Genomic DNA, 144,179 nt, shown 5'->3' on the forward strand with positions numbered 1-144,179 from the left:
GATAAAGCCGATACTTTCGCTGACATTCTTGAAGATACCTTTACTCGCAATGCTCCCCCATATGATAATGATCATATCACCAAAGTCAATAGAACAGTATATTCTTTCCTTAATAGCCCTGGACCACCTAATTTCACCTTTCTTGCTTCTCCGAGAATTGTTGCGGATTTTATTAGCTCTTTAATAACTAAAAAAGCTGCTGGGTGTGATGGCATTTCTTCCAAAGCACTCAAGCATCTTCCAATTAATGCAATTACGTGCTTAACTAAAATAATTATCTCAGTTATCAAGCTCTCTTACTTCCCAAAAGTATGGAAACATGCAGTTGTTGTTGTCTTCCCTTAGCCTCATCAAAGTTCTACTTTTCCTCAAAATTATCGGCCTGTCAGTTTACTTAGTCAAATTTCTAAAATTGCTGAAAAAACTATTCTGTTTTATATTAATCGAATCATGCCTTCTAGCTCTTATACTCCTGATGAACGATTTGGATTCAGACATCTGCACAGCACCAATCATCAGCTTCTCCGCGTTATCAGTTACATTACTGATGGATTCAATTGCAATTTTCTTAGATATTGCCAAAGCCTTTGACAGAGTGTGGCACCAAGGACTTATATTCAAACTAATTCAGCTCAATTTTCCGAACCACTTTATTCGACTTATTGCCTCTTACCTCAGAAATCGCACTTTTGCTGTCAAAGTTGGAAACACCCTCTCAGCTACTAGAAATATTACTGCAGGTGTCCCTCAAGGCTCCGTTCTCTCTCCTTTTCTTTACAATATTTATACTCAAGCCATTCCAAAAGAATCTCATATTACTATCGCCTTATTTGCCGACGATACCGTTATCCTATCTCAAGCTTCAACCATCAATACTGTACAAATTTTTCTACAAAACTATTTGGAGCTTCTTGAAAACTGGAAGACGCTGTGGAGAATTGCCGTTAACACTGACAAAACCAAAGCTGTTATTTTTAGAAAAGGACAAACAAACTTCCTTCCGCCTAATCCCATCTTCTTTGACGACGAAATTCAGTGGACGGATCAAGTGAAGTATCTCGGAGTCACACTTGACAAAAAACTAACTTTTCGGCAACATTTACACGAAACTGTCAGGAAATTCAGTATCTCAATAGCTACTATGCGTCTTCTCCTCGGGAGACATAGCAATCTGACTATCAACAATAAGCTTATTTTATACAAGTCCATCCTTAGACCTACTTTACTTTACGCCAGTCCGGTATGGGGACACGCCGCTAAAACCCACATAAAAAAGATCCAAGTTATTCAAAATAAAACCCTTCGTGTATTTATTAATGCACCCTGGTTCATCTCGAATTCATATATCCACAGAGATCTTCAAATTGATTCTATACAAAATTATATCAAAAAACTTGCAACAAATATTTTCCTTTCTGTACTATTACATCCAAACAGCTGTATCAGCTCTTTGCGATACTCACCTTTTTGGAGAGCAAAACACAAATATCCTCGGATAATCTAACCTAACATTTTGTTAATTATTTGAAATACCTACTACCTTACTGATCCAACTTCTTTTTCACAGTGCTGGTCTATTTTCATTCATTTCATCTTTCTTCGCCGACTGATGGCGGCTAAGTGAAATATCTCATTCTACCATCTTGATTCTTCATATTTTCCTTTTGTTGTTCCAGACATTCTTTTATCTGATACAGAGTAAAAGCGCGCTGTCACTCTCTTTTCATTCGACACAAGAAAACCCTTAGAGAATTTTCTCACCTGCTTTGTTGTTTCCCTTAAATACGTTCTTACTATTCAACTGATGAGTTTTTAAATCATACTTTGTAACACATATGGAGAAAAGATCAAGTCAAGTCCACCTCTTCAACTCCTGCAGTCGCTCCATGAAGGACGGACGTCTTCAATTCATGTCTGCCATACAACTGGTACAATTGCTTTCAACATTTACAACTTCCACTCAACATGAAAAAAGGCCTCACTACATTGTTATCAATCTGTTCGCCCTAGGAATCACATCTAACGTGGAGAAATAATTTCTGCCTTGAATATTTCCTTGCTTTCCCGTTACTTTACTGCCCTATGATTAGAAGCCATTGCCAAGAAGCCTACTCATCGTTAATCGCGCCCACCAGCGGCCGAGCGGTAAAGACGCTGAACACTGGTAGTTCGGTCCGAGGTTCGAATCCCGCGAACGGGCTGGCTGCATGGGCGTTTTCGTGGTTTTCCCCATGTGTAACGTGTATACGAGCCAGTTTCCCTTAGAAAGTCCTCCACGAAAGGCATCCCTCCCCTTAGGCAGATAGCCCTAGTGTGCTTTGCCATAATTAAATACACCACCAAAAGCGATTAACAATCGTTAATCGCTTTTCTATCCGCTTTCTGCTGTATTTTCGCATTGTGTATAAAAATTAAAAAAATACCAAGAAAATAAAAAAAATATAAAATACAAAATATATAGAGATATATAAAACGTAAAAATACAAAAAAAAAAAAAAAAAAAAAAAAAAAAAAAAAAAAATCAAAAATCAAAACTTATGATTACAATGATTTTTCCTATACCTAATCTTTCTCGAACTTTGTGGCTCCCTCTAGATATTTTATTTATTTATTTTTATGTAATCTTCCTATTTCTTCTCACTATCTAAACTTTTCTGATGTGGAGACAAATGGCTTTGAGCCTTAGGCACTCTGTAGTAAATAATCCTTGGCCTTGGCCTGAAAGTAGGAAATTCTCCCCTAGCGAAGGGAGTCACCTATGCTCTATACGATTTAAGTAAAAAGGAAGTCTTTTTTTCCCCATTCGTTTTCAGCAATTTTTAATCACTAAAACACACTTCTTTTACCACACCTATTCCTCTGAAAGCTCTTCCTTGACAGTTTCGATATTGCGCTTCCGTTTTCCTGTTTCTCGCTCTTCATGGTCATTTGATGCGCATCAGAGAAACGAAAAGCATTCGGTACATATTTAACTCAAAATCTGCGTGAAAGAATAACCTAGCGTTTATGAATAATTAAACTTGGGCATCTTAAATTAAACAGCAGTTTGACTTCCTGTAATTATAGATACATTACAAGCAATAATGTTAATAATTTTTGTGGAATTAAATGTAGCCTAATTAAATTATGATAGAAAACAACCGTTTGCAAATTTTGATTCTAAGCATTATTTAAGTGAGATTAATTTTATTCGTCGGGAATTCTTATTAGAAGGAGAAATAATGACTAGCAATTGTATTACAAAGAAAACGCCCCCTCATCATAAATTCACTAGCGACTGAGCGGTATAATCGCCGAGTACTGAGAGTTCGATCTGAATTCTAAACGCAGAGAACGGGCTCGCTGCATGGAAGTTTTCGTGATTTTCCCCATCTGTAAAGTGAATATGAGCCAGTTTCTCCTAAAACGTCCCCTGAGGGAGATAGTCCTCATGTTCTTTGACTAAACCTAAATAATCCTAATCTACCTGACTATAAACTTCACTACATTCTGCATTTTGGAGAACGCCTCGAATCAGTCCTAATATCGACGAAATTTTGAATTTCTCTTTCGTGAAGAAAGCTTTTTATAACACTGTATGTTGTATCATCTGTCTTCCAGTAGAATTTATTTTACGCAAAAATGATTTTAACATAGCGTAGTTAACGTATTACTGTAGCCTCCACAATGGACATTACGTTGACTCTCTTAGTTTGCAGGAGTCGCATTATAAGATACTTTCTCTCCCGCCTTCTTAGCATGCCTTCGTGGCGTAGTGGTCAGCACACTCGGCGCTTGTTTCAGAGGTCCGTGGTTCAAGTCCCGGCTAGGGCATTGCTCATTTTTATCTTTCCTGCTTTTTAAAAATACCTAATGTCTCTACAGCATCACAAAGAAGGAGGGGGGGACTTGCTGTTTAACACCTAAAAGACGCTCTCAGCTGTGCAAAAATCCTTTTAGAGATAAAAAGCAAGCTATTACGAATAAAATGTGCATGTGATCTTTAACTTTCTTTCAAATTATAACTGAGCACTCCTTACCTGTATAACAAAGCAAGCTATTTAAAAATAACATCTTGATAACATTTATGAATATCTATCTATATATAAGCGGCTTAAGTGTTTGTCGCCGATAGTTTATTGGTTGCTTGCGTAACTGTAAATTGTTTTATTCCTCGTGCAGTGCAGCGCGTGACGAATATTATGAGAAAGCTAAGCCGGAAAATTTAAAAATACAAGAGCACGTGCATTTAACATTTAATAAATAAATTTAACATCTATATATAATAGAATTCGGAAATATGCAACCGGCAACGATGAAAAAACAAATAAAATGAAATAAATAAATATTTCTATTATATGCGGCTTAAGTGTCTGTTTGTCGCCGATAGTTTATTGGTTGCTTGCGTAACTGTACTAACCAATGGGGTGAAGTTGCCACGGCACAAGGTTGCCGTTTCAATTGAGACGTAGACAATTTCCTGTTCGGGGCCAAACGCTTAAGCGCGTTGGTATTTTTTACCTGAGCCTGCGTTTAGACACGGTCAACTTTATGTTGCCTGTTCAAGAGTTCTTGAAAGAACGGACGTAAAATTAAAAATAATGGATGGTCCTCTGCAAGGCGAGCTTAAAAAAATGATGGAAAGATCTAGACAAGAAATGCTGTGTACAAAGAGATCTTTGACGAGTGAATTAACATTTTATTATTTAAATCACCTTTATTTATTGAGCTAGCGGTGGTTTCCAGTGGTTTCCTTCATTGCACTCTGCTTTAAGAGCGTTTAATACCCCTTTCTCATGTCGATTTTTAATAACAGATGGCGCTACGAACGTTGAGCGATAAAGACTCAAATCTGTAAGACTACCTACAGCCTGGTTACTATGGCAACGACGCTTCCTTCCTCTGTACTCGTTTGGCGGGAAAGTGAGTAAGCCATAAAACACTTAAACACATCCCCTCAGTTGAACAAAAGACCTGCTGTCATTTCTTCCATCTGTGACTCAGACTGCAGGGTATGTTTTGAACAGGAATAGAACTTTTCACTTTTGTGTTGAATGAAAGATATCTGTGAGATACGTGCAGCAGTCGCTATTTCTTTTCGCAAAATTTGTTCATCACGCTTTTCAATGTTGCGTAATGTTTCATAATTTGCCGTTATTTTGCGGAAGAAAACAAATTTCATCGCGACATAAAAATTATACGAGTATATAAATGATTTTATACTTGATGATATGTGTATACATATATAGCACGCACATAATATTCCATTTACTCATCCATCCATAATATTTCATAAATTACCATCCATAATATTCCATAAATATGTGTTAGCACTTTCCAGAGCTTTATATATATTTTTTACTTGTATTATAAAATCGTATAACACTCCTAACTATTATTTTTTTACTTCAAAAGTGGATAAATCATTATCAAATTTTTCTAGTACACGGAGAAATGGTCTATGTATCCACACACATAAACGTAGTAAAAGATACTATTGTTGATTGAATATCTTTTGGCAGCAATATCAAGATGCAACGAAAATTCGAAATCAATTAATAACATGCATTTTATTACAAAAACACTAGCAGGACGTATTATTTGCACAAAAAACTTAGTGTGGAAATAATTTGCGGCACATTATCTGAGATCCGCTTTGAATGAATACATAAAGTGTTATAATGAACAATCAGTTTCAATATTTCACTTGATACTGAAATGCATAAAATCAAATTGCGTTTCTATGTTTCAGGTTTATAAAATACAGCTGATAATTGAAGGGGTATCAGGTTTATAAAGTACAAGCTGATAATACATGATAAGGGAGAAGAAATTCCTAAATTACAAAATTGAATATTATAATTTAATAAAGTAAAATGATACATATTATAGATACATCCTAAAAAACGATAATATAATATATATATATATATTGTATATCGTTGTATACCAGGAATATATATATTATGTATTTATATGTATATCTACTCTTTTCCGGATGTAACTGTAATTACATACTGTGCTGGTTTATCATCTTCCTGTAGCGATGCATTTGGATTTGCTGTGTATGAATCTGTTTCATTGAACAGGAACAAATAGGAAACAGAATATTGAAAATTGAATTTTTTTAAAGCATTAGTAATTTATATATATTAGATTGACTAAAAAGAGTATATTCATGCATAACGTATAAATATGCGAAGTGAATACTTTTTGGCAATCACCTTTCTAGGATGATCATTTTTGAAAATAACCAGTACTGTTGATAACATAAACACCGGTACGATCTATCTGCCTAAGGGAAAGGATGCCTTCGTGGAAGACTTTCTAAGGGAAATTGGCTCCTAGACACGTTACACAGGGTAAAACCACGAAAGCGCAACCAGTCCCTTCGCGGGATTCGAAACTCGGACCGAACTACTGGTGTTCAGCTACTTTACCGCTTCGTGCCTCATTTCAGAGCGGATTCGCTATATATGAAACAGAGTAATGTGCTGTTACCGTATTTAGCAGCCTGCCTTTTTCCTTGACCTACCATAAAAAAATAAAATAGCAAAATTATAACAGCGTCTCTAAAAAGATGCTTTGCGATATTCTCATTAAATCTTTATCATTCTGCGCTACTAAAAACGAAGTACGATTATTTCAAATTCAAAATTTTATAACATTACTTTACAGAAAGCGATCTCATGTCTTCTAAAAATAAAACCCAACATCTGTTTCTACTCAAGCGCTTACTTTCTAGACAAAGTAATTTCAGTGTAACGTACGTTCAGTTTGATCTAACTTTGAACGGAAAAAAAAAAAAAAAACTATGTACATAACAGGCAAAGATATTAACAGCACATAAATTTACTCAATTATATTGGATTACCAGAGGAGAAAAAAATAATTCGATGAGATAATTCTCTGAGAATTCATAAACGCTAAATTAAGAATAAATTTTATAAAATGTTTGCTAATGAATACATGTATTTGCATAGTAAGTTTCCTTTTTTAAAAAATTTTTCATCTTTATCACGTTTATCGGAGTGTCGTATTTAACTTCACAATTATGCCCCGAAATTTCATTGCTGTAGATTGGATTATTACCAATATATAATTCTACTAGTAACCAGAGCCAGTATTAGAGGTTTTTGCTGCTCACTACAATATCTGTGGCTCTTACTTCTGCCGCGCGCCAACAGTGGCTGAGTGGTTAAGAATATTGATTACTGGAAGTTCGACCTGGTTTCGGTTCGATCCCAGGCGAACCAGCTGGCTGCATGGTTTGTTTTCCTGTTGTGCAACATGAATACGACCCAGTTTCCTTCAGCAATTAGGCTCACCCGCGGCCGAGCGGTTAAATCGCTGAACACTGGTAGTTCCGACCTGGGTTCGAATCAAGGCGAACGGGCTGGCTACATGGGCGTTTTCATAATCTTCCCCGTGTGTAACGTATATGGGGAGCTTTGCTATAAACTAAACTAAGCCTTCAGAAACTTCCTCCACGAAAGCATCTGCTATCTGCCACCTCGTGGCTTTGCTATATTCAAAGAGCCTAACCCAATTCTAGCACTCAGTTCCTCTCTAAATTCTAGCGGGCGAGCGCTAAAGTCGCCTATTACTGGTAGTTCAACCTCGGCACATTATCTGAGTTCAGCTTTGAATGAAAACAACATAAAGTGTTATAATGAACGATTAGTTTAAAGATTTCACTTGATACTGAAATGCATAAAATCAAATTGCGTTTCTACATATCAGATTTATAAAGTACAGCTGATAATTGTAGGAATATCAGGTTCATAAAGAACAGTTGATAAATACATGAGAAGTGGGAAGGAATTCATAAATTACAGAATTTAATGGTTGTAACGAAAATTTTAAGCACGAACGTTCTTCATAAAGTTAAAAAAAAAGCAGTCAGTACCTTTAGTGCGGATAGTAATCACTACCAGAAATCTATGCTTTTCTGCCAATTTTTTGGTAGTTTTTCAAAAACTTCGGGTCGGAAACTTGGTGGCCCGAGTCCAAACACAGGTCAACCTCATTTCGGACGTCTTGTGCAGAAGGGAAGATAGGACCAGCAAGATGTAGCTGAAAGTCCGAACGTGCGATGCAGACACGTATGGTATTATCTTGATGGAACGTTACCTTTCTGCCCCGGAACTCAATTCGACTCTTTTCCTTGATAGCAGCGTCAACATGCACTAGCATCTCGTTGTATCCTTTACTGTCAAGGGTTTTACCTTTTTCCATATACTATTTGTGATTAATACCACGGCAATCCCACCAAATACAAAAGAATGATCTTTTTGTTAGTCAAATTACGCTTTACGATGCTGCCGACGGACTCACGGGCGCAGATCAACTAATTTTTGGCCTATGTTGTTGAAATAAATTTATTTTTCAACACAAGTGACTATCTGGTCCAGAACTTTAACTTTGCGTTGATATTCGAGAAGAATAGTACAGGCTCGAACACGTCTGACCTTATCTGCTTGAGTCAGCTCATGCGGCGCACAGCTGACGTTTATGTGATGCATAGTGCGACTAATGGAGAGATTCATTTTTATGGATAATACCGCGGCAATCTCACCAGATCCAAAACATGATCTTTTCGTTAGTCAAATTACGCTTTGCGACGCTGCCGACAGGCTCATCGGGCGCAGACCAGCTCCCTTTTCGACCTGTATTGTTTGTGTAAACTTGTCTAACTTTGAAAGAAAAAAAAAAAAAAAAAAAAAACTATGTATATAACACGCAAAGATATTACAGAACATAAATTTACTCAATTTTATTGGATTACCAAAGGAGGAAAAAATACTCAGATAACTCTCTTAGAATTCTTAAACGCTAAATTAAGAATAAATTTTATAAAATGTTTACTAATAAATATAAGTATTTTAAATAATAAATTTTTCCATCTCTACATATACCACGTTTATCGGAGTGTCGCATTTGACTTTACAATTAAGCTCCGAAATTTCCTTGCTGTAGATTGGATGATTACCAATATACTTACAATCCTACTAGTAACCAGGGCCACTATTAGGGATTTTTGCTACTCAGTACATTATCTGTGGCTCGTACCACACGCCACCAGTGGCCGAGTGGTTAAAACTACTGAATACTGGAAGTTCGAACTGGTTTGGGTTCGATGCCAGACGAATCAGCTGGTTGCATTGTTTGTTTTCACCGTGTGTAACATGAATACAAGCCAGTTCCCTTCAGCAATTAGGCCCTCCCGCGGTAGAGGAATTAAATCGCTGAACATTGGTAGTTTCGACCTGGATTCGAATCAAGGCTTAACGGGCCGGCTGCATGGACGTTTTCATAATTTTCTGTATGTGTAACGTGTATGGGTTGTCAATTTCTCTAAGAAAGTTCAACATGAAGGCATCCTACTGTGCTTTGCCATAATAACCTAATCTAAGCCTTCAGAAAATGACTCCACGAAGGCCTGCCATCTTAAGAAGGTAACCCTCGTGGCTTTGCTACATTCAAAGAGCCTAACGCAATTCTAGCAAGCGAGCCGCCGAACACTGGTAGTTCATCCGGAGTTCAAGCCTCGATAACAATTAAGCAAGTAGAAGGGGGAAAACCCCGTGGGGCAGTAAGCAACAGGGCGTCCTCGCCACCTGCCCTGGATAATTCAGTTTGAATTAGCAGACACCTTTGCACAAATCATTTTAATTTCAATTTATAATATCTAGAACAGCGGTCATTTCATATGACCGCCCGGCTTTCTAGTACCGTATATTCCGATGTATAACTCGCAACTGTAATTTCAAACTACATTTAAAAAAATTTTTAAGTATATACCTCCTATAACTCGCAGCCTTTTCTTTCCGAAGATAACATGTGCAGTATTCTATCTTTCGAAGTCACTCATTCGAAGATTTTTTCCCTAGCTTTCGAAATTCGCGGAATTAGAAGTCCTGCAGTCATTTGAAGCCGTGATTTTTAAAACCCCTTCGAGCCGGGTAGCGAAAACGCGCGCTTATCGCGGAGGCCGGCAGTGTCTTCCGCGAGCGTCTCTCCAGGTCCGGGGGCTTTTTTGCTACTAAGCCTAAATCCATGAAATCTCCGAAGTATCAACGCATTGTTTAATAATGCTCTATAGAGTATTTAAACGGCTTATGCTTTATAAATATTTTTATATATATACTTTAATTACCTTATTTCTTGTTTAAATGCATACTTTACACATTTTATTTTAATTACTCACCATTTTATGACTTTTAACATTATACATCTGAAAACTAAATATATTACTTAAAATTCTCTTTTCGTATGAAAAATTTTAAAACAGGGATCTACACACAGTCCTACGTTACATTCCTTGAACTCGTAATAACTCATTTGCCGTTTTGGAGGATTTTTCCGGGAATGTGAACAAACGAAGCATCGTCGTCTCGTTTTCTTATCAGTCTCTTCTGAACAAAGTTTTGGAAAATGTCTTTCAGTTAATCTTTCAGAATCAATATCAGAATATCAGAATTTCAGAATCAATATCTGAAATATTTTGCATCATTTCTGCTATTTCATGCTCTGTTAAATATTTTCGACTCTTCGACATTGAAACGGTAAAAACAGAAAGAATTCACGTCTAACAAGATCTAATTATTTTCTAAAAACTGAATTGTAAACGGAAATACTCAACGCTTTAGCGCATATAAAACTTCTACTTACAATAAACAACTACCACGTGCGAATAAAGTGCGATTTAAAGAGACGTCATAAATCACGCCATTCGGAAACATTTAGTTCCCCGTTTGTTTATATAATCAAAAACACGTATATGTGAGTCATGCTTCTCTCATTTCGAGTAGAAGGTCTAATGTACATGTATCTGAAACCATATGGACATACAGTGCCATCTTGTGACAGAAATTATAGTTTGAAAAACGTTTCCAAGGTACTGGCACAAATACGTGACAGTCGGTAGAGAACGCAACAATGCTCTGGCACGCCTGCGTGTCGGCCGGTAGATAAGTGTGTTCGTTGCTGGCACGTATACGTGACAGTCGGCGCGAAGGGGTTAAAGTGAACATCGAAGGCTTCGGTAACTCGCATTTGCTTTTTGTTGAAATATAGTTGAGCTAGTGTTCTTTTTAGTAGTAAATATGATTGATGCCAAAAGAAGCAACGCAGTGCTGGTTTCAAATGCATCGTCATTCAGTTTGCGAGAAAATGGAAATCATGCTGCGGCAAGGATGTTTGGTGTAGGTGAAAGATGGAACCGATGATGTTTATTTATTTATGTATCAGAAGTAACAATGACGGTGAAGATGAAACAGAATTTGATGGCGTGCCTGAAGATATAACGGAAGACGAAAATGACGAATATTTCATGTTATCCGATAATGGAAATTTTTAAACTCGTATAATGTAGGTCATTTTTCTTTAATAAACAGCATTTAGGTACATGTAAAATTATAATTTTTAGTCCAAAGGGCGTTAGCTCAGAAGGGCTATTACTTTCGTTTTGGCATTTTGCAGCGTTTCACTATAAACGCGTTTCACTTTTCAAATTGTTGCCACCAAATATTATCGCCCTGTATTATATTTAAAGAACTTAAATAATGAAGAAGCTACATACATGTATGTATGTTTCTCGCATTGTGATAAAACAACGGTACTAGAGCCATCCAATTCTGAATAACATACATCTCCAATCGAATATGGGCATCTGGAAGCCGAAATTTGGAATTTCAAATTTGTTTGATTATCTATCTCATATTTTGTAAAACTTTAACGAATTTTTTATTAACAAACTCAACGATTTCAAAGCGAGAATAGGCAACACTGTACGGGAAACAAAATTATCTCCAGCGCGCGAGAATGTGTATCCAGAAATTCTAAAGCTGTGCTCTTTTTAAATTAGTTTGTGGTATTGCTGTTGAATTGAATTTTATGGTTTAAGTGCGAAGAACATGACATTTAATAAATAAAGGTAACACAAAAAACGTTAAAAAACAAACGCCCTTGGGCGTAATATAAAATCTGAAAACTTTCAGATTTTTCATTTATTATTGTGTTTCTTTTTTTTTCTTCCTTTTTTCTTTTTTAATTTTTAATCTATCATTTTTATAACCGGCGTATAACGCGCCCAACCCCCGGTAAATTTCGATCTTAATTTTTGTATTAAAAATGTGCGTTATACACCGGGATATACGGCATGTAATAATACAATTGTCGTGTTTCTTTACTGTAACTTTTTTCCCTAACTCTCTTACTTATCACTATGATCGGCATTAAAACTGAAAAAGAATGAAATAATAGAATTTTATTGTATCGTTTGTTTCAAGTATAGCCAATCTGCGACCCGCTTAAACCGACTTTATTGTAACAAACAATAGTTTGTTTTATATCTCACTAGAGTCGATAGTGGAAAGAAAGACTTAAAAGTTTGAGAGTTAGGGAATAAAGGTAATCATGGTGTTAAATCTGTCTTTAATTTACCAGTCCCTTATTCTCGTCTCTTCGGTTGATTGTTTATTCTTCCCAAGAAAAACGCATTTTACGTGTCATAATCATACTTAATGCCTTTTGCAAAAATTCTGGAAAAACACGTTTTGCTTTTGAATAGGAGGAACCTGTATCTGATTTCTCTCAAAATCGGTAGTTTTATTCAAAATATACGCCAAATTAAAGGGTTTATTTAGTTTGCATTAGCTTATCTTACTTCTGATGTTTAATGAGAGAATTCATTATTAAATAAATATATGCATAGTTTTATTACTATTTTAATTAGTTTTTGCTTTGAAATTATTATTAATGCCAGAAGTGGAGTACCTAGATTTTTTGGGGGGGGGGTTGCAATCACCGTGATAATGCCTACTTTACTTACTTTTCTTATTTATAATTTTGCCATTTAAAAATTCAGTTTAATCTAAACATCATAATCCGTTTAAAAGCATTTCACATGTATCAGTACATAAATAATTATTTAGATATTATAACGTAGAAAAGTAACTTTTCGCAATATAATTGGTAACTGGTAACAGTATTAAGATTTTGAAAAGTTCATAAATAATTAAGAAAAATCTCTATTGCATTAATAGCAAAATAGATAAACTATTTTGCTCTTAATGCAATTCACTTTGCCAAACCTGATATTTAGGGTTTAAAATACTCAATAGTGCGATGCACAAATCGGAAATATATATATCTGAAAGGTTTTCGCGTTCTTTTTTATGTTCAAATCAGAGAAGGAATTTATTCTTTTGGGGAATTAAAATGTTAAACAAATTTCATATTTCTTATTTCTTCCATGTTTAATAAAACGTTCTTTCAAGTGCGATATCACATCACCCAAGAATTGACATTCGAAAATACGATTCGGTATGAATTGCGTTAAAATCTTTTGAATCGTCATGGATTTGTTGGTGTAGTCGTTAGCGTCGCTGACTACCGTGCCGAAGGGCGCGGTTTCGAATCTCGAAGAAGGCATGGATGTTTGTAAATGCATAGGGTCCGTAAAGCACGGAGGCACTCTAAATATGTGGCGAACCGAAAGTCCTCTCGAGAGGTTGGTGCTAAGATAAGAGAAGTGGGAGATCCTCGGTCCTGTCCCCCCCCGGGCTGCTCTTCACAAAAATTGGGGGCGGAACTTTTCTAAATTGCACTGTCACTTGTAAGTTGTTGAAAAGAATGAAAAATCTAAATTAAAAAACAAAAATTATGATTAAAAATATAATCTACAATTAGTATAATAATAGAAATTAAAAATACAAAAATGATACCTTGCGCGTAATGTACAATGTAATACGACTATCTCCCCATGTACACAGCGATCTGCTTTCGCTATAAAAAAATTTTAAAATTGCATAAACTCGGCATCTCGCACAACCTCGGCATCGCGTATATAGTCCTACTACTGACCCCCCGGGGGTTGACTCAGGCGAACGCCTGGGAAGTACTGGCTAGGATCTGTACCTAGACAGTCTCAACCACGGGGATATACAAATTATCTTCACAGGACTAGAACCGGAGTATTGTACTCAGGTTGGTTCAGGCTTGGCAGTGACCGTACTGGTACTCAAAGAATCTCTAAGGATTAGAGATTAATTGCTGGTACTGTCGATTTAGATTGATTTAGATTAATTGCTGGTACTGTCGTGTCTGTTCCTTCGGCTGTGGTGGAGCTACATGGTGCATTTGTCGACTGAGTTCCCGGGGGTTTGCCCCCATTCAGTTTTCGTGGCGGGGACTGACAAAGCGGACAGAGCACCTTAATACAATGTGGTTTTGCTGATGGAGTGGTGCCCGGAGGCAAGGTGACAGTGTTTTAAAATTAGCAACGAAGCGTTCTGGCCAATGCTTAGTAAAAGCCGGACGGGGACTGCGGGGTTGCGCCTGCGAGGACGAGGTCCCACGGGTGTTGGATATTTCAAACTCTGAATGGGTCTCGTATAATGAGGACCTGGGATGGAGGTCCTTCACCCGGTGTGTCAGTCCTACCACTGAGCCCCAACCATGATCACTATCCTCCTAGAACAGTTGCATGTTCAATATACACTCCAATGTAATGAAAATAAAAGAGAGTTGCTGTTTTCAACTTTTAAAAATAACTGATAGCAGTCAAAAACAGATAACAAATGACCAAGAGATAAATACGTATCACACAACTCCATTGATTCGAGTTCTAAGGAAAAAGTAATGCCATCAGAAAAAAGGACGAAAATAAAGCTACTACAATAATATCATTACATTATAAGGAAATCATCAAATTTGGGGAGCATCCGATATTTTATTTTAGCCAGTAATAATAAATAAAACTTACTTTCAGTACTCGGCCTGGGCCGAATATATTTGTGTTTGGATCTTCAGTACCAACTGTTTTTTTATTTTCAAATAATAATTCTTATATCCTTCGCCTCGCGGCTGCTGAACTCTCTTCAGCAGGAGAAAATCACAAATTATAACACTTGCTTTCATTATTTCTAAAAATGACTCCACCCGTGGCTTCAACCAATTTGTCACAATATTGTTAGTTCAGTCAGATCGTATAAAATCATTCCTGCACTTAACCCAACTACAAATTCGAAAAAACTACACATGTTTAATTACTCTTCGCAAACAGCGAATCCTTTCGAACAGACCTTGTAATTAGGTGTTTACATATGCCTCATAACTCTACATTTCTACTTAAAGCCATCTATATGGCTCCTTTGCTCTACCAATTTCCCATTCGTTTCACAAATCTTGCATTTATACGACCTTGCAATCAACATTTTCTCCACTCAGTCACACTTTTTTTTACTCTTTCGCTCTAACTGGTAAGTAAATCAAAATTGATTTTTTCATCTGTACTGCGGAAGCATCGACATCAAACACATTCATCAAAGAATTCTTTTTCTTTGATTTGAGCAGTTACGGTCATAAATTTTATATCTTTTATTCAATATTTCTAATCGTTTGGTAAATTTTAATAATGCGTTTTTGAGAGCTAACTCATAGTGTTCAATGTTAAGAATAGCACACAATACACAATAAAATAGATTTATAATAAAAAATCTCGCGTAGAAACATTATTAAACTAATATTTAAACTTTGTAAAAGTATAATTTAAAATTTCTTCGGATACGAGACTATAACTTCTAGAAAGAGGCATAGCCAATATTGCGTCATAAAAAGGCGTGTTCAAGCCTAGCAAATAAAAAATATCTTGATTTGTGCAGCATCTTCTAGAATCGAACCCATTTCAGTTTAGTTGTTCGGCAAATAGTTGTAAGGTTTTAAGTTAAACTAATCAAATTTCTTTTTATTTTAAGTTACCCTTTCCTGTGAACTCTTATTTCAACTTCCCTTCAGAATGAGCGCACGGTTCAGCTTTATGCTAATTTGTGTTGGAGCCAAGTTTTGTATTTAAAGGTTAGTGAGAAACTTCTCAAGGGTCTGAGACTAAAAGCTCTCTCACCCTTGAGAAGTTTATCACTAACCTTTAAACACAAATTAGCATAAAGCTGAACTGTGCGCTCATTCTGAAGGGAAGTTGAAATAAGAGTTCACAGGAAAGGGTAACTTAAAATAAAAAGAAATTTGGTTAGTTTAACTTAAAACCTTACACAGTAACCAAGCAACATCTTGTCCTCTTTTCATTCAATATTCTTTTCTTCCATAAAATATTGTTCCACTTCAATTAATTTGTAGCCAGACGTAATCAAATCTTCCGCCATGTTTTTCGCATGTATATCAACAAAAATCTCGTGATAGATTTCATGTCTGTGATAGGCTAAAACTTTCATCTCAGAGGTGTTTTTTTTTTTTTTTTAAGGTGCTTCGCTCTTAGGCACTACACGAAAAGGGATGCCATGTGGAGACCTTTTTTAAGGGAAACTGGCTCATATCCACGTTATACGTGGAGAAAACCACGAAACGTCCATGCAGCCAGCCCGTTCGCCAGAACTCGAACCCCAGACCGAACTACTAGTGTTCAGTGGCTTTTACAGCTGGACTGCTGGTGGGTTCATCTCATCAGTTCGGGGTTAAAATTTTCCATCTCTTAAGTTTACGTCAATTCTCTTTTAAAATTGACCGTTTGGCTTAGCTTAGGCGAAGCAGTCGAATTAACGTACTATTCTTGGAAGCATAGTTTCACTAGGCATGTGCTCCGTTTGCCCTGCAAAAAACAAACTATGAGTATAGTCGCTAACCCCCCCCCCCAGTTTAGACAGATATTTAAAGCTGATTGGCTATTTTGTACACCCCATAAAAGTTCCTCTTGCTTAAGTCGTTGCATATCTGTAGGCAAAACTTATACAGCCGGGGTTTTCTCCACTTGCTGGAGAAATTGCGATGCCCATTCGCTCACTCTCAAAGTGAGATAGATGCACAGAATTTTCTTTAATATCGTGTTCCGGTTCTACAAAGGAAGTACCAGAATTCTTTGAAACTGTGTTAGTTCTGCCTATATTTAAGTTCTGACATTTCACTTCAGTGCAATCTGATTGTTTGAAGAGCATGTAATGCAGTTGCAGTGTTATAATAATATTAGAGCTAGAAAGCTAGAATATGATGATGAAAAACCGTTCAGGGGTAATTGCTAATGTTTAACTCTTGATGAATGTCATCTTTTCACAACAGCTATCTGAGGCTATGATTATAATTAGCAATAAATATTGCTGATTTTTTGCCATGATATTATGCATAATAAAACTTTTATAAATTTATTTATGGCCTACATGTTGTTTGTAGTTCACTAAACCTAAAGCTTAGACAGAGATTTGTTTACTCGTAGAACTGATTATTATCGTTATCGCCACCTGTCTGCTTTTAAAATCACATGACGCGCATGACGATGTTTGGCTATTTAATGGGAATTTCTAAAGGCTCTCTCTTTTCATGTGACCAATTGTTAATGATTCCTAAAAAGCTACAGTTTAGTAACATCTTAACAAGTAGGAAAAGCTTACGGGTTCCGAGCTTTTAAATATGGGCTCTCTGTGCAGCGCTTGTTGTGGTAACCAAGACGATGATATATTTGAGGCAAGTGCTGGTGCACTATAAAAAATTAATTTAATTAAATAATGATGCGAAGTAATTAATCGAGATTTTTTTTTAGCTGTTTATACATGCTTCCGTAATTAAATATACTTTTCAAGTCTCGTACTCTAAGTTTAATACTATGTATTCTGCAAAAGATTTGACGCGACGGTCACTGGCAATTTTTCATTGAAAGTCCTACTGATATTTCCCTAGAAGACTTAAATATTTAGGTATAGAATTTTCAGAAGAATTTCATCTAATGAATTACATTCTGATATTATTCAACTTGTAATTCTGGCATTATTTAATCAACGTAAAGAAAAATATCCGTTTGAAACTGTCTTGCACATGAAATTTTATAATTGTTTTTTAATCTTTGATTAATCATACATAAGGTGATAAACGATTGCTGTAGTTAATGTAAATTTTGATACTATTCGTATCAAACTTATAACATCTATGTATTTTATTTAGAATGAGGAAACCGATAAAACTAATCTCTTGGGAAATCCAGTGGGAGAATCATCTAGGTCAGGCAGGTTTGTATGAATTTGTTTTGTCGCACAATTTTAAGCATATACTATCATATTAATAATATGCATATTTTGTCTTTTAATAGCCAAAGCATATCTAACAAACATTCCACACCAAATGTTACTGATCAGCAGGCAAAGCTAAATCAAATTTTGCAAAAAACAGCCAAGTAAGTATTTGAAACATATGTTTAAATTAATTGTACAAACTATGTATTTTATGTACATTTAATGTGTAAGGTGGAACTGCATGCTTATTTGTATGTTTCTTCATTTTACTATTATATATATATATATATATATATACTATTATATATATATAATATATCTTTTGTTTCTATTGTAAGTTCTTAGTAACAGATTCTGTTGATAAAGTAACTGCCAGCCATAGAGATGATGGCAGAGCAATTTCTTAGTGGTACAAGTATTAAATACAAGTTTTGCTATAATTTCATTTGGTAACATGTATTTAGAAAGCGCAAGTTTTGTTTTAATATGAAAATAATCAAGTTATGAATTAATTGAGCAGTGTTGTTATTATTATATTTGGATACTTCTATTGCATACATTTTGAGTAATGACTTCATGTGGCTATTAAAATTAATGAGAAGGATTCTTAAATACAGCAGTATGTTGAAATATTCAAATAATTTGTTTAACTTTGAGTGATAAATTGAACCAGTAGACTGATAAATATAGTTGTTATTTTCCTTTGCCGTTCAAAATGTTTATAAGCCTGTTTGTGTATATAATGGTATAGTTAGTATGTAAACTAATAATCTTTTATCGATATATTTTATACTTTTAGCGATATATTCAGTCTGTAAAAAATTAGTAACAGCTTGTGATAGTATTAATACACATCTTTAAATCTATACAGAGTAAGTGGGACTGAAGAGAATTTTTATTGAAGAAATACCTAGTTTATGGGAAGTTACTTTTTCATTATGTGGTGTGTGTGTATGTGCATAATGAAAAAGTACTATATGTATACACACACATACATGCCAAAATGGATGACAGGTGCATAATGGAAAATCACCTAAAAATATACAGTATTTGCCAGCGTATAAGCCTTTTTTGTACACATTTTTAAAGGATAAAACTTTATTACTGATCATTATAAAGAACTTACAGTATTTTAAATATAAGGTAATACATTAATAATATAAAGTAATCAGGCCATTGTGCAGTTTCCCTTCATACGCTATGTTTACTGCGAGTTGCTTTTCCTAGATCCTCTTCCTGATTCTGCAAAGTTCTTATCATTTTCTCATTTGGGGTTGCCCGAAATGCTTTTCTGTAGCCCTGCTTCAATGTTCTTTAGAATATGCAATCACACATAGCTTGTATGCTATCTTATAGCAATACCGACGTTATTTTTGACAAATTTAAGAAAATACAGTAAAAATTTCACACCCTTAAAAGTTGTTAAAAAATTCAAAAGTTTAAATGAACCCAAATGTGATCGTCGATGACAGCTCATGCACATTCACTGAACTCTATGTAACTATAATATTCCCTCATTCCACAAGGAAACAAGAAAATAATTGCATAATAGGAGAAATTTACAGAAATGAATGTAATCGAAAACTGAGTATCGACGTATAAGATGCAACCTGTTTTTCAGACCTATTTTCAAAGAAAAAAGTGCATCTTATACTCTGGCAAATACGGTAATTCCTTAAAACTAATGGATGTTTTTATTAAAAGTCAAACAACAAAAATCAGCATTATATTTTTAAATTTTCACATATAATGCTGATTTTTGTTGTGTGACTTCTAAAATTAATATTTGTTTGCGTGTTATTGTATCTTAATTAATGGATCTTCTGTAAATATTACATGCATTATTGAATATATTTAACTGTTAGTCGTAGAAAACTGGTGCCTTTGTGCATATGGTTTTTCATTTTACAAGTCACATTTTATTTTACTGTATTTATGTAAAATGTACTTATATATTTTTATTTTGTTTTCTCTTGTAAAAATCAACCAAAAAATGAGAACACTTTTTTAAAAAATTATTTTGAGTATATAAAGGACTAATTTCAGTGTGTTATATGTCGTTTAATAACCTGGGAACATGTTCATGAGTCAGCATAGTAAAAATAATTCAGTAGTACAATCTCACAATGTGACGTGGAGAGTACTGTGTGTCATTATTTGGAAGGAAATGTCCTAAGTATGAGATAATTCTTAAAAATGAAACACTATCATTGTATTCTCCTGTTCCCTGTCACTAGAGAAATATATTGAGAATTATGATATGAGCATAAGAAATTATAAAGTTTGCTTCAGACTTAAATTATTGATAACTGTAATTGAGTTTTATTTCTAGTGGATTTTGAAGCTGTATTTTTCAAGAAAAATTTCAGAAACATTTAAAGGAGTTTTCAGTTGATACTTCTGGCTTGTGAATCACTGTTTTATTCCTTTTATTTCTAGTTGTCTGTTCCTTTATTATACATTCTTCCTTTTCTTTAACTATGTGGAATATATTATTTCAGTGTAATTACTTTACTTCCTTGATGCTATCCTTTTCCATTTTATCCCTGGACTTTTTATTTATATATGTTCTGTTAGTTTTACGTAAACTCTTGAATCTATATACAGTACGAAATCCGGACTCGTCGGGACTTCAGCAATTCCGGATTTAGGATTTTTCTGGATATAGGATCATCAGTTTAAATTTAGTAAGATGGCATGTAGAAATTATAATATTAAAAATATGAAATTGTGATTTATGAAATAACGAAGTATTTATGATTTAAACAATATCAAAATTTACAAAAAAAAAAAAAAAAAAAAAAAAAAAAAGCTTTATTTATTTGTTTACCTTATTAAACATTCCTTTCAATGCAAGTTGCTTCGTTTTTTGTGCTAATACTTTGTCTTTAATTCTGTAGACAGACATAATTTCTTGTTTAGTTACATTGTTGAAGTTCTATAACTGCTATTTTGAAAATTCTGACTAACTTGTCAATTGAAATTTTCTCGTTTTCCGTAACTTCTCTGTCACTTCCTTCACTACCAGTAGCAGTATTTTCTGGATCTATAACCATACTACAGATTTCGTCATTTATTAATTGATTAATAATTGAGAAGCATTGTCATCACAATGAAAAACTTCTTTTATAATCATCTCCATTTATTACCACTTCTCCACATTTCTTTACAAAATCTGTTAATTGGAAAATTTCACCTTTGTTTTGTGATATCCGAAAACTTTTAAAATTAGCAGCTATCATCATCAAATGTAGCTATTCTTCACTAGGCATAATGAGCTTGGTGATTAACAACAAGTTGTTCCGTTAAATTTTATCTTGCTTCTATCACGCACTGAGACAATTAAGCTTGAATTGTATTAGTTTAGTTATTTATTATATTTATGTCTATTTCTTGCACACGCTTAAGGCTTATCAGAGTTCAGAATAAATAAATTCCCACCATATGCTTAAGCCTTATTGAAAGCCGGCGCTAGATATCTTATCGCCTGATGCAGTCTCTGTGGGTCCTAAATTCTTTGACTCGATGCAGCCATACGAGCCCTGCTGCTGGTTCTGAGTTTATGCGAATAACAAATCAATTATTCTTAGTTCAAATAGCCTTAAATAAAATCTTTGGGTCTATGAGTATCATTAAAAAAAATCTATTTTTAGCACATGGAAAGAAATTTTTGTTAAATTTTTCCTCGTCAACACTTTTTAGCGCATTCAATTTAAATCTGTAATCATTGCCAAGAGTAATGTCAACATAAAAGGTTGCCATACTCTTTTATTATTCAATTACTAACATAAAAAAATTTTTAGGCATCACTACATGAGTCGTTACTCAATTTGTCATGTTTGATAAATATGCGGTGATGAAAGTATAATAAATAATGATTTGCCAGATTGGCGTCAGATGAATGATGTATTTATGTGGAATGTTTGGGTTTGAGATGTATGCCAAGCAGCAACAGAGCCAAATTACTGATCGTACAAATTTATGCTAAAATGATTGTTTCTTTAATAACAAGGTATTTTATTTAGTGTCGAAGTGTAATTAAAAATCGGGATTCTCCATTTGTTTTATTATGCACAGAGGGGGGAATCAAATGCGCATGCGTAAAGCCTACAAGAAAATTGTTGGTGGTTTCGAGGTCCGGATTTTAGATCATTGCAGATAATGGACGTCTGGATTTCGGACTTTGTACTGTAAGTGTATTGGATATTTGACTTCTGTCAGAAGAAAAAATTTTAGAGCTGTGAAAACTATAAAAACACTATCAAATTTGAAGGCAAAAAATTACAAGTGCAATATTTTTCTGAATACAGCAGTTTTATTGTTGATGGGTTGCTTGAAAAATATACCTCAGCTTAATTTCAACTATACGTTCAGAGAAAGTGAAAAATATTATCAATGGTTAACCTTAATATTCAAACTATAAACTAGAAATGGGTCTTTGGTTGAGTTTCTCTTTCTTTTTTTAACCCCCCAAACTCTGGCTTCTTCAAACTAATTCTATAAAATGTATAACATTTCTTGAATCCTTACTGACTACACACTTTTTTTTTTTTGGTACTTGTGTATTAATGCGAACACCTTGGCGCAATTTGGCAATTTTTTGATTTTTCTATAAAAAGATTGTCAAACTATCTTTTTTTTTTTTCTGGTAATTGGGCAAGCATTATCAATATATCAAAGCAAAACAATGTTTATCAGTGTAAAAGGCAAATTTTAATTATTAAATGAGGATTATATGATAAATGAAAAAATACCTACATTTTTTACAAAATCCTTCTGTAATTTTTTTTTTTTTTTCACTATTGATCTCTCTGTGTCTATATCAATCCATTTTTGCTTAACAAATTGGAGAATTGCACACATTCGACATTATGCCCTGGCTGTCAAACATATCTCATCATTATTCCCTTTAGCGATTTTGGGACAAAATACTAAATTCCTGCAGAATTTTTGCCTCAGTTTCTTCCATTGCTGGGGAAATTCTGCAAGCACTTATTTTAAAGTTCAGTTTAAGGCAGAAAATATCCCGATTTGCCTGTAAAAGTTGTTGGAATACAACAGAAAGAATGTGTATGAAAATGGTGATGTTGCTTGACTGAAGAAATGTTATAAGCATTTGTTGCTTGAAAAGCAGTTACGTTCATAGTTGCTATACGTGGGCACATTTGAAAATTTACTGACTTCTACTAAGGTGGTTGCGATAATAAGTAAGTACCTGTTATTCTTGCAAATCATTTGATTTTCTTAATCTTCAGCAACTTCTAGTACTCCATTCTTTTATAGCAAGGCTACATATTTTGACTTGGTCTTTAATTTGATGATGAATTACAGTCAGCTGAGTTAAGTTTTGTTTTACTGCAGACTTGTTCAGTGTTGCTACCTTTTCAAAACTGCTAATCTGGGCATTTTAAAATTAGAATTTTTAGGAAAATAAGTAGTTTATCTTTTTTTTTTTTTTTAAATTTTATTTTTATTTATAACAAGGAAAAATTTATTATTTTATTATTTATTAAAAATATTGAATTAATTTTAAAATTAATAAAATAATTTATCTGCTTTTACTGTGTATAAAAATTCAATAGTAAAAACTATAATTGTCTAATTTGTCTGGTCTAGGTGAAAACTAGCTTGACGGCAATAATGTTTATGTTAAAAAGGAAAATAAATTTAAAAAAAAATTTAAAACCGAACTTCATGGCAACCTCATAAATTTTCCAGTTTTCCTTTACTTTTATGTTCTTTTTTCTGATACTATCTTCTTCTGTAGTTGATTTTAAAATTTTCCTAGGTTTCTGGCTGAGTCTGATGTTCTGTTTTGTTTAATATCTATACTACTGAGTCAGGTCAATGTATATAACATTTTCTTCTCTCTTGAAGAAAAAGTTGAAACAACAAATTTCTGTCTCTGAAAAAAGTGAAAATAAGCTCTTTCTAGAATGTACTAAATGTGTATGTGATACCAAGTCTTCTTGATACTACCTTACTCATTATGAGACTTTAATTTGTCCATTCAGAAATGACAAAATTTAATCATATTTTATTTTATAATACATTTTTAAAGTGTTTGTCGTGTCTCTAAACCGTTTGTCGTGTCTTCATTTTTCTGAACACTGCTGTCTAATTTTTAGGAAAATGCAAAAGGGTACTTAACATGCGTTTAATGATGCCTCCAACGTTCTAATATAATATAATAGCTTCGCAAAAGCAAGCCTTGTTTAACATTCAGTATCTTAAAACTCAGTTTGAGCTTCTTGAAATTCAAAATTTTGAAGGACTAAGATTTTAGACTTATAGGCAACTTAATTTTATAGATGGCATTTTATGTATTCCACCATTGTATTAATTAAGATATAAATGAGTACATTTAAGAAAAATTCCTCTCCTTGATTTGGAATTTCAGTTGTCTTATTTTTAGGTTGACTGACCTTATCTATTTTAAACGAAATATTTACAAACTCAAGATTATTTTTTCTTTTAATTTATGTTTTCTGAATTCATTAAAACATATGCCATGATCTTCTTTATTATCTACAGCAGTTACATAGATGTACCAGCTCTCAATTCACCTGTGGATCAACCAACAGAGAAAACTAAAGTTTATGAAGGCAAAGTCCAGGCAGCTTTGAAGAAAAGGCCGTGTACAGAAAGGACATCACTGCTAGAGGATAATCCTCATTTAGAAAGAACATTATCTGAAGAACCACTTCTTGAAAGTGATAAGAAAATGGTACATGTTTTGTAGCTATACTTTAGATTAAATATTCTAAAATAATTTTAAAATTGTTAGATATAAATCAAATATGCTGTCAAATTGGAATCAAACCCGCAATGTTAGTATTTTAAGGACCGAGGCATTTTAAATTGTCATAATGGCTTAAAAATAAAATAACCTGATATTTGGTAACCTCTAAGCTTTACAAATAAAAAGGATTGCAAATTAGATTGCCTCATATGTCTGATCATAATATGTTAAAGGTATCTAAACAGTCTAATGGTCAGTTAACTTTAACTATTAGGTTGTGCATATAAGTAAGAATAGTTAAAAAATATATATTGGGCATCTTAAACAGGCCATCTAAGACTGGAGTGAGATCTTGGAATCAGATTCTAGCAAATCAATGGACTATCTGTACTAATTCATTTTCATGGTGTTTCCCAGATATGTATACCAGTTTGCATTAAAAAAGTCTTGCATGTAAATGTATCTCCTAGTGTAGATACAGACTTGAATGCTTTGTCATAATAAATTTACTTATCTGTCCGAAAGGGATATTTTTTAAATAAAAATATTATGAATGCTATTGATTTCAATAATTATATGTCTAATATATCAAATTCTTGCTAAAGTTTCTATAAATCTCCCACTTTTGTTGCTGAAAGCTTTTCTTTTGCCAAATAAAAGGATAAGATGACTTTATTTGCCACTAAATTTTTAGAAATGTGTATTATTAGGTGTAAACAGTAGCAAATAAGAAATTTACTGAGAGTAATTATGTAGCCATGAAATTTTTTTAACAAGTATATGCATTTAAATCAATGAAAATATTCTTTAATTAATTTAAATAAATCACATTTTTAATTTTTGAAGATTAGCCTGTTGATAGTGACAAAAGTACTCAAATGCTAAATGTTCTAGGTAGGATGGGTATTCAGAGAAAAACTGATCCATATTCATGTTGCGCTTGATGAAAAATTACAAAACCGCATTCAATCTGCTCACATTTATGAAAAGTTTTAATTATGATTACCATTAAATAATATAGTTCTGTAAATAATGATAAACATATTGCTGTATATTAATGCAAATCAGAAATTTTAGAAAGTATGACAGTTTAAATTGATTAAAATAAATTTATCAAATAGAAATCAATCCTTCCCAATAGTTTTTAATATCTGAGGTTAAACTTTTAATATCTGAGGTTTGGTTTGTGATTAAACCTCGAGGACTATCTGCCTGAAGGGAGGGATGGCTTTGTGAAGGATTTTCTATGGGAAACTGGCTCGTATACACGTTGTGCATGGGGAAAACCACGAAACCATGCAGCCAGCCCGTCCACGAGATTCGAACCTTGGACCAAACTATCAGTTTTCAGCGACTTTACCATTCAGCCGCTGGTGTGCTTTAATAGCTGAGGAAAATTTCAAAATTGCTTCTTCTTAGTATAAATGTATTGTTTTAAATTTATGCAAATAGTGAAATTCATTTGATTGCATTCTTGTTTTTGTGTAAGGGTGTAATACTGTGTATCCTTAATTATTTCTTGATTTGTGGATTTTTAATGTAATAGTTTTAGGGTGTGTTTTGTGTTATATAATCTTTGGCTATATATAAAGTTTTATTTTTTCTGTAGAATTGTAGATTTTTCAATTCTGAATTCAACAATGTTTAAATGGTAAAAATACCTGAAATAGAGCATGAAATATGGGCAAATATACCTCTGAAGTGGTTTAGTGATGGTTTGTTGCAAAATTGGTAGTAGCTTGGCAATTTGTCACTAACAGTGCAACTTTCGGGAAGATTTGGAGAAATGCATTTTTGAAGCCTTACAGCCAGTTTTTCTCATAGCTTCCAGAAGCCCACACAGCACCATATAAATATGGCCCCAAGAACCAAGACATGTCAGTAGTTAATCAGTGTGCATCTCGAGGAGAGTTAGTTGAATTGTGTTTTAATTAGTTCTAGTGAGCGATATCAGAAATTTACAGTATTTCTTGTACACTGTGGACAATATGCTTAAGATTTGTGTTCTCCTTGAAATGTTTGCAATTATTTATTTTGTTGTGTGTCGTTATTCTTTATAATAAATTGCCAATTTCTTTTTGTACTTCTGGAGTGATTATTTAAAGAGATGTTTATGAACCTCTTAACTCGCAACAGTATATATTTAAAAGAAATTTGGTCGCTTTCGTCCTGTCAACTATGAAACTTTTCACCAAACAATATGATTTGGTGCCAGTTTTGAATAAGGGTAACGTAACAATCTGAACTTTCATTCGGTGTGATCTTGATTGATTTTTGTAAAGCTACGTTTTGTTTTTATGAATAAGGATATGAATTAGCTGTTGTTCTATATTTTTTTATTTATTTTGGAAAAAATATTAATTTGAAACCTGCATTCTACAGAGCCACGAGCAAAGGAATATTTTCAAAATTAGGGATAAAAAAGTGTGTATCAGAGTACATGGAATGGTCAGCTGAATGTGGCTGTCAAAACAGTCATAGATTGGAATAATTAACCTGCAGGAAATTTGTGCTCATAGCATTCTAAACACACATTCTTGCGGTAAAATCAGAGAGCCTAACAAAATAGTAGAAAAGCCTTTTTAAGAACCATAAAAATGAAGCAAGTCAAATACTTATTATTTATTGAGAGGCACAGTTCCATCAGAATTCCATAGAAACTACTGGCTCAACTTTGGTGGGATATCTGCTACCTCTCATGATTTGATAGTAGTGAATTTTCATGGTTGACGAGATAATACGTAAATACCAAAATTTCGTAACTGTAAGATCATGTACAGGAACAATTATATTTTATAAATACACATATATATGTGTAATAATAGCAATTTAAGTGTGGTTTGATGTAAATGATCCTAAATTTTCAGTGCTGGAAGTAGTATAAAAGGAATTGTGGATGTCTCATCAATTACGAAAGGTAAAGTTGTTAAAGTAGGATATTATATTTTTAGATTGTGCTGTATTATGTTACATCTCCAGCAAAATAGCATTGTGACCTGCCTTCTTGATAAAAAGAGATCCATATTCTGCCTTGAAACGCATCAAAACTCTTTAATTGAAATCGCCAGAATCTTGCAGTTTGTCAATTAAGTTAATTAATCTGGTACATCAGGATTTTAAAATAAGTTTCAAAGTTCATGTTTAAGAATTATTAGGATATTTATGGGACCCACTTCTCATTGAAACTCTTACGGAAATATTGCTCTGCCATAATTAAAAAAATCTAAGCCAGTGGAAACATTTTCCCGTAGAAACTGTAGAATTTATTGAAAATTAGTATCAATGTAATCAAAGTATCTCTAAGCTTTTTATCTAAGTATTGTAGTTTCGTGGTTTGGTTATATGTACATTAATTTGAGTTTTATTTTAGGTTAAAGAAGCTAATTCCTTGATTGTTGCTGCTCTTCAATGCATACAGGTTGAAAATACAGAGAATTTAGTAATACCGTTCAACACACCAAAGGATCAAAAATGAAAATGTATATTTATGTTAAGTCTTAGAGCACTAATTTGTGTAGCTAATTATGAATTTTGGAAGCATTTTTGTATCTTATTTCTTGTAAATATTTAATTCTATATATACATACATTTTCTGAAAACTAATTTTTAAATATACTTTTTTCCATAGTTAGAGTTGGTTGTTTATTAAAAATGCTTTGACATTAAACTAAGTTCGCAAACACATTTTTGTAAAATGCAATTATGTAACCAGTTTTGAAGAGGCATTTAATGCTAATAGTGTATGGAAAATTTGCTGTAAATTAAAATAGTGAGAACATAACTCATCCTAACATGAGAAAAGAAAGCATGGTATAAACTAAGTGAAGTCAAAACCGAAAAGATTTTCATCGTGAAATATTTCCTTATTTATAGGATGTGTGATTCAAAAGTTTCAAGACTTAACTCAGAACTAGAAATTTATTGGACAAGTACAGCAGACTAAAATTCTTCCAAATATGATCCTTCAGCATCAACACAGTGCTGTTCGTCCACTGTTCATAGCCCTTCTAGAAGGCCTCATGCGTCATGCTGTCAAGGGCTCTCATCAAAGCCTGCTGGATGGCGTCGAATCGTTTCCCTTTTAGGCCTGTCTTGATTCAGGGGAAGAGAAAAAATCTTGGAGCCAAGTCAGGGCTTGTCAGTTGACTTGGAGCCAAGTCAGGGCTGTAGGGTGGCTGCGGCAGTGTTGTCACGTTGAACTTGACCAAAACTTCAGTGGGGACGTGTGAGCTAGTGCGTTGTCATGGTGGAGAATCCAGTCACCCTTGATCGCTGGGCTGACCCGATCCCTCAAGCGGCAAAGCACTCCAGCGTAAAAGTCACCTGTGACAGTCTGTCCATGAGCAACAAACTCCTTGTGAATCACTCCTTTACCAAAAAAATAATAATAATAATCAGCATGCATTCGACGAGAGCCCTTGACAGCATGACGCCCGAGGCCATCCAGAAGGGCTACGAACAGTGGAAGACACGCTGTGTTGATGCTGAAGGATCATATTTTGAAGAATTTTAGTCAGATGTACTTAAATGTCCAATAAATTTCTAGTTCTGAGGTAAGTCTTGGAGGAGGGAAAAGCAGAATTACGTTATAAAGTTATTGTATAATTTAGTTACAATTAAATGTAATTATATTTTGTCCACTAATGCTGCATTCAAATATGACTTTGTCTGTAACGTTAGCAATTTATTTGGAAAGAAGATTTACTCTTCATTAATCTTGAATACTGATTACGATCATGCTCAATTTCATTATTTTCTAAGTATATCATTTGTAGTATTCTTATACCTACTCTTCCTCGACCATAGAATGTTGTTAAGAATATATCTTTCGCAATTCTTTTAAAAATTAGAACTTTTTTCTCAAGGTTTTTTTAATATTAAAATTTGCCTAAATATTTTCAGTATCTTCAGAGTAATGAACATGTAAAATATAAATTACTATTTTTATTTATATAATAATTTTCATTATTTCATCAATTCAGATAGTTAAGCCATAATCATCAAAATTTGTTATGTGTCTTCTCTCGCCTCAAATTAAAACTAAATCATGAATTCTGTTATGCAGTACAAAGTCTGAGATCTGGAATCATAAAAACTTTGGCATTTCCAGATTATAGAAAATTAGTTTAATGACACGACATGTAAAAATTATAAAATTAAAAACATGCAGTAATTATGCATGAAATGTAGCATTCATGACTCTAAGGGAACCAAAATTTACAAAAAAAGCTTTGATTAAATATTTCCTCCAAGGTAAATCAATTGTTTAAGCTTTTTTTTCGCAAGTGTTTGCTTTAATTTTATAAACAGACATTTTTTGTTCAATTACAAATCTCCATTATCTAAGTCTTGTTTTATCTTCACTTTTATTTTCATCACTATCGGTAGTGATATTTTATGGGTTTAAAATAATACTACAGATTTTGCTGTTCATTACTTGATTGGGGTATTGCCATTGCAAAGAAAAACTTCAGTTTTATCATCTTCATTTATTACTTCTCCACAAATTCAATTAATAGAAAAATTTAGCCTTTGTACTTTAGAAGCAATAATAGAAGGCAAAGTATCAGATTTTGCAGATTCTGGAACTGCTTCAAAAATGGAGTCTTTCTGACATAATCAAAATTTCATATTGTTACAAAATGTCCAGCCATGGTAAGATAGCTTCCCCACAAGGTGGGTTTGAAGTTGCCAGATTTGGCAAGAAATCGCCCATTCAGTGACAAAAATTTGTGATATGTCGTGGGTAAATGGAAAACATTCTAGAACAAATTCTTACCGGTTTGGCCTAGAATGTTCTTGAAGACAGCCCAAAAGCTATAGAAACTCTGCTGGTACGCAGAGTAAAGTAGTGTCTCATAGTCTATTGAGGTGATCGTCGGTTTAGTGTTGAGTTGGTGCATCAAGAGTGTGCATTGTTGAGGCTATTGAGTGCATCGCGAGTTGCGTGGAGAGTCTCAAGAGTACGTTGAGTTCTGAGAACGACCAAACCGAGTCAGGAGCAGCTTTGCTGTGAAGATGTCTTCACCATTATAGCCTGAACTCTGCGTTATTGTTTAAGCATGTTTTTCAACAACTGTAAACATGCTTTTGGAGCAAACCTGAGCAATACTAGCTACTAAATTGTGCTTTCATTCTTCATCAAGTGTTGTCGTCAATCGCTCCAAATCGCACAAACTCCTCATAAGAAACACAATAATATGTTAACTTTAATACGATAGATGTAATAATAACAACTAAAAAATAATCTGCATTAAATCAGTATTGCCAGATCATGCGATGGTTTGCAAATTTGCTCCTTTTGAGACGCACTTCTAAAATTTACAGCTATGCGATTTTACAAATTTTCTGCTAATTCATCATATCCTTGTACACTTTTGCTATTTATTTATTTATTTTTAATATATCTCAAAATCTATATGTTAATATAATCTATACATTGAAATTAATTTTTAATTTAACAAATAATTTATTTAGGCCCAAATGAAACTTAATAATGGGCAATCGTAGCCCATAGGTATTGAGCACATGTGCACTCTACCAGCACTAGTAGCTGGTATTATCTCTGTTATTTTTTAGTGATCTATTAGGATTCCAAAGTTTTAAGTCATTATATGCTATGTTAATTAAAATGTTTATTATGAGTAATTCAGTACCACCTTTCAAAATGATTGTACTTGCGTTTGAAAATTGGCTAGAAAGAATGAAAACAGGACAAAAGCTTACTGTGAGTTATGTAAATGTAAATTAAAGGCACACAAAATTGATATAATGAAGTACAGTACTTCTTTAAAGCTTAACTTGTATATTTGAAAATGATGGTTGTTTTAGAGTATGTTCATTAATGTTTGTTCTATAACATACTTTTAAAATGAAAATGTTTTAGAATAATCGATATATACAGTCTAAACAAAACAGTGTCGAAATTTTAGAAACTAAGACGTTAATGTCTGCTTATAACTGAAATTACTATCTCATTATATCTACAAAATTTTAAGACATCAATTTTTGCTTGAATATTAAAATTCTGTACAAAAATTCAGTAAAAAGTTATTATAACTTTTACTTTGCAAGAACTAACTTTTTGTAAATAAGAACTAACATCAGCAATTTTTGTCTTTCCCCATCCTGATAATATCATACAACTTTATAAAAAAACAGAAGGGGAAAAAAAGGTTAATACAGGGTGATTATAATTAAAGTTTAAGTTTCAAAACGCTATAAAAAAAGAACCACTTATGAAAATGACGTCAAATTTGAAAGGAATGTTATTGAAGAAGGCGGAAAGCGTATGGCAGAAGAAAAAATTTAGTTTCAAAAGTTAGCAACAGATGGCGCTGCAAGCGGAAGAAGACGTAAATTAAAATGTTAGTTAAATTTCAGTGTTATAAAGCTGCCAGGTACCAGGCTGTTCCTCATTTCGCGACTCAGGCATTCGCCATGGGTGTTTCACTGCAGGACCGCGCTCTGCTGGTAAAGCTGTATTACAAGAATGATGATTGTGCAAGAGTAGCTCTGCAAAAATTCAGGACACTGAAGGGTATAAAAGAAGGCGTTGGTCCAATGAGTGTCGTAGGTCTAAAGAAAATGATGCAAAAATTCGAAACGACAGGTACGAAACATCCTGCAATGCTATCCGTACAAAATTGGCCATGTGCAGGAGTTGCTTCCTTCTGACCTGACAGCTAGGGAGACGTTGGAAATTTTCCACGGCCATTCATTATCCACTTTCCATATGACCATATGACCATAAGCCCATTTCCATATGACAGGATACGTGAATACCCAGAATTGTCGAATATGGGCAACAGAAAATCCACTGGCAACGCACCCCGTACCACTTCATCCTGAAAAGGTCACGGTATGGTGTGGCTTTACGGCATTAGTCATCCTACAACCATATTTTTTCGAGCAGACGGGTGCTTCCGGTCCTGTTACCGCAATCGTCACTGGTCAGAGGTATGCGTCTCTTTTGCGCAACCACGTGATTCCAGCTCTGCAACAGCGTGGATGTGTGAATGAAATCATTTTTATGCAAGATGGCGCTCCTCCGCACATTGCATATCCCGTGAAGCAGCTGCTGAGGCGCCATTTCGGAAATGCTCGAATTATCAGCCGTCATTTCCCTACAGCCTGGCCGTCCCGATCGCCTGATCTTACTCCGTGTGATTTCTGGCTGTGGGGATATCTGAAGGATGTTGTGTTCCATGCTCCAATTGCAAATTTAGCGGAATTAAAGGCACGCATTTTGCAAAACATTCTGAACATCACCCCGGAGACACTGCGATCCGTTGTGGAACATGCTGTTTGTCGCTTTCAACTTGTTGCACACAACGGTGGACACCATATTGAACATGTTTTGCGACAGTTCCGAACTTCTTTGATGAATGGTTCTTATGCGGTATGCCGCCGCAAAACTCTTGAAACCCACCGATTTGTGCCTTCCGATGTGATATGTACAGTCATGCAAATAAAATTATTCAACAATTCTAATTTGTCAATGCGTTTTAATGTGTAACTTCCACCTTAGCCGTTGTTTTACGAAACATTTCTCGTTTCTCGTCGTGATTCTGCCGCTTACAGCGCCATCTGTTGCTAACTTTTGAAACTAAATTTTTTCTTCTGCCATACTCGTTCCGCCTTCTTCAATAACATTCCTTTCAAATTTCACATCATTTTCATCAGTGGTTCTTTTTTTATAGCGTTTTGAAACTTAAACTTTAATTATAATCACCCTGTATATATCTAAAAAAATAATGTACATAAAAAATTATGTACATATGCTCTCCTTCTTACAATCGAATTATATTCTGAAACACCATTTGTACCATGAATTTGTTCGTAACATGTTGCATTCACTATCTATATTTCCTAATAATGTTTGTGAGATAAATAGTATCAGTTTGAAGTACTAAAATGTGAGGATGAGGCAAGTAGATCTTTGTATGGGTTCGGGCAAATCAACATCTGACTCACTGATAAGTAAAGGGGGCATTTGTGATGAGAAGGCTGTATGAGAAATGGAAGGCGTTGGCATGTTAGATGGGTCACAACACTATTTTTTGAAGTATTTTTCTAAGAAAATAAGTGTCTAAACTTGTCTGAATAAGTTCTCCCCCCCCAATTACAAATAAGATGGCAGGACTGGATGGCATTATTTTCTTTTCAATTCCAGATTTCGGAGAGAACAGATTTGTTTGCATCTGCTGCGAATGTTCATAAGTGATGAGCATCTGTATATAATTTCAAAAATGAATATCAAAATGACTGTAAAATTTGTACTTGAGCTGAATCACTTTTGTTTAAAGAGTTATTTAAGAATTTTTCTTTGAGCCCTTGAATCCCTAATAATGTATTATGTATTATTGATAAACATGCCAACTTCCAAAAACATAATTGTAATAAAAGGTTCCACATTTCTGAAGTGATAACATGTCAGTTTGTTGTCCACTGGCCATATATTTGATATTCATTTACCTGATTATAATATGGCTAATTAAACAATTCAAACATTTTGCAAATCAAAGCAATACATATTTTTAAATATGATGCACATTTAACAGGAGGAAGTAAGTTTTTTTAATAAACAAAAGTGAAATAAGTTTAACAATTAGAATAGGATATTAATTGAAAAGCATTAAAAAATAAAGAAAGATATAATAAAAATAAATCACCAGCTTAATTTGTACAAGTAAACAATCCAAACATGAGAAAGCACCTAACAACAAATATGAATAAATTAACCAAAAAATAACAACCTGAGAATCAATTAAAAGAAGAAACAGGCATTTAAACAATGGAAAATTAGCAATCTGTTTTTCAAGATTTTCATCAAAAACTAATATAGGTAATATATAACGTTGAACCTATGATGTCGTATGTCACGCTTTGATTCTTATTACTTCAACTGAAAATTTCTGCCAAATTAGTTACGGAAGAGTGCAGTTTGCTGTGCTTATCAAATCTAATTTTAATGCCAACAAAGGAAAACTAGCATTAGCAACATCCGACTCCAAACAAATGTTTTAGGATTTCCCTTTTTGTTTAGGCTATAGATAGAAAAATATTAAAATGTTAACCTTTCCTTCTGACCTCCACAACCATTGAAGCACCAAAAGTATGCTCATGGCTAACATCAATCAATGCATCATCATTGGCCATGGTGTTTTTTTTTTTTTTTTTTTTGTCAGCTGGTGACATAGAAGAAAAATTGATTTTATGACATCTTTCTGTTTTTCCCAGAGTATTCTCCATTCTGAAATTTTGTAAAAATGGGGGTGGGGGTCTGAAGGTGAAGATTTTGGTCTTTCTACAATATATAGAAACATATTAACTATATTTTGTGGAATCATTAAATATGGAAATTTGAGGATTGCAAGAGATGCATGTCAATTTGAGCTTTCATATGTGCAAAATTTAATTCTGTGTAGCATAAATTTCAGTAAAGAAGCTTACTATGTTTCAAGACACATATGCATCTGCAGAAATGGAAAAAAGTTTTTCTTTCTTTTGAAGTAAATTATTCAAAGTTAATGCCAAGTCAGTTGAATTCCTCCAGCTATAAAACAAAGGAATCTATAAGCAAGCAATTGAAATATAAGTTTGTTATGCATTTTACTTAAGTTATTATGTTGATGGGCATAAAATAATTCAATATACTATTTTGAATTTATTATATATATTTTTGATATTTCAAAAGTAATAAAAAAATAACAGAAGAAACTTTATTATTCAGCTAATGAGATATTCTTACCACTTTGTGGCTACAATGAAGCTAAATTAACACAGATAAAAGCTAATATACTTGAAAAGCTAAATAAAATTTTCTTCATTTTCTTGAAGATTTTGGCCTAGAAGAATGAGAACGTCCAGGCTTTCCACGAGATGATTTCAAGCGAGTAGGTATTCTTGTTACATTATCGGTGTTATAAGACAAATAAAGATGTGACAGATCTAGATTATCAACCTGAAAAATTAAAATAAGTCTGATAACAAATGTATATATATATGCAATAATTTTGTAGATGATGAAACCAACTATTTAGCAGTCACGGTTGGGATAAACTGTTGTGTAGATGACTGGAACCTCGGGAAAAACACAAATAGCTGGATAATCACAACATATCTTTATTTCTTGACAACTAAACTATTAAGGCATATCTTCTTGATTAATGCAGAACTATGGATGTAACTTGCACCTCACAACTTTATATAAAACAAATTACATTTTTAAACAAAGATGAAAAATACAAAGCGATTAATTGTGTGCTTATAAAGTGACAGCAGGGGATAAAAAGTGCTGCTTGTTGAGAAGATTAAGTATTTAAGTAAGGCTCCTTTGTTTCAGTTTTTAATGATGACAGGTAAAAGCTCGCAGCATTGCAGAATACAGCAGGAGAAACTAATGATGTTAATGACGCAGTACAGATTCTTTGAAGGAGGATGTAGCAGGAATTAAAAAGGACTTTTGCAATTTAAAATATAATTAATAGTTACACTTTTTTTACCTTGCACACACAGATATATAGATGTGCAAGATAAAAAATGTGTGTATATATATAATACAAAATAAAGCAATATGTTTAAAATTAACTCCACATATTACATCTTAATTTTTATCTTGGTTGTATTAAATATACTTTTTTTACTTCTAATTTCCTGCAATAAAAACCTCAATCTGCCATTACAGTAATTTTTGTTATTAAACTCAATTTTTATATTCTAAAAACAAAAATATGTATAGCATAAAACAGATTACTGTCATGAAAGGATTGTTAAATATATAAACATTATAATTTTTATATGTAAAATATAAAGTACAAAACAAAATTATTAAACTTAATTGGAATAAGCTGGCAATAGACCTTCAAATTTATAAATTTTAATTAAATTAAAATTTTAATTATGGGGCATGTTTAGCATCCCTAGTCTTACACCAGTTAAGCAAAAATGTATTTCTGAATAATTCTTCGTGTGCAAAATAAAAATGATGTTTTAACCATCAAGCCAGGTCTGATTTTCACATCAATCATCATCTAAGCAACAATCTTCTCGGCCATGACAATAGAGTGAATTGCTCCATCATCCACAAAAACTACATGACACACACACACATATATATATACATAGAGAGAGAAAGAATAACATATTAGAAAAGAGCATATAAAATTTATATTTTACCTCTTTCTTTTTCTCTTTATCAACAACTGGAAGCTGCTTCCTCATATTATTGCCTGTATATGCAACACATTTCAACTGAAATTCGCCAATATCTTCATTCCATTGGACTGCTTGTTCAATAACATCTTGATACTCGGGAGGAATGAACATATCAATAATAAGCTTATTGAGGCTAAGTTCCCTGTCTAATTGTCGAATATTTTCGAGCAGACCTTCCATTTCTCTCTGATGTTCTTGTCGGAGATCGTTAAGCTCATTCTTTGCACTAAGAAGCATTTGCCAGACTTTTTTCAACTTTTTTGTTTTTCCTGCAGCTTCTTCTTGAAGGCTAGAATACTTTTCTTCAATATTTAATCGCTCTGTCTGCAAAATAATCATTAAAAACACTTTAAATGGCAAGTATTTCATGATAACTGCAAGCCACATGAAAATTTCAGAAATATGAATGAAAAATACTACATATATTTTAGTATGAAATAATAAAAATGACACCAGATTATTTTACATATTAACATTCCTTTTCTTGCTATTCCAAGTTGTTTTAGCTATGCAAATTATTACAGCAATTCAAAATCCTTGAACTATGACTTAAAAAAGTACAGTTGCTGAGGGCTAACTATCTCAAAACGATTTGCAAAGACAGTCTAAGGGAATTAAATAACTTGTATTTATATAATACATGGGAATACTCATAAAAACACATATGCAGCTAGCTTTTCCTCATTGTTTACAATCAAAAACAACAGATGGAACTACCAGTATTCTGTGGAATTAACAAGTTGTTTATTAGTATGAAACCTACAAACATGAAATGCTTATACATAATTTAAAGAATTTATAAACAGTGAAGAAAGATTAAACTGTACTCAGAAACACACTTGCATTAAAGAACAATTTTTATAACTTTATTAAACACTAATTTTTAATATTCTTGAAAATAACAAAGAAAAACATCACTTTAATAATTAATTTGATTACTGATATATTTTATAAAGGTTTTTCATTATTCAAATTTTGTAAATTGCACTGCATTATACATATTAATATTTTTAATAACAGATTAATATACATTATTGTTTTGCAATAAAAATCATTTTACAGTTTCTCTTTTTTAACTGTTGCAATGTTATTCATCTGGTAATTTTATTATGTGAAACAATATATGCATATAATTCAGTACAAGAAATCAAAAAGTATAGTTCTAATTTTATATCTTACACAGTGAATAACTTATTATATCTTTAAAAAGCCATTATGCTTTAAATTTTGTACTAGAAATAATACTATTTTTAATTCATTACAAAGAATACTAAAAACAGAAGAGAAAATTATACTAAATAAACATGAAAAAAGGGAAAGGAAATTGAATTTAGCAGGAATATACAACTCATTAATAAATAAATAGTTCTCCAATTAAAAGATTTCTGCTCATTTTGAAAAATGATGCATGCTTTTTAATGCATTTCATAAAACGGACGATCTTCAGTGCAGGCCCAAACTCCTTTAAACTGGTTACCACATTATTGACAAATTCCCTACCATTGTCAAACTGTAATATGGATGGTGTCCCAAGCAATGGGAATATATTTACTAGTTTGTAGGCTTATTCTGCTTTTTCTGACTTCAGAGTATTCAGAATCACAAATTATTTTAGATGATTTTGGTACGACATAATAAATTTATATTTTCTGTCTGACTGAGATTGGAAATCAACAAGTTCTACCTGAAAACAGGAACAATGTCAGGATTTATCTATTTATTTTTTACTAATACAGTCAAAAGTCGTTAATCCGGACTCATCGGGACTTCGGCGATTCCGGATTATAGATCATCAGTTTAAATCTCGTAAGATGGCATGCAGAAATTATAAAATTAAAAATATGAAACCGTAATTTATGAAATAAAGAACAATTATGATCTAAAGGGTATCAAAATTTGCAAAAAGAAAAAGCTTAATATTTATTTGTTAACTTAAATAAACATTTCTTTCAATGTAAGTTGTTTAAGTTTTGCTTCGTTTCATGTGATAATACTTTCTCTTTAATTCTATTAAACAGACATAATTTCTTGTTCAGTTACAAAGTTCCGCTGTTCAAGTCCTATAATTGCTGTGTCAAGAACACCGACTAATTTGTCAATCGAAATTTTTTCGTTTTCAATAACCTCTGTTACTTTTCTTCGCTATCGGAAGCGAATTATAATGACGAGGAACTTGTTTTAAATCATATCAAAGACGGGGCATATCGAGATGAAATACTACATTTGGTAAGGAATTATAAGCCAAATAAAATAAAAACATCTGATCTTCAATTATAAGCCAAATAAAATAAAAACATCTGCCTTGAAGATAAGGATAGTGCTGACAGATAACTTCCAATTCATTACGCGCCCGCCGCGCGGCGTTCCCCCCCGCCGAGCAGCGTGAAATTGATAAACAGATTTCGGATTTCAAAACATACTTTCGCTTTAGATCCTTTACATATTAACAAATATATATCGGAAATTCTATTTGATATAATCGAAAGTTTAAGCTTACTTTTATAAAATTGCTCTTACAGTCTGAAAAAAATAATAAGCCGGATCCAATTCGAAAATTAAGGAACAACGCAATCAACATTAACTGAAATAGATAATTAGATAATTTTAGCTTATACATCCATTATACATAAAACGTGCACGCGAAAACGTATTCTGCACTTGCGCACACTCATATGCGCAGTCGTAAAAGGTCTTACGCACACGCGTGAACGACTATGCGCATGTGTCAACGCGGCGCATGCGCAGAAAGTTTTTAGTTTTGAGGTCCGGATTATAGATCATTCCGAATTATGGGTGTCCGAATTAACGACTTTTGACTGTAGTAAATTTTGAGTTAAAGTAACTTTTCTGTCACTCTGCTTTTTACCCATACTTTTCATGCCAGAATGTAAATGAGATAGCGAGCATATATTCAGACTGAAGGAGAAAGAAGTGTTATTTAAGCAAAGATATCGCAAGTTAATTTTAGAGCATGTTCTGCCTACTTGAGGCCATGTTGTTACTGTGACTAAATAGCCATTTGATTCTGTGATACTGAGTGCTTCTACCCATTAGGCTTGTCTCGACGGTTTCCTACAAGCCAGAGTCTTTTTGCATGTTACTTTATCCTGTGAGCCATTAGGCTAATCTAACTACATTCAATTTTAGTTCAGCATTACTTGTTTAAGTTAAGCCAGAAGTGTTGGCTTGTGTAAACATAAGTTGGGTCATTGTTTCTTCTTTGTGTTCAAATAAAAGGGCTGTTTATATCCTTCTTCTTATTTTGTCTGCCTACAGTTTAAGACAAGAGGATCTCTATAGTATTTTTAAAGTTCATGAATTTATGCTACCAAAGAGCATGAGACTCTATAACATGTAATGTTTTTGTATTTAGTTGAAAGTTCTTTCAACATTCTGTTACCTCCTCTGTGTCCAATAACTAAATGAGTTAACCAAAATAGCCAAAAAAAGTATGTGAAATAACTCAGTGTCCATAATGTAATACTGCCTAGCACTGATGCCTTCTTTAACAAGATAAATGAGTTTACTTTTGTTTCCTACAACATCACATCATAGCAATCAGCAGCCAATAGTCCCATGGTTTCTCCTTAGTGGTCATTTTGGCTTTTTTTTACATCATTTATTAACTTCTGGTAAGTAGTTTTGGTTAAGAGCAAATTGTTTTTTGCAGCATTAACTCAAAGCTTAGACAATTCATCTTTGAACCATCATTCCATGTCTATTGAATGTGAGTCCTTCTCCAACACTATATCTTACTCTTTCATTTCCATGTAGCACAGCAAAAAACTAATTTTTTGTTGAAAAAATTAAGTAATATTGCGTACTCCGACAATACTGAACAAAGCGCAAATTCCGAATCTAAGTGGAGGAATAAAAGGCAAATGCCTTGCCACGTGATATTCAAAAGGAATTGAAGATATATTTCATAATTTGCTGGTTTGTCATTTAGCATTCTCTGGAATGCCTAGGCAATGTGTGAAATGTTTAATCATTTCATACACTGCTGGTTTGCCATTCTATAATATGCCTAAGTATTCTATAGAATGTCAGATTACATACTTTATCAATAACCATGTATAATAAAGTTTTTTTTTTTTTTTTTTTTTTTTTGTGTGTGTGTGTGTGTGTGTGTGTGTCTGTAAAATATTATGATGTAAGTGGAAGTAAAACATGCCAATGTAAAATTAACAACTTACATGCAGCCTTGGATTTTGAATTTATTTAGGATCTTTATCAATGTATGGTTGCATTTTTCCTTAACTTTAAATACTGCAGTCTACTTTCTATTGAAATAAATACTAAAAATTTATGATACTTAAATATTTTTATGTGCAGGGTGATGCAAAAGGATTCACAGAAATGCAAAGAAAGACTTTGGATTTTTTTTAATAATGGAAGATTTTATAGCCAGACAGGTTTTGCTTCAGTTGTGTAAGAAGTTTGTACAGTGGTGCAGCACAGCCTACAATGCAGCTAAGATTACAAATAGTCAATGTGATGGCTATCAGAGGTCACATGACACTCTACACAGTATCTAAAAGGGTTTAGCTATAATTCCTGTCAAACTATCGGCAAATAACTTTTTTCATTATCACCAATCATGTGTAATGTGTATACAAGCCTGTTTCCTATAGAATGTCCTACATAAAGGCATCCTTTTCCTTAGGCAGATAGCCCTTGAGGCTTTGCTAATTTATTTAGGATCACAAAAATGAAAGCAAAACATTATTGCCAATCATGTCCATTGACCTTGTATACTTGTTACTTCCAAGAAAAATGCAACTATTCTGACGACATAAGTTTTCATTACTAAATAAATCTCATATCTTTCTGGGCATTTCTGAGAAAATAATATGTTACTGCCCATACTTTTTGAATTATTGAATTTTTAATTTTGGATCACTCAGCATAATAAATATGTTTATTTGTCAATATTATCTGTTAGTTATTTCTCAATGAATTTGTGCACTATATTGTCTCATACAATTGTTTTCTGATTATTAACGAATAAAATTAATACATAAATATGATGAAAATGATCGAGATGAAAATATACCTTTAACAATCATCATAAAATCATTTAAAGTATAGAATTCAGTTTTAAAGCTTTTTTTCCCTATCCTAATAATATCATAACAATAATTAACTACCATTACAAATGGATATGATACAACATTCATCAAGTGATTCAGATGAAATGTATTATTACTCCTCTTTCTCAAATGAAAGACTGAAAATTATTCTTTTAACTTGAACTATTACCTGATTGGCCATGCATGTTTAATTTTTACAATTGTTTCAGCAGGTGTCTAGTGAATGTCCCAATAAAATATGCATGTAGTACCTCCTGCTCTCCCCCCAGATTCTATTTTTTAACTTACTTTATTCATTTTCTTATATTGAGATTTATCTTAAATAAGCATAGCCACCTGACTTGCAGATTATACTAAAAAGCAGCACTGAATATGTTTTCAAGTTCACCATTTAAATTTTTTAAAAAATATTTAGCTTAAAAATCTGACAATATGTAGTAACAAATAATAACAACAAGTAAATAAAATCAGTGAGATTTCTCAGATAGCCACATCCTATGATGGCCACCTCTGAAAGTGAAAAGCATTTCTTAATAGAAGGGGGAGGACTTCTAAATACTAAAATCATGTGGAATATTAGAAAAGTTTAAATTCAATACAGTTTTTTCCCAAATCTACAAGGAATTAACGTTTAATATATTATGACACTGCTTCTTTTGCAATTTTTATCTTTCATTTTCCATGTTCAGTAAATAATTTTTTAAAAAAGATTTTAGAATGGTTAAGAATTAAGTGAAATTATTAAAATGTGTATCAAAAGAACTTTTGACTTGAAAAACACTATATTACTGAAAGCTCTTCCTAAAGAAAAACTTTTTTGACTGTCTTAGTGTTTTGAATGTAATTTGATCAACAAGAAAAACAATAATACCTCTTTTTCCTCCAAAGCTTTCCTCAGCTCTATCTGTTTATTCTTTCTCTCTTCCAGCTCTTTAGCACTCTCCTCTAATAACTTTTCCTGTTCCTGAGCTTTCTCAAGAAGATTTTCACCACCTATTATAATTTGTTTTTCCAAACTTTGAAGTTTATGAAGCAAAGTATCATGATCCAGTCTAAATTTCAAAATAACTGCTATTAATGATGGTATGTGAAAGAGAAAATAATAAAACAACCACTGAATAAATTTATTATTATTATTTTTTTATTTTGGCTATTAAACCTAATATTTGTTAAGTAGTATATTTTATGTTAATAAAAAAAATCATTTCACATACATTAAACTGTCATTATTGAAAATATGATTAGAATGCCTGAGAAAAATAAGGATACAATTTGACAAAAATTCAATGAAAAGAATGAGGGGAATTGCCTTCTTATAGGCAACCTAATGAATTAAAACATGTTAAGACGTGTAGAAATCTTGTGAAATGTAATCTCATTTATATTCATTGAACTGTTGCTTTGTAATTGACAAATACAGCACTATTAACAATTATGACAAAAAAATTAGTGTTTCTTAAATATTGCATAATTGTAATATTTTAAATTTTCATAATAATTTTTATCTAAAATTAAAAAAAATTAGTGTTTCTTAAATATTGCATAATTGTAATATTTTAAATTTTCATAATAATTTTTATCTAAAATTTAAAAAAATTCAAGAAATGTTAAGTATTTTTCTTTACCTAATTCCTTCTAAGTCCTTTTCTCTTTTTTCTAATTCATTGCTGATTTTTTGACGCTCCTCCTCTAGAAGGTCTTTTCGTTCAGCTAGGGCTTTTCTGTCTAATTCAATCTGTTCTTTCATTTTTTTTACCTCTTCTTCTGAGTATGCTGTAATTGTGTCATATGATTTCATAAATGTGAAGAGAACAGAATTATTAATATATTTATGATGAAATTATTTAAATTATTAAGTATTTATGATGAAAATTGCTTGAAATAAAACAACTGAAGAATTATTAAGAAAAAAAGATAAACATGTGCTATACTTTTCTTTCTATGAGATTTAGGTTTTATTTCTTCATCTCCTTTTTCAGATATATCTTCTCCAGATTCAGTACCACCTTCACTAGCTGAATAGAAGAAAATCAATATAATATTTCTGTAGTACATCCCATTTTTTGCATTATTTTTAGAGTAAAGCTTGATAAAAATGATACTACTTTAACCCGCAAGCACACACTGAGGCCAGTGGACCAGCACCATTAAACAAACCTTTCTCGAAGCATGCCTATTTCATGCAAGTTGTCTCAGATCGACATATTTATGTCTATGAAGTTTTTCCCTGGTGCTTTGATTTGGAGTCTTGATTTTGATCAGCTTCATATTACTAAGGCATTGTTACTACATAGTTATGTGATAGTATAGAAATTGGCAAAAATGTCATGCAATTTATCTTACAATTAGAGTGAGAATGACATAAATGCTTTATTGGAAACAAAAAAGGGGGCAAGAAAAGGAAAAAAAAAAAAAAAAAAAAAAGATGCTGTATTTGCCCAGCACAAACGCAGAGAAAAACTAAAATGTGCTGTACCGAATGTGAAAAATATTTGTATTTGGAACACAAGACAACACTTTGTTAAATGTGCAGCTAACATTTGTTTTTGCATTTTTTTCTCTGTGTCTATATAGCTAAGAAAGAAATCAATGCAGAGCAAATGTATACTATTTTTTCCCTATGCTAATATATATAATATGGTTTTCTATTTCTTTAAAAAATTTTATTTCAAAAAAGCATTTGGAAAAATTAAAAATTTTAATGTGCATATTTTTTAAGTTTGATCATAGAATTTATTATTGGCATAGATGTAACACTTTTTCTGAAGATTTATAATTTTTTCTTCAAAAAACATGAATCGGGGCATGCACTCGTGTAACTTATATGAGTGTGTGTGCTCGCGGGTTAAAGATAGTTTTATTGGTTACTGACAACTTTTAATTGTACCACATAAGAACTACTTATTGTTTAATAATTAAGGATTAAAAATTAAATATTAAAATGGATACAATGCAAATTTAATATCTAGAAGGATTGATTTAAAAAAACACCTGGACATTTTTACAGTGATGCCTATTTCTTTTATGATTTCAAGCATGAGTATCAAACTTTTATAAATGAGTAAAATAAAAATTTCAACTATAATAAAAATTTTATTTTTAAGGAAATTTTTTTGTACAGCTTTATTAGTGAATATAAAATGTTTTATTTATATACTTGCAATGATATAATAATAAGAAACAGATGGCATTCACAGCAGCCTATTTAAAAAATTAAATACTGAGCTTTATGCAGAACTCGAACACAAGTAAAGAGTGAAAAAGCAGGAAAAAAAAAGAACTGAGCTTGGACCTACTTATTTTTTAATAATTTTATTTCCATTATTTTAAATATTCTACTTTATTTTTCAATGCATACTGCCAGTATGGATCTAGGTTAAGATATGGGTAACTTTAGTTATTTGTTTATTCATTTAACTGTTTTTATTCAAATAATCAATGATAAGAAACACAATTATCATTCAATTACAGTAAAAATTTTTTAACAAAGTAATTTTCTTCTCTTTGTCTATAGAATGAAGCTTGGCAAGTCATACATCAAAAACTTTGTAACAGATCATGACAGGAGTTTGACAATAACACTATAATATATATAGGATATAATAGATAGACTGAAGGTTATAATACGAATTATTTTCACAGGTTCAGCTTGTATAGACATATATATTTATTAACACTAATCTCTTTTTAATTTCCTTCAGCAGTTGTTTGGGTTAAGGACTAAAATATCATTTTTTCACCCTCACTGATCTACCTAGCAAGCAATGCTTTTAAAATTCTTCAAGCATCCACAGATACCTGAAAGTTCAATGTGAAAAGATGTCACCTATGCAGCCAGATAAATACTTTTACAAAAAAAGTTTCTGAATGCTGAAAAGCTGGCTGCTAGTACAGGTAACAAACAGAATCAGAAAATATTACATAATTGAAAAATGTACAATTTGAGACTAACAATTTTCAGTTTTGTAGCTATCATAAAAGAGTTAAAAACTTCAACAATGGACTTTTTTTTTTTTTTTTAATCTCTTCACAAATGAAGTTGTAGATAAATTAGTTGGATGCAAGATTTTCACAAAGTGTCATTAGAGGATACTGGATTGCTATTGAGAGAGAAAGATGACCCAAGCTATCAAATTTTATTGGATAGTAGTTAGAAGTAAAATATGACTTAGACTATTAAGTTGCAAAAAAAGCGGAAATGGCAGATAATGTGACAGTAGTGGTGAGTTCTGACGAAGAAGATGAAACTGATGATGATGACCAAAATAAATGAGAGAAAATCCAAAGAGAATGACACGAAGAAATATAAATTATGCCATTAAGTATGTAGAGCAGAGCAAAAGGAAGAATGTAGCAGCATAATTACACACAACAGCATTTTGGTGCTTTAATGTAACCTAAGTGAAGGTCATTGATTTCTTCAAGTTCCAGTTGTTTTCAGAGTAATTTGTCTTAAGATCAAAGTAACAGTAATTTTCTGTAAGTTAGATATTTTTATAACTAACTAAAAATGACTGTTTGCATTCAATAAAATTAAATACAAAAATTCCAACAAAAGCATTCAATTAAAATTATCTGAAAGGTTTCAGATTTTAAATTACATCCAAAGGGGCATTTGTTTAACATTTTGTGTGTTACCTTTATTTATTAAATATCATGTTCTTTGCACTTAAACCATAAAATTCAGTTCAACAGCAATGTTGCAAAATAATTTTAAATTGAGCATATCTTTAGAATTTCCGATACAGAGACTCATGCACTGGAGATAATTTTTTTTTTTTTACTGTACAATGTTGCCATTGCTCGCTTTAAATCGTTGAGTTTGTTAATAAAAAATTCGTTAAAGTTTTACAAAATATGAAATCGATAATAAAACAAATTCCAAATTTCAAGTTTGTCCATATTTGCAATAGGATGTCATTCAAAATTGGATGGCTCTAGGTACCGTTGTTTTTACACAATGTGAGAAACATACATACATTTATGCAGATTCTTCCATTATTTAATTTCTTCAAATATAATACACGGCAATAGTATTTGATGGCAAATATTTGAAAAGTGATACAGCCTTTTAAAGTTTTCAACACAAAATCAAAAAACAAAAACAATAGTCCTTCAGGAACAAAGTCCCTTTGGAAAAAGCTTATATTTCATAAACTTTCCCTTCATCCCCCTTTTTGAATCCCCATCTTAATTTCCTTTAATACCTTATTTAAGTAAGGGCTTTTAATGTTTTAGATTAATCTTTAAGAAACAATATCAAAATTAAAAGGAGACTTCTGAATTTTGTTTGAACTGACAGTACATGTTATGTAAATAAGTACAACATTAAGGGACAACAGAGATATAAAAATCATGCTTTTTATGAAAGAATTATGTAAACAATGAAACATCACCCTAAATTCTGCATGCCTACTTGTATTTAGGATTACCTATGAGAAAGCAGTACTGTATACATTTGGTAAGCTGTTTTTCTTTATATTATGGTCCATTCTTGCACAGTGCAGATTTCATTATTACGAATTTTTATTTCTTTAATTTTCAACAATTTTTCAAGTAATAAGTTACTTAATCAGTGAATAAGGTAATACAAATGCATAATAAAGGTATAATTAATGGCTATACATTTGGAATTAAAATATAGATAAAATGCTTTATATATTTTTCAATAACTTTTTTCCCTTTGCAAGAACTTAATTATAATTTTTTTATTAAAATTATAATAATTACAACTTTTAAAGGAGTCCTTCTTTTCCACTATTTGCATATTTTCCCTTCCAATTAAATGAGAAAAGATATTTTATAATTTTTCAGCAAATTCATAAAATGGAAAGCACACCTGGAAAAAATATTTATTTAGTTTAAAAATATACAAAAATAACACAATGAAATGAGGAAAAATATTTACACAATTAACACATTTAGATAAATTTAGAATGTCCAAAAGTGCTTCTTAAATGTTAATAATCAATTTGCATGAATTATATTTGCCACTATTATAACACTCAAAATATGATTTTAAAAACTATAATGCAGTTTTAACTGCCACACTTTGTAGCTTCCAAATTCATAAGTTATTTACATATTCTAATGATTTTGAACTATTTTTTGCATAATGCACATTCTTTTAATAAAATAAAAAAATGTAAAATATCACCTATTACAGTTCTTTTTTTTTTTTTTTTTTTTTTTTTCCAGAAAAAAAAAAGTAATAAAATATTTATTGCACAATTATGAGTAAATATATTGTTTCATTCTCATTAAACTGTTAGTACTTGGAGTCATTAAAATATTTTAAAACTAATAATTCAAACAAAAACATATATACAAATGAAAACTAACTTTCTTTAAAACGTTCAATTCTATTTTTTTTTTTTAAAAAAAAGGCTTTACATTTCATGAAATTAACTTTCATTTAAAAATTTTTCATAGGCTCTTGCTGTCTATAAAATCTGGGCAAGAAAATGTCTATCTACCTAAGATAAGTCTTAAGTGTATAAGCAGAGTTATTTATTCAGGACTCGGATAAGCCTTAAGCATGTGAGGGAAATAGGGGTAAGTATAATAACTAATATAATTCAAGCTTAGCTTCGTCAGCTGGTGATTGAAAGACAAAATTTTTCGAAAAACAAAAGGACAGTCACCAATTTCTTTACTTGCCAGTTCCATGATACATTACTACATCACTAATAGTGTATAAATGACATTAGCTAAGCTTTATGATACCATTAAGACACAATAACACACCAAATAAATACTAATTCAGAAGTCAAACAACAAAAATCAGCGTTATATTTACCGAATTTTCACAGGACTAGTTTCGATGGTTTTACCGAACCACCATCTTCAGCTGCAAAACCGCAAATGAACCAGATAGGAAATAATGATTAGATAAGATAAGAAAGCCTGGACAAGAATAAGCAAGTGGCGCCATCTGTTGGTGAAACCAGAACTAAAACATAATTTCTTTAAAGGCCGAAGGCCTTGATGAAGAACTAAATTATTTAAAAGCAATAGCTATTGACAGGGGCTTTCCACCCAACATTATTAATCAAGCAGTTAAAAAATTCTCATCTCAACACACTAAAAGGCACACTCTTGTTTTAGGAGATTATAAAAATTCTGTTGTCATTCCCTTCTTTCCATCAATTAGCTATAAAGTTGCACATATTTTGCAGAAATTTAACTTTCGGGTTGTTTATTCTCCCATCAATAAAATTCCGAGTTCCATACTCAAGGACCCCATTCCGGATATGAATTCCTGGGGTATTTATAGGATTCCTTGCCAGTGTGGTTTAATTTACATTGGCCAAACTAAGAGAGCCTTAAAATTTCGCGTCAAGGAACGTGAGGCATATGTTAGAAAAAAGGAAACACAGAAGTCTTCTGTTGCTCAACATTGTTGGTCCGAAAACCACACTTTCAGTTTTTCTGCTGCCAAAATTATTCAAAAAACATCTTCCATTGGAGAACTGGATTTTCTAGAGGCATTTCACATTCATAAAAATCTTTCTGTTCTAGTTAACGATCCTAATTTCCAATCCAAATTTGCCTTCGGCCTTTAAAGAAATTATGTTTTAGTTCTGGTTTCACCAACAGATGGCGCCACTTGCTTATTCTTGTCCAGGCTTTCTTATCTTATCTAATCATTATTTCCTATCTGGTTCATTTGCGGTTTTGCAGCTGAAGATGGTGGTTTGGTAAAACCATCGAAACTAGTCCTGTGAAAATTCGGTAAATATAACGCTGATTTTTGTTGTTTGACTTCTGAATTAGGCTTTATGATACCAGTCGTGAATTTGAAGGGCTTCAGATATCGCAAACAAAGAGCAACATTTTCAAATTAATGTAATTTTTAAAGAAATGTAGAGAAATTGTAACAACCAAAGATGATATAACAGAAGTTTTTCATTGTGATGACAATTCCCCAGTCATCAGTAAAAAAAGAGATGGCAAAATATGTAATATAGTTCTAAATCCACAAGACAACAAGTGGAGAAAGTGACAGAGGTTGTTGAGAATGAAACAATTTCAACTGACAATTTAGTGGGAATTCATGGTGCAGTCAATATAGGACTTGAACAGCATTACCACAAAAACAAAGCAAATTAAACAATTTACATTGAAAGAAATATTTAATAAAGTTTTTTTTTCTTTTGTTTTGATTCTCTTAAGGTCATAGATGCTTCACTGTTTCTTAAATTACTGTTTCATATTTTTAATTTTATAATTTCTACACATGATCCAGAACAATCCAGAATCGTCAAAGTTCCTACAAATCCAGATCCCGGACTTTATACTGTATATACTGTACTCGAAACAACTGTCGCCAGCTCGTCACTAGTAACTAAGAAATTGCAATTTGTGAGTGGGACGGAAATGCACTGTTAATACCTCCCACAATTTATTTCCACGACTTTTTTTAACAGGTTACATTCTATTTATACTCATACTTCCTGTTATCAAAAATAAAATAAAATTTAATATTGAATGATTTATGGTTCATCGCCACATAAAATGATTAAGCATCAAGTTTGTGGCTCAAGCTTTGCTTGCGATATTTTCAAAGTGCATTTTGATTGCTGCTTGTCACAACAGGAAATTGTTGCAACATACAAAAAAAGAAAATCATTTTGCTACTCGCACTCTAGTGTTTCATGCTGATTATACATGGTTGTGAAACATTTTGCGAACTTCTAAAATACACTGCTCGACATTGAAAATGCAACACCAAGAAGGAGTGGTCAGAAATTTATGCAAATTTTAGAGTAGACGCATGTCACTGAGTTATGTGAATGATGTGGAATGCGCAGCTCTCCGATGCACATGAAGTAAGATATAATGGAAGGAACATGCAGAATGGGCAATATTCGTGTCATTATTTCTGCCAGACGAATTATCAAAGAAAGTTGGGTTCTGTCCTGGAGGATACGTGTAATAGGAGAGAATACCAGTCCGCTGTCAATGAACTTCCAGCAGATAGCAAGGAACTTCCAGCAGATAGATGATTTTATGAGGGGTATGGTGATTGAACTGCGAAGACAGGTTGATCCTTACATCAAATCGCAGCTGATACCCATATGAATGTGAGCACAGAGCATCGGCTATGCCGAACATGGTTGGAACAAGGAAATGTGGGAAGAAGGAGGGGTGCAGGTGCAGCCAGAGTGACGTCAGCACGCGTGGATCGACGCATCAGGGGTCAAGCTGTGGCGGTCCCGCAAGTCACTTGTACTGCGATTCTGCAGCATGCAAGATACCCTGGATGTTCCCGTGTCGACCAGAACCATTTCCCGTCGATTGGTTGAACGTGGCTTGCACTCACAGTGTCCGTTAAGAAGACTGCCCCACAGCATAGATGCTAACGTTTAGGATGGTGTCGAACTGGAGCGATGTGGATGACAGAATGGCAAAACGTCGTGTTCTCATATGAGTCACGCTTCTGTTTATCCAGTGACAGTCGCCGCATACGTGTGTGGCGTCGACATGGAGACAGATCTAATTCGGCAGTAACTGTGGAATGCCCCACCGCGCAACAATGCGGCATATTGGTTTGGGGCACTATTGCCTACAATTCCAGGTAACTATGACGGCCCAACGATACTTGGATAATGTACTGCAGCCGGTGGCAATCCCCTACCTTCAGGGGCTGCCTAATGCAATTTTTTAGCAGGATAATGCCCGACCACACATTGCTCGCATCCGCCAACGTGCTCTGCAATGTATACAGATGCTTCCCTGGCCACCATACTCTCCTGTCACCAATCGAACATGTGTGGGATGTGATTGGACGCTATTTGCAGACTCTGCCCCTGCCTCGTTCAGAAGACGAACTGCGGCAAATGGTTGAAAGGGAATGGAGAGCCATCCGCACTCTTATTGACTCTATGGCTAGACGTGTTTCTTCGTGCATCACTGTCCATGGTGGTCCTACATCCTACTGAGCCAATGCTGTTCTCGCTCTGTATTCTGACTATCTCTGTCTTTTTTCCAAATTTCATCACTTTCTGACCACTCCTTCTTGGTGTTGCATTTTCATTGTCGAGCAGCAAATCCTGCAGTAGCCATTTATTGAAATTATGGGTATTGATTTTGCTGTATGAAACTAATGTTGAAACGTATATGTGTGTGATACTTTTGATATGGTCATTATGAGTAGTGTACCACACAGTACTTTGCTAATGAGTTGTGATAAATGTATTTGCTAGTGAATTTGTGTAAATTATTCAACCTATGATTATGGCATTAAGAAATCAAAAAATTATCGTATCATTTTCGAAAAAAAAAGGAGAGAGAGAGATTTGTCACATGAGTCTTTTCTGTGCAACATGGGCATGAATGTTCTGAACAGACTATGATAAGTGAGCAAAGTGAACATAAAGGAAGTGATTCCAGTGCTGTTGTTGTGACTACTCTCACTTATCTGACCTAATCAGAACAAGCCCACAAATTTTATCATGGCAAGGAGTACAAGAGTGTCTGTCATTAGCAACAGCTTTGAGCACCATACAGGTGACAGTCTGACTTTGCTCAGTTCTACCCCAATTCTGAAGAGAACCCTAGGAGATGTGTCTGAGGTTCTCCCACCCCTCTTCTCTTACCATCAATTTTTCAAGAGGACTTTTGGCTTGTTATATAGTTTGAGTGGCCCCATGCCGTACAGACACTCTACATTTATAAACATTCATGCCTTCTCTAATATTTGAACCCAGGTCCTTTAGTATCGCAGCACCACTTAATCACATGCCTGTCTGGGCAGAAGCGATACCATTATTGATTGTGATGGTGCTAAAAAGAGTGAAAGCAAAAGGAAATTCAGAAAGCAGTGATACATTGAATTTTTGTAGTTATATGAAAATGGTATCGCTTGATGAAGAGTGTGCACAAAGTATCCAGAAATAGCAGATAAATACCTGCGGGTTATGCAAGGTTTTAATGGGTCATTCAAATTAGAAACTTTTGAGTTATGCAATCGATCACAAATGCACAAACATTGCTTGTTGAAAGATATAGCTGTAGAAAAAAGAAAAATAGATGAAAGACTATTTCAGCATTTAGAAAAACTATTTAGCATAGCTTATCATATTGTAAAGCACAATAAGCTATTTTCTGATTTTAAAGATTTGGTTAATCTGCTTAATAAATTTGAAGTAAGTGTTGCTCTCAGTGACTATCAAACTGAAAACAATGCAGAGAGTTTATTTTTTAAATTGCAGCTGTTATTTGCAAGGAGGTTATTTCAAAAATTTTGTATTGTACCTGTGTTAAGATTTTTTTGGATTCCTGAACTGATAAATCTACAGAGGAAGAAATAACAATACATGTTAGGTATATAAGACATAAGGCTCTAAAAGCATTGCTTCTTTCAGTTATACTTGTTAACTCCTCTTCACCATTTAGGTTACCACAAAACTTTAGACTGTGAAAAGCCAGGAGACAATTGGTTGGGCAGACACTGGATAGTAGGACTTGGACATTTTTTGGCTACTGAATTTTTGAAATTATTTCGAGCCTCATATATACAGTGGTGGACAACATTGTGGACACTTTTGGAAATTTTTATGTTTTTGAACTTTGTATGCTTATAGAGAACGTTACGTTTTACAAAATGCAAACTTGTATATATCATTTTAAAGAGAATTTATTACTGAATTCAATACAAAACACAAAATTCAATTATTTGCAATAAAAAAATGTTAAATTAGATATTAATGATTGCACATTAGATAGTGCTGATTGCAGTGAGTTATCAGTACTTAGTAGGGTACCCTTTATTTTTGATTACAGCTTCACATCGACGTTTCATTGAGCTGACAAGAGTTTTAAGTTCTTCTTTCGTTATTGCATGATGCCAGGAAACAATTATAGCCTCAATTAGTTCCCTTTTATTTGATTGGAACCTCATTCGGACAAGAGTTTTCAAACGGTGCCACAAATTTTCGATAGGATTGAGGTCAGGACTGTTTCCTGGCCATGACAACAATTTAATGCTCTTTGTACGAAACCACTCTTTTGATATTTTGGCCGTGTGGCAAAGAGCAGAATCCTGCTGAAAAATAAACAAAGCATTGTTGGGAAAGAGATCTCTGATGGAAGATAGAAGTTTTGGTTCTAGAATAGTGTCAATGTATTTTCTGGCATTCAGTGTCCCATCGATGACATGAAGGCGACCAATACCATGTGCTGACATGCATGACCAAATCATAACACTAACTGGGTTCTTCACAGTTGCTTGAATGCAGTCAGGATGTAGCTCTTCTCCTATTCTATGTCTTACATATTTTCGCCCATCACTACCGAATAACGATACCTTAGTTTCATCACTCCATATAACTTGTGACCACTGATCATCTGTCCAATTAATGTGTTCCTTTGCCCACTGTAGTCTTTTTTTTTTTTTTTCGTTGCTAAAAATTAAGATAAGGCTTTTTTCGTGGAATTCTACCTCTCAGTCCAACATCTGTTAATCTTCTCCTGATTGTTCTTGAACTGACAGAAACACCAGTATCATTCAGATCACTTCTGATGGTTGCTGACGACATTTTTCTATCTTGGAGACACAGCCTTTTTATTCTTCTGTCATCAATAGATGTGGTGCACCTTTTTCGGCCTTTCCCTTCTTTGTTTTTTATTGAATTTGTCTCCTGATATCGTAAACAAAACTTTCGGACTCCAGATGTAGTCACTGAACCACCCACCTGTCTTGCAATTTCAGCATAGGAAAGACCACTTTCTCGTAACACAATAATATTACATCTCTTTCTAGGTGTCCAATCTACTCTTTTATTTGATGTCATTGCTTCTTGATTAAATATTAAAAATTTTTACAAAAATTCCTACTTTTAATTGCAGTGTATAAGCAAAATAATGAATTGTTTCAAGTGTAAACATGATGTCAGCTTCTACTAGCAGCTACTAACATTTGATTGGTTCTTAACATATGATTTGATTTCATTGGAAATTTCTATGTACACTGGCTTTTTAAAAGGAAACGACATAGTCAGTTAAGAAGCAAAGCAATGGAGATGTATTAGCTCTGGGAAGCTAATAGTAGTTTTTTGTGCCAAGAGTATTTATACCAAGTCTGAGGTATAAGTAGAGCTAATATGTGAATGGTTAATTTGAAGTTGTTACATAACATAGATGTAACTATGTTACATAACTTCTATGTTCATAACATAGAAGATTCTCGAATTTGGGAGAAGATTTAGATCAAATCACCAAATCTAGAATTGTTAATTTTGAGGTTGGCAATTATTTTTAAGGCAGCTATCGTATTTTCTTATGTCTTACATGTATATAAATGAATAATTATAAAGCCCCTTCCCCACAAAAAAAAAAAAAAAAAAAAAAAAAGGTTCAAATCTTAATCCTGAGCAGCCACAAGTGGTGCTACAAATGTAAAATAATGTTTTTAAAATGTTAAACTTTAATTTGTATCTTTGTTGGTTCAGAAACAAGTGATTTATTTACTTTTGCACCAACTTCCTGATGAAGATGCAGCAAAATATGCAAATTTTCTTTTTCATTTTTAGTTCTGCATGTTTTGCCCTTTTGTGCAGTTTGTCAATGTACTTCTGGTTTTTGGTTTTTGCATATACTTTATTCTGAGTTGGAATGTGGAATGAATTTTAATTTATTCTTCATTCTATATGTGTGATTGTGTGTGTATATATATAATAAAATATGAAAATAAAACCACATACCATCTTCTAATTGCTTTTTCAGCTCTTCAATTTCATCTCTAAACTTTTTAAGCATAGTATCTTTAGGATCTTCATTAATGCGTGCCTTATTTTTAATGTTCTTAGCTCTGTTGGCATATCTCAAAGTACTCAAGCTTTCATCATAATTGTATTCAGCTGGCCCAATATTAGCACACTAAAATGAAAATGCAGATAAATTATGATAAAGTGATATAGATGAAATTTTTATACCTACTTATAAAAAATGTATGAACAGACCTTTACATTCTTCTGCATATGTCTAGTCAATACCTTAAATTCAGTACATAAAACTGTTTAAAGTTGACTTAAAAGGCAGTTTCTATACACAAGTTATATGGTATATTTATTTAATAGTGAAATATTCTTACACCATAATATGAAAAGGTGAATTAATCTAAACATATAATATAAAATTAAAAATATTCTTCAGATCCTCTGAAATGTTTTCTATCTTTGAGATTCTTTCTCTTCATATCATAAAGTGCAGATAAAAAATTTTAAAAAGTCTTTAGTGCTGTAAACACTAATGGCTAGTGGTGTCATGGATATAACAATGAGTTAAATAAATTATGCAAAGCAAGCAATACTACCAAATATGTTAAAAACAACCATAAGAAATTTGATGGTCATGCTTGCTAAATGAATTCTGGTTTAATATTTAAAATTCAGAACTATAACTTAATAGGATAATCAGTTAGAGGATGGCCAGGTTATATTAAAATTACCCCAAAACTCTAGCCAAAGTGAAAATGCAATAGAGGATGGTTCTATAGAAGGCCATGCCCTGTGGTCCTAGTAATAGAAGCATTAGAAGAAGTGCAATGAAAGGCATAAGAATATAAATCTTAGGAAATTTCAATATGTTCTTAGCAATAAAATTTATGTTAAAGTACTTTCTATCATTAAAGGAAAAATTAATTAATCATAACTAAAATAATAATTTTTCCTAAATAATAAAATGTTTCCTAAAATTTTCTCTTTTCTAAGAAATATGAAAAAGGTTTAATTAAGAGCAGAAGATTTAGTAGTATTCATCTAGATAAGAAAAAGTTCAATAAAAGCCATCAATGCAATCATCCATTGCACTAAAAAATAAAAATATTTTACTCAGACTTACAAAACTTTCTATTTCTTGAGTGATTTCAGAACTGTCTGGTTTTAAATGCTTTTTTTTATCTACAGTTGACAGTAATCAATAGAATTAAAGTCAAAAGACAATGCATTGAGAAATATTAAAGAAAAGGGGAAATCTGATTGTTGATGTGGATAAAAGCTTTTTTAAAAAACGATTAAATTAAGTAACAAGTTTCTTCTGCAGAAAAGGGTATTTTGCATCTGTCAAGAAAGAAATAAACCCTTTCATCTTCAGGTATTTAATAACTGAAATGAATGATTCATAATATACTCAAATTATTAGAAATCTTCTGCACAACTGAGTTAAAAACACTTAGATTTTGATATTTTAAAATCAATTCAGAATGCAGTTTCATAGATCGAGAAAAATTGTTGCTGACAAACTGTGGTGTCCTAGTTTGCACAGTAAAGACGCTACAGTTGGTGATTTATCCCATTCACTGCTCCCAAGCATTATGAAATCATTCTGAGCTCAACTTCAAAACAAGTACTGAAATTTCTAAAAATTAACTAGTTTGTTTGCATGATAAAAATGCTATATTCAGTGATTTATCCCATTCACTGCTCCCAAGCATTATAAAATCATCCTGTGCCCAGCTACTAAACAAATACTGAAATTTCTAAAAATTAACTAAAAGAAAAATAGACTGTCGTATTTGATCTGAAAAAAAAATAAAATATTTTATTTTAATACTTAAGAGTTTATTTTTTAACACTGTGATTATTGAAAAGAAAATGTCTTAAGTATTACTATGGAATAAACCAAGAAAATTGAATTCAGTAACAGATTATTTTTAACTCTTTTTCGCTTGATGAATGTGTTTTAGAATTCTACGTATATTTCAGATTCCTATGTCAGTCAAAACTGACATTTTTAATGTTTTAGAAAAATGTTTTTAAAACAGATAAGATTTTTAAAAAATGGACTGTAAGCATTTCGACAATGAAATCTTTATTTTAAAATATTAAATATTTTCCTTAGTGATATTTGCCCTTCTCTAAGCATAATGATTATTTAAAAATTTTTTTATTTTATAATATTATTCATAAAATTTTCCTTTTCTTTCAGTTATTTATTTAAGAAATCAATCAAATAAATAATACATTAATTACAAAAAAATTTTAAATCATTGCTCACCATAAGAGTCTTTGAATTGCCTCCTAAAGAATCTTGTAACAATCTTGTAAGTTTAGAATTTCTGTATGGGATGTGGGTGCTTTTTCCATCTACAAGAGCAGAAATAACATTCCCTAAACTAGACAAAGATAAATTAATTTTTGTTGCTTCAACCAAGCGTTGACCACATGATCCAGTTTTACTCTGACGCTCTGATCCCTAGAATGAATAGAGACAAAATGCAATATAAAATAGAAGTACAAATAATGCTTTGGGCAAAACCTGTTGCTAAAAATTGCATCATATAATATTTCATGAATTAAACTTTCTTATCAAAAGCTTAAAAAAGTTTCTTCCATACAAAATACATCTTTATTTAACTCAATTATTGGTAAATGTGCTATTAGGAAACAGATTTCAACACATAGAGGCCCTTGCTGTTACTTTCAGAAAATTTTCACACTTGTGGATGCGGAAATGTTAAAAAAAAAAAAAAAAAAGAATCAAATAATTCTATACCGAGATATGTAATATGTGGCATTAAAAACATGTTATCTGCAGTTATAACGAACTTGCAAGTAATGCAGTTTGTTAAGCATATACAAGCTGATTGATAATTCGAAAGATGAAGACCTTATGCTTTGCTAAATAGGAATGCTCAAAGACTTAGACATTTGAAATTTGTATTGTATTATGACAATTTTTGCTGAAGTGATAAATGTATGTTAATAATACAGGTGACTATGAATGATGGCATAGTCACCTGTATTATTAACATACATTTAGCATAGCAAATTGAAAAATTCTGAAATGACTCAGCTAAAAAATTTTTCTAATATAACAAAATTATACATTACTGTAAATTTTACCAAAAAAAAAAAAAAAAAAAAAAAAAAAAAAAAAAAGAGTGAAATAAGATCATGATATTATAGGACCTTTCATACATATATGTAAACTTGGACATGTGACAAGCAAGCAGACAATAGAATGTTTTCTAATATTCTCTTGCAGTGCATTACAATATATTTTATTAAGAAACAAACTCATTTATGTTAAAAATTAAAATTTCATATGCCTTGTAGTTGTCATCCTATCAGGCTTTATACTGTTATGAATTTTGTATAATGTAACATGAATGTCTTCAATGCAAAGCTTTCCCGGAAAAATAAGTTTGCAGGGGCCAGTCATGGTAAATGGCTATACTCACCTAACTGGCGAGGTATTGCAAAGCTGGTGATGGTTTTGGCAAATAATTTTTGTCACCGAAAAGCACCAAATGTGACAGCTGTTTGGCATTATTTTGGTCCTGAACCGATATAACTATAATTGGCCTAAATACCTATGTAACTGTAACTGTATCTAGCCCTTATATATATGACAGTAACTGTATGTTCCTTCCAGTAATTTTGAGAAATGGAAGGTGCTGGAAATTTCTTGGTGGACAAAGGAAAACTATATAAGACTGGTGAGAGTATCAATTCCCAATTTTTTTTAGTTCAGAGTTGGCTTTGGAGTATTAAGAGATCACAGTGGGAGCTTCACTGTTAGATAAGCTTTGCATTGCATTGTGTTTAACATTCTTAGTAGTTTGTAGTAGTAACTACTGATTGTGCTCTGTCATACTGAGAACAGCTGTATGAGTACTTTTGTGAGAAGTTTCAGAACTGTAAAGTGTTTCTTTTGTGAAAATAAAATTTATCAAGGTATTATCGTTTTTGTGGCCATTCAATCCATTACAAACCTGAGCGCACATAACAATATATATATTCATAACGCCTTCATGACAGGTGGATGATACACATCAGTACGCAATGACATGCCATTTAGCACAACTCACCTTGGAGATGGTGTGTTGTTACAACACTATGATCTCGCAGGATGGTTTATTTCATGTCGCTAAACCTAACTTTAAAAAAAAAAAAAAAAATCATTAAAAGTATCTTTTAATGAATTGCTCTGATTTTTTTTGTACTGGTATCTAACAGTAATATAATAATAAATACAGCATATCAAGAGATTCTGAAAAACTTTTAATAAAAATCTAAATGTAAAATAAAATATTTGACTCATCTTGATGAAGTGTTGTACAAAACTTACCTAAATCTATATCTAAACACACGTAAAAAATAGTAAAATATATGATTAAATATTTTAGCATAAATGATTCAGAAAGGAGATAGTTTGTGATGGTGCAGTTGCTAGCATTTCAATAGTTATGAAATACATTTTCAGGTCGGACGTTTTAATTATTCCTAGCAGGATAATTAATCCTAAGAATCCCCACATTTTAGATTGATCTAAAGGACTATGCTTATTTTGGATAAAGATGTATTTTCACTCATCTTTTGTTGATAGAAATTATTAGTTTCTTGAACTATTGGGTTCATTAGATTATCATTGAAAAAATGGTGAAAAAATCAATTTCATTTAGATAACTTTAAATTTATGGTTAAAGTGCAGAATTGCCCACTAATATGGCACGTATCGATGCACAATGCCAAGTTTGTGCAATTCTCTGATTTTTTTAAAGTGAAAATAGGTCGATGTGTACATGGATACTGAGTTTGTGCAATTCTTGTTATTTTCAATTTGATGCAGAATCACCCATATATATGGTGCATATTGATGTGTACGTGGACAAAGTCAAGGGAGTGTGGAATGCTAAGTTTGTGCAATTCTCTGATTTTTTTTTTTTTTTTTTTAAAGTAAAAATAGGTTGATGACTTGTTATTCTTGTAATTCTTTGACTTGTTATTTTCAAGTTGGTGATTTTGAGAAATGCGCCAAACAGAAGGTGATTCTGCACTTTCCCCAAATTTACTTCTGCAATTCCCTTAAACTCATAAGGCTTCAATTATATAATAGATCGAGTTCATGATGGAATATTCACTCTTGTGCTAGATTGTGACGTGAAAGCAAAACAAGCTTTCAATTCAGTGTCTGACAAAGTTTTGGCAAAATCGCTATCCTCACTTAAATCTAGTCTTCAGTATGAAAATAGTCACTTGTGGACTCGTTTATAATTCGATTATATTTTTCTTCTGTTAAAAACTTCTTCCTCTTAGACATCATACTATTAATTTAATTCTCTTAAGCAGGGAAAAAATTTACATCTGCTATCTAAAGGAGCAAACTGAATACAAATGATAGTTCTTAAAAACCACAGCTCCATGCCTAATCTCCCAATATGAAAAAAAGAAAAACCAAATTTGGAGCATCCATGCGAAGCTTCAACTGTGCATTAGCTGGGTTTTGTTCATTTTATATCTGCTGCTCGTAAAACTAAATGAATCACCAGAATCAGAAAGTTCTTCACAGACATAAGGTCAAGACTGTATAAATAAGCTAGCTGTAGTGGACATGAAGTGTCATCTAGTGATTTAAAAAAATTCTAAAAGAAGATGTAGGTTTGAAAGTGCATATAACGATATACCCTTCTGGAAGATCAATGCAAGTGGCGATGCACCAATGCATCACCTAGCTGCTAGTGACATTTGGGACCGATGCATATAAAAACACATCTGTATCCAGAGGGTTTTCAGTTCAGAAACATGCCATGACAAAGGGGTTAATGGCCAAAAGCTTAGTGAATAGACTAGTTATGATAAAATATTCCCACTGTAAAAACTGGTATATCATAAAACTATTCTGATTAGATTCAGATGTGTATTGGTACACTGGAATAAAATACCATATAGCTCACTAAATGATAACTAGTGACATACCTAGTTGAACATCCGAAACCTAGCAGTGTTAGCTATCCTCTCACGCTTACTAATTCTAATCAAGTTAACAGATACCCCGACACACCAAACTGTCAGATATACTAAGAAATCTATGCATCAGTACCTTAAACATTGAAATATATTTATTTAACCTGAATGATATCACACCCTTGTCTAATATCATTTTACCCTCAACAAAAAGGGATTTATTAACACCAGCATCACCAAAAATCAATTACAATCTCAGTATTGTCAATCAGTCGGTATTTAACAGTTTCTTCTAAATAGATTCTACTGAACTTGGTTTTTCTTCAGAAATGGATAGCATTGGTGAAACTAGAAGCTGACTTAAGTGCTTAATGAAAAACTTCCTCAAAATTAGCAAATAAGTCACATAGCATCAATTTCAGTAAATAAAATTCAGATAAAATGGATAGGTGAGAGTTTCCATTCTCTAAAATAATATTGTTTTAATCCCAGCAGCAATATGCAATTCTAAAGCAGAATAAATGTTTATTATTTGTCGGACACTTTTCTATTAATGAGTTATATTACTGTCTCAAATATTAACTATATTAACTGGCTGTAATTCATTTATTTGATAATGGAAGTTCATAATATTTTATTCATTTATAAATAATAAAATAATAGCTACAACGGAAATGTGATTATGCTATTATACAAGGTGTGACTGTTAAGCTTTAAGGTCATAAGTAAGTCCATTCTCAAATTTGTAAAATTTCAGACATTAACAATTTGCAGTAACGTTTATTAGTTTGCAATATGTTTTTGAAAGCATCTAAAAATATAATAGCTAGTTCCATCTTTATAACTTGGATTTCCTTAATAAAATGCTTTGATAAGTTTCTAGAATTATTTTACTTAAATATAATTTCATACACTAAACAGTTCATGATTTAGTATTATATAGCATCTATCTTTGTTTTATTTTCTAGGATTACCTCTTTTGCATCAAATATCTATCATTGTAAAAACAGCTAGAAGTGTTACAAAACCTTTTGAATAAATAATATGAATCAGTACTTTAGTCATTAAAACATACGCACTGCTAGATCCACCAAGTGCAGTTTTCCAGCTCGAATGTGCTCCTTTCCATCAAATCCTTCTTCACAACTTTCAACGGTAATACTAAATATTGCATGTGACCTAGAGCTGTGCAAATTCATGTTAGTTGCTCCAACAACTCCTATAATTCAAAAATAAATAAATAAAACTTAAAAATTTTTTATTGCGTGCATATATAAAGATATTAACTGCATTGTCTTATAAAAGATAAAATATTAATTTTGTAATTAGGTTTTCTGCAATACAGTAGAACTCAATTACCCAAACTAACTTGAGACCACAGCCCGTTTAGATAGCTACAAAATTTGCATAAATGTATTTTCCTTTGCTTAAGGCTAAATATAAATTTAACAAAAATAAGGAAATTTTAGTTTTTCATTTATCATGGTTTATTTTATCAAAGTTACATAGTTAAAAACAATGATATTTTTTTTCCTGTTACAGAAGATGAAAAATATACTTATATTAAAACATTGAAAAAGAATATTAAATAAAAAATTATCAGAAGCTTATAATTTTAAATGGTTCAAAAGAAGAACAAATTACCAGTATAACTACAAATTTACAATTTTTGATCTTCATGATGACAATGGTGTGATTATAGAAACAATTCTTTAACTCAGTTTTTAGACATTTAAAATATTTTAATTTTTTAATGGGACAAAAAAGGGCATGTTTAAATAATAAATAAAAACAGAACAGTTTTTAAACAATATCAATTTTAGATAACAAATTTTATAATTTAATATAAATAAAAGCACAATGTTTTTTTAAATTATCAATTTAGAATGGCATTATAAAAGTCACATGCTTTCAGTGTTATTTTATCAAAGACTACATAGTTAAAAACAATGATTACAATGATGTATTGTTTTTCCTGTTAAAGAATATGAAACATTGAAAGACTTTGACATTGAAAGAATATTAAATAAATAAATTATCAGAAGCTTAAAATTTTAAATGGTTTCAAAAGAAGAACAAATTATCAGTATCACTAAAATTTTACAATTCTTGATTTAACTGATCTTCATGATGATAATGGTGTGATTATAGAAACATTTCTTATGTGCAAGTACACGAGAAATTTCAATGTTTGAAAATATAATTCTTCCTAAATACATTCATTTTGGGTATTCTAATTTAAAATTCTAAACTTTAAAATAATAGTAATTATGTAGAAATTTCCACAAGTAAATTATAAAATAAATACTGAGAAATTACAAAACAGATTTGAGAAAACGCAAAAGCAAATTACAAATTATTATCATACTGATTTTTAACAAATAACATAAAACAGAAATAATATGTAAATGATAGTGGGAAGCAATCTAAAAATATCAATGCTGCAAACAGTCTAAGTTGTATTAGAAATGGTTTAAAATGCCAGCCATCATGATCACATCACAATACAGTGCTACTCTTAAAACTATGCTTGCCTCAAAGATTGTTACAGCTAATTGTGGTGACTACGGATTGTGGCATACAGCATGAAATATTATTAACAGATTATTTGGACTAGTGACCAGAACCCAATAAATTTAACTTCTCAGATAATTCCTTAAAAACAATGCATTGAAACAATATCAGATGATTATTATGACCAGGCCACTAATTTTCCTCACCCAGGCCAATATTACATTCAATTAATGCAAAATATTTATTTCCTAAATTCTGAGATACTGATGATTAGCTTAGAAGAGACGACTGCGAATTTTCACTCAGAAATTGAAAAAATCATTTTCCAAGATGTTTTGCAAACTCCTTACAAATTAGAAAAAGACAAAAATAAAAAATGTTTCCACTAATGCACAATGGATTTCCTTTATTCTTTCATTTCATTAAATTAAATTTTACACACAAGAGTCTAAGCATTTTTCTCTACCATTTTTCCTTTTTCTACTCTATTTTTTCATCTGAATTACAATTTTTTTTTTTTAATTTTTGCAGTATAACTTATTTATTTAACATTACAAAGACTTGAAATCCAGACATCAAATACCCAGAATAATCTAATATCCAGACCATCAGCAGTAATTTTTTTTTTTTTTTTTTTTTAAGTCTAGGAATTGAAAATTTAATATTCTAGGAAAAGCAGATGTGATATAAAAGTGATTTTTCTCCCTACTAATGGAGATTCCAGCATGCCACTTTCAACACCTGCTGGCTATGGATTGTACTGTGCCCAATGACGAAGGGTTTGATTTCTAAAATCAGAAGTGCTGGAGTCTTAAGGCCATCAGAAAAGAAAAATAAAGCAAATAAATAAATAAATAAAATTATTATTAAAATAATAAATAATTAAAATTAAATAAAGTGTAAAGAAATAAACAAAAATTTGATAAATTAATAAAATACCAGATATCATCATTTTTGAGGTGTGGCTGGAATTACAACTTCATAAGAAAAACTAATAAATAGATTAGCCATGATTTGGTTGAAATTAAGTCCTGAATAAACAGTATAATGCAGTATTTCAAAGGATGATATAAAAAAAGACCATTCTTTTTCCAGCACACCAATGAAAAATGATACAATGGTTAAAGCACCATTAATAGAAATACAAAGAATACTAGAAATAGTAGCAGAGTAGAATAAGGAAAGAAATTTGGTTATACAGTCCTTTCATCCAAAATTATGTTTTCCCCGATTTTCCTTCTCCTTTGTAACTTGAGGATGAGTGTCATTTCACCAGTTTCCCCCCACTGTCCTCTTAATCTCAGCATCATGTGTCAAATGAAGGGAGGTTTAGTTTATTTAACTACAGCAAAGCATGCCAGGATTATATGCCCAAGAGGAGGGATGCCTTTGTGGAGGACCTTCTAAGGAAAACTGGCTTTTAACCCCATTATACATTGGAAAAAATCATGAAAACATGCATGCAGTTATGACATTTGTTGGACTCGAAGCCAATTTGAGCTACCAGTGTTCAGCAATGTTACTGCTCGGCCACTAATGTATTCTCTGAGGGTGGGATAGATGGGAGTTCTTCTCTACCTCTGTCTGTCTTTTCATTTCTTATATCTTTAGTCTTTTAACTCCTATCTCTATTTTCATATCACTAGCTAATATTGATATCTACAGTCATTGGTAAATTATTTTTTAACAATTTCAATGCAAGATTATTAAAACTTCTTCCTTAGCTTCTTTTTTAAATATAGATTTTGATCTTAATTTAGATATTTATTAATTTACATACTATACAGAATTTTAGATTGTAAGCAATAATAATTAAAGCATCTACTCTAACTAAATATAGGTTATAACATAATTACTTTTATAAATTAAACTTCTACATACATAAAATAAATTCTTACTTTTATGCAATAATAAGACATTATTTAGTTTTCATTTGCAATTTCTCTCTTTTTAATGTCAAATATAATTCATGCATGGTAACATTTCAGGAATGGTTATTTTAGGTACTCACTTAGGGAGAAAAATGAACTATTTAAAACGAACTAGTGCAATGTAACATTTTTTTAGTATTTCAATTTGTTCATGCAAATGAAAAAAATACTTATTTTACTGTCAATCTGTAACCTCTGTAAAATATCTGTCAATAATATGTTAAATGCAAAGTAACTTCTTAACCAAAAGACTTACTACTCAGAATTTTCCATATGTATAATGTGATATATAATTCTATTGTATTGTATAATTGTATGTATAACCTTTTCTGATTATCCGCACCTCCAATGAAACATTGCAAACTCGTTGCCGACTTTGGAAAGCATTTGCGAACTCGTTGACACCTTATTTTTTACCAAGCTAATAAGCGAGAGGCAACAGCCACTTTCAAAATAGCTGTCCATTAAGAATTCCATATCATATAATAAATATATTTAATATTGGTAAATAATATAAAGAAATATTGGTAATAAAATTCTTATCTTTTCCAAGAAATCCTTCTTTTTGCACTATTGTTCTCCCAATGTTAAACAGTGATCTCCTTTCACATTCAAAAAAAAAAAAAAAAAAAAACCGTAGAATTGCACAAACTCAGCTCCATATAACTTCTGCATTGTGCATCGACCAAAACAGACATGTGCTGCGTGCATACCTGGAGTTAAATATTTTCTTGCGACATGGTGCTTTGCCTCATGAATACTTTGCTGTGGTTATTCAGTGGGTGTGAAGACAATCAGAAAGTACCCATTTTTAACTTAAAACATATTCATGAAAAATTATTACAGAAAAATTTTGAGCCAAAAGAAGATAAATATTATAAAGTAGCATTAATTGCTATTTCTTTTGAATTATCATATGTCCTTTCATATACTTTAAACTCCTCTCTTCAATAATGAAAAACTAATATTTAGATTTAAACCTGTTAAAAAAAGCAGATTTGCTAAAATTGATTATATAACATTGATTTATCAAAATTTAACTGCAGTGTTTTGCGTTAAATTTTAATTGTCACCTTCCACTTCATATAATGAATAATCTTTCAGACAATCTCAAAATAGTCATTTTGAACAGTGTTCAATGAATATGCTTAATAAATATGTTATTTTACACTTTTATACATATCTTCATGTTATTCACATTAAATACTTACTATTTTTGCTTCCAAGTGTCATGATACGATCCAAGTCATCAGCATTTTTTACAACCACACCTGTCAGATTTTTAACATAAACTCCAATGTCTGGGCGCTCTTTCACCTAATGAAAAATAATATTAAAATATAATATGCCTCAATATTTTTATAATAGTCTGATGTTTTAAAATATAAGCAAATACAGCAAATCATCGTAAAGTATCAAATATATTTAAAAAAAAAATTCTGACAGTGTGAGAAAATGTTCAGAGGAGGGATAAAATATTTCTGTATTTTATTTCTTTTTTCCTCACTTCTCTCAATGAAATCAGAATGAAAAGTTTCCTGAGTGAAATTTATACCTCATTTTTGGTTACAATTAACTGAATGCTGTTTAAAAATGAATAAGATAAATATAAGTAATCATAAATATATAGACAATAACAAACATTTCATGCACGACAATGGACAAGAAAGTTACAGTGAAATAAAAAACTATTTTCCAGTTATTACTTTCCTCAAATGCTAAAGATAATCTATTTTTGTTAACTGATATTAACTTTGTTATTTCTCTCAGAATTGTTTTAATGTTATGATAATTACATTTTTATGCATATGAAAGTCAAAATATATATGCACATATGTTAAGTAATTCTATGCTATTCAACCCAGTTGTATCAAATCTGGTATGAATATTCTTTCATTACGCGATAAAAAATACTATAGAGTATATTGCTCCTCTTCATCAACCCTAAGAAAAATATCTGGAAAACTCTACAAAGAAAGCTAGAAAATATCTATAAATTTTCATTAATGACAATAATTATTCTCCATTCTTCCCAGTTATTGCTAAGCAATACTACTATAAAAGATGAGCAATAAAAATAATATTTAAATGTAAGCAACAAATTGTGAAATATATATTTAAAATTATTATACAATTTACTTGAGACAAGAGTTTGAAAAATATATAGGTACAGTTAGAAGCAATAACAATGATAAAAATAATAATAATATAGCTTTAATAGTCCTTTTTAAAGTCTATAGTGTATGCTTCTTAAGAGACATAGACTTTATAAGCTTGCAAAACATGTAAATGTATTGAATGCCATTCTGTGGATAACAAAGGCTACTAAATCTGTATCATAAAGTTGCATTCAGTACTGTTTTAAGAATGCAGGGCTTTGAAATTCAAGTTTCAAGTGCTCTCGGTGAAAATACTACTCAAGAAAATTAATTGTTTGAACCTGTCAAAATCAGTGGCTGTGCTCAAATGCAAGAGGATTTAGAAACCAATGAAAATGCCTGGACTGAAGACATGAATAACAACATAAAATCAACTGCAGTTGATAATGTGAACTTTAACAAAAGTAACTTGGAAAGAAATTAGGAAGATGAAGAACAGCCAGACTTAAAGCGTCACTCAAAAACTATACAGATGCCTTAAAATAATCTCCCAATTAAAAAAAATTCATGGTAACTGTTGGTAACAGTGAAGGACTTGAGATCATCAGTGACTTTAATATCCATACAGAAACAAATGCTTGTAAAGCACAGACATTCAAACAAACTCATGTAATGAGTCACTTTCTATCAATTTCTGTAAGCACAATACTCTACTGTTCATTACATATATTTTTGCAGCAATTTAACTTTTTTAATTAAGAATTTTCCTTTTTTATTAACTTCAAATTCAAATAAATACCTGTCACTTGGTCTCTTATATATAATTTATTTAAAACTTGATACAACCTGAATTTTTAATTAAATTACTTTTTTTTTGGGGGGGGAGGTATGTACTCTCTGAAGAAGGGACACCTCTATTTAAGGGACAAAAATGTTTGGTCCAGTGGGTGTCCCTTATTGGAAGGTACTACTGTGCTTTTAAAAACTACTGTTAGAACATATTGAAATAGAAATGCATTAAATTCTGGACAGAATTGTTACATATGTAAAGAATATTGGTTAGCAAATATGAGAACTTATAGATGCCCATAATAAAATTATTCAGCTAAATTAATAAATCCTAAAATATAAATTATGTATTTGAAATACCTCTAAGCGTATACTTTGATCTTTTCCAAGAAGATCTCTAACTTCTTCATTATATATCTCTAAATATGTAGCACGGACAAGAAACCTATAAAAACGTAATTTTAAATATTTTTAATTGAACTAAACAGCTAAAACAGAAATAAGAATAAAAAATGTAATAACTACATCCACAGTTTCAACATGTGGTAAAACTTTTTTTTAAAAAAGTATCATTGTATTTTTAAGTACACCTGCAGCAATAGGCAACACACACACATGCACATATGTTTGAGTCCATGTGGATTTATGTGCTTTATATTTAACTATAATTTCACTAAAGAGTATTCAATTGATATAAAAATGTAAATATTGGCCATATAGATTTTTTGTTTCTTATCATAAAATTTCTTGCTGCTTAGAAAATTAATTTTTTTATCATCATTCATGAAAAAAATTATAAACTGACATCAAGTTAACAATGAGATGGCAGCTTTCGTGTGGATGCAAATAAAAAAGTAACAAATTCAGAACTAATGATTACAAGAACACATGACTTTAGAAATAAACAACCAAGCAAAATTTCTTTTTTATCCCAAGGTTTTACAGGACCTTAATTTAAGGGGTTTCAAGGACCAGGATACAAAAAAAAAAAAAAAAAAAAAAAAAAAAAAAAAAAAAAAATCAACTCATTATCTTTATTTTAATATTTTTACATTAAAGTCATACCATACATTTTTGGCACTACATTGGCTTATTTCTTTCTTCATTCTTTTGGTTTGATATTAGATGAAACAAAATGGTTGAAAACAGCAAAGGAAACATTCTCTAATTTTAAGCCAAGATCCTCCAAAAATTCATCATGACCCACATTAATTTTTCTTTTTGTGAATAAGATTCCACCAGTTTTCTCGTTTTCAGCAATTTTAATGTTAGGCTGAGATAATGAGGAATTGGCATGTGCCTCTTTCATGTAATTAATTATTCCAGTCAACCATTGCACTATAATTCACTGGAAGAAAAACTTCCTCTTATCATGAATAAATAAATGAATAAAATGGTAATAACATAAGGAAGTTATGATCCAGAAAACCGTATTTGTATGTGGACATTTTTTGCTTCCTAGCATGGACAAAGGTTACACAACCATTTCAGTTTTTAATCAGATTCCAATTCCACTAAGTAGTTAATAAAACAAAATCCTTGTTAATAGCTCTTTGCTAAAGAAACATGAGAGCCACTTGTCCATCTCTTGGTAACTCTTAGGTTCTGAACTCCACAGCAGTAAAAAAAAGAAGAATATTAGATGAAATGTTGTTGTGAAAGCAGATAGTTTTAAGGATGATTATTATTGCCGAGAAGAGAGCTAAGAAACCTGATGCCAAGTGCTATGGCCTTAAATAGAAATTACCTATTTTCCCTTCTCACTAAATCAAATTTTGCATTTCCTTACAAGAAGGTCTTAAATTAGCTATGTAAATATTAAATTTATTTTTGAGATTGGCAAAATGAGTTCTAAAAGTAAGTTTGTTATTGAGTTTGATGCCAAGGTATGTGTGACTTCATGTTTCTAGTGTATTTCTTCTTCAAATAACATGGGAGTAGATGGTGAATTGAGTGACTGACTATGCATAATAGCATCACGTTTGATTTTTTTAACATTAAATGAAATTCTTATTAGATTTAAATGGTTCCTCATCTATAGTTATTTGTTAATAAATATGGGTATGGAAATGAGTTGTTTTTATTGTTTGCTAGAGTTTTACAAAACAGTGTGGAACATTTTTGCTGCTTCAAGAAGAATGGCTAACCTTTCTTGAAATCAACAGAATTTTTCTATAAAACCGTCGCTAATCTGAGACTGATTTTTATTTATATTTGATATTGGTCTGCTTCTCTTTAAGTTATTTTTACTATAATTGAATGCACTCTTAAAAATTTTCATCTATTCCAATTTCATAGTTTATCACTATTTTCATTGTGACTTAAAATTCTTTATTTCTAGAAATATTGTAGTTTTCAATGATTCATTCCTTCCTTTTGCATTTTTCTTTTGCTATAGTATTTTGTGATTTTTGTTAGTTCTTGTTTATTAATCCTCACAGATATTCACTTCTGCTGGTTCATTTCGTATTTTTGAGGTTTTGTAAGTTTAAATTTTGCCTTATTTTTATACTCTCTTTTCCCCATTTTACATTAGATTCTGCTAATTAATCTCTCTTCACCTGCATTTTTAAAACCTCTTATTGTTCCTTTTTTACAGACAATTCTACTTTCATTTGTTTTTTCTGATTACCTTGGCTTTTGAAGTCTTTCTTTGCAGGTTTTGAGTTTATTTTCACTTTCTACTTTCATCTTAGCTTTTTTTTTTGTTTATTTCCTATCTTTTCATGACTTGTTTAATTTCTGCCTTTATTTTCATTTTTTTTTTAAGATGCTGTCAGAAATTACCTGTTTTCTTAACTGCACATGAAATTTTTAAATCCTTTCTGGTGTTTTCTTAAAGGAGAGAAAATCATTATTAATGCATAATCCCCAGTATTCAGGTATTTTATAAATATGGAGAATGTCTAGTCCTTCATGTTAATGGTTGGGCTTAGAACTGACTAATATATCACATAAAAATTTTCATTATCTCACAGCAAAAAAGCAAAAATGAAACTGGTTGTTCTCTCAGAAACAATTTGGAACATAAAGGATATGATAGTCAAGCATATGAAAGTTGGATGTTGAAATGATATGTCCTTATACAGGAGTGGAGCTTTTCAAATACTTATTGATGAATTGGATTTGTATAAAACTGATCTCACTGCCATTCAAAAAGTATGACAGACTGGTGGGGGCCTATGAGGGGGAAAAACATACTGTATGTTACAGTTATGATCCTAAAAAGTATAATTTTGATACTGGATTCATTGATAATAATAATAATAAAAAAAAAATAAAGATCAAATCTTCTAGAATTGAAATATGTTTTTTGATTTAACCCCTTAAATTGTAATAAAATTAATTTCGTTCTGCAGCGGTAACATGTTACAAGAAAACAAGTTTGAAAATTTTTCCTTTCAGATTCAAATGTAGTTAGTTTCCCTGCCTGACAGTGCATTCCTCTTTTCTGTGAGTTAGAAAGGCTACTAACCCACACACCCTGCCATATCGAAACCCAAGTACAGTACAAAGTCTTTAATCCGGATGTTCATAATCCGGAATAATCTATGGAGTTGCCAAAGGATTTAAAAAGCGAAAGCATGTTTCGATGTCCATCAAACAAAAAGTGGAATTGCTGCAAAAAATGGATAAAGGCATATCCTTTGTTTCTCTAGCCATTACGAAATCCGTTTATCAATTTCACGCTGCTCTGCGGGGGGGGGGGGGGGGAGTCGTGGTGCGCAATGAACTAGAAGTTGATCTGTCAGCACTATCCTCATCTTCAGGACAGATGTTTTTATTTTGTTTGACTTATGATTCCTTACTAAATGTAGTATTTCACCTCGATGTACTCCATCATTGATATGATTTAAATCAAATTCCTCGTCCTTATAAGTATCATGAATACACATCAAATAGTTTTCTGGTTGCAATTTTCTAATTTCGACTAAGCGTAATGTATGCTTTACACATGTGCACATTGAAAGAAATGTTTAATAAAGTAAACAAATAAATATTAAGGGTTTTTTTTTTTTTTTTTTTTTTTTTTTTTTTTTTTTTTTAATTTTGATACCCTTTAGATCATAATTGCTCTTTATTTCATAAATTATGGTTTCATATTTTTAATTATATAATTTCTGCATAACATCTAACCAGATTTAAATTGATGATCTATAATCCAACAAAAATCCTAATCCAGAATCGCCGAAGTCTCGACGAGTCCGGATTAAAGACTTTGTACTGTAATTTGTAAAGCATTTGCCACTGGGGCTGGTACAAATGAAAGGAAACAGAAATAGTCCTTTTTTAGTCTATAAACATGTGCCATTATTCTGTGAAGAAGAAAGGGGTAGTTTTGTTCTTGAACACAACTCTCCGAAGGGAAACTTTTCTTCTCTTCTCTGAAGGAAAACTTCTTTTCTAGCGCTTACTGCTAGCAGTCGCTTTGATGAAGGGAAGAAAAACATGCTTTGCAATAAAAACTGCAGGCATTTATTTCTTGGGCTTGGACTAATTGTATGTTAAGCATTTGATGACACAATATACTCAGGCAAATAACTGCAAAATGGTTTTCTCACCCAAAGTTAAGTTGGGCAAATCAGGAAGAGGAATACAAATCACTGCATGATGGTTTTCTGATCTCGAAATAACTTGAGCAATCAGATTAAAGGGAGAAAAATTGTATTTTTATATAACTATAAAAGAATAATCTGATTTACATAAGTGGTATTTCTGCATCCATTATATTAAAATGATGGATTCATTATATAATATCTCATAGCCACAGAAAATACCACCAAAAGTAATGTTAACACATCTCATGTCTAATTATTTTAGTGTGTTTCTAAATACAGGAATGAATACATCATAGACTGCTGGATTTGATGTACACTCACATGAAATAATAACAAAAATTATCATATGATTAATTTTGAAATTTAAAAAATAAAAATCATTACTGGGTTTTTGAGTTTGAGTATACCCAATTAAATCCATTTTACAGCTGGGAAATTATTTTTCTTAAGCTGAAAATGTACACCCAACATGTAACAAAAAGTTTATGTTTTTATAGTAAGGAATAATATGCTAGTAAAACCAGAACAGATTTAAAAGAATTCCTGCAACATTTTTCATCAAAGAAAAAGCTCTATAATGTCAAAAAAAATAAGCTTGTTCTTCTCACAAAAACTGTCACAAAAATTTTTTATTTGTAACAAATATAAGAAATAAAATATGCAACCTTTTATCTCCTTCAGCTTTTGCTATATGTCCAAAAATGTGTGCAAATGAGTTTGGAATAATTCCTTTCTGTTCAGGAATTTCTCGATTGCCTTCCATTGTAAAAGTTTTTCCTGTTCCAGTCTGCCCATATGCAAATATAGTACCTAAAAGTAATTGTTAAAAAGGTGCTCATTTCTCCACAGATTTTAATATAATCAAATATGTTAAATAAATTTATATAAACTATTTTAGACTGTTTTAATTTTAAGTAGTATACAACACAGTTAAAAAAATTCAGTGTAAATGAAAGTTCTATATTTAACCACTTCACAGTTTTGCCTGAACGCCGTTTGGATATTTGGAAATGGCATTTTTTTTTATTTTCCTGAGCTTTTTTCTAGTCTAATACACTGATTTGCCCGAATTTTTTGCTTGTTTAGTGTGTAATGTTTGTAACAGATGGCGCTAGTAATCCAGTAAAGTTAGATTTGCAAAACAACTGGTTTCAAGGTTAGGTTTTACTGAATTCTTTTACACAAGTAAAGGCACAAAATGTCTTTTCACTAGCTCAGTGTTCCGGCTACTGCGAATACTATTTCTTTTAAATTTGGAACTAAAATAAAAGAAGAAATGAATGATAATGAGCAGCTTATAACTGAAGATAACTCTGAAATTTCACTAAATGATTCTGGAAGTAATGACAGTTTGTTGTCTGACTTCATTAGTGATGAAGAAACGGAGAGTATAGATAATCTAACGCAAATTCGAAACTTTTGTGAACTTGATATTAATAATCCTTCTTTCTTGATATTAATAATTCTTCTTTGGAATCGAACAGATATGTAATAACAATAAAACATTTTAAATTATGGCATCTATTTTTGTAAAGTGTTCTTTCCAGTTTGCTTACTTGTTCGAAAAACGCCAACTTTAAGGAAAAATGTGCTTTTTACGATGAAAATAAAAATTAGCATAAATCAATAAATTCAACACTTGTAATAGTTCTGACTGCTGATTTGGGTTTATATAATGAATTTCTTCATAAAAATGTTTATCAAAAATATGCTTATTTTTTGTCATAATATGACGGAAAAAAGAAACTGTTAGGCCGATATCACACGGCGTTTGTTTCACACGAACAACTGTTTCGGACAATTTTTCTGCCTAGTTTACTATTGAAAGGAAAATGTGTGACTTTTTCTTTTTCCTTCCTTTCGAAAAAAGTTGCAAGTTGTTCGTTTTCAACCAATCAGCTATCAGCGTCGAATGCTGTGAGCTTGTTTGTAATGGAGAACCAGTTTCTCCTGTGTAACCCCAAAGCGAGCTGTGGTGATTGGCTGTTGTGACAAAGCAGAAAAATTGTTCCAAACAGTTGTTCTTCCGAAACAAACCGATGTGTGATAGCAGCCTTAAGTGGTTAATTAGTTTTTCTTTTATTAACAAATATTATAGATTCGATAAACGGAGCAATTTCCAATAAAAAATAGACTAGACCAGCACCTCTGTAGTACCACAGGTGACTGAGGTTTCGATGAACCTAGCTAACTGTTAAGCTTCTGCCACAATTTTTAAAAACACGCCAGGTGGCAGTCCAAGGATTTTCCACCCTAATTTTTTTAGAAGACTTTTGATTTGCCACATATTTTGAGTGCCTACCTGTCACACAGACACTATACCCATTGGTACAGCAGTCAATATCACCAACTGGCTGAGACTATTTAGAGAAAATCTGCTCTAACTATCAAAAAGTTAAATTCCTCTGTGAAAAGCCGTGTACATCAACATTTGCTGATACTGAAACATTCTTAATTGCATTTAAAAAGACATAAGATACAATTGAATCTTCCTTTTGGATTTGTCTGTTGGGAAGTTTTTTATGCAAATTCAGTACTTCTGTTTCCACCAGAACTTAAAAGAAGATTATCAAAGCAAATTTTACAATCCAGCACCCTGGTCCATTGTAGACTTTCAGCATCTTCTCTTGCTAAAAGTTGGCTCTCCATTCAGGCTTTAAGACATTCACAGGATCGATATGGTTTTCCTATCAATGTCTTGTCCCATTTTCTAGTGAAATTTCTTTAAATTTCAAATATTTTTCTGCTCTTCTAGATAATGAAAGCTTCTAGATAATGAAGTTCAGTATTTGCCTTCCTTTTATCAAATAATTTGATTTGATCAGTTTTTTTTAATGAACTAAGTTAACTGATAAATTATGTGTTTGCAAGTCAATGCTAAGTTCTGCTAATTCTTAAAGAATATCACATATCAGTGCAAATGAAACCAATATTAATGATTTTCACAGTAGTCCTTCATATAAGTTTCTCCTAGATTTTTGTTTCTTCCCATCTGCTTTAGCATTTTTGAAATAGGCAAATAAAGCCTCAAAATTTTGCGAAACAGCAGAAACACAACTAGAAATGGAAGCAACTCGTCTAGCATTTAAAAAACTTCCTATTTCTTAAAATTTCACTGCCAAGCTGTTTGGCATGGTATTTTAATTCCCTTGTATTTTTAGGAGAAGGTGAAATAATATTTTCACTTTATCAATGAACAATCTGAACTGGTTTGCTTGTAGCAGAACTTCAAAAAACAGAGACTTCCCACAAGAAATTTTTTTTTTTTTTTTTTTTTTTAATGTGACATGAAAAGTTTCACTCTGTGTTTAGCAAAGTGTTAAACAAGTAAAACTTTAGGAAACTAACAGTTAATTAAGTTACTTAATTAGTGTTATTGCACCTTTGTTTCAGTCAAGCAGTATTGCAGACCATCAGTTGTAACTGTCAAAAGAATTTCTGTCAAAAATTCACCATGAAAACAAGTTCCCTAAAACAGGTCATCTGAGCTTGAATATTCCTTCAGTAAAGACATCTGGGTATATCCAAGAACAGGTTGGTAGGTTCACACATGTATGAAAACATAATTCTTTCATAAATAATGAGTGAGAACAAGTGACTTATTGCAGGGATAGCAGCAAAGTCAGAGCAACTGAACAGCAGAATTTAGGGTCGGCAGAGTTTTGATGTTACACAGTTTGTGTCAGGTAACAAAAAGTCTAATGCTGGCTCTGCTTATTGAAAAGGAGGGTGATTTTTATTATTTGACTCAATAATAAAAGTCACTAAAAAGGTATTATTGAGTCAAATAAATTATTTGACTCAATAATACCTTTTTAGTGACAATGCCTTTCATTTCCACTGCAATACGGTTAACAATATTAATGCATGCACTATTTAGTGTTAAATATGGTCCACATTGCTTTCATTCAGTTCTTGCACATCTATTTCCACCTAAATCCTAAAATAATTTGTTTTAGTCATTTTGTATGCTGTTTTAAATACACTAGTGGTTGCATTTTGACTTACCTTTTCATTTTCAAAAGTATTTAATAGAAATTTCTGCATTTTAAAATTTATATTTTCTGCCATTAAGTTAAAAAAAAAAGTTTAAGGAGACAAATTCTACTGCATCTCCCCCCCCCCCCCGAGAGAAAGCACTACACATAACAAAAGTCAACTCATGCATATATGTACCACATACGTTTCTGAGTACATTCACATTTACACACTTTATACGTAACCATTACTATATTAAACAATAACCACTGACTATAAAACATAAAGATGACCACTAACCAAAATCACTGATCATAAATAGTGTAGAGACATTAGGCATTTTTTTGGAAGCAGGAGAATTGAAAAATTAGCAATGCTTTTGCCGGTAATCGAACCACGGACTTCTGGATACGCGCCCAGCACGTAAACCACTACACGACGAAAGCAGGAGAAATACTTTATATACTCCCCCTTTTAAAGGGCGACTAGGATTTTTAGGGAACCCAATTGCCAAATCCAGGGGGAGGAGAATCATCATCCAGCACCCTTTTAGTTCGGATGCCACTGTAGAGACATTACGTATTTTTTGGGAAGCAGAAGAATTGGAAAATTAGCAACGCCTTTGCCGGGAATCAACTCTGGACATGCACCCAGCATGCAGACTACTACACCACAAAGGCATGCTACGAAGGCGGGAGAAATACCTCATAATATAACCAAACAAAATGTTTTTGCACCAATTCACAAAATTGCTAATGAGTTGGTGACTTTTCATATGGGTATAAATAATCAGAAAGCACCAAAATTTGAAGTCAACATTTTCCCCTGCCTACTTGAAATAGTTTGATGTCTTATTTCAAGGATTCAAAAAATTTCCATTTATAGGAAATGTCTACTAAAGTATAATGTTCATTATGTTTGAATATAATTATAGAACTCAAACTTTCTTTTATGACTAACAGCTCAAACCGAATAGAATTAATTTCAGAGATTTAAAAATTTTTAAGTCTCTGCATGGCAAAATATATTCCCCATAAAATTTTTTTAAAAAAATGTAAACATTAAGCTAAAATTAATTATGTTCAAAATTGCTGTATTTACAGGCTTTTATATTTTTGAATTTGTTGTCTTTTGCTTTTTTTTTTAAATCTTTATTTTATTTATTTATTTATTTATTTATTTTAAGATCCCATGTACTCTTTTAAAAATGCAGAAGTTCCTATACAAAAACTTAATGTAATTAAATTCTGCTACTTCTGAATACTAATTTTTATTTATCATTGGTTTTTCCTTACAAAATGTAAATTTTATAATACCTAGTTACTTTTAAGCTAAATACACTCTTAGACAAAAAAAAAAAAAAAAAAAAAAAAAATGATGTACCAAGAAGGAGTTATCCGAATGGGATGAAAATCAGTAGAAGTGATGTACATGTACAGAAAAACAAATAATTACAGTTTGAGAAAAATTGGATGATTTATTGAAGTGATAGAGCTTCACAAAGTAAAAAAGTCAGTAAAGTGTTTGTCTACCTCTGGCCCTTATGCAAGTACTTATTCGTCTTGGCATCAATTGATAGAGGTTGCGAATGTCCTCCTGAGGGATATCGTGCCAAATTCTATCCAACTGGCACGTTAGATCGTCTACATCCCAAGCTGGTTGGAGGGCCCTGCCCATAATGCTCCAAACGTGCTCAATAGGAGAGAGATACGGCAACCTTGCTGGCTAAGGTAATGTTCAGCAAGCAGTAGAAACATGCAGTGTGGGGGCGGGCATTACTTTGCTGAAATGTAAGCCTGGGGGGGCCGTGACATGAAGGGCAACAGAAAGGCCTTAGAACTTCGTCGATGTACCGCTGTACCGTAAGCTTGCGATGGATGACAACCAAAGGGGTCCTACTATGAAATGAAATGGCACCCCAGACCATCACTTCTAGTTGTCGGCCTGTCTGCCGGAAGACAGTCAGGTTGGTATCACACCACTGTCCTGGGCATCTCCAGACTTGCCTTCGCTGGTCATCGGGGCTCAGTTCAAAGCGGGACTCATCACTAAAGACTATTCTACTCCAGTCAGTGACATTCCAGTGCGAATGAGCCTGACATCACTGCAAACGAGCTTGACGTTGTACAGACGTCAATGGTAGTCAGTGCCAGGGGCGTCGACTACCATTGACTTCTGTACCTCGGCCCCCTTTCTGTGAGCCGTCTACGAATGGTCCTTGCGGTCACTGAAGCACTAGTTGCACATACAATCGATGATAATGATGCAACTGGGGCTGTGAGTGGCGCTCTGATGATTATTGCTCAGTCTTCACATTCTGTCATTTCTCTAGGCCTACCTACCACTTCCTTCTTGACGCTGTGAGCGGCCATGGTTCACCCATTCCTGCCAATATCGTCTAAAAGTGACATCGCTCCTGCTCAAATGTCGAACTATTCACTGATAAGACCAACCGGTTTCTTTGATCCGAACTACATGACCTCTCTCAAATTCTGACATCTGTGTACATCGTTCACGCACCTGTACGCGAGGCATAGTTACTGTCTACCAGAGTACACAGAATGAAATTCATGAAGAATTTATGATTTGAAATCGTAATTTATTTTCTTAACTATCCTGCCAGTTGCACAGATCAGATGTGCTATAGCAACAACCATTCATTTATTGGCAGCCAAAATGTAAAATTTTGCATTTTCCGTTGAAACCTGTACGCATATCAATTTGTATCCAATTTGCTTTATATCTTCTCGGTACATCATGGTGCATAGTTTTTTTTTTTTTTTTTTTTTTTTGTCTAAGAGTGTATATAAGAAGCATTTATAATACTAATCAATCTTCTAATATTAATAAAATAAAACTTTACCATTATAACCTTCCAGTACATTATCAACAATTGGCCGAGCCGCCAAGTTATATACATCCAACTGGGTTGAGTCTGTTCCAAATACTGTATCAAATGTAAATGTCTTTGGAGGATCATATTCTGAAGAACTTGGATTACACAGAGTCACAGTTCCTTCAATTGAATTTACCTGCAAAATCAAAAACAGGTTATTTATGGTTTTTGCTTGCATTTGATTTTATCATGAACTTTTTTTTTCCATCAAAATTTAGTTATTTATTTAATAAGTCTAAAATATTTTCTCTCCCATGGTAACATTAAATTATTATACGGTTAGGAAAAAAAAAGTACAGTAAAAAGCCCGAGATCTGAACTCGAGAGGAACTTCCATGATTCTGGATTTGGGATTTTTCTGTATATTAGATTATGAGTTTAAATGACAGTATGTTAGTAAAATGACACATAGAAATTCTATAATTAAAAACTTGAAACAGTGATTTATAAAATAATGATGTATTTATGGCATTAAGGGAATCATTTACAAAAAAAAAAAAAACTCGGTATTTGTTTGTTTGCTTTATTAAATACTTCTTTCCTTGTAAGTAAAGTAATTTAAGTTGATTGATTTTTTCATGCTAATACTTTCCTTTTAATTATACGGATATGCAAAATTTCTTGTTCATGTATAATGCTCCATTGTTCAAGTCCGGTAATTGCCACATCAAGAATTTCTGCTAAACTGCCAATCAAAATTCTTTTCATTCCCAACACGTTCTTGATTATCGGTAACAATATTTTCTCAATTTAGAACTATACTACAGATTTTGACACCCATTAGTTGACTTACGATTAGGGCATTGTCATAATAATGAAAAGCTTCTGCTATATCATCTTCCTTTATTACCATTTCTCTATGTAAAAATTTTGCTTTTTGTTAGTGATATTTGAAAACCTTCAAATTCGCAGGTATCATCATAAAGCTTAGCTAGCTTCTGCCACACACTATTGATGAAGCACATGAGATTGGCCCTTAAGACACTGTTGCTCAGCAATATTTTGCTTCTATCGCATGCTGACGAAGCTAAGCCTAAATTATATTTATTACACTTATGCCAGTTCCCCACACATGCTTAATATTTATCTGAGTCCTGAATACATAAATTTTCACATATACATAAGACTTATCCAGGACCAGCATTAAAAATTTTACAGCTCGGTGCTAACAGATGCTAAAATCCTGCTCCCAAGCACCTCACTAAGCTCTAAAATTTTGTCACCACCAAATTTTGTCTTCCAGTGCTTTGCCTAGATTCTAAAGATTTTGCTATCACTTAATTTTGTTGCTCAGTTCTTCCCTAAATTTTGAAAATTTTGTCTCTTCTAAATTCTGTCATCCAGTGTGGCCACACCAGCTCTGGCACCCATCCTTGGCTTATCTGAATAATGAACCAGTTATTCTCAATACAAACAGCATTTAGATATAAATACTTGGCCAATGAGTATCATTTATAAAATGTATTTTTTTGCCTATGGAATGAAATTTCTATTAAATTTCTCCTTGTCCACCCACTTTGCAGCACAGTTAGATGAAGTCTGTAATCATCAGCAAGCATAATGCCAAAATTATGGTTACCATGCTCTTTGGTATTCAATTACTAACATTTAAAAAAAGAGGTTAAGACATCACTACATGTCTTTTCTCAAGCTGCAGTGAGTTGATAGTCATAAGTTGATAGCAAAAAATAATAAATAATGATTCGCCAGGTTGACATCAGTGATATAAATTATTCAGCAGGTGTAAAATCGATATTTCAATGTAGTTTGAGATGTATGCCAAGAAAATTAGCAGTTACGGTGCCAAATTATGAATTATACAGATTTATGCTAGTAAATGATTGTTTCTTCATTACGGAAATATTTTATTTAGTGCAAAAATAAAATTAAGAATCGGGACTCTCCATACGGTTTATTATGAAAAGATAACAATTGGATATGGTTAAAGCAGTTAAAAATTTCTTAAAAAATAATTTAAAAAAAATCAGATTCTAATAATGCCTAAAGCAGGGAGTGTCTTTTAACATTTTGTATGTTACCTCTATTTATTAAATGTCTTGTTCTTTGCACTTAAACCATAAAATTCAATTCAACAGCAACAAAACATTTATCGTTCGTTATAACAATATTCACTCCACACGGAAAGTAACTCTTGCTGGTTTACCACAAGTTTACTTTTGCCCACTTCATTTTCAATTTATACGAACGACATTCCTCACAACCCCCTCACTGCATTAGCATTATACAGATGACATTGCGATTCTCCATCAAAACACGTCTATGACTGCAGTCATACTACAAGAACACATCCATGCATTAGAGTCCTGGATGACCAAATGGAAAATAAAAGAAATAAAATAACTTCACGAATAAAAGAAACATCAACTTGAACATCATGCTCAAGATGTATGACGTCAGCATTCCTTGGGCCAAGCAAGTAAAATACCTTGGTGTCATTTTAGACCAAAGATTCACTTCAACCCCATACATAACATATATTTTAAATAAGTTTCAGGGTACTAAAGCTTTACTCAACCCCTTAATTTCCTGAGACCCCGTTCTATCTCTCGAAAATAAAATTCATATTTACAAATCCATGTTGCATCTCATCATAACTTACGTCTGTCCTGTCTGGGGTTTTGTTTGTGATTCAAAAATGAAACAGATTCAGCAAAGCCAGAATATTATGCTTAGAAGAATGGCAAATTACCCCTGGTACATCAGAAACAATGCAATTGATAACGACTAAATGTTAACAAAAATAATGTATGTATAGCTAGAATAGCCAAAACATTTTTTAGGAATATTGACAAGGTAAATAATAGCTCAATCCCAAGTCTGAATTATGACTACACAGTTGACGAAAATAGAAAAAGGCCTGGAGCAGTGCTTTGGCACTAAAGTTAATTTATTTTGAATGTTGAATTTTTAATTTATTTCCCCCTTAATCTCTTAATTTTCCCCAGGAAATTTGTTTAATTTTATCCATTTCTATGCAGTTCTAAAGGCATGCATAAGTGTCGCCATCTATGATTAATGTTTGTAACTACTTCTAACATTGCGCCACTACCGTGTCACCATCTAGTTTCAGATTCCCGAACTTTGCCCATTCACATTTCAACAGCTTCCCCTAGGTATCCCACCTGTATTTAAAATTTTAACTTATTTTTATTATTAATTCCCTGCAATAGATGTTAAGGCCAGCCAAATTATTTCACTCCTTGATCCTGTTACTGCAGTTATTTCATTCTAATAACAAATTCCACTTTGATACATAAGTTTTGAACTTAGCCCTATCCTAATTGTACATACAGTGGATAAAAAAGTTTTCATACACAGCTGTGATCATAAATAAAAGTTTAATTTCTTACTTAAAATCATTTGTGAAAAAAAAAAATAAAAATTGACAAATTGGTTCAAACTAAGTACATATTTTATTTATGGGCATTGCAAAGAAAAATATTGAGATAACTAAATAACACATAGCTAATCTTTGGAATATGGTAACAGGTAGTTTGGCGACATTTTGGTGAGGCGATAAAGGTCTTTAGCAATAATCAATAGCTAGGACTTTAGCAATAATCTGAGAAGTACAGAGTTCCAATCACAGATTATTTTGTCACAAATGAGAAATCCTGAGACATGTCATGTGATATTTATGGACGAATCAGAGTTCTTTAATCCAAAAAGGAAAGAAATTTGCAAAAAATATCTGCAGTACTTCATACTATTTTGTACGTTCAGCTTCATTCCATCTTGTATCTTGTGTGAAACAGTATTGCTTAATATTTAGATCCCATGGCCCTCTCTAAAGTAAATTCCAAATTTTTATTGCATTTATGTGATCATCCAAAAGAGTTGCTTGAATGGTGTATGAGTGTAGGTTTAATTGTAGATAAGCATGAATGTCCAACATGATGTATCATATATAAATTTGCCCTGTAAAAACAAATTTCTGTGCATGTTTGTTCCACTACTTTCCAGAAAATTCCAATTGTGATTTTAGCTGATAAGCATTCAGAAACAATTTCGCACCTAATCTTCATGATAAGCACTTTTGTTCCATAAAAGTTCTAGCATAAACGTAATTCGACTAGCAGATTGTCAGAAAAATGTTGAGTAAAAAAAAACATGCCTTTACTTCGTGAAAACAAAATGGCATCCAAAAAAAAAAAAAAAAAACTAGCAGGTTGCTGTAGCAGGGTTTGTCGCCAAATTTTCGGCAAGTTACCATAATCCGACGATTCACCAATACATTTAAAGAAACAAAAATGTCACTAATGAAGAAGAAAAAAAGGTTCCATACAGTATTTTTATAGTTTATAAAAGATCGTTTTCATGTTGACAAAGTTATATTTGATTGTTAGTATGCACCCTTGTTTCGGCCTTTATTACTTCTCTCTAATGTTTTCGCATGACTCTCACGAGCTTTTTTTTTTTTTTTTTTTGTTGTTGTTTCAGGCAAAATGTCGCTCCAAATACTGAATGGCACTTCTTAGTTTAACCTTGTTCTTAATGTCACATTTTCTAAGACCATGACTGATTTCTTCCTACAAATGTTCTCAAAGTGGCTTAAATAGGAAGACTGGGGATGAGTTATGAAGTTGCTGAATAATAGAATAATAGAGATGTCATTCTTGACAAATCTCAGAGGTATTTCTAGAATCATTGTCCTAGAAAGTATACGTAGTTCCAGGGGAACAATTTTTCTGCACTGGTCAAGGTGTCTTGCTTTAGAATGCCAAGATACATTTACCTATTCATATTTCAAACCATAAATGGATTATACCAGAAGCACTCATTATAGGCCCAAACTATGACACTTCTGTCACTGAGTTTAACACACAAATTCTTTAGCATTTGATTTTTTCCACACCATCTGACCCATGGATATTAAATTTTGATTCATCACTAAAAAGGATCGAATTCCCAGAAAGATAAAGGCTTATTTACATGCTTCTTTACAAACCAAGGTGGTTTTTTTCCTGTAGATTGACTTAGAAAAGGCCTTATACAAGCTGTACATCAATTGTGACCTGCTTTTATAATAACATCCCTCACTGTCTGAATTGTTTGAAGCTCACAGCATCATTCAATAATATATTAAACTCTAGACTTAGATTTATTAATGATTTTTACCAGTTTTTTTCATTGATAATCTGTCATTTTGTAACTGAATCACCAACTCACAAAATAACTTTAGGAACTTCCATTTTAACACAATCCATCTACAAGCTAGAATTAAACAACTGTTGCTATGACGCTGTTCACATAAAACTTCGAAAATTTAATGCAGGTCAGTCGTACATGATGTCAGGATTGTTTCCCATATTCTTTCTTTTAATTAAAAACACAAAGAATTCCGCATGTACCACAAAGTAACACAAGAAGATTACACAAGTAAATATGAAACACAATAAAAAAATAATAAACAGAAAGAGAAAAATAAAATTATGAAGGATTATAAAAATTTATAATGAATTAACAAAAACAGTCAAAGGCATATTTCTCAGAAATAAACTGATGAACATTTTGAAGCTAGTTAACATTTTCCAGTACCAGTTTTAAGGTATTTCTTTCACTGTCATATCTGGAACATAGAAAAATTCCATGTTCAACATTTTCCTCACCATCGATGATGCAGTCACAAAAAGCCAATTTAAATCTGCTCAAATAACTTTTAAAGTTTCTGTAGCCAGTAGCAAATTAGGTAATTTTATAATATTTGAAAAAAATGATGACATGACAATCTCATTTTGATGGAATCCATTTTACATACAGAAACATTTTTTAAGTGACACTTTGCAATAACTCTTAAATATTTAATAAAAAGACTAGCCACATTTTGTAAAACAGACATTTATTATAAATTCACTTTAGAAACTCAAATATATTTCAGTAATTACTGCAGGTATGAAGCAAAGATTAGAAATTAACCTAATATATTTGTAACTTTGCTTTCCACATGGAAACCTTTTTTAATCCTCTGCATATATGCATTACTAGCAAAATATGAATCCTTTCATTCAAAAGAATCACATTATTGCAGTATAAAAATATACTGCAAAATAATAAGATAGCAATTAAAAATAAATAAATTATATCAATTAATAAAATGTTTTGATCTAAACTTCGAAATAAATTATATCAATTAATAAAATGTTTTGATCTAAACTTCGATGGGTAGTTCCTATATGACGAAGATAAAAAGTTACCTTAACTATGCTTCTGTAATTCGCCGCTATTTCGCTTTCATTCATAGGTCGACATCTTACCACAACTTTGATATTTTCAGCTTCCGGAGCTTCCACCTTCAAAACAAACGACATTATTATGCTTTACAATTCATTCATCCTTTATTTTACTTCTTTGTCTAACGTATCACCATTGAATTTTATCTTTATAAAATAAATCAACAAAAAATTAGCAATCTGGCGGAATATTTGGAATGGAAAAAATACAGTATATATTTACTTACAGGCATCCTTAAATAAATTAAGGGAGAAATAACCGCATAAGATGCAAAAACTGAAATTTCGGGTGTCTAGATTATGGACAATATGGTTTTAACAACAGTTTTTAAATCCTCATAAACGATCAAATCCATCTTTCACCAAGAAGGTCTAACTCCGTGTCTTGTATGGTAGTATGAGTCGTTCCCATGGCAACTTTTTGTCATAAGTGAAATGACTTTCCAAGCGCTAGCGTTGTTATGATGAAGACATTTGATCCGCCCCTTCTGGTCCTCAAAACATTCAGTTACCATTGCAGGTTTGTAAATTTCGAGTAAATATTTTTAATCACATCATAAATCTAAATATAAATGTATATTTTCTCTTCTTCAATATTTTGGATCGTTTCGAATACGATATATTACTTTATAAAACCATATTTCATTCTAAATGGACCCAAAACCGCATCAAAATTCAACGTTTCCCCAGAACTACCGCCCAATCAGCCTTCTCAGTCAACTTTCTAAAATAGTTGAAAAAGTTATTCTTTATCATCTTAATCAAATTATTCCACAGAGCTCCTACATTCCAGACGAACAGTTTGGCTTCCGTCATCTTCACAGTACTCATCACCAGCTGCTTCGTGTCATCAACTATATTACTGACGGTTTCAATTGTAAATTCCCTACCGGAGCCATTTTCTTTGATATTGCGAAAGCTTTTGATAGGGTATGGCACTGGGAACTTATATACAAACTTATTAAGTTAAACCAGTGGCGTGGCTAGGGTGGAGCAAGGGGGAGAATCTGTCTCCGGGCGCTGCATCCAAGGGGCGCCAAATTGATGCTACGTAATTTTTTAATGAAATGCTTTCCATTCTTGGCACACAGAAAGGGGAAACAATTCTTCGATTGTCTCCGGGCGCTGGAAACTCTAGCTACGCCCCTGAGTTAAACTTCCCCGATCACTGTATTAGACCTATTCCTTTCTATCTCCAAGAGAGAATCTTTGCAGTGAAAATTGGCAGTTCTGTTTCTTCCACGAGAAAAATTTTCGCTGGAGTGCCTCAAGGATCAGTACTTTCTCCATATTTATATAACATTTACATTTACGATATTCCTAAGGACACACAAATTAGCATTGCTCTTTTCGCTGATGATACTGCAATTATGATCCAAGCTTCTACTGTTACTGATGTCCAGCTCCTCAATCATCTAAAAAATTGGCTCACTCTTTGGAGGATTGCAGTTAATACCGAAAAATCAAAAGCAATAATTTTTCGCAAAGGTCAAACATTCCACCTAGACCTCTTCTGTGTGATGAAGAAATTGACTGGGTTGACGAAGTTAAATATCTAGGAGTCATTCTTGATAAAAAATTGACTTTTCAGAAACATCTCAGGGAAACTGAAAAAAAAAATGAATATCACGCTTGCAACTATGCGCCCACTTCTTGGCAGAAGTCATATGTCCGTTTCTAATAAACTCCTCTTATATAAATCTATACTTCGACCAGCATTACTCTATGCTAGTCCTGTCTGGGGCTACGCAGCCAAAACTCACCTTCAACACATCCAAGTTCTTCAAAACAAAGCATCAACGCGCCATGGTTCATTCCAAATTCTTATATCCACCGTGATCTCAAAGAAGATACAATTCAAGATTATATTCAAAAACTTGTCAGAAATTTCTTCTATTCAGTTTTCACTCATCCTAACAACTGCATCAACTCTCTTAAATGTTCTCCATTTCCCAGAGAAAAGCACAAATATCCATCTGACATTCTCCAGCCTTAACATTTTTTACTTATACTAGATTCTTCAGTTCACTGATTTGGATCTTCGACCAGACACTCACCTTTTTCGTCGACTGATGGCGGCCACTTGACTTTTACTTTCGTCTTTTTGTTTTACTGATGTTCTTCACGTGATACAGAGTAAATGGAATGCGTTGCTTTCTGAAACTCAAATTCACTATATGTTCTTAGTTCTAAATGGATCGTCATGTGCCCAATGGCGTAGCTAGGGTGGGGAAAGGGGGGACATCTCTCCCCGGGCTCAGCCAAGGCCAACTAGATATAGTATGTTTGGCGCATCATCCAGGCGGCGCCAAATTAATGCTACGAAATTTTTTAATGAAATGTTTTCCATTCTTGGCGCAATGAAAGGGGTGAAAATTCTTCATTTGCGCCCGGGCGCTGGAATCCTAGCTAAGCCACTGCATGTGCCCAGGGTAATTGTAAACTGAAATGCATAATTTCACAAATTTTATTACAGTAGACGTTCGTTTTTACGAACCTCTTTTTTACGAACACTCTCGATTTGACGAACTAGCGAATGGTCCCGAATACACTCCCATAGATGTAATGTAATTTTGCGCTCTTATTTACGAACTACAAATCAGGAAAATCTCTTTTTTGCGAACTCAGTTTTTATACTTCTGCGTGTTTCATTGGGACGAAGTGTGAAGGTCAAATAAAATCTCCAACTATTTTGAGGCAGCAAGTGCGAAACATTCGAAGAAGTACAGTAAGGAAGGAGGGGGCGGAGAAGAGGGGGAATTAGGACAAATTTATGGTGTTGTTTGTTGTGGGAGGCTCTCAGAAGAGCATCGGCCTGTTGTTGTTGGGTAGGGGTGAGACCATTCGTGTTAAAGGCGTTTGGGTTGCTTCTAAAAGAGAGTTGTTGCTTTTTGTAATGTCATAGTCATTTGATCTGGCCAACTCAATCAGTGAAGTCTCGTTAGTAGAGAGGGAAATTGGGCCAGTTTTTGTTAAGTAAGATTCTTAGAGCTATGTCGCAAATGAAGAAACGAATTTGTTTAGCGGTTGAAATAAAGAAGAAGATTTTAAAAGAAGTTGACGAAAAAAAGCAAGACACAAATTGCTCAGAAATATGGAATTCCTAAAAATAGTTTATCGACGATTTTAAAGGCAAGAGAGAAGATCTTTGGAGCTAAAAACGGAAACGATGAATGTGGACCCTCCTCTCGAAAATATTTTCGAGAATCAAAACACCCAAATTTGGAAAGGGCTTTGCTTGTTTGGTTTCGAAAGATGAGAAGCTTAAACATTCCAATTGATGGAAATGTACTTAAAGAACAAGCACACTTTTTTGCTTCCAGATTAAACATCAAAGATTTTAAAGCATCGGATGGTTGGTTACAGAAATTTAAATTTCGGAATGGTTTGAGTTTCCGGAAAGTGTGTGGTGAAAGTGCAGCAGTAGACACATCATCAGCAAATGAATGGAAAGAAGAAAAGTTGAAATTGCTTCTTTCTGAATACGCTGCAGATGACGTTTTTAATGCGGACGAAACGGCTTTGTTTTTTAAGATTTTGCCAGAAAAAACATTAGCTTACAAAGGAGATAAATGTGTTGGAGGTAATCAAGCTAAAGAGAGACTTACAGTTTTGATTGCAGCCAACATGACTGGGTCACAAAAATTGCCTCTGCTGTTTATTGGAAAATATCTGAAACCAAGGTGTTTCAAAAATGTTCAGAAGATTCCTGCTGCATATTATGCTAATAATAAGGCCTGGATGACTGGCAACATCTACGAAAAATGGTTGAGAGATTTAGATAACTGTTTTTCAGCAGAGAAGCGCAAAGTTCTCCTAATCGTGGACAATTGTACTGCACACATGGAAGTCACTGGGCTTCAGGCAATCCGTGTGGAATATCTCCCACCAAATGCAACTGCAGTTTTACAGCCAATGGATCAGGGGATAATCAACAGTTTCAAGCGAAAATATAAGACAGTGCTCTTGCAAAGAGTAATCCTTGGCTTGGAAAGGGAACAACCTTATCAGACTGATATTCTTGGTGCAATGCATTTATCAATCAGTGCAGGGAATGATGTTTTAGATGAAACAATTTCTAAAGCCTTTCGACATGCAGGTTTTATTAAAGAAACAGACGTAACTGAAGAAATCCATGACAATAGATCTCACGACGAAGATGAGGTTCTCATGCATGAACTTCGTCGTAGAAATCCACAGTTGCCAGAACTTTCATTCGAGGATTTTTTAAATGTGGATTCTAATGTCATCTGCACGGAGGAAATATCGGATCACGATATTATTAGCAGCATAATCAACGAGAATGAGAGACTTTCAGATCAAGAAGAAGAAGAAGAAAATGAAGTAACACCAAGACCGACTTTAAAACAAGCTACTGAATACTTGTCAGAACTTAGACGATTTTTTGAGGACAGTGATAATTGTGAAATGCTAACAAATATAGAGAAGATGGAGTCTTGCATTGTACAATCTGTTGTTTTAAAACAGACAAAGATAAGAGATTATTTTGTTGCTCAATGACTTAATAAAGGTACGTTTTACAAATATTTTATATTTCTTGTTTGTTTTATAGAATGGATATCATTTATTAAGTAGTAATACTATTAAAAATAATTCCTAATAAATAAATAAAAGCATGGAATAGTATCACTAACCTGTCTCGAAAACATTAAAATGTGAAATCCTAACAACTTCCGATGCCTTTCTAAATTACGAACTCTCGATTTAACGAACTGTTTTCGTAGTCCCTACGAGTTCGTAAAAATGAGCGTCTACTGTAATTACGCAAGAAAGAAATATTAAAATAAACGTATTTCACTCAAAATTAAATGCCATCGAGCCCTGGGGCTTTCTTCATCTGTAAGGAGCTGATGGTGTTGGCTACGATTATTGGGGCTGCCAACAAAGTGAAGTTGTACGGAGCAGGAGTATTAAGGAAGTTATTGACCACCAGGCTGACCCACTGAATATCAAGGAGGTTAGAATAGAAGGAGTGAGGGTTCGCAGTTTCCTCCATTATCGGGGAATTTAACTCCACGGAACAAGCGGCGTCCATGTTTGTTACTTCAAAACATTGCAATACGGTAGTGAAACGTACAGTCGGTCACAAAAGTATTCGAACACCGGTACCCTATCAGAAAATGACAAGATGGCGTTTTTTTTCTCTTTCTCTCTGTGTGTCGTGTTATTCCATCCTAGGTTTTCTTCTCCCCCCCATCTTGGAAAAAACTGGAAAAAATTGGTCACGATCTCTTTTTGAATGGGGAGATGCCATTTTGAGAAAAAGCTGACGACCCTATCTTGGAGAATGAACATGACCGCTCTACACACCCTTTCACTCTCTCTCTTTGAATTGGGAAGCCATTTTGGGAAAAATGCAGACGACCCTATCTTGGAGAATGGAAATGAACGCCTCTCCCTCTCTCTTTGAAATGGGAAGCCATTTTGGGACCCTCTATTCTTGGGGAGGGAGAAAACTGAAGTCTGCATTTCGCTGTCTCTGAATGCGGAAAGCCCTTTTGGGAAAAGCGGACCCTCTTCTTCTGATCTTGGAGAACTGGAAATGAACGCTCTACACGATCTCTCTTTGAATTCAGAAGGTATTTTGGGACCTTCTAATGTTGGAAAACTGAAATGAACGCTCTACACCTTCTCTCTCTCTCTTTCTCTGAAATGGGTAGCCATTTGAAAACTCCCTAACTTTGGAAAAAAACAGAAGTGAACGCTCTACACTATCTCTCTTTGAAAATGGGGGGGGGTGTCATTTTGAGACCTCCCTCCCCTAAACGTGGAAAAAAAACTGAAATGAACGCTCTACACTTTCTCTCTTTGGACATGGGTAGCCCTTTGGGGACCCTCTCCTCTTGGTAGGAAAAAAAAACAGAACTGAAGTGAAGGCTCTACACAATCTCTCTTGGAATGGGATCCATATTTCGGGAAACGTGGATCACCTCATGCTGGAAAACTGAAGTGAACCACCAAGATTGGACTCTATATAATATTTTTTTTAATTGACATCATGACCCTCCTCCCATTTGTTATTAAAAAATTTTTTTTTTTTTGTTTTGGTTTTTATCCCATTTCCGATGTGATTTCAGAAATGCAATTCCATAACAGTTCGATTTCATTCGAGGTTAAATGATCTAAACAGTCTTTGACCCACCCATCCGTATGATTATTTTCTTCTCCTTCCTGTTGCACCAAATTTTGTAAGTCCATATAATCATTCCATACGGGAAGGGCTGGATCCTCACAAGGCTGTCTTGAAACACTTGGAGTCTCTCTGGGATGAGTGGAGGGATCTAGGATCTCTGGACCCGGCTGCAATTCTACCTCCATGATTTCTGGACCCGTTGGAACTTGTTTACCCGGCTGAAATTCTACCTCCATGATTTCTGGACCCGTTGGAACTTGTGAACCCGGCTGTGATTCTGCCTCCATGATTTCTGGACCTGTTGGAACTTGTGGACCCGGCTGACATTCTACCTCTACGATGTCGGGACTTTTTGAAGCTTGTGGACCCGTCTGACATTCTACCTCTACGATGTCGGGACAGGTTGGAGGAGGAGAAGAAGAAGAAGAAGAGGATACTGGAAGAGGTTCTGTCTGTGAGGAGTCCGAAAGAGGTTGCCTGTTTGAACAAGTCGGGGAAGAAGAAGAAGAAGCTTCTGGATTCTGAAGCGGATCTTGCACGCCAGGTAGGTTCCGGTAAGTCGACCGTTTTTTAAGAGGTAATTTTTTTTCTTCCTCCTCATCTTCAATTGTGATGACTTCAATTTCATTCCGTTGCCGGGTCGATTTTGTTTCGGGAAATAACGGTTTGGTCCAGCTCCTCTTATCATCTAAGGAAGGGATGCGTAAAGGTGGCGGAGGGTTTTCTTCTTCTTTTTCTTGAAACATCATCGGCGATTGGAAAGAAATCTCCTCTTTCAATTGTTTCCAAAGCGAGTACGAGCACCGATCGACGAGAAAGAGACTCTTCTGGGTTGTGACGATGAGATATTGCGTTTTCGGGGGAACGACATAGTTTTGAAAAGGTCTTAGAATATATTTCTTATATTTCATCCTGTCGCTGACTTTAAAACTTCTTTCCTTCAGATTGGGGGACGATGATTCGAAATAGGCGAGAGGAGCGGCTGTGGTTTGAACAATATGAACTTCGTCCTCAGCCGTCGTTCTCACTCCAAACGTAAAATATCGTTTCGTGAGAAAAATATTCTTCCACCGAAAACTCGTGCGCGGATCTGTATATCGCCGGTCTGTTTGAATGGGCCGTCTCAAAGCTCGATCCATCCGATTCCAAGAGAAGGGAGATTCCTCTTTCGTTTGTTGCGATTCGAATAAATTTCTGTATATATTCTGAACGAGCAGGTTGGAGGATTCGACATTTTGGTTGAAAGAAACGATCGCTTGATGAGGTGGTAAATGCGGAATAAATGTCGCACAATGACACGCCAAAAAAATTTTCAAGTTGGAGATTTGCTTTAGCGTCTTCAAATCCTCCCCGTTCGAAATCCGTTGAGTTGGAAAAACGTCTAATAGCGACATGGCTCCCAATGGAAAAGAAATGATCTCGCCCAGTACTCTCGCCTTTTTATATATCTATATAGACACACACAGACACACATAGAGGCTCTATGACGTCCGTTTTATTTGTTTTTTTTTTTGTTTCTCTCTCTCTCTTCTTTCCAAGAAATCTTATCTCCATGACCTCTTTTTCTTTTCTTAAAAAGATGAATGTGTGTGGGAATGAGGAAGTGAAAGTAATAATTTAATAAACAAAAAATTATCCAACCATGACCTTCCTTTTTTTTTTCAAAGTCACCCTTTCCAATCCAAGGACGTCCAGAGATAGAGGAAGCAGGGAGAGAGGAGGAGGAGGGAAGGGAAGGTCACACTCTCTTTCTCTCTATAAATAAAAGGGGAGAGCCCCAAAGTCGTATTTTTGTCCAAGTGGATCATGAGGAGGCATCCCCAGCTCACTACGTGTATTCCTTTCAAATATAAATATGTTGATCTTTCCTTTTATATCATCCAAGGAGTCGTTTACCTGAAAGCCTCCGATTTTTCAAAATGTGCGGGTTATTATACCGTGGGGAGTTATCAAAAGATGCGGGACGAATTTTTGTCCGACGAAAACGTGTTGATGGCTCGTGACATTCCACCTTTGGATGCACAAATTTTGTTAATGAAACGAGCCAAATATTTTTACACGTTTCACTTTCTAACCGTCTCGCAAATGAATAGGATTATGGATCGTCTTGAGAAGACAAAAGGGATTCTCGTTCATTTTAGTGAATGGTTGCACAAATGTTTGCACGAACCTCTCTCGATCGAGAAGACTGGGAAGAATACCTATTATATTCTTCTCGAGGACTCTCCTCGTTCGTCTCATCTTAGAGAAGCTACGACTTTTGAAAAAATCCTCGAGCAAGAAAAAATAGAATGGTGGAACAACTACCCCATCCCTCTCCCCGAGCATCAAGAGGAGCCTGTTCAGAAGAAAAAGAAAAAACCTTTCCAAAAACCTATCCTCATCCTCCTCGATAATGATGGGGATGAGGAGAAACCTGTTCAGATTCCTCTCAGTTTGTCAAAACCCGTCGAGGATGAAAAACCTCTCCCTTCCTCAAAACCCCTTGAGGAAGAGAGACCCCTCGAGAAGGAGAGATCTCTCCCATTGTCAAACCTCCTCGAAGATGAAAAACCTCTCCATTTATCAAGACCCCTCGAGAAGGAGGGACCTCTTCCTTTATCAAACCCCCTCGAAGATGAAAAACCTCTCCATTTATCAAGACCCCTCGAAAATGAGGGACCTCTCGATTTGTCAAAACCCCTCGAGGATAAGGGAACCAAAACTTCTCTCTCTTTCGAAGAGGAGGGACCTCTGAATTTGTCAAGACCCCTCGAGAATAAGGGAACCAAAACTTCTCTCTCTTTCGAAGAGGAGGTACCTCTCAATTTGTCAAGACCCCTCAAGAATAAGGGAACCGAAAATCCTCTCCTTTTCTCAAGACTTCTCGAGGAGGAGGAGGAGAGACCGCTTCATGTCTCAAGACAGGACCCTCCTCTATCTCTTGAGGATCCGAGGGAAACGATTCCTATTGAAAAACCATCTATCGACTATCCCCAGAAAAGGTCTTCGGAGGAGATTAGACTTCCATGTAGAAAACGAATCTGCCACAATCATCATCATCATCATCATCATCATCATAATAATAATAATAATAATATACCCCCTTCTGAACAACAGAATCCTACAACATTTGCAGATAAATGCATTCAAACCAATCCCTTTATAGTAACCCTTTTGATTGGAGAACCCGTGCATTAGCCTCGAAAAATAAAATGAGATTCTAGACTGTTTCTATGACCAGAATGTTAAGCCAATAGATAGGTCTAGCTCAGAATTTTTCTTTTTAAAAGAAAATAAATAAATAATCCAAGGACTATTCGTAAATATAAATGGTAAAGTCTCGAGTCGGCTGGAAAAAAATTTTCAGAGCTGAGAAAAATTCTACAACTCAAAAAAAAAAAAAAAAAAAAAAAAAAACCTTTTTGTTAATTTTTATCATGTTTTAGACATGATAAAAATTAACGACCCCCCTTTCCTTTTCTTCTGGGAATGTTGTCTCACTCTTTTGAAAAACAAATCGTGATTCATTCATGGAATGATTGCCATTAGCGAAAGGATGAGTCATGGTCTATTTTTAGAAAGGGTGAGACATCCTTCCCAGACAAAAAGGGAGGGTCATTAATTTTTTATCATGTCTAAGACATGATAAAAATTAACCAAAAGTTTTTTTTTCTTTTTTTTTTTTTCATTAGAGAATTTTTATCTCAGCTCTGAGAAATTTTTTTTCTCCCAGCCGATTCGATACTTTACCATTTTATTAAGAATGATTTCTCCCTGATCTATTATTTCAAAATTCCAAGTTTCGCTTCAGAACCATCTGTGCTGTTGAAGAAGTAACATGATATATGTATTTTTTTTTAATGAGTTCTGTCAAGATTGAATTGTGCAGGATCGACCTTGCGAATTTCTTCTCTGTGTCTTTAAATAATAATGATACCGAACTGCTTTTTGTAGAGCGCAATGGAAAAAACCTTTTGTATGGTTAGGACAATTCATGTGTTCGATCCCATTGTATTTGAGAATCTCTTGCGTCGATCCCGAAATGCAATAAATGGATCTTTGCAACCATTTCTCTAAAAACTGCCGTTTCATTTCTCCTCGCACCCAAATCATGGAAAAAGGTTCCGTCAACATCGTTAACACCCATGGAAAATAACTGTACGGAATTTCTCCTTCGTACCACGACAAGCCGTGATAATAATCACTCGCCCACACAGCGGTTCGTTTTTCTTTTTTGGTGAGCATTTGCCATGGAAACGGGGGTTTAAAAACAAATACCCCTCGAGAAGTACCGTCCAATGTGACGTAAGCCAATTCTTTCACAATAAAGGCTCCTTGAGAATTGTAGAAACCTTCAAAGTCGAGCACGAGTTCCATGTTTTTTATTTCTTTTTCTTTCCAAGGTGACCTTTATTATTATGATGATGGATGTGTATTGAGATACGCACGATATTATTCAAAAAACAAATATATATACAAATGTGACCTTTCCCAGAATTCATACGACCTGTCACGTGCAACCTTCTCTCTCTCTCTCTCTCTCTATCTATAAAAGAGGAGACGGCGAGAGAACGCTATCCATTTTTTCCTTCAGGACACACAGCGAGAGAGAGATAGAATTTTGTTTTTTTTTTTCCTCAATTGAAGAAGATGGACATTTTGAGTACCAAACCTCTCAAAGATTCCTACATTGTTCTGGACATGGAATACTTTCACTGTTATGATCCAAAGACGGGAGATATATGTTTCATCTTGAAAGAACTGGGCTACATCACTTGCGATTTAACCTTATGCGGATCCATGATTTTTCTCCCTCCTGTCCATTACGATGACTTATCGTCCCGCAATCAAGCTGTGGTCAACCAGACTACAAATAACCGACACGGCCTGCAATGGACCGAGGGTCGTCTTTCCTACGAGCATCTTCCTACAATCCTGAAAATACTGACCGAAAATGTGGAGGTGATCTACGTCAATGGATACGATAAAGCCGAATTTTTCAGCAAGCTCTGCTAGCGATCCGTTTATGAGTTTTACATCCCAGGGAAAACCGAGTGGCGGAACAAGTCGAAATGCACGCGACACCAATATTTCCAAAAGATGATTCATTGTGCCGAGAACAAGGTGAGAAATTTTCGATACCATTTGATGGAGGGTAGTTACGTTTTCCGGAAATTACATTGTTACCCCTTCGAGAGCAAAGCTGTCGAAGACGAAGAGGAGGCGGAAGAATCTCCCCAGGAGAACTCGTGCGACGATGAGGAGGAGGAGGAGGAGGAGGATGAACTTTCTAATAATAATAATAAATGTCTAAGTTGGGATGCTTTAGAGACCCAAGAATATTGGTCTCAACCCTTATCTCACCTAGACCTGAAAGAGGATCCTCAAGTGTACTCTTTGTGGTCCTCTTCTAAAATTTGGTCTTGGAGAGAACCCTTGAATGTTCATGAATGAAATGGTATGTAAATCCCTAGAGAAAAAAAAATAGAAAAAAAAAGTTCCTTTTTTTGTAATATGTTGATTTCTTTCCAATCCCATTTCTTTTCTATAACTCCAGCCCAATCGACGAGAAGAAGACGAATTTTCCAAGTTACACAAGACGAATCTTCCAAGTTACACAAGACGTAGAAAGATTTCACAAGGATTTATAAATCACACTCTCCCACATGATATATGTATAGAGAGAAAAAGACCCTCTGTTCTCTAGCCAATACGTCAAGACTTCCCTAAACTAAGAGAGACCATGAGTACCGAGGAAACCTTAGCAGAGCAAGTGGAAAGACTTTCAAAGAGATTAGAAGAGTTAAGACGGGATAGATTTACAGTTCCGCCGACTAAAGAGGAAACTATCATCGATTTCAACAAACCGCTGTACTTTCATCCCCTACCCCAAAGAATGAGACGAGTGGACTCGCCGTTGAACAGTTCCAATGAGAAACAAAATGTCACTTATTTGAATAGCCAATTTCAACACATGAATATTTCATAAGTATTTTTTTCCCTAAAGCGTAGGGAGATCGGATCAGTAGTTTTTCCCTTTTCAACGTCGAAAAAGATTGGGAGAAAAAATCTTTCTCAGCTCTCTCAGAAAAATTTTTCTGCCTTTAAAAAAAAAAAAAAAAAAAAAAAAACTTTTTGTTAATTTTTATCATGTCTTAGACATAATAAAAATTAACTCTACCCCCCTTTTGTCTGGGAATGTTGTCTCACACTTTCTAAAAATAGAGCATCACTCCTCCTTTCTTAAAGAATAGAATTCCAAGAATGGGATCTGGTCTATTTTTAGAAACGGTGAGACCCTATTCCCAGACAAAAGGCGGGTAGAGTTAATTTTTATCATGTCTAAAGTTCAGGGTCCATCCATCTTCTTATGTGAAACGGTGACCCTGACAAGATCGAGATAAACAAGTCCTGTGAGTTGTTTTGTAATCTTGACGCGATCCAAGAAAGACTTTTTATTATTTTTTTTTGAAATAGGCGGGGGGTGGGGAGAGAAAATGTTCTCACGACCCTCAGATATCTTTTCATAAATATATTTTTTATCAAAGTGTTTCTTTCATTCCGATCCTTTTAAGAGGTGGGAATGACCCTGACATTTAGATGGGGTCGCGATCCCGACAGATGTCGCGCGAGTATAAAAGTGTGTGTCCTCCGCGAGATTTCTTCATAGAACAGAAGAAGACGTGAACTGAGCTGGTAAGTCCCTTTGGTCCTATGAATATGGTTATCTATAAACTCGATTTGATTCTCAGTTTTTTTTTAATAATGATAATAATCATAACTTCATTTAAAAAGACCTTTGAAACTTCTTAACCCTTTGAAAAGAAAAATGTCTCTTTCAAGACGACGACTCTAAAACGTTTTATTGTTTTTCCCCCCCCCTTTCTAGATATTCCCTGTTATACATATATACCTTTTCGATTCTCTTTTTTGCTCCTGTTTGTGGAAGACATCACCGTATTCATCGCCATGGCGTGTTCAGAAAACTTTATCGTGCTCGATCTAGAGGGTTTCCAGTCCTACAACCACAAGAAGGGTGAATTTACCTACGTTTTAAAAGAATTGGGCTATGCGACAAAAGATTTTTTGACCGTGGGATCGTTGACGTTTACTCCTCCTCACCCCTTCCACCAACTGAGTGAAAAAAACCAAAAGACAAATGCCTGGCTGACAAGAAACCGGCACGGACTTCGTTGGAACGAGGGTCATATTCCCTACAACCATTTAGGACGCATTCTCCAATCGCTCACTCACAGCTTCTCCACGATTTATGTGGTGGGATGCCAGAAAGCTAAATTCTTTGCTAAAGCCTTGGATTATCAAAAACCCGTGACGGAAATTTATGTGCCAGATGGAATCATTTGGAAGTATCGGGAAAAATGTGCCCGACATCATCAAAGGATGAAATATTTCCATTGTGCCGAAAACAAAGTGCGCAACTATCGATGGCATATTATGGAAGGAGATTTTCATATCAATCACGTCTATCCAGACGGAACGGAGAAAGAGGAGAGGATTCAGGAGGAAGCAGACAATCCTCTGCAAGCTTTTGATAAGGCCTACGATCAGTTAGAGAAGGATCCGTCCCCAAAAGCGTACGATAACCTCATCCAGAAATGGGATAATCTGTCCTGTTTCCAAGTGATGGAACATCCGGATGAGCATACGCCTTTAAACTTGATGGGCTCTTCTTCTTTGTCGTCAACTTCCTCCAATAACTCGAGGAAGACGGAGGGTTGGGGAGACATACCTGAAAATATTCCCCATTACGATCCAGCAGCCTGTTGGGACGAACCTTCCAAAGAATCTCATGAGACCCCCAAAATATCTTCAGAGGATCCAAAGACAAAATCCACTGAGTGTTGGGACAATGAACGGACAACTCATGCTCTAAAATCCACTAAGACTATGTCCACTGAGTGTTGGGACAATGAACAGACGACTCATGCTCCAAAATCTACTGAGACTATGTCCACTGAATGTTGGGACGATGAACAGACGACCCATGCTCCAAAATCTACTGAGACTATGTCCACTGAGTGTTGGGACGATGAAACCGAAAAGACGACAGAGAATTGGGATGACCGTTCTCAAAAGTATTTGAATTGATATATAAATAAACTCAGGAGAAAAAAAAATAAAGAAAAGATTTTTAGAAATAAGTAGAGAAAGGTTCTCCGCTTTCCCTATATTTATGGAAATGGACTGAGGACAGAGAAAGAGAGACGAATCAGGAGACCAAAAAAAATGGGTCTTGGAAGGAATGAGTGCAAATGCATTCGATTCCTTCCAAGACCCATTTTTTTTGGGTCCCTCTCTAATCCAATCTTGGAAAAGAACTTTGTCCTATTTTTCTAGGTCCATTCAAAAAGAAATGAATCTATCCATAAATTTTCTTAAAAGAAAAAAACAAAAAGATCCTTTACCTCTTGACTGTCCAAAGTCGAGAATCTTGGAAAAAGTTATCCACTCTCTCCATCCAGTCAAGCTTCTCTGTAGAAAATCTAGTAGGTGCATCTGCATTCTTGAACACCCGGCAGTTATTATTGGACGCGAAACGTCGAATGCTGAAATAGTTAACAGTGAGCCCATTCTTAAAGAAACGGGGATGTTTTATTCATCCAGTCGAGTGCGGAAAAATTTCTGAGAGCCGGAGAAAAATTTCTCTGGCTGAAAAAAAAAAAAAAAAAAAAAATACCCCCCTTTTAGTCTGAAAATTGATGTCTTCAATTTTTCAAAAATTGAAGACATCAATTTTCAAATTTTCAGAGTAAAAGGGGGGGTATTTTTTTTTTTTTTTTTTTTATATCTAACTTTGAACCACAGAAATTTTTTCCGGCTCTCAGAAACTTTTCCCAACCGACTCGATGTGAATAAAACTTTACTGTTTGTTAAGAATGTTATTTAATGGATCGATTTCAACCTATCGATTTTCGCTTGAGTTCCGGCCGTGCTGTGGGCCCACCTGGATACAAGTTTTCCCCTTTTGGAATAGAATTTCCGTCAAGGTAGGCTACTTTTCCTCTTTTTGCATTTTTCATGTCATTTCATTTGTATTACAATATACTGAAAACGGGCGTTCGAACTGATTTCTAGGCTATTTCTATACAAATGGAGCTCGATCCAAGAAAGAAATGATGTCTTTTTTTTTATTTTGCGGACTGCCAATTTGTATTGGAATATACTGAAAACGGGTGTTTGAGTCGGTTTTCAGTATATTTCAATACAAATAGAGCTCGGTCCAAGAAAGAAATGATGTCTTTTTTTTATTTTGTGGACTGCCAATTTGTATTGGAATATACTGAAAACGGGTGTTTGAGTCGGTTTTCAGTATATTTCAATACAAATAGAACTCGGTCCAAGAAAGAAATGATGTCTTTTTTTTATTTTGTGGACCGCCAATTTGTATTGGAATATACTGAAAACGGGTGTTTGAGTCGGTTTTCAGTATATTTCAATACAAATAGAGCTCGGTCCAAGAAAAAAATGATGTCTTTTTTTTATGTTGTGGACTGCCAATTTTGTATTGGAATATACTGAAAACGGGCATTCACGTCGGTTTTCAGTATATTTCAATACAAGTGGAGCTCGATCCAAGAAAAAAATGATGTCATTTTTTTATTTTGTGGACTGCCAATTTGTATTGGAATATACTGAAAACGGGTGTTTGAGTCGGTTTTCAGTATATTTCAATACAAATAGAGCTCGATCCAAGAAAAAAATGATGTCTTTTTTTTATTTTGTGGACTGCCAATTTTGTATTGGAATATACTGAAAACGGGCGTTCACGTCGGTTTTCAGTATATTTATATACAAATGGAGCTGGATCCAAGAAAAAAATGATGTCTTTTTTTTATGTTGTGGACAGCCAATTTTGTATTGGAATATACTGAAAACGGGCATTCACGTCGGTTTTCAGTATATTTCAATACAAATGGAGCTGGATCCAAGAAAAAAATGATGTCTTTTTTCTATGTTGTGGACACCCAATTTTGTATTGGAATATACTGAAAACGGGCATTCACGTCGGTTTTCAGTATATTTCAATACAAATGGAGCTGGATCCAAGAAAAAAATGATGTCTTTTTTTTATGTTGTGGACAGCCAATTTTGTATTGGAATATACTGAAAACGGGCATTCACGTTGGCTTTCAGTATATTTCAATACAAATGGAGCTGGATCCAAGAAAAAAATGATGTCTTTTTTTTATGTTGTGGACAGCCAATTATGTATTGGAATATACTGAAAACGGGCGTTCACGTTGGTTTTCAGTATATTCCAATACAAATGGAGCTGGATCCAAGAAAAAAATGATATCTTTTTTTTATTTTTTGTGGACAGCCAATTTTGTATTGGAATATACTGAAAACGGGCATTCACGTCGGTTTTCAGTATATTTCAATACAAATGGAGCTCCATCCAAGAAAAAAATGATGTCTTTTTTTTATTTTGTGGACAGCCAATTTTGTATTGGAATATACTGAAAACGGGCGTTCACGTTGGTTTTCAGTATAGTCTAATACAAATGGAGCTCCATCCAAGAAAAAAAAGTGATGTCTTTTTTTTTATGTTGTGGACAGCCAATTTTGTATTGGAATATACTGAAAACGGGCGTTTGAGCCTTTTTCCGACTATTTCTATACACATTCCACTATATTAAAATGACGTCATAGTTGAGTCCAAACAGAGTCGTCCCCGGATAGAGTCGTCTCCGGACAAAGTCGTCCCCGGACAATTTTATACCGAATTTGTATAGAGATATACTTAAAATGGGCTTGGAGGGGGGGCGGAGTCCAAACAAAGTCGTCCCCGGACCATCTTGATGACCAGACATATTGCCTTTTCAACAGCCCGTATTATTCTGAACAAAAACGTGGAATACTTTTATAGAAAAGAGAAGAATTGAAAGTGAAAGTCAAAAAGCAAAATGGGATCGGCTGGGAAAAATTTCTGAGAGCCGAGAAAAAATTCTGAGTCAGAAAAAAAAGAAAAAACATATATTATATAATATATATATTATATAATATGTATATTATATAATATATATATTATATAATATATATTATATAATATATATTATATAATATATATTATATGATATATATTATATAATATATATTATAAATACTTTTTGTTAATTTTTATCATGTCTTCTAGACATGATAAAAATTAACTCATCCCCCTTTTGTCTGGGTATGTTGTCTCACCGTTTCTAAAAATAGACCAGAACCCAGTCTTTTCTTGGAATTTAGAAGGATGAGTCATGGTCTATTTTTAGAAAGTGGGAGACAACATTCTCAGACGAAAGGGGGGTGAGTTAATTTTTATCATGTCTAGAAGACATGATAAAAATTAACAAAAAGTTTTTTTTTTTTTTTTTTTTACATCTCAGAATTTTTTTCTGAGCTCTGAGAAATTTTTCCTAGCCGATCCCATTTCGTTTTTCGACTTTCACTTTCAACTCTTCACTTTTCCTATCCACTGTCGTTGGAATTGTGTTCACTGGAGGCTATTTCTTTTTTTGCAATCTCGCTTTTAGTTTTCTCTGAGATTCTTTAGAAATGGCTATACAAATTTCACCATCTATATAGAGATGATGTCCAAACAAAGTCGTCCCCGGACCATCTTGATGACCGAATATGTATAGAAATAGTCTGAAAATGGACTTGAGGGCCGGTTTCTGGACGATTCCTCTACAAATTCGGCCGCATCCAGAAAAACAAAAATACATAGTTTCTTTTTTGGGTGGACAGGAGATGATAAATTTCTTTTCTCTCTCTCTCTCTCTCCCAAGATTGGAGGAGAGAGTGGCCCAAAAAAATGGGTCTTGGAAGGAATCGAATGCATTTTGAAATGCATTCGATTCCTTCCAAGACCCATTTTTTTGGTCTCCTGATTCAACTCTCCAGTCTATGGAATAGGGAAAGCGGAGAACGTTTCCCCTTCTTTAAGCGACTGGAGACCATATCGCATCATCATCATCATCATCATCACCATCACCATCGTCCTCTTTCTGATACTTTTCAACGAAGGCTTGATGTCTCTGGATGAGTTTGGGGAGATGATGGATCCCGTATTGAGTGATGAAAAAGAGAGGACTCTTTTTCCTTTCTTGTTCGTCTTGCACAGTCTCTCGGAGGGTGATATACGTTTCCCCGTCCTCCTCAATTTTCGTCAGAGGTCTCATGAATATTTTACACATCCAAGGGAAGAGCGACTTGTTATGCAGGGATTTCGAAGCGACGAAGGCCGCTTCATTCGAAGTGAGGACAATCTGGTTCGGTTGACCCCATTCTTTGGAGTAGTTGTCCAAATCGCCTAGTCGAAGAAAATGGTGTCGATTAGGAAAAAAGACTTGGAGAACACTCGTCGTATGCGAGACGTTCGTAGGCAAGAGAATCAAGATATCTTTGGCATTCCAGTACAGGAATCCTAGATCCACATACGCGTGCACGTAATAGTCATCGTTATATTCCAGTTTGAGCAGCATGGCTTTTGTATTTTCTTTTTCCGTTCTCAAGGCGAAACACTCGTCTGATATGAACAAGAGCTCGCTGGCGATCCGTTTATATAGACTCCTCAGAGAGAGAGAGAGAGAGAGAGAGGGAGAGAGGAGGAGGAACAAGGTTGATGAATTCTAAAATAAAAAAAATGATAACGAAATGAGATCGGCTGGCAAAATATTTTCAGAGCTCAGAAAAAAATTCTGAGATGTAAAAAAAAAAAAGAAAAAAGAAAAACTTTTTGTTAATTTTTATCATGTCTTCTAGACGTGATAAAAATTAACTCACCCCCCTTTTGTCTGGGTATGTTGTCTCACCGTTTCTAAAAATAGACCAGAACACAGTCTTTTCTTGGATTCTATTCTTTAAAAGGATGAGTCATGGTCTATTTTTAGAAAGTGGTTAAAAGTTTTTTTTTTTTTTTTTTTTTTTTTTTTACATTTCAGAATTTTTTTCTGAGCTCTGAGAAATTTTTCCTAGCCGATCTCATTTCGTTTTTCGACTTTCACTTTCAACTCTTCACTTTTCTATAAAAGCATTCCACGTTTCTGTTCAGAACAGTGTCTCTCTCTACCCAAATCTGAAACCCTAGTCACGAGAGAATATGAGACTAGAAAAATAGTTTAGCTTATTGATCTAAAAAATGTCCCATGCTAGAACTCAGAATTATAATCAGAGCGGGGCTTTCCAGTATCCACTTCCAAGATTTTAGATTTGTCATGGGTGACATGTTCCCAAATTCATAAATTCTTCAATTATAGTCCCCTTCTTTGACAAATGGCTAAGAAATTCTTAAAGAATATCATGATAAAGATTTAGCTATCTATATATAACATTATGTTTTCTTTTCAAAAAAAATCCAGTCTTGATCGAAATGGACTTTACGCACAATTTATTGTATCCCCCCCTTTCCAAGATTGGTTTGAAGAAGTGATCAAAAAAAATGGGTCTGGAAGGAAAAGGGTGCATTTCGAGAAAAGAAAAGAGGACCCTCTTTTTCTCGCAATGCACCCGTTTCCTTCCAGACCCATTTCTTTTGCCTCCTCAGAACTCTCTTTCTTTTCTCCTCCCTCTCTCTCTTAAGAGGGATTGAAAGAAAGAGGCTAGATGGAAAAGTTTCTTTTTTTTTTCTTTCGAGAAGATAAAAAAAAATTTGGAGGAGGAGCACATTTCTTTTTTGGGTGGTGGTGGTTGTTTTTTTTAGAAGGTGATAACTTTAGTGACATTTAAAGAGACCACCAGAGGATCCGTTTGAGTCTCGACGACCTTTTCTTGACGGGGGTCTGTCTGGCAATAAGCGCTGGCATATTGTTTAGGGTAAGTAGAAGAATCCGTCATGCCTGGATGAGGCGGTATGTAGCGCACTCCCAGATTAAAGAGGGTGATGAAGGGAAATTTCTTCCCCGGATAGAGCAGTCGGTAAACGGGTTGATTGGGTACAACTCGAACCAGCGGCTGAGTTAAAATGCTATACACCCAGGCCAGAAGCTGATTATTTTTAGGAATATTTTCGGTCAGATGTAACATTTCTTCGCTGGAGAGGACATATCCCTCTTGAGAACTGCCGAGACTCTCAAGATCTTTTATTTTCCTGAAGACGTGGTGTTCGTCGAAAAACACGGAGAGAATGTCCCAGGTTCTTTTACTGGAAGTATGAATCAGAGGCAAAATGTCCGTAGCGTTCCAAAACAATCTTCCGTCATCCACATAACAGCGAATGCTCACAAACTCATTATATAAGACGCGGATCATCATCTTGAGTAGAAATATGGATACGCACAGCAGTCTCTCTCTCTGGGAAATAGAGTCTGTCTTCCATTCGCCTCTCTATATATACGAGAAGACCACGTGATGGGCGACGTGACGGTTGACTTCTAGAAAAAAAATCAACTTTGTCTACCTCTCACTCTCTATAACCTTCTATTTTTTATCCTAAAGAACACCCCGTCACCTTTTCAAAGGTCATGGGATTGAGAGGAACGAAAGAAAAAAAAATCAACCATCCTTTGTATACTACCTATGACCTTCTCCTAGAGACCCCTGTCATTTTCTTCTCGAGAGCTACGTGATAAAAGCTTTTTTTTATTCTAGAGTTTATCAACTTTGTAGACACATGACACCGTCACCTTCTCAAAGGCCATGTCGTATGGAATGGGACCCTTTTGGTTTTTTCTTTTGAGAAAATAAAAAATAAAACAACTCTATAATCATCTCTCTATGACCTTCACAAACACTCATGTTTTATCATTTTTTTTTATTTTAGAATTCATCAACCTTGTTCCTCCTCCTCTCTCCCTCTCTCTCTCTCTCTCTCTCTCTGAGGAGTCTATATAAACGGATCGCCAGCGAGCTCTTGTTCATATCAGACGAGTGTTTCGCCTTGAGAACGGAAAAAGAAAATACAAAAGCCATGCTGCTCAAACTGGAATATAACGATGACTATTACGTGCACGCGTATGTGGATCTAGGATTCCTGTACTGGAATGCCAAAGATATCTTGATTCTCTTGCCTACGAACGTCTCGCATACGACGAGTGTTCTCCAAGTCTTTTTTCCTAATCGACACCATTTTCTTCGACTAGGCGATTTGGACAACTACTCCAAAGAATGGGGTCAACCGAACCAGATTGTCCTCACTTCGAATGAAGCTGCCTTCGTCGCTTCGAAATCCCTGCATAACAAGTCGCTCTTCCCTTGGATGTGTAAAATATTCATGAGACCTCTGACGAAAATTGAGGAGGACGGGGAAACGTATATCACCCTCCGAGAGACTGTGCAAGACGAACAAGAAAGGAAAAAGAGTCCTCTCTTTTTCATCACTCAATTCGGGATCCATCATCTCCCCAAACTCATCCAGAGACATCAAGCCTTCGTTGAAAAGTATCAGAAAGAGGACGATGGTGATGGTGATGATGATGATGATGATGATGCGATATGGTCTCCAGTCGCTTAAAGAAGGGGAAACGTTCTCCGCTTTCCCTATTCCATAGACTGGAGAGTTGAATCAGGAGACCAAAAAAAATGGGTCTTGGAAGGAATCGAATGCATTTCAAAATGCATTCGATTCCTTCCAAGACCCATTTTTTTGGGCCACTCTCTCCTCCAATCTTGGGAGAGAGAGAGAGAGAGAAAAGAAATTTATCATCTCCTGTCCACCCAAAAAAGAAACTATGTATTTTTGTTTTTCTGGATGCGGCCGAATTTGTAGAGGAATCGTCCAGAAACCGGCCCTCAAGCCCATTTTCAGACTATTTCTATACATATTCGATCATCAAGATGGTCCGGGGACGACTTTGTTTGGACATCATCTCTATATAGATGGTGAAATTTGTATAGCCATTTCTAAAGAATCTCAGAGAAAACTAAAAGCGAGATTGCAAAAAAAGAAATAGCCTCCAGTGAACACAATTCCAACGACAGTGGATAGGAAAAGTGAAGAGTTGAAAGTGAAAGTCGAAAAACGAAATGGGATCGGCTAGGAAAAATTTCTCAGAGCTCAGAAAAAAATTCTGAGATGTAAAAAAAAAAAAAAAAAAACTTTTTGTTAATTTTTATCATGTCTTCTAGACATGATAAAAATTAACTCACCCCCCTTTCGTCTGAGAATGTTGTCTCCCACTTTCTAAAAATAGACCATGACTCATCCTTCTAAATTCCAAGAAAAGACTGGGTTCTGGTCTATTTTTAGAAACGGTGAGACAACATACCCAGACAAAAGGGGGATGAGTTAATTTTTATCATGTCTAGAAGACATGATAAAAATTAACAAAAAGTATTTATAATATATATTATATAATATATATATTATATAATATATATTATATAATATATATATTATATAATATATATATTATATAATATATATATTATATAATATATGTTTTTTCTTTTTTTTTCTGACTCAGAATTTTTTCTCGGCTCTCAGAAATTTTTCCCAGCCGATCCCATTTTGCTTTTTGACTTTCACTTTCAATTCTTCTCTTTTCTATAAAAGTATTCCACGTTTTTGTTCAGAATAATACGGGCTGTTGAAAAGGCAATATGTCTGGTCATCAAGATGGTCCGGGGACGACTTTGTTTGGACTCCGCCCCCCCTCCAAGCCCATTTTAAGTATATCTCTATACAAATTCGGTATAAAATTGTCCGGGGACGACTTTGTCCGGAGACGACTCTATCCGGGGACGACTCTGTTTGGACTCAACTATGACGTCATTTTAATATAGTGGAATGTGTATAGAAATGGTCGGAAAAAGGACTCAAACGCCCGTTTTCAGTATATTCCAATACAAAATTGGCTGTCCACAACATAAAAAAAAGACATCATTTTTTTTTCTTGGATGGAGCTCCATTTGTATTAGAATATACTGAAAACCGACTCGAACGCCCGTTTTCAGTATATTCCAATACAAAATTGGCTGTCCACAACATAAAAAAAAGACATTTTTTTTCTTGGATGGAGCTCCATTTGTATTGGAATATACTGAAAACCAACGTGAACGCCCGTTTTCAGTATATTCCAATACAAAATTGGCTGTCCACAAAATAAAAAAAAAGACATCATTTTTTTCTTGGATGGAGCTCCATTTGTATTGAAATATACTGAAAACCAACGTGAACGCCCGTTTTCAGTATATTCCAATACAAAATTGGCTGTCCACAAAATAAAAAAAAAAGACATCATTTTTTTCTTGGATCGAGCTCCACTTGTATTGAAATATACTGAAAACAACGTGAATGCCCGTTTTCAGTATATTCCAATACAAAATTGGCTGTCCACAAAAAATAAAAAAAAAGACATCATTTTTTTCTTGGATCCAGCTCCATTTGTATTGGAATACACTGAAAACCAACGTGAACGCCCGTTTTCAGTATATTCCAATACAAAATTGGCTGTCCACAAAATAAAAAAAAGACATCATTTTTTTCTTGGATCCAGCTCCATTTGTATTGAAATATACTGAAAACCGACGTGAATGCCCGTTTTCAGTATATTCCAATACAAAATTGGCTGTCCACAACATAAAAAAAGACATCATTTTTTTCTTGGATCCAGCTCCATTTGTATTGAAATATACTGAAAACCGACGTGAATGCCCGTTTTCAGTATATTCCAATACAAAATTGGCTGTCCACAACATAAAAAAAAGACATCATTTTTTTCTTGGATCCAGCTCCATTTGTATTGAAATATACTGAAAACCGACGTGAATGCCCGTTTTCAGTATATTCCAATACAAAATTGGCTGTCCACAACATAAAAAAAAGACATCATTTTTTCTTGGATCCAGCTCCATTTGTATTGAAATATACTGAAAACCGACTCAAACACCCGTTTTCAGTATATTCCAATACAAATTGGCAGTTCACAAAATAAAAAAAAAGACATCATTTCTTTCTTGGACCGAGCTCTATTTGTATTGAAATATACTGAAAACCGACTCAAACACCCGTTTTCAGTATATTCCAATACAAATTGGCAGTTCACAAAATAAAAAAAAAGACATCATTTCTTTCTTGGACCGAGCTCTATTTGTATTGAAATATACTGAAAACCGACTCAAACACCCGTTTTCAGTATATTCCAATAGAAATTGGCAGTCCACAAAATAAAAAAAGACATCATTTCTTTCTTGGATCGAGCTCCATTTGTATAGAAATAGCCTAGAAATCAGTTCGAACGCCCGTTTTCAGTATATTGTAATACAAATGAAATGACATGAAAAATGCAAAAAGAGGAAAAGTAGCCTACCTTGACGGAAATTCTATTCCAAAAGGGGAAAACTTGTATCCAGGTGGGCCCACAGCACGGCCGGAACTCAAGCGAAACTCGATAGGTTGAAATCGATCCATTAAATAACATTCTTAAAAAACAGTAAAGTTTTATTCTATTCCAAAAGGGGAAAACTTGTATCCAGGTGGGCCCACAGCACGGCCGGAACTCAAGCGAAACTCGATAGGTTGAAATCGATCCATTAAATTATAACGTTGCGCGCCTCTAACTAGCACGCAACCAAGAGGTGACTGTGAAAGCTTGTATAAACCACAGAGTCTTATAAAGGGTTTAAGTCCCTTTTTATTCAACGTACTAATTTACAATTGCGTTCTCTTGACGCTTACAAACGGTGCCAACTCGGCAGTCAAAATAAAAATAAAAACCTGAAAAGAAATTAAAGACAATATTCTAACTACGAGGCTCTCTCAAATAACTAACTCACCGCGTTTTACAATACGGCTGCTAATTCAGCAGACTTGAAGCTCACTGGAACAATTGCAACTACTTCCCGCCAAGCACATAGGCCGCAACGCGGGGTTTTTCAAATCTCTATAACTACCTCCGCGCTCGCTAAGTCAGAATAACTCTCTCTCACCGAACTTGTTTCCTTCTATTTAAATCATACTACTTCCGCTGATAATTTGAATGCTTGCGCGTTCTACTCAAATTTACATATTCTGGCATTGGCAGTTCCAGGGGAAAGTAAGGATTGACAGGAAAGATAGTTTAAACTTAAAATAAATGTTAGTTAAAATAAATATAAACCCTACATTTGCCGCTGCTAGAATTTGGAAAACTTGGAAGCAAATCCTACAAACGACTTGTTGTAAGTTTATCTAATTCTGAACTAACTGGCGAAAGCCTCGTTTGCACAAAAATAATCTTATGTAACAATTAAAATTCTGTTACTCTTTACAAAGGTTTCTTCTTACAGCAACTTTTCCTGGACTTCATCAATCAATCTTGGTCTTTCCTTCCAGTATCTGGGAGGAATAAGTATCAGTATCTTTCTACATACATTATAATTTACACTTTCTTGACACAATAAATTTTTGTTTTTAACGTTTTGTTTTTCTTAGTTATTGCTTACTTCACATTCATTCAATTTTTCAAGCATTAATTTAACTTTACCCTGGCTCTCCACCGTGTGTGGTGTCAAACGGGAATATTCGTGTTTTAGTCTTACAACACTTCCCCTAACCACCATGATTTGTTAGAATTCAACAACCAAATAGACACACCTTACTCGACATTCTACAACTCAATGAGCTACTTTAATATTCTTAAAAATTCAAATGTAGGTGGAGAACCCTAAAAAACACATTCATTCTAACTTCCCCCTCATTCATCTTTTAAACATGCAGGCTTTCGCTCTAAAGCATGACTTTACAGTTTAATACTTAAATTTTGACTTCATTGCTTTTAAGCATTCACTTTTAGCATCTACAATTTTATGCTTCTAGACTAAATTCTACTTTTACATAACATGCAAGTATTTACATACATTTACAAAAGTTTAATACATATGCTTTTTACAATTTACCATAAAATGAATAAGAGAAAATAAATTTTTACTTTACTCATCCTTCGCCAAGCTGGCGGCACTGAAACTAAAATTCTTATTAGTACATACAAGAATACGAAGTTATTTTTATCTCCGGCCAAATTTTGGCTTTAACATAACAGAATTAGTCTTTCGACCAACAGAAAATGCTTGTTTTTAGCTTTTACACTTAAAGAAAATAATACTTTTGCCTTAGCTAAATAAAGTAAAACAAAACTAAGTCTCAACCGAGACATATTGACTTTCGTCAAAACATAGAACTTCGTACTTATGCATAACATTTCGGAACAAAAGAGAAAAATATTTATAGAAGGTTTTAACTTATCTTTGAGTTTTCGATGCTTGAAACTCCGTCATCCGTTTTTGACAAAATTGATCCCAAGTTAGAGGTGTCATGGATGTCAATCTTCTCCTTGTTGATCTCCAATTGTCGTCCCCGTTGATCTTTCTTTTGCGTCCTCTACATGCTGGCCTCTTGACGGAGTAATCGTCTGGTTGTTGGCTTTTGTGTTTCTGCCTGGGACGGCTGGTCTTGACGTCCTCCGGTCTGGAGTCCTTGAATTTCTTCTGCTCCTCGTACTTCTGTGCTTCCTGTTGGCGTTTCAGTTTCCGGAACGGCGGCCTTGCTGGCACCTGACTCTGTGGCCGTGTGCGCGTTCTTCTTGATGTGTAATTCCTCCTGCCATCCTTTGTAGGTGGTGTTTTTCTTTTTACCACGGTTATTTTACCCGGTTCATCTGTACTTTTGTTTTTCTTAAACGCCGGAGTTTGATAATCATTTTTTCTTTTTGATACCGACGTCCGGGTTGTAGAAGTGCTAGGTCTCTCTTCAGTTCTCCGTTTCTTGGGTGGTGGAATAGTTGTTGCAGTCTCTGGCCCTTCTATTTCGTTTAGACTTGAGTCCTGCAAGAAACTTTTAAGGATTTCAAAATCATTGGGATTATAGTATTTTTTCACCTGGTCGGGACTTGCTTTACAGATTTCCCCTCTCTCGTTTTTAAGATATAAAACTACTCCTTTGATTTCCTGAATTACATAGGGGCCTTCAAACTTTGGAGCTAGCTTTGCCATAAAATTGTCTGGGGCACTTGATAAAGAAAATTTCCGTTTCAATACTTTATCACCAACTTTAAAATCTGCTTCACGGCGTTTTTTATCGTAATAAATTTTCTGCCTATTTCTTGCCGTATCCGAGGTTTTAAGCGCCTGATCAATTAGTTTTTGCACGTCCTTTTGTTTGAATTCCTGCTCTCTTTGTTGCACAAAGAATAATTTATCTAAAGGCGTAATTAACTTTCTGCCTAAAAATAATTCTGCTGGAGATTTTCCCGTAGTATCATGATGTGCCGTTCTTAAAGCATAAGCTAATTCATTTATGTAGCCATCCCAGCGCTTGTGATGTGTGCTAACGTAACTGCGAATTATTTTTACAATGTTTTTATTAACTCTTTCTGCTATGTTAGCCTGTGGTCTATACGGAACCATTTTGATATGGCGTATATCAAGTCCATTGCATATGTTTTCAAATATTTGACTAATGAATTGTTTTCCGTTATCGCTAATGACTTTTATCGGTGCACCGTATTTTAAAATGTATCTGTGTAAGAATGCATCTGCGACTGTTTTGGCTGACGCGCGTTTAAGTGGAACAATTTCTATCCATTTTGAAAAATGATCTACTATTACTAAAAGAAAACGATTTTTATTTAACTCGCTCTGGGGGAAGGGACCAAGGAGATCTATGCCTAAAATTTCATTCGGAAATGTAGCGCGAATGCTATTTAAGTACCCGGCCGGGCTGTAATTAATATCATTTATTAACTGACATTGATTGCAGGACCTGACATACGCCGTTACTATTTTGTATAATTGCGGGAAATATACCGCCTCGCGTACCCTTTTTAAAGTCTTTCTGACCCCGAGGTGGCCCGCTGTTTTTTTTTTCGTGCAACTCCCTCAAAATGCTTAATCGAAGCGAGGCTGGGATGACTGGCTTATACTCAAGATTTTCGTTCGTTGTTTTCGTATAGAATAATAAATTATCTATTATTTCATAGTTTTTTGCTCTATTTCTTATCGCATCGATATCTGTATGCTCAAAGCCTTCGGGGTCTTTCAAATAAGCATAGATATTTCCAAATTCAGGATCAGCTTTCAGTTCAGTAATAACCGTATCTCTAGAATCTAAAATTTTTGAAGTCAACACAGCGCATTTAAGTTCATTACCTTCCTCGTCCAGTTTTATACGAGAAAGTGCGTCAGCTACATTGTTTTCCTTACCCGGTTTATATTTTATTGTGATATTATATTCTTGGAGTTTTAAAGCCCATCTTATTAACCTGGGCGTTAGGTTTTTTCCCGAGTAAAGTCTACCAACAGCCGCATGATCCGAAAAGACAGTTACTGGCGATTTGCCGAAATAAACTCGAAATTTGTGTACAGCCATTAATACGGCTAATGTTTCTCTTTCTGTAGCTGTATAATTCCTTTGTGTTTGATTCAATGTTTTACTAAAAAATGCCAGCGGATGGTTATTTTGCATAAGAACCGCACCCACCGCATAGTCTGATGCATCTGCCGCAATTTCCAGGTTTTCGTCCCCCTCAGGGAATTTTAAAACAGGGGCATTAATAAGCGCTTCTTTTAATCTTTCAAAAGCCGTGTTAGCTTCCGCTGTCCACGTAAATTTACTCTTTTTTCTTTTGATTACTAAGAGTGGTTCAACAATATTAGCGAAATCTTTTATGAAAGATCGATAGTAAGAACATAGTCCAAGGAAAGACGAAAGTTTCTTGGCGGTGTTGGGCGGTGGGAAATTCTTAATAGCTTTTATTTTTGAATCTTGCGTTTCTATACCCTTTTGCGAAATTTTATAACCGAGATATTTAAGTTCTTTTGTTGCGAACTTGCATTTTGAGGCGTTAATTGTAAGACCGGCCTCTTTTAATAATTTAAAAACTTGTTCGAGATCACTAATGTGTTGTTCCAACGTACTACTCGTTATAATTATATCATCTAGATAAATTAAAGTTGATTTTCCTAGGACAGGCTTTAGAACAATGTCCATAGCTCTCTGGAATGTTGACGGGGCCCCACACAACCCAAAAGGCATGCGTAAAAATGCATAAGTGCCCGATTTTGTTATAAACGCGGTTTTATGTACATCTTCGGGTCTCATAGCTATTTGATAGTAGCCAGACGTTAAGTCCAAAGTAGACATATATCTCGTCGATTTGATCTGTCTAATGATCTCGTCTATAACCGGCAAAGGGTAAACTGGGAATTTAGTTATGCTATTTAGTTTTCTATAATCGATAGCAAACCTCCAAGCCCTTTTATCCGAAGGAGGAAACTCGTTCTTTTTCCTACATAGTACGACTGGACTCGCGTATTCACTATTTATGGGCGTTATTATTTTATTCTTTAACATCTCCTGAATATGTTCTTCGATGATTACGTCTTTTTGTTTGTCATAGCGGTAAGGTTTAGTCCTACAAGGTTTTTCGGCATTTAATTGAATCTTGTGAGTTACAATCTGACAGTTTCCCGGCTTTTCTGAAAACAAATGAGAAAAATTACTCACCACTTGCTGTATTGCTTTACTTTCCTGGTCATTCAAATGGCTAAGGTCCAATTCAGGTGTCTCCACCGGTTCCACCACCCTCTGGTCCATCTCCAGCACCACGGAACTATCTTGAAAATTTAATTTGGCCCTCGCGGCCCTTAAAAAGTCCATACCTAAAATAAGAGAGTGTTGGAGGTGTTTCACCCCAAAAATTAATACTTTGAGATTTTCCTCTTTTACCTGTACGTTTAATGCTACTTTCCCGATGCAGTGACATGTTTTTCCTTGCGCCGCTATAATTTCCGTATTTCTGGTTTTAAAGAGTCGTATCCTATAAAAATTCTTTTTGAAGAACTTTTCACTCATGAAATTGCCTTCTGCCCCTGTATCGATGAGGGCTTCTACTGGTACATCGCCAACCAGGACTTGTATAATTGGTAGCTGTGAGTTTTTTACGATGACTGTATTTAGATGTCTATTTGAGGGTTTTTCTAAAACTTCCGGGGTCTGGACCCTCCCTTTCACAGGCCCCTCTAGTCGTTTAAAGCTTTCCTTTCAATCTGTGTCTTCTGGGTACGCGGATGCTTATTTTCAAATTTTCTTTTTGGGCCTTGCCCTTCAAGTTTCGATGCGTTAGCTTGATAGTTCTTTCCCCCATATGAGCGATTTCCATTTCTTGTTTCCTCCTTCCTTCTGGTACTTTGAGAATATGTTTCCCCTCTCGCTCTTTCCGCGATTCTGCGATTTTGAAACTTCACCGCCAATTCGAAAAGTTCCTGCAATGTGGTTGGGTTTCTAATTTCAAAGTAGTCTTGGACAGCGGGTAACAATCTTGGTAATATTATTTCAATAATCTCCGCATCGGGTTTTTTCCCATACAACATATCCGTTAGCTTGATTTTTCGTAAAATAAAGTCCGTCAATTGTGCTGTATCCCGTTGATAGAAACTATATAGCTCGGCTTCTAGCCGTGCGCGATCTTTCACTATGGGGAAGGCCTTTACTAACGATTTTTTGAAATTTTCAAAAGTATACGTCGGGCTTCCAAATTCACCTAGAAGAAATTTGCCTATATTTTTCCACCATAGCGCGGCCTGTCCTCTTAGTGCTGATGTGGCGATAGCAACTTTTTGTCTTTCGGGCACAGGATAGAGCTGAAAGTGGTTTTCTATACCTTCTAAAAATACGGACACCGAATTTTTTCCGTCGAAATAGACGTTTGGCTTGATTGATGCTCTCAAAGTCTGGACCAGGTATCCAAATCCTTCTAACTGCGTTGTCATTTCTTGGTGTTGTCCAGCGGCTTCCATCCAGTTTTCGGCCATTTCAGTTCGATAAGTGTTCGGGCGCCAATATAACGTTGCGCGCCTCTAACTAGCACGCAACCAAGAGGTGACTGTGAAAGCTTGTATAAACCACAGAGTCTTATAAAGGGTTTAAGTCCCTTTTTATTCAACGTACTAATTTACAATTGCGTTCTCTTGACGCTTACAAACGGTGCCAACTCGGCAGTCAAAATAAAAATAAAAACCTGAAAAGAAATTAAAGACAATATTCTAACTACGAGGCTCTCTCAAATAACTAACTCACCGCGTTTTACAATACGGCTGCTAATTCAGCAGACTTGAAGCTCACTGGAACAATTGCAACTACTTCCCGCCAAGCACATAGGCCGCAACGCGGGGTTTTTCAAATCTCTATAACTACCTCCGCGCTCGCTAAGTCAGAATAACTCTCTCTCACCGAACTTGTTTCCTTCTATTTAAATCATACTACTTCCGCTGATAATTTGAATGCTTGCGCGTTCTACTCAAATTTACATATTCTGGCATTGGCAGTTCCAGGGGAAAGTAAGGATTGACAGGAAAGATAGTTTAAACTTAAAATAAATGTTAGTTAAAATAAATATAAACCCTACAAAATAACATTCTTAACAAACAGTAAAGTTTTATTCACATCGAGTCGGTTGGGAAAAGTTTCTGAGAGCCGGAAAAAATTTCTGTGGTTCAAAGTTAGATATAAAAAAAAAAAAAAAAAAAAAAATACCCCCCCTTTACTCTGAAAATTTGAAAATTGATGTCTTCAATTTTTGAAAAATTGAAGACATCAATTTTCAGACTAAAATAGGGGTATTTTTTTTTTTTTTTTTTTTTTTTTTCAGCCAGAGAAATTTTTCTCGGGCTCTCAGAAATTTTTCCGCACTCGACTGGATGAATAAAACATCCCCGTTTCTTTAAGAATGGGCTCACTGTTAACTATTTCAGCATTCGACGTTTCGCGTCCAATAATAACTGCCGGGTGTTCAAGAATGCAGATGCACCTACTAGATTTTCTACAGAGAAGCTTGACTGGATGGAGAGAGTGGATAACTTTTTCCAAGATTCTCGACTTTGGACCGTCAAGAGGTAAAGGATCTTTTTGTTTTTTTCTTTTAAGAAAATTTATGGATAGATTCATTTCTTTTTGAATGGACCTAGAAAAATAGGACAAAGTTCTTTTCCAAGATTGGATGAGAGAGGGACCCAAAAAAATGGGTCTTGGAAGGAATCGAATGCATTTGCACTCATTCCTTCCAAGACCCATTTTTTTTGGTCTCCTGATTCGTCTCTCTTTCTCTCTCCTCAGTCCATTTCCATAAATATAGGGAAAGCGGAGAACCTTTCTCTACTTATTTCTAAAAATCTTTTCTTTATTTTTTTCTCCTGAGTTTATGTATATATCAATTCAAATACTTTTGAGAACAGTCATCCCAATTCTCTGTCGTCTTTTCGGTTTCATCGTCCCAACACTCAGTGGACATAGTCTCAGTAGAATTTGGAGCATGGGTCGTCTGTTCATCTTCCCAACATTCAGTGGACATAGTCACAGTAGATTTTGGAGCATGAGTCGTCTGTTCATTGTCCCAACACTCAGTGGACATAGTCTTAGTGGATTTTAGAGCATGAGTTGTCCGTTCATTGTCCCAACACTCAGTGGATTTTGTCTTTGGATCCTCTGAAGATATTTTGGGGGTCTCATGAGATTCTTTGGAAGGTTCGTCTCAACAGGCTGCTGGATAGTAATGGGGAATATTTTCAGGTATGTCTCCCCAACCCTCCGTCTTCCTCGAGTTATTGGAGGAAGTTGACGACAAAGAAGAAGAGCCCATCAAGTTTAAAGGCGTATGCTCATCCGGATGTTCCATCACTTGGAAACAGGACAGATTATCCCATTTCTGGATGAGGTTATCGTACGCTTTTGGGGACGGATACTTCTCTAACTGATCGTAGGCCTTATCAAAAGCTTGCAGAGGATTGTCTGCTTCCTCCTGAATCCTCTCCTCTTTCTCCGTTCCGTCTGGATAGACGTGATTGATATAAAAATCTCCTTCCATAATATGCCATCGATAGTTGCGCACTTTGTTTTCGGCACAATGGAAATATTTCATCCCTTGATGATGTCGGGCACATTTTTCCCGATACTTACAAATGATTCCATCTGGCACATAAATTTCCGTCACGGGTTTTTGATAATCCAAGGCTTTAGCAAAGAATTTAGCTTTCTTGCATCCCACCACATAAATCGTGGAGAAGCTGTGAGTGAGCGATTGGAGAATGCGTCCTAAATGGTTGTAGGGAATATGACCCTCGTTCCAACGAAGTCCGTGCCGGTTTTTTGTCAGCCAGGCATTTGTCTTTTGGTTTTTTTCACTCAGTTGGTGGAAGGGGTGAGGAGGAGTAAACGTCAACGATCCCACGGTCAAAAAATCTTTTGTCGCATAGCCCAATTCTTTTAAAACGTAGGTAAATTCACCCTTCTTGTGGTTGTAGGACTGGAAACCCTCTAGATCGAGCACGATAAAGTTTTCTGAACACGCCATGGCGATGAATACGGTGATGTCTTCCACAAACAGGAGCAAAAAAGAGAATCGAAAAGGTATATATGTATAACAGGGAAGATCTAGAAAGGGGGGGAAAAACAATAAAACGTTTTAGCGTCGTCGTCTTGAAAGAGACATTTTTCTTTTCAAAGGGTTAAGAAGTTTCAAAGGTCTTTTTAAATGAAGTTATGATTATTATCATTATTAAAAAAAACTAAGAATCAAATCGAGTTTATAGATAACCATATTCATAGGACCAAAGGGACTTACCAGCTCAGTTCACGTCTTCTTCTGTTCTATGAAGAAATCTCGCGGACGACACACACTTTTATACTCGCGCGACATCTGTCGGGATCGCGACCCCATCTAAATGTCAGGGTCATTCCCACCTCTTAAAAGGATCGGAATGAAAGAAACACTTTGATAAAAAATATATTTATGAAAAGATATCTGAGGGTCGTGAGAACATTTTCTCTCCCCACCCCCCGCCTATTTCAAAAAAAAATAATAAAAAGTCTTTCTTGGATCGCGTCAATATTACAAAACAACTCACAGGACTTGTTTATCTCGATCTTGTCAGGGTCACCGTTTCACATAAGAAGATGGATGGACCCTGAACGTTAGACATGATAAAAATTAACTCTACCCGCCTTTTGTCTGGGAATAGGGTCTCACCGTTTCTAAAAATAGACCAGATCCCATTCTTGGAATTCTATTCTTTAAGAAAGGAGGAGTGATGGTCTATTTTTAGAAAGTGTGAGACAACATTCCCAGACAAAAGAGGGGGTAGAGTTAATTTTTATCATGTCTAAGACATGATAAAAATTAACAAAAAGTTTTTTTTTTTTTTTTTTTTTTTTAAGGCAGAAAAATTTTTCTGAAAGCGCTGAGAAAGATTTTTCCTCCCAATCTTTTTCGACGATGAAAAGGGAAAAACTACTGATCCGATCTCCCTACGCTTTAGGGAAAAAATACTTATGAAATATTCATGTGTTGAAATTGGCTATTCAAATAAGTGACATTTTGTTTCTCATTGGAACTGTTCAACGGCGAGTCCACTCGTCTCATTCTTTGGGGTAGGGGATGAAAGTACAGCGGTTTGTTGAAATCGATGATAGTTTCCTCTTTAGTCGGCGGAACTGTAAATCTATCCCGTCTTAACTCTTCTAATCTCTTTGAAAGTCTTTCCACTTGCTCTGCTAAGGTTTCCTCGGTACTCATGGTCTCTCTTAGTTTAGGGAAGTCTTGACGTATTGGCTAGAGAACAGAGGGTCTTTTTCTCTCTATACATATATCATGTGGGAGAGTGTGATTTATAAATCCTTGTGAAATCTTTCTACGTCTTGTGTAACTTGGAAGATTCGTCTTGTGTAACTTGGAAAATTCGTCTTCTTCTCGTCGATTGGGCTGGAGTTATAGAAAAGAAATGGGATTGGAAAGAAATCAACATATTACAAAAAAAAGGAACTTTTTTTTTCTATTTTTTTTTCCTCTAGGGATTTACATACCATTTCATTCATGAACATTCAAGGGTTCTCTCCAAGACCAAATTTTAGAAGAGGACCACAAAGAGTACACTTGAGGATCCTCTTTCAGGTCTAGGTGAGATAAGGGTTGAGACCAATATTCTTGGGTCTCTAAAGCATCCCAACTTAGACATTTATTATTATTATTAGAAAGTTCATCCTCCTCCTCCTCCTCCTCCTCATCGTCGCACGAGTTCTCCTGGGGAGATTCTTCCGCCTCCTCTTCGTCTTCGTCAGCTTTGCTCTCGAAGGGGTAACAATGTAATTTCCGGAAAACTTAACTACCCTCCATCAAATGGTATCGAAAATTTCTCACCTTGTTCTCGGCACAATGAATCATCTTTTGGAAATATTGGTGTCGCGTGCATTTCGAATTGTTCCGCCACTCGGTTTTCCCTGGGATGTAAAACTCATAAACGGATCGCTGGCAGAGCTTGCTGAAAAATTCGGCTTTATCGTATCCATTGACGTAGATCACCTCCACATTTTCGGTCAGTATTTTCAGGATTGTAGGAAGATGCTCGTAGGAAAGACGACCCTCGGTCCATTGCAGGCCGTGTCGGTTATTTGTAGTCTGGTTGACCACAGCTGGATTGCGGGACGATAAGTCATCGTAATGGACAGGAGGGAGAAAAATCATGGATCCGCATAAGGTTAAATCGCAAGTGATGTAGCCCAGTTCTTTCAAGATGAAACATATATCTCCCGTCTTTGGATCATAACAGTGAAAGTATTCCATGTCCAGAACAATGTAGGAATCTTTGAGAGGTTTGGCACTCAAAATGTCCATCTTCTTCAATTGAGGAAAAAAAGAAAACAAAATTCTATCTCTCTCTCGCTGTGTGTCCTGAAGGAAAAAATGGATAGCGTTCTCTGGCCGTCTCCTCTTTTATAGAGAGAGAGAGAGAGAGAGAGAGAGAAGGTTGCACGTGACAGGTCGTATGAATTCTGGGAAAGGTCACATTCGTATATATATTTGTTTTTTGAATAATATCGTGCGTATCTCAATACACATCCATCATCATAATAATAAAGGTCACCTTGGAAAGAAAAAGAAATAAAAAACATGGAACTCGTGCTCGACGTTGAAGGTTTCTACAATTCTCAAGGAGCCTTTATTGTGAAAGAATTGGCTTACGTCACATTGGACAGTACTTCTCGAGGGGTATTTGTTTTTAAACCCCCGTTTCCATGGCAAATGCTCACCGAAAAAGAAAAACGAACCGCTGTGTGGGCGAGTGATTATTATCACGGCTTGTCGTGGTACGAAGGAGAAATTCCGTACAGTTATTTTCCATGGGTGTTAACGATGTTGACGGAATCTTTTTCCATGATTTGGGTGCGAGGAGAAATGAAACGGCAGTTTTTAGAGAAATGGTTGCAAAGATCCATTTATTGCATTTCGGGATCGACGCAAGAGATTCTCAAATACAATGGGATCGAACACATGAATTGTCCTAACCATACAAAAGGTTTTTTCCATTGCGCTCTACAAAAAGCAGTCCGGTATCATTATTATTTAAAGACACAGAGAAGAAATTCGCAAGGTCGATCCTGCACAATTCAATCTTGACAGAACTCATTAAAAAAAATACATATATCATGTTACTTCTTCAACAGCACAGATGGTTCTGAAGCGAAACTTGGAATTTTGAAATAATAGATCAGGGAGAAATCATTCTTAATAAAATGGTAAAGTATCGAATCGGCTGGGAGAAAAAAAATTTCTCAGAGCTGAGATAAAAATTCTCTAATGAAAAAAAAAAAAAAAAAAAAAAACTTTTGGTTAATTTTTATCATGTCTTAGACATGATAAAAAATTAATGACCCTCCCTTTTTGTCTGGGAAGGATGTCTCACCCTTTCTAAAAATAGACCATGACTCATCCTTTCGCTAATGGCAATCATTCCATGAATGAATCACGATTTGTTTTTCAAAAGAGTGAGACAACATTCCCAGAAGAAAAGGAAAGGGGGGTCGTTAATTTTTATCATGTCTAAGACATGATAAAAATTAACAAAAAGGTTTTTTTTTTTTTTTTTTTTTTTTTTTTTTTTTTTTTTGAGTTGTAGAATTTTTTTCAGCTCTGAAAATTTTTTTCCAGCCGACTCGAGACTTTACCATTTATATTTACGAATAGTCTTTGGATTATTTATTTATTTTCTTTTAAAAAGAAAAATTCTGAGCTAGACCTATCTATTGGCTTAACATTCTGGTCATAGAAACAGTCTAGAATCTCATTTTATTTTTCGAGGCTAATGCACGGGTTCTCCAATCAAAAGGGTTACTATAAAGGGATTGGTTTGAATGCATTTATCTGCAGATGTTGTAGGATTCTGTTGTTCAGAAGGGGGTATATTATTATTATTATTATTATTATTATTATTATTATGATGATGATGATGATGATGATGATGATGATTGTGGCAGATTCGTTTTCTACATGGAAGTCTAATCTCCTCCGAAGACCTTTTCTGGGGATCGTCGATAGATGGTTTTTCAATAGGAATCGTTTCCCTCGGATCCTCAAGAGATAGAGGAGGGTCCTGTCTTGAGACATGAAGCGGTCTCTCCTCCTCCTCCTCGAGAAGTCTTGAGAAAGGGAGAGGATTTTCGGTTCCCTTATTCTTGAGGGGTCTTGACAAATTCAGAGGTCCCTCCTCTTCGAAAGAGAGAGAAGTTTTGGTTCCCTTATCCTCGAGGGGTTTTGACAAATCGAGAGGTCCCTCTTTTTCGAGGGGTCTTGATAAATGGAGAGGTTTTTCATCTTCGAGGGGGTTTGATAAAGAAAGAGGTCCCTCCTTCTCGAGGGGTCTTGATAAATGGAGAGGTTTTTCATCTTCGAGGAGGTTTGACAATGGGAGAGATCTCTCCTTCTCGAGGGGTCTCTCTTCCTCAAGGGGTTTTGAGGAAGGGAGAGGTTTTTCATCCTCGACGGGTTTTGACAAACTGAGAGGAATCTGAACAGGTTTCTCCTCATCCGCATCATTATCGAGGAGGATGAGGATAGGTTTTTGGAAAGGTTTTTTCTTTTTCTTCTGAACAGGCTCCTCTTGATGCTCGGGGAGAGGGATGGGGTAGTTGTTCCACCATTCTATTTTTTCTTGCTCGAGGATTTTTTCAAAAGTCGTAGCTTCTCTAAGATGAGACGAACGAGGAGAGTCCTCGAGAAGAATATATTAGGTATTCTTCCCAGTCTTCTCGATCGAGAGAGGTTCGTGCAAACATTTGTGCAACCATTCACTAAAATGAACGAGAATCCCTTTTGCCTTCTCAAGACGATCCATAATCCTATTCATTTGCGAGACGGTTAGAAAGTGGGACGTGTAAAAATATTTGGCTCGTTTCATTAACAAAATTTGTGCATCCAAAGGTGGAATGTCACGAGCCATCAACACGTTTTCGTCGGACAAAAATTCGTCCCGCATCTTTTGATAACTCCCCACGGTATAATAACCCGCACATTTTGAAAAATCGGAGGTTTCAGGTAAACGACTCCTTGGATGATATAAAAGGAACGATCAACATATTTATATTTGAAAGGAATACACGTAGTGAGCTGGGGATGCCTCCTCATGATCCACTTGGACAAAAATACGACTTTGGGGCTCTCCCCTTTTATTTATAGAGAGAAAGAGAGTGTGACCTTCCCTTCCCTCCTCCTCCTCTCTCCCTGCTTCCTCTATCTCTGGACGTCCTTGGATTGGAAAGGGTGACTTTGAAGAAAAAAAGGAAGGTCATGGTTGGATAATTTTTTGTTTATTAAATTATTACTTTCACTTCCTCATTCCCACACACATTCATCTTTTTAAGAAAAGAAAAAGAGGTCATGGAGATAAGATTTCTTGGAAAGAAGAGAGAGAGAGAAACAAAAAAAAACAAATAAAACGGACGTCATAGAGCCTCTATGTGTGTCTGTGTGTGTCTATATAGATATATAAAAAGGCGAGAGTACTGGGCGAGATCATTTCTTTTCCATTGGGAGCCATGTCGCTATTAGACGTTTTTCCAACTCAACGGATTTCGAACGGGGAGGATTTGAAGACGCTAAAGCAAATCTCCAACTTGAAAATTTTTTTGGCGTGTCATTGTGCGACATTTATTCCGCATTTACCACCTCATCAAGCGATCGTTTCTTTCAACCAAGATGTCGAATCCTCCAACCTGCTCGTTCAGAATATATACAGAAATTTATTCGAATCGCAACAAACGAAAGAGGAATCTCCCTTCTCTTGGAATCGGATGGATCGAGCTTTGAGACGGCCCATTCAAACAGACCGGCGATATACAGATCCGCGCACGAGTTTTCGGTGGAAGAATATCTTTCTCACGAAACGATATTTTACGTTTGGAGTGAGAACGACGGCTGAGGACGAAGTTCATATTGTTCAAACCACAGCCGTTTGTTATTTGTTCCCATTTGTTATTTTTTTTAATAACAAATGGGAGGAGGGTCATGATGTCAATTAAAAAAATATTATATAGAGTCCAATCTTGGTGGTTCACTTCAGTTTTCCAGCATGAGGTGATCCACGTTTCCCGAAATATGGATCCCATTCCAAGAGAGATTGTGTAGAGCCTTCACTTCAGTTCTGTTTTTTTTCCTACCAAGAGGAGAGGGTCCCCAAAGGGCTACCCATGTCCAAAGAGAGAAAGTGTAGAGCGTTCATTTCAGTTTTTTTTCCAAGTTTAGGGGAGGGAGGTCTCAAAATGACACCCCCCATTTTCAAAGAGAGATAGTGTAGAGCGTTCATTTCTGTTTTTTTCCAAAGTTAGGGAGTTTTCAAATGGCTACCCATTTCAGAGAAAGAGAGAGAGAGAAGGTGTAGAGCGTTCATTTCAGTTTTCCAACATTAGAAGGTCCCAAAATACCTTCTGAATTCAAAGAGAGATCGTGTAGAGCGTTCATTTCCAGTTCTCCAAGATCAGAAGAAGAGGGTCCGCTTTTCCCAAAAGGGCTTTCCGCATTCAGAGACAGCGAAATGCAGACTTCAGTTTTCTCCCTCCCCAAGAATAGAGGGTCCCAAAATGGCTTCCCATTTCAAAGAGAGAGGGAGAGGCGTTCATTTGCATTCTCCAAGATAGGGTCGTCTGCATTTTTCCCAAAATGGCTTCCCAATTCAAAGAGAGAGAGTGAAAGGTTGTGTAGAGCGGTCATGTTCATTCTCCAAGATAGGGTCGTCAGCTTTTTCTCAAAATGGCATCTCCCCATTCAAAAAGAGATCGTGACCAATTTTTTCCAGTTTTTTCCAAGATGGGGGGGGAGAAGAAAACCTAGGATGGAATAACACGACACACAGAGAGAAAGAGAAAAAAAAATGCCATCTTGTCATTTTCTGATAGGGTACCAGTGTTCGAATACTTTTGTGACCGACTGTCTGATTATACTGGGAGAACCATAAAATCGGAAAAGCGATGGGTTTCACAGTTAACGAGGCAATCGAAGACAGACTGGGAAAGAGAGATCCTTTTTTTTTAGCTGAGAAGCAGATTGCCCTGGAAATCCGTAACTCTGACCATATAATTTCTCCATAGACTCTTTGAACGGTATTCAGGAGACATCCTCCATGAGGGAAAAAAAATCTCCCCTTCCCCTTCTAAATCGACTGGAAAGAGAATGAGGTGGAAGAGATCCATCCACGAGAGATCATACTCTTGAACGTCAGACAAATATGAAGTCGAATAGCTTAAACAAAAAGTGCTTGAAATGTCATCGAGTCTCGAAAATCTAGGCCTCTCTCTCTCTGAAAGAAATGAGAAAATGGGAATCTGCGTTTTTCTTCCTCAACGGCTGACATTCATCTGAAGTGACACTCGAAATGCTTAAATAGATAAACGAGAATCCATTCTTAAAAAAAATGGCGCTGTGTCGTCAATTGGAGAATCGAGTCGGCTGGGAAAATATTTTGAGAGCCAGGAAAAAAAATTTTCTAACTCTATTTAAAAAAAAAAAAAACTTTTTGTTAATTTTTATCATGTCTTCTAGACATGATAAAAATTAACTCACCCCCCTTTCGTCTGGGAATGTTGTCTCCCACTTTCTAAAAATAGATCATCACTCATCCTTTCTAAAAAGAATAAAATTCCAAGAATGGGTTCTGGTCTATTTTTAGAAACGGAGAGACAACATTCCCAGACAAAAGGAGGGTAGTAGAGTTAATTTTTATCATGTCTATAAGACATGATAAAAATTAACCAAAAGTGTTCTTTTTTTTTTTTTTTTTTTTTTTTTTAGAGTTAGAGAATTTTTTTTTCCAGGCTCTCAAAATTTTTTCCCAGCCGACTCGATTCTCCATTGACAAGACAGCGCCATTTTTTTTTAAGAATAAACTCTCGCTTATCTATTTAAGCATTCCCAGTTTGGCTTTAGATGAGTGTCAGCCGCTGAAGAAGAAGCATCCTGTCACTTGGGAGAGACATATTTTGAGTGTATATATATGTTGTGTGGACCGTTGAGATCGATTTGTCTCTTCCCATTGTGTGGACATTGTTGAGCGTTTTGTGAAGCTTTGAAAGAATGGAGGGGTTTTTATGGAGAATATTTCTTTTTATTGAATTTTTAAAAAAAGATTTAAGATTCACATTTTATAACAGGTTTTACATGGAAAGAAGGTATTTCTTCTAGTTTGACGACTTCTTTTTCTTGGGAGATGTTTCTATTGGAAAGATGGAAGGAAAGACGATTCGCACATTGAAGAAGGTTCATGAGAAACTCGTACGGATCTTGGTTCTCTTCTCGAGCCGATATATCATACGGAATCCGGGACATGTTTTGCAATCGCTCCAGTTCCTCCTCGTATTTTTGCTTGCTCGCCAATTTCATGCGGGGACGAAACTGGTCCAGAATATACAATCCCTGGGGTTGAGTCACTCGAGAAAAAGCGACATATTGCTGAAATCGTTTAAAAGGTCCGTGCATGTAAATTGCGATCGACGGAAAGGTGGCTCCTTGGGCTTTATGAGCCGTAATCGCTTCGGCTAACATCAAAGGAAACTGTTCGCGATAAAATGCGAGTGTTTTCGTCGAACAGGTGTCAATACGAATGGAGACGCGATCGATAGGAGCTAGACTATTCGAAAATTGCAGCCAGACTCGCGTCACAACTCCGTCTTCATCCTGGTCTATTTGGTGTAGTGTTCCAATCTCTCCATTCATCCATCCTTTGGATCTGTCGAGCGTTTTAGTCAATTGATATCGCGCTCCTCTTTGTAAATGGAGGACGGATTCGAGATTCGCCATCTGAGATCGATGTAAATGTCGACTCCGTTTCATCATCCTCTTCCGCAATTTTTCGCTCTCGGAATAAATCACGTCTCGAGCCAGACACGAACAGTACGTCCCTCGGGATTGGAGACGTTTCATATTATATTTCTCTGCATCCTTGCTCGAAAAACAGAGAATAATAGCTTCGCGAGGAATTTCGTCGAAACTGCGAACGCGGGACTGGAAAAATGCCACATCGTCCGGTTCTAAAAAGTGATTTCTCGTTAAACGATCGAGTCTCTCCTCGTAATCCAGAGAGAATCGCATACATTCGACTAGTTCATAGTAGAGCGTGGATTGAGGCGTCCACCACCCTTCAGAATAAAAAATGGGCATGTCGCGAATCGGTTGGAGCTGCTGCAAATCTCCGAATTTAACCATATGCACATTCCCAAACGGCTTATCCGGCACATGACACAATTGTCGAAGTTGCTGGTCGAGGCGCGAAAATAAATTGGATCCGATTGTGGAAACGTCATCCAAAATCACCATCCGTAAAGGAGCATACAGGGGTCTGTAATAGTCTAAAGTCTCTTGGGTCAGAGGTCGAACAAAAGTCCCGTTCTTTTGAAGACGCAGGGCATGATGCAAAGTATCTCCCGTAATGTAAACCGCTCCTTGAGCACTGAGTGCGAGTTTGAGAACCGAGCACGCTTCGCTAAAAAGAGGCGTTCGAATCAGAGTTTGGTATAAAGCTTGGATCAGGAAAGATTTACCCGTTCCGGCAGATCCTTGCACGATAATATCCAGAGGAGGGGGACGTTTCGATTCAGGTAACGCGTAATAAGTGTACAAACGGACGAGAACGTAGATCAGGAAATTGTATTGCTCTTTATTACATTGTCGAATACATTTTTGATAGGCTTCTTCGGACCACATATCCTTATACTGCAAATTCGTATAGCTTTCCCACTGCTTGGGAGGAAGATATTTCTTTCGCGGTCGGGAGTTCTTTTTAAGAACAGCATAACGTTCCTTTTGAAATATTCGTTCTCGCTCTCGATTAGCTGAATTGCTTCGCCAGCGTCGTTTCTGTTCACGCATTCTTTCCCTAAGACGTTCTCTACTGGATAGGCTCATCGTGACACCACTCAAAAAGGTGAAGTGTGTGTATAGAAAATCACTTCCTTTAATTTATATACATATACTTTTTGAGGAGGAGGAGGGGTGTGTGTGAAATGACCTCGTCTCGAAACGAACCAATAGCACTTCGAGAAGACTTGGAACGAGATAGGTTTCTTAGAAAGAGAGAGAGCGACACAAAAAAATATATAAAAAATCAGAATGATTTATCCGTCGACCTCTGGGCTAAAAGTAAACAAACAAAATTTGAAAAGGTCAAGGTGAACTCACTGAATTCATCTTAGAAATCAGATAGGAAAAAAAAATGAGGGTACCCATGTTTCCTCTTCAACAACATAGACTCATCTAAAACGAAACTCGGAATGCTTACACAAATAAACAAGAATCCATTCTTAAATAAAAAATGGGGACGTCTTGTCGATTGAGTCGGCTGGAAAAAATTTCTGTAACTCTGAAAAAAAAAAAAAAACTTTTGGTTAATTTTTATCATGTCTTCTAGACATGATAAAAATTAATGAACCCCCCTTTTTGTCTGGGAAGGATGTCTCACTCTTTCTAAAAATAGACCATCACTCACCCTTTCTAATAGCAACAATTCCAAGAATGAGTCATGGTTTGTTTTTTTCGAATGGGTGAGACATCCTTCCCAGACAAAAAGAGGGGACAGTTAATTTTTATCATGTCTATAAGACATGATAAAAATTAACCAAAAGTTTTTTTTTTTTTTCAGTCAACTTGGCTGGACAAGACATCTCCGGATTCTTTCTGGAATGGACTCTATGATCTATTTAAACATTTCGAGTTCCGAGTTTCGCTTCAGTTGAGTGTGAGCCGTTCAAGAAGAAGAAACCACCCTGTGACTGGAGAGAGAACTATTCCTTTTTCTATTCACCCATTGTGTTGAACCGTTCAGATATTTGCTTTTATTAATATTTTTTTTCCTAACCCACCCGTCTTTAAACAATAGAATAGTTTGAAAGGGTCAACCCATTTTATAGATATCAACCTCATACCCTCATCTCAACGGGTCTCGAGTGGGAGGAAGGAAGGAGCAGGCGACGAGAACTAAGCATGTCTGTTTATCGAGTAGACGCATCGGGGAAAGAACGATACCCGACCGACCCCCAACATCCTCATTACGAATTATACGTCACGGATCCTGAAGGAAATCCTATCTTGGCTCGAGACGAAAACGGTCATGAGTATTACGCGGTAGATTTAAACGGAAACCAATACATTTTAGCTCCTCGACGGTATGCCCGAACGTCTTTTGGACGAGAATACTACCCGAAATTTCAAAATGGGGACGAGTATTCGCTTTATACGTCTGTTTTATTCCCTTATGCCAAAGACGAATCGGGGCATGAAATGTATCCTAAAAAGGCGGATGGAGTCGAATATTGTTTAACGGCCGGCGATCGAATTCGTTATGCTCGCGATGCTTGGGGAAACGAGTTTTATCCTCGAAGAGCGGATCAGCAAACGGAATACCTCTGTGAAGAAGTGGGGTATGCGAAAAGAGCCGACGGATCCGAAACGTATCCTAAATTTTATATCTACACTTCTGGTTAAGATCTCTCTCTCTCTCTCTCTCAAAAGAGAAGAAAATAATAAAGAGTGTGTTACTGCAATGGAGCATTCTGACGCGGAACCTGTTTCGTATTCCATTTGGTGTGTGAAATGCCGAACCAAGACCGATACGGTCGACGTCCACTATCGCATGTCGAAAAATCGACGGCCGATGGTCACGTGAAAATGTCAGGCGTGTGGAACCAAGAAACAACAGTTTATTACAAATGCTTCCGTTCCACATGGAATTCAGTTCCTGGATGAGGAGGAAGAAAAAGGAAAATGTTCCGAGTAAGAAGAAACAAGTATATTCAAATCAAAAATTGGAAAAAGATGGATCTTACTATTATCTGCTCTCCTAAAGCGGGTGGTTCACCTTTACAGTTTGGCATACAGACGGATTCGCATAATCCGGTTCCAAGACTCGTGAATTTTCCTCAACCGGCAACTCCACCCTTAGATACTTCTTCTTTGAATGAGTTTTCTAGCATTCTGAAAGAATATCTAAACGTCGTGAGAGAATTGATTCTTCCCCTGCATCGAAATGTTGAAGAAAAGAGCTCTGAATGTGGAAGCAAGGACACGGATCCAAAGCCAAATTCGGAGGGTTGAAAGGGATAGGTGAAAGTCCATTATTAAAAAAAAGAAACAATGGTCATATCATGTCTTGTCGATCGAGTCGGCTAGAAAAAATTCTCTAGATGAAATTGAAAAAAAAAAAAAAAACTTTTGGTTAATTTTTATCATGTCTTAAGACATGATAAAAATTAACTCTCTCTTCTTTTTTGTCTGGGAAGGATGTCTCACCCTTTCTAAAAATAGACCATCACTCACCCTTTTTCAAGGCAATTATTCCAAGAATGAGTCATGATCTATTTTTAGAAATGGTGAGACAACCTTCCTAGACAAAAAGGAGGGACAGTTAATTTTTATCATGTCTAGAAGACATGATAAAAATTAACCAAAAGTTTTTTTTTTTTTTTTTTTTATCATTTAGAAAATATTTTCCAGAGCTCTGAGAATTTTTTTTCCCAGTCGACTCGATGATCCAAACAACAAGACATCCAAAATTGTTTCTAGAAGAAACTCTCGCTTCTCTATTTGAACCCCTCGCGTTTCCAACTTCAGATCCGTGTGTGCTGTGCACTCAACCTAGAATTGCGCTTCTCCTCCCTCCTGGAAAAAGCCTTTTTTTTCCTGAGCTCTTAGCATTTTTTCTCAGCTTCATTTCCATTCTCCAGGTTTCTGTCTCCTCCTTTCCGTTAACACTGCAAAATTTCTAAATTTCTAATCACTCGGAGCTTGGAAATCTGTCATCAAAAAAAAACATGACATAGCTCTGCTTTCAAGGAGTCGGTTTAGATTCGTCAGGATCATGTCTGATTTTCCATGACGGCTCTCCAACCTCAATATTAGAGTTTGAAAGGAATAAGGTAAAAAAGTTGGTCCTAGATATCCAACGAAACGTAAAAAGAGCGACGAGGATCTAAAAAAGCTACGACTCTTTCCAGAAGGGGGAGGGAGCAATGGATATTCAGGTGAGTCCACAGCATGGACTGCACGAAAATGAAACGACTTACGCAGATAACAGAATGTTCGAGATGTCTGTCGTCGATCATGTCAGCTGGTAAAATTTTTCTAAGAGCTGAGAAAAATGTTCGCATACCTTCACAGAAATTCTTTCCAGGAGGGAGAAGTGTGTATCCAGGTCGAATTCACAGCACAGACTGAACTAAAGTTGGAAACACGAGTGGTTTAAATAGAGAAGGGAGAGTTCCTTCTAGAAACAATTTGGATCTGTCTTGTTTGGATCATCGAGTCGGCTGGGAAAAAATTCTCAGAGCTTTGGAAAAAATTTCTGAGTGATAAAAAAAAAAAAAAAAAAAAAAAAAAAAACTTTTGGTTAATTTTTATCATGTCTTCTAGACATGATAAAAATTAACTCTCTCTTCTTTTTGTCTGGGAAGGATGTCTCACCGTTTCGAAAAACAAACCGTGACTCATTCTTGGAATAATTGCCATGAGAAGGATGAGTTTTTGTTTTGTTTTCGAAACGGTGAGACATCCTTTCTTGACAAAAAGAGGGGACAGTTAATTTTTATCATATCTATAAGACATGATAAAAATTAACAAAAAGTTTTTTTTTTTTTATTGTTCAGAAATTTTTTCTCCCCCTCCAACCAACTCAATGGACTAGACGATAAGTTTTTAAGAATGGACGTTTTGTTATTTATGCAGATATTCCGAGTTTCGCGTCAGGTAAATGCGCGCTCACCTTAGATTGGATTCCCTTCAGACAGGTCTAGAGATTGGATAACCCATCAAGAATTCTTCAACAGGTTTTTGGAAAAAAGAAATCGTCAAGAAGTGAGTATTGATTTTGATATTTTCTTTTCAACCTTGGGTCAGTTTCTAGTACATTCCTATACTAATTCCATTGTATTTAAAAAAAATAATGTCAGCACGGACTGATCTGACCCGAAACGCTCGCCCATCCAGTTGGCTGCTGGAGGGAGGGAAAAAAAAAGAAATTTGTTTTGAAGGATATGTCAATTCTTTTCTAAAAATAGATTTCTAAGAAAAGAATGAACCTTTGTTGGAAATCTATTTTTAGAAACATGTCTAGACAACATGTTGACAAGAAAAAAAAATTCTTTTTTTTTTCCTGAGAGTGAAATGATTTTTTTCTTTCCACCCACTTTTCTTATTCTTTGGGAGGAAGGAAGAACTTCCCTTCCCCCCCGCCTTTTTTCCTCTAGTATTTATATAGATCCGAGTTTTTCTGCTTACAGGGTTCATTCTCGTTCTTCCTTCTCAACCGAGCAAAACTAAAATGTCGACCGATGCCGTTGCAGTTCTACCTACCCTGGTGGAAATCACGCCCGTCTGTCATCTCGATGTAGCTGATCAATGGGAACCTCTCTCCCGTTTCGAAGAATGGTTTCGGGACCCGGAGCGTATGGAACAAATCGTCCAAGAAACCATGTGCTATTTATCCTGTTACGATGGAAAAATCCTGCATTATTTTTCGTCCATCGAAGTTTTCAAGCATTTTGCTTTCCAATCGATGATGGAGGCAGGAACCTTTCGCTTACACGCTTATCTGCGATGGGAAAATGTGATCGCCGTCGATGCTGGAACTTTTTTAAAACTGTTTTACGTTTCACCCGAGTGGGTTCATATTCTTCAAACCGGAGAAGCTTCTATCCGTCTTTATGGATGGGAAATGGAATCAGAAGCCGACGGGTATCGTATGATTCCCTATCGACTGCGAGCTCGCTCCGTGTACATTATTCACGGACCTCTTTACTACCAACTCCAATTTCATGACAAGACGGTGTTTGCCGTAGACGCCCTCTCCAGGAAGAAAATGGAGTCTTTACGAGCGTTGCATCCTGAACAGCATTTCCAATTCCCTGCTCGCGACGAAGAGAGGAGAAGGAAAAGATCCAGAAGGAGGAGACACCTAAAGAGGTACTAAAAAGAAGTCGGAAGGTAGAAGCATATTTGTTTATTCATTAACGGAAAAAAAACTGTGGATCATTCTTTGTATATTTCTTGGAAAAAAAGAAGAAAAGACTAATAGTCATAATAGAGGGAGTTAGGAGGGACCCTATCTATATATAGCTCTCTATATAAATCGGAAGCGTCAACAGGACGGTCCACCGAAAACAATCTACCTTATCTTTCTCAGAGCAGAGTGGAAGAAAGGCCAAGATGCGTGGACTCATTGGAAGCAAAAAAATTCGAGTGGTTTAAATAGATAAGTGAGAAAAGATTTTGAGAGGTGTTGTTTTATGGATGGAGCTGGCTGGGAAAAAAAATTGGCAAAGCTCAGAGAAAAATTTCCTGAATTGAAAAAAAAAAAAAAAAAAAAAAAAAAAAAACTTTTTGTTAATTTTTATCATGTCTTATAGACATGATAAAAATTAACTCTCTCTTCTTTTTGTCTGGGAATGATGTCTCACCGTTTCGAAAAACAGACCATCACTCATCATCCTTTCTAAAATAATAGAATTTCAAGAATGGGATATGTTCTATTTTTCGAAACGGTGAGACATCATTCCCAGACAAAAAGAAGAGAGAGTTAATTTTTATCATGTCTATAAGACATGATAAAAATTAACCAAAAGTTTTTTTTTTTTTTTTTTTTTTTAAACTCAAAATTTTTTTTCAGAGCGCTGAGAAATTTTTCCCAGTCGACTCACTTATCCAAACAAGACATCTAAAATTGTTTCTAGAAGGAGCTCTCATTTTTTTCTATTTAAGGAACTCGAGTTTCGGCTTCCCATCAGTTTGTACTGTGCATTCAACCTGGATACCCATTTTTTGGAGATAGGGGGGATTTTTTTTCCTGAAACTCTCTATGGATCAGAGAATCTCACACATATCCTCCTCCGTGGATCGAAATGGAGTGACCGCCATATCTGTTTTAGATAATAGTTTTGAATTTTCCACCTCCTCCCCAAGATTGGACTATCTCAATATTTTTTTTTTAAAAGAAAAACAAAATTATTTTTTATGATTATTCTACAATTTTTAGGTTTTCTTTCCCCTCCACCCACTCTTTAAGAAGAATAAAAACATAAAGCACATTGAAACAGTTCCGATAAATTTTGAAACTGAAAATCCATCACCTTGTTCTCCACGGGACTAAAATAAGTTTCCCCGGTCTGAAAATCTCCTTGGATTTGAAGAGGTTCTCTCATCACACTCTGAAGCCAGGTCGAAAAGAGGAGAGTGTCTGGACCCAAATCGTTGTGCAGTTTTTCCAGGGAATCGAAGGTGATAAAAGGGGTATAGCGGAGAATCCGGCTGGGGCGGTCCGACGTATCGATCCAGAGATCCGTCGTTAAGGATCGGTAAGGGCGAAAAGGGGCTCGAGAGATCCATTGCTGAATAGTCCGTTGACTTTTCAGACTCATCCAAATCCCTTGCTGGGAAAGGCAAGTTACGAGTTCCGATCCTCGAAAATAGAGCGTGCCCGACCCCAAGTAAAACGTGAGGGGAATTGTCTTGGCGAAACGGAAATGAATCGCGAGGGAAAAAGACTCTCGCCGTAACCACTCCATGGCATTTGGTTTTCTCTCTCTCTCTCTTTCTCCTGAGGATGAGATGGAAAAAAAAAGAAAAGACAACTTTTCTCTCGGTTTCTTTTATATATAGGAAGAGAGAGGAGAAGGAGTGTTCTCGAAAAGACTCATGGGAAATTTCCTCTTCTTCTTTTTTTTGGGGTAGGTGGGAGGAACTCGTTTTTTTTGGCGGAGAGAATGCGTCGGATGACATCCCTAGACATTTAAAAAAAGAATAGATAGGATGGATTCTTCAAGTGGGAAATGCGGGGTGGTTAAGGGATCTTATTAATTTTTTTTACTTTTCTAAATAACAAATAGAATCGGGTGGATTCCATTTATCTCCTTCTAAAAAATATAGCAACACTTGATCCTTTCCGTCCTTTTTCATTTCCTGTTGACGTGTTAGATACTTTAGAGCCTCTTCGATTTTAATTAAGTAACCCCGATAGACCATCCGATCATCAATACTCCCGATATTGCGTTCGAGAGCCATTCTATAAGCAGCTTGAGATTGGAAAGGAGAATAATTATCAAAGTAGGTATTACGGCGTAAATGTTTAGGATGTTCGACTATAAAAAAATATTGTGTATAAATGCATTGATCTAATCCCGTAAATTCTAGTTTGATTAAGGGATACTGAGCCACGTCCGAGGGTTGGTAGGCGAATCGGTAGCCGGACTCTTCTTCAAATTCCTGATACGCGACTCTGAACCATTTGAATCGAGGGTTGTCGTCTTTCTTGAAACGTCTTTTATCCATTTGTCCATGCGGGAAATCCCATTCATCTTCATAAGCTAATTTAGCCTTGTACCGATCATAATCGTCTTGTAAATTGGGATGGAGAGTCGGATAAATATGATTTTCAAATTCATCTTGAAGCACCGATATTTTTTCCAAATCGAAGGGTGGTTCGATACGTTTATTTTTTAAAAGCTGAATTAAATAATTTTGAAAACAGTATGGCATTTTTCGATGAATCATCACCACCTGTCCTGATGAGGTCTTTACCACTAAACCATATGAAGTAGAGTATTTGTTTCTCTGGATCATCTGAAAAAAGGAAAAAGAGAGAAAAATTCCTTGATTACCTATCCACTCAATGAATACATTTATGAACAGCAAATTTCACTAATTGTTGGAGCGCTAGCATGGCCATAAATCGATGACAAGATTTCGATCGACAAGATGGACATTGCTGTGGCTGACGATGTTGAGGTTTGTAAATAACAGTCCATAAAAACTTGAGATGTACCTTTTGATGAATTTTTCCTCGAGTGGGTTCATTCGCCACGTACAGTTTTTCAATATGAAGTCGTTCCAGATCCGCATTCAATTGCTGAATAAATTCCTTCGTATGTGTTTTCAGGTCTCTGGCTATAAACCGGACGCAGTTCGTAAGAGTATATCCATCAGAGGTGACAGCCAACACACCAACAATTTTTTGGTGGAGCTTGGTCTGTGAGGACTTCTTCTTTCTAGAGCACTGATGAGTGGATGACGAGGGAGGAGAAGACAGTATTTCCAAAGAATGAGTTGGAGAAGGAGAAGACTTTTTCGGTACTCTAAAAACGGGTGAAAATGGTCCATAAAAAGTGGGTTCCGTATCTGGAATATCCTCAAAGGGATCTTCTTCACATGAAATGACTAAGTTATCCGTTGCCATGTGTTCGCTATCTTTTTACGAAACAGAATGAACCCCGATTTCTTTTTCAACCATTTATATACTAAGAGAGGGGGGGAATAAAATAGGTAGAGGTATCGAGATATCGTTGAAAAATATTTTTAAGAACTAGGAGAAAAAATTCTTCAGTAAAAAAAAAAAAAAAAAAAAAAAAAAAAACTTTTTGTTAATTTTTATCATGTCTTTTAGACATGATAAAAATTAACTCTACCCTTCTTTTCGTTTTGAATGATTTCAACATGTTGTCTAGACATGTTTGTAAACAATAGACTTCCAAGAAAAACATGATAATTCTTAGAAATCTATTTTTAGGAAAGGTGAGACATCATTCAAAACAAAAAGGAGGGTAGAGTTAATTTTTATCATGTCTAAAGACATGATAAAAATTAACAAAAAGGTTTTTTTTTTTTTTTTTCAGCCAAGAATTTTTTCTACCCGATTCGATTGACAAGACATCCCAGTTTTTTTTTAAGAATGGAATTTCTGTTCTATATATTTCAACATTTCAACTGTTGCTTCAGATCCCTCTGTGCTGTTGAAAAAGCCTGCACTTCAACTCTCCTGGAAACAGTTTAAGCCATGTCTTCTCTCAAGATTCTCTTTAGATCCAGCAAAGATGTGGATTGTGTCTCGTGAAAACAGTTCATTGTTCAAGAAATTCATGGAAAGATGGGGAGGTCTTTTTAAATGTACTATTTCTTTTTATTAACTCTTTTCTTATGTTTACGACCTTGACAACTTGTTGCTTTCTCAACTTCAGGTTCTTTGGTCGGCTGTCTAAAATCAGCTCTTACCTCAGTGGACGATGCATCAAATTCCATTGTACTGAATTCTCCATTTCCCGAAAAGACTTCTTTCAACATGTGAATGGCTTCTTTGGTCAATTCTAATGTTTTATCTATCGTTTTATTCTTTTCATTTTCTCTACGTTGGAGGATAGCGGGAGGTAAAAAAGGATTTTGACAACAGGGTTCAAATTCTTTCGTTTTGTCTTTGCGACCATGACGATGTATTTCTATAATCTTGTCATCCGTATCATCGGGGTTTATCCATATTTCCAAATCTAACTCTTTACCTTCAGAATTTTTGGGAGATAGATGAATAAGTACAGGATCCATCGCCATGGTTAAAATATTGCTTCTTCCTTTTTTATTCCTCTTCTCCCTCTTCATTTTTTTTCCAAAGTTTTTTTTTATATAATCCACTCTTCAAGTTCCATATTCAACGAATATATTTCTGGCTTTCTTTAAAAGCTTGCAATAGCCACTGAAATCGGTATCGTATCAAGTAGGCCAGAGCTCCAAAGTAAAATAATAGAATTAAACAGACGACATAATAATGAATCTTCAATACGTTGCCCAGTAAAGCGAAAAGAATCGTAGGACCCGCCGTTACCAGTAGTAAATGAATGGCGAACGTTTGTCTCTTCGACCATCCTTCCTCTTTGGGGCTTTCGTCTTCCTTTTCAAACCGACTCAATTCTTGGTCCGTTTGAAAATTTTTCTCGATTCGTTTGAAATGAGATGTCATTCTTGACCTCTCGAAATTTTAGGAACACTTGTTCCATGTACAATGACATAATCGTACGCTGTGTTGCCTCGCAAGACCCGTTTTGTGAACCGTAAAACCGACTGATTCTCTGGACAATAAATCGGTCGGAATTCAACAGATTGGTCGGTCATACATTCTCGTTTTCCAGTTAACCTATGCTTTTCGTCTATGTGTGTATATTCCAAAACACAGGGGGAAGATAGATCGCCCAGAACTCGATGCACGTAGGGTCCACATTCACAGACGTGTCGTTCGGCGTCCCATCCTAGTCCGGGCACGTTCCACAAATCTCGAACGCAGTAATCGACAGAACAGACCCACGGAGATGTTTGAATCATTCGATTACCTCGTCGATCTAAAGAATGGCATTGACATTGGTATCGGAACGATCCATCTTCTAACGTTTCGTAATAATCGGCTACTTCTTGAGCGAGTTGTTGGGTTCGACGATCTATTAAAACATTGAGAGAAGGATCACGGGCTTCTGGATGTTGACAGGGATGGGTGAAAGAGGAACGAGGAGCACAGAGCCATCCCGAGGCCGAAAAAATAGGAATTTCCGAGGAAGAAAGACAAGCGGTCCGGATTCCTTGGGGAATACAATAAGTACCCAGTTCGAGATGATTCCATGTTTTATCAGAAAGAGTGAGTTTTTCGTAAAACGTGGGATTTGTTTCACAGAGCTGAGAACAATCGCAATGGCTATCGGGACACTGAAAGATTTGGAAAGGGCAATACGTCTCGGTTGAAATTTCTGGTAAGGCTAATGATGATGAGGGAGGAATAGAAGGCATCCGGAGATCGGGTTTATAAAAAAGATTCAAGAGAGTCACTAGAAATACAATGCATAGAATGATCGCGCTCGGGTGTATCATTTTTCTTTCTTTCCTCCTTTATAAATTAGAACCGGTTCCGATCCCTACGAGTTCTCATTATACTGTGATTCGACACTTTTCCAAGGACAAGTCGCTTTTGCAACTGTTTCCTCAAGACGTTTACGTGTTCGTCGATCAAGGTATTTGTTATTTGTACGAGAAAAACCAAAGAAGAAAAAACCTATATTTCAGCTATCCGGCTCGATACGCTAAAGCGGCACGATCTTTTACATTATAAATACATGCTAAAATGGCCTCATACGATTGAAATCATGTCGTATCCGAATCATCTCACCCATCCGATGGATATTTTAAATTACAGAGCTTAAGGTTCGGTTTTGATGAAAGGAGCCGTATTCTTCACGGCAATATCGTTTTTATTCTCCGTAGTATACCAATGAGCATCGACCTCCCAAATATTTTGAATAGCCTTGCGTTGTGTTTCATAGACGGGATCGTCGAGCGATTTGAGAGGTAATAACGCGTTCGGTTGTAACCGTTGTTCGGCATTCAAACCTTGGTGAACGATCCGTTTCAACATAAACGTAAGAAACAAGCGACGTTTTCCGAAGAAAACCAGCGACTCTTCTGTATGGGTATCCATAGCCGGATGAAAGAGTGTGAAATGGCGTCCTTTTTGGGGATCCATCACGTATTGGATGACGATATGATGATACCAATCGCGTTGCCGCATTTGCGAGAGGAAGTGAAGCCGTTGCAATTGACGAAAATAACGTCGGGTTAGACGATACGAATCCATTCTGACTTACTTTTTTATCGCGCCAAGATCTTTCTTTTTTGTTGACAGGATAAACATTCACGATACAGAGCCGGCATTTCATCCAACGCGCGATCTTGTTTTAAAAAATGTCGATAATTCGGTTTGGAACAACACGCTGCTGCGTCCTTTTTCGGAATTTTTTGCTCTTTCCATAATTGGCACATCTCGTTTATGAATAAAGGCTGGATGCTCGCCATACTTTTATTCGTTTTGGGTTTATACTACTGCTACTTGTATTTCTATAATTTTTCGGTCCCGTCCGCGAAAGTTCCTTCTTCTCCTCCGACGACAACGACGCGTTTCCAATATCAGATCGAGACCTCAAACGACAACGAGGTTTCGTTTCACACCTCCACGGGAAAAACATGGACGTTTCCTCTCCCACCCGAATATTATTTCGCGGAAGGACGGATTTGGGAAAAAGATGAATGTTTTGGACAGCCCGATGATACTCAGCTCCCCGCAACGGGGAAAAACCTCTACCTGTTTTTATTACGATCGCAGAGTTTTGTACCCCGCGAAAAGTCCATGATGTATTATTATTATCGATGTCGGCACGGTCGTGTTCTAGACGTGCTCATGTGTCAAGAAGAACATTTTCCTTCTACCTGCATTCCTGTCAATCCCTGCATCGATCAGCATGACGGATCGGTTTTACCTGATCCAACCAATCGACGTTTTTATTACGAATGCCAGAACGAACAACCGATTCGAATCGCCTGTCCGCCCAAGACATTTTTCTACTACGACGCTTGCACTTCGCGAAAACATTTCGTATCTTACTGTGAAGACGGTCAACATTTTCCGATTGACGAGGTGACGTATATCGAGTGTCGTGGCCATCGACCGAAAATGATTCGATGTTCGCCCGGAGAAAAATATTCGACACATTATCGGCGATGCGTGTCCGATCTCTGCGACGGATTTCCGGATAATACGCAACGACCTCTCCCCATCGTCCAAAAAGGATCTTTTCTGTACTCTCCGGGTTACGCGATTTGTGAAAACGGAATGGTTCGCGACACTATATCCTGTCCTCTTTCCTGGGACACATGGATCGGCGATGCCTTATTCCATTTACCGATGGTGTACGACGAAACGTCCCAAACATGTCAACCGCCTCTTTTCTGTGAAAACGTTCAACCGAGCTCAAAAGAAATTGTCGTTCCCGCTCACGAGTATACGAAACATCTCCCGTCCTATCCATTTTCAACATCTTTGGATCGAGCTGTAGCTTACACGTGTGATCCAACCCGAAAACGTACGGTTCTAGAACCAGGCTATCGAGTGTCGGATCAATATACGGTTGAATGGGCTTGTGAGGATAAGTCGTCGAAACTCGCGATAGGCGATACGAGCGATCGATATTTTGATTGCGCTCGGAGGAAATTCAAACGTGTCCTCCTCAAACATTTTTTTGACGGAAATGAATGTCGACCGCGCATCCCCGGCGCATTTCAGTATCGGCATCTCGATGTGTTTAAATTCGATCATTTATCGATCGTTGCGAATTGGATTCGGCCCTGGACGGCTCTTGATCATGAACCTCGTGCCTCTTGTGACGAAACCAACGAAGAAGTTTATATTCCCGGCTATAATATTTGTTCTCATCCCGACTGCACGCCGTACCCATTCCTCAAACAATTGAAAACGGCTATTTATTTACCCACTTCTCCTCACATGTGTCTTTTCGAAAAGGGAAAAATTCGAAAGAAACGCCTTCGACGGCAAGGTTTGAAATTTTGGTCGCAGCGATTCGTGAAACAGGCTTCGACTTATAGTGTTCCCGAAACGTGTCGTGAAGGCCATCGCATACGATCGGGACGATTTATTCCCGATTCCGTATTATATGCCACTTGTAATTGGCGTCAACCTTTTGTCTTTTGTCCTTCTTCCTCCACAGAAGGAATTCGAGCCACTCCGTACGGGTATCACGTATGCGTACCCAAAGAAGAAGCCTATGAAGGGATTTTACCGGCTGGATTAACCCTTCGACTTGAAGTTCAAGAGCTGAGTCGTATTATACCGGAACATGGAGCGCGATATAAAATAGATGGACGAGAAGCTGTTTTTGATGCGACGCAGCATCCCGAAGGTATCCCCCTCCTCACTTCAGTCTATGAAATTTGGACCGAGTGCGACATGAAATTGTTTTTTAGAATTCTCGTCACGCATCCTCGTTCAGCTTACTGGGAAGACCGAAAATTAAAAGCCCTCCCCGATCCTGACATGACGTTGTTGTACACAGGTGAAATGACCGAAAAGCCCGTCACGACCGATGACTATCTGGTCTCGGCTGACTCGTTGATTCAAATGGAATAAAGTAGAAAAAAAAATGGATCGTTATTTAGGTCAAGGCATATTGTTTTACTTTACGGTTTATATCAGCATCATCCTAGTCGCAGTCACCCTCTTAACGAACCGGCTCATCTTTTTATTTTTATTAGTCCTCACGTTTGGTCTAGCCGCTTACATGGCTTATTTGACCGTTCATAATTCCGAACATCTCAAAACGACGGGCCAATCGATTGAAGACTGGATTCGAAAGATGTATCAAAAGATAACTGGATAATCGGAGGAGACTCATGTAAATATCAAGATCGGTAAAGGAAA

At 34.9% G+C, this 144,179-nt stretch overlaps 2 protein-coding genes across 4 annotated transcripts; one reads left to right on the plus strand and one right to left on the minus strand.

Annotated features, from left to right (window-relative positions):
* Positions 1–17,240: 17,240 nt before the first annotated feature.
* Positions 17,241–28,369, plus strand: LOC118192745 (ragulator complex protein LAMTOR1-like). Of its 2 annotated transcripts, none has more exons than XM_035363761.2 (5): positions 17,241–17,454; positions 17,929–17,984; positions 18,074–18,157; positions 24,531–24,723; positions 28,109–28,369. In XM_035363761.2, the coding sequence occupies exons 1-5, from the start codon at positions 17,401–17,403 to the stop codon at positions 28,211–28,213; spliced, it is 492 nt and encodes a 163-aa protein (XP_035219652.1). In that variant the 5' UTR covers positions 17,241–17,400; the 3' UTR covers positions 28,214–28,369. The 2 variants fall into 2 exon arrangements, with proteins under 2 accessions (XP_035219652.1, XP_035219650.1); XM_035363759.2 differs by having other exon boundaries at positions 17,243–17,454; positions 17,929–17,993.
* Positions 28,370–34,459: 6,090 nt separating this feature from the next.
* On the minus strand, positions 34,460–87,174 carry Klp64D (kinesin-like protein 64D). 2 transcript variants are annotated; one of them, XR_004758813.2, is made up of 15 exons: positions 86,986–87,174; positions 86,723–86,818; positions 80,475–80,643; positions 74,299–74,443; positions 69,435–69,519; positions 67,398–67,503; positions 62,821–62,960; positions 58,050–58,247; positions 55,757–55,931; positions 43,982–44,065; positions 43,676–43,823; positions 42,922–43,102; positions 36,919–37,281; positions 35,492–35,704; positions 34,460–35,296 (listed from the first exon to the last, which is right to left on the minus strand). XR_004758813.2 is itself a non-coding variant. In XM_035363758.2 (14 exons), the coding sequence occupies exons 1-14, from the start codon at positions 86,989–86,991 to the stop codon at positions 35,567–35,569; spliced, it is 2,034 nt and encodes a 677-aa protein (XP_035219649.1). In that variant the 5' UTR covers positions 86,992–87,174; the 3' UTR covers positions 35,449–35,566. The 2 variants fall into 2 exon arrangements, 1 of the variants encoding a protein (XP_035219649.1); XM_035363758.2 differs by lacking the exon at positions 34,460–35,296 and having other exon boundaries at positions 35,449–35,704.
* Positions 87,175–144,179: the final 57,005 nt, after the last annotated feature.

This window comes from Stegodyphus dumicola, chromosome 9 (genome assembly GCF_044657685.1).
Source record: "Stegodyphus dumicola isolate Sdum_Otavi_A_Nest chromosome 9, ASM4465768v1".
Lineage (NCBI taxonomy): Eukaryota > Metazoa > Arthropoda > Arachnida > Araneae > Eresidae > Stegodyphus > Stegodyphus dumicola.

Excerpts from the sequence above, each read along its gene's own strand:
- LOC118192745 (XM_035363759.2), top strand. The coding sequence starts at position 17,401 with ATGGGCTCTCTGTGCAGCGCTTGTTGTGGTAACCAAGACGATGATATA. Across the intron at positions 17,994-18,073 it reads GAATCATCTAGGTCAGGCAG|CCAAAGCATATCTAACAAAC; the intron begins GTTTGTATGAAT and ends GTCTTTTAATAG. Across the intron at positions 18,158-24,530 it reads ATTTTGCAAAAAACAGCCAA|CAGTTACATAGATGTACCAG; the intron begins GTAAGTATTTGA and ends TATTATCTACAG.
- Klp64D (XM_035363758.2), bottom strand. Across the intron at positions 58,248-62,820 it reads TGCACTTGGTGGATCTAGCA|GGATCAGAGCGTCAGAGTAA; the intron begins GTGCGTATGTTT and ends TATTCATTCTAG. Across the intron at positions 43,103-43,675 it reads AAGGACTTAGAAGGAATTAG|ACTGGATCATGATACTTTGC; the intron begins GTAAAGAAAAAT and ends TTTGAAATTTAG.